At 48.1% G+C, this 142,720-nt stretch overlaps 4 protein-coding genes across 4 annotated transcripts; 1 reads left to right on the top strand and 3 right to left on the bottom strand.

The window, feature by feature from the left end:
• Window positions 1-47,983: 47,983 nt before the first annotated feature.
• On the bottom strand, window positions 47,984-49,641 carry LOC127188533 (protein FAM209-like). The gene is made up of 2 exons (XM_051144965.1): window positions 49,393-49,641; window positions 47,984-48,247 (listed from the first exon to the last, which is right to left on the bottom strand). Exons 1-2 carry the CDS (start codon window positions 49,639-49,641, stop codon window positions 47,984-47,986), a joined length of 513 nt encoding a protein of 170 aa, XP_051000922.1.
• Window positions 49,642-55,553: 5,912 nt separating this feature from the next.
• Rtf2 (replication termination factor 2) lies at window positions 55,554-84,368 on the bottom strand. The gene is made up of 9 exons (XM_051143887.1): window positions 84,262-84,368; window positions 79,825-79,919; window positions 79,134-79,227; window positions 78,121-78,260; window positions 77,567-77,645; window positions 62,335-62,448; window positions 58,418-58,472; window positions 58,231-58,326; window positions 55,554-56,100 (listed from the first exon to the last, which is right to left on the bottom strand). Exons 1-9 carry the CDS (start codon window positions 84,328-84,330, stop codon window positions 55,922-55,924), a joined length of 921 nt encoding a protein of 306 aa, XP_050999844.1. The 5' UTR covers window positions 84,331-84,368; the 3' UTR covers window positions 55,554-55,921.
• LOC127187757 (beta-1,3-galactosyl-O-glycosyl-glycoprotein beta-1,6-N-acetylglucosaminyltransferase 7-like) lies at window positions 70,152-73,558 on the top strand. Its single transcript, XM_051143886.1, has 3 exons — window positions 70,152-71,121; window positions 72,057-72,152; window positions 73,335-73,558. Exons 1-3 carry the CDS (start codon window positions 70,152-70,154, stop codon window positions 73,556-73,558), a joined length of 1,290 nt encoding a protein of 429 aa, XP_050999843.1.
• A 7,753-nt stretch (window positions 84,369-92,121) lies between the features above and the next one.
• Window positions 92,122-130,180, bottom strand: Cass4 (Cas scaffold protein family member 4). The gene is made up of 6 exons (XM_051143884.1): window positions 129,964-130,180; window positions 108,638-109,060; window positions 102,092-102,193; window positions 100,951-101,031; window positions 97,617-98,945; window positions 92,122-92,790 (listed from the first exon to the last, which is right to left on the bottom strand). The coding sequence occupies exons 1-6, from the start codon at window positions 129,997-129,999 to the stop codon at window positions 92,380-92,382; spliced, it is 2,382 nt and encodes a 793-aa protein (XP_050999841.1). The 5' UTR covers window positions 130,000-130,180; the 3' UTR covers window positions 92,122-92,379.
• Between the last annotated feature and the right edge of the window lie 12,540 nt (window positions 130,181-142,720).

Genomic DNA, 142,720 nt, shown 5'->3' with positions numbered 1-142,720 from the left:
TGGCTGAAAAGAATCCACCGTGCATTTTAGCCGGTGGCAAAAGAAAATTTACTGTGTACTTACGCTACTGGACAGCTGCTAGAGCCCAGTTTCCCTCCAGGAGCCACTGTTGATGCTGACTCTCTACTAGATAGGGCAGGGAGCCACATCAGGCCAGAAGAGCTGCCACCTGACTGAGCATCTGAGGAGGAGCCTTCTGGTCTCTAGTTTGGTGCGATCTTTTACCCCAATGACTGTTTCTAGGAGAACTCCTAAACAGGGCTCCCACCGTTAGCACCAGGCTCTCCTAGGATACCAGAAATTCTGGGGTTCACCCAAAACTCCTGAACCAGAACCTGGGAGGGGCCCCCACGATCTTCACTGAGATAGGGACAGCCTCGTGACCACTGCTCAGGCGCACCTGTCTCAGGAATCTAAGTTGCTGCAAGATTTTGCCTCCTGTAGCCCGGGGCCTGATATTTTATTAAGCTTGGTGCTGAGGTGAACCCACAGTGCGCAGCCAAATTTGCTTAATAACTGCTTCGGCAAATGCTTCCTCGAGGGTTACCTTGTATGGTAGGTTGGTTTGTTTAGGTCTTTTTTTCTGATGTGCAATTGTGTTGCTTAGGCTGGTCTGGAACTTTCTATATAGTCCATGACTTTGAATGTCTGATTTTTCTTGCTTCCATGTGCCGGGAGTACAGTGGGCACTAGCACACTAGCTTATGAAGTGCTGGCGTGGAACTTAGGGCCGTGTGTGTGTGTGTGTGTGTGTGTGTGTGTGTGTGTGTGTGTGTGTGTGTGTTGGACAAGCATTCTATCAACTGAGCTCTGTCCCGTGCTGGGAGTTTTGCTGGGATCCCTCTACTCCTGAGCCTCTTGGAGATAGAATCTGAGCTCTGCCCCATGCTGGGAGTTTTGCTGGGATCCCTCTACTCCTGAGCCTCTTGGAGATAGAATCTGGCAAGCGGTTGTAAGGAATACAGCAGGATCCCTTCCTGAATGTGAGGGAGATCTGCCTGGCTCCACCACACTCTGATATAAGCTGGCCCATTGTTAGCCTCCTAGGCAAGGGGAAACAGGGCACTTAGGAAGTGCCGAGGACGTGAAGAAGGGAGCTGGCTTTTCAGGGGCAAAGGCCACCTCTGCTCTATATCTCCAGCTTTGGACATGGTAGGCTCCTGATCTGAAAGTCACTCCTGTTGACTGAGCCCACGCTGACATCAGCCTGCTCAGATAACGTCATCAGGGACAGGAGACACAGAACACCTCATGAAGTCTGAAATTTCCAGAATAACACAAACCGTCTTCTCAAGGAGAGGGTGTTTGTATGTGGGCGGCCCCAGGCGCTGAAATCTGGGTAGGTGGGCTCAGGTAAGAACACGTTTCTGCAGCTCTTTCCAGACTATCAGCGGGGAGTGTTGGAGAAGGCAACGGGCTTGTGGACAAGTCGTGGAGGGCACAGTACAAATGTTAATGAAATATAAGTTGGTTTGCCAAGTCCTGTGAATGATTTTTCTACTTTCTTGTGTTTTCTTGTGTTTTATGTGGGCCACGGAGGTGTCTAAAGCCCAATTGTTTGCCTCTAATCCCAGCATGTAGGAGGAAAAGACAAGTGGATTCCCGTGAGTTTGAGGCCAGCCTGGTCTATATATTGAGTTTCTAGACATCCAGGGCTATATAATGAGACCCTGTCTCAAAAGATATATAAATAAATCCAATTATTAATTGTAATCCCAGTTCAAGGCCATCCTCAGCTACAGAGTTTGATGTCAGTTTAGGCCTCTTCAAATAAACACAGAAGAACAATTGTTAAAAAAAATAAGAGGCAGGGGGCCTGATGTGGTGGTGCACGCCTTTTATCCCAGTCCTCAGGGAGGCAGGGTCAGGCTGATAGCTGTGAGTTCGAGGCCAGACTGGTCTACAGAGGGAGTCTAGGACAGCTAAGGCTACCCAGAGAAACCCTGTCTCACAAAAACAAAACAAAAAACAAAACAAAACCAAAAGATGCAGTTGGGCTAAACATTCCTGGGCCTGGCATCCCAGCTACCCAGGGTCACAGGCTCAAAGCCTGTCTGGGCTGAAGAGGCAGTTCAAGGCCACCTGGGAAAGATAGTGAGACAACAGATGAGTGAAATATGCCTCCCCTCCTAGGTCATCATGTTGTCATGCCGAGGCATGAGGACTGCAAGTTCAAGGTCAGCTGGTATTGTGAGGTGTCCACCAGAGAAGACCACCTGGATGCAGGTTCAAGCCAAAGGAAAGTCTTTACTAGCTGGCCGGCAACTGTACTGGGTGTTCAGTCCTGAGCCTCTGGGGTGGGCTACTAAGCACAAAAAACACATCCTGGTTTGACACACCTCAGTTAACAAGAACTAGCCAGAAGTGGAACTATAGAAGCCAAAAAGCAAGGTTAGTGCAGTTAGGGACTTTACCAGAACTACAGACAGTGATGGACGAGGTCTTTGTTCCTGTTTTGGCGGGCATTGCTGCCTATGTGCTGGGTTCCGAGGCCTGAATGGTACTTCCACCACGGCATCAGCTGTGCCAAAGTCTGGAGGTCTGGTCACCTGGGCGACTTAGTGAGTCCCTGTCTCAAAACAGAAAGTAAATAGAGGATCAAGGATGTGTCCCTGTGATGAGAGCAACTACCTAGAATGTTCCCGAGCCCCGGAATAATATCAATCATAACTAAGATTTAACCCATTATCGAAGTCACAAAAGGCCAACCCTCAGTCCCCAAGGCTTCAGTCTGGACTCCACACTTCTGGGGGTGCAGGCTCCTCCTTCCCTGTGGACCCTTCCTCTTGAACCAGCTCTCCTTTCCCTACTATGAGCCAGGACTGAGGCCGGTGCCTCCACTGCACAGCTGTGCATGAGGAGGTCCCGGCCTGTGTGAGGAAGCTGAGTAGCAGCAGCATGGTGGACCACTCTACCTGGTCCTCCACACAGTGGCCCCTTAGGAAAGGGAGTGGGCCATGCTGAGGTTTGGCTTTCCCTGTATCCCAAAAAAAATATTTTGAAGGGAAAACATAAATAAAAATGAAGACCTGGTTTTTGTGTCAAGGTCTCATGGAACCCAGGCTTGCCTCAAACCCCCAGGGCACCTCCACTTCTTGACCCTCCAGCACTTGCCATCATGCCCCCGCGACTCCAGGCCTTTGCTGTATGCCTTTGTAAAGGAGAAAATGATAAGTATTAAAGGGATGGTGGAGGTTGTCTCTTAGTGTTTCATTTCCAGCATCTTACCCTGGCTTCAGCCCAGTGGGAACAGGGTGGCGCCCGGTGTCCTTGGATATGGGGACAGTGACGGGCAATCATTTCAGCTGAGAGGAGATAGTCATGAGCCTCAAAAGGCGAAGCACTGGCAGGAGTTTCAGGAAGATGCGCGGTCCATTCGGTAAGATGGCTAGGCCTTAAAAAGGCAAACGATCATGTGGAGGTCATGCAGCTTTGACATGTGACCTCCACCATGCAGCAGGGCAGCTTGTTCTTCGGAGAATGGAAAACATTATTTCTCTATTAAATGGGCTATGTTTCTGCTGCGGCATGTGTGTGGAGGGCTGCAGACAACTTGTGAGAGTCAGTTCTCTTCTTCCGTCATAGGGTCCTGGAGAGCAAATCCAAGTGGTCAGTTTCCGGAGACCTTCTCAGGTATGAAAGCAATACACAAACCCAGTGTGGCAGCAAAAGCTCTTAATCCAAGCACTTGGAAGGCTGAGGCAGGCAGATCTCTGTGAGTTTCAGGCCAGCCTGGTCTATGTATCCAGTTTCAAGGATGTTCCGTGAGACCCTGTCTCAAAACAAACAAGCAAGCAATATGCAGGGCAATCAATCTTGACATAGCTTTAAAAAATAAGGAGACATTGGGTCTGAAGATGTGGTCGAGGGCTTGCCTTGCAGGTATGAGACCCTGAATTCCCTCCTCAGCAACACATATGATCTCTCTGTCTCTGTCTGTCTTTTCTTTCCTTTCCTTCCTTCCTTCCTTCCTTTTTTTTTTTCCTCCCTTGTGAGACAGACTTTCTTTGTGTAGCCCTGGCTCTCCTAGAACTCACTCTATAGATCAGGGCTGGCTTGGAACTCATAGCAATCCGCCTGCCTCTGGCTTCCGAGTTCTGGGATTAAAGGCATGTGCTAACATGCCTGGTTTTCCTTTCTTTCTTTTTAAGATTTATTTATTTATGATGTACACAGTACTTTGTCTGCATGTACACCAGAAGAGGGCACCAGATCTCATTATAGATGGTTGTGAGCCACTATGTGGTTGCTGGGAATTGAACTCAGGACCTTTGGAAGAACAAGCTCTTAACCTCTGAGCCATCTCTCCAGCCTTTCCTTGTTTTTCTTAAGCCAGGACCTCACATAGCTCAGGCTGACTTAGAATTCCTGATAGTCCTATTTCGAAGTTCCATAATTACAGATGTGAGCCACTGTGCTTGACACTTACTTGTCTTCTATTACTTTTCTCTTATGTCTGACGCATTCATTGCTTGCCTGTATGTGCCCTGCTTGGGTGACCAAAGAACAAAGCATTAGTCTTGCTTTGCTTTCCTGAGACAGGGCTCAATAGCGCAAAGCTGGCCTTGGACATGCAGTCCTCCTGCCTTGGCCTCCCAAGGGCTGCTGTTACAGGTACGATCCACCATGCTCAACTAAGTTGCTACTTTTCTTACTGTCCAACTAGCACCATCACATTGCTTCCCTTCCCTTTCCTGTTCTTCTCCTACTCTTCCCTCTTCCTCTTCATGCTGCTGAAGGAATCTGAGACCCCGTGAACCCTTAGGCAAGTGCCCTACGTCACATCACATCCTCGGCTCCATATTGGTTTTTGAGTACTCAACCTCATTCCCACCAGCATGAAGGAACTGAACTGGTGCCCTTTGCCACAGGTAACTTCCCACTGAAATGCTGCCTTTTCTCTCACTAGTCCCATGTGGCCATGTTTGGAACAGCCATAATTATCACACAGAAGACTCATGTTTATGTTCAGATGGAGAAGACAACAGGCAACTCCTCCCCTCCCACACTTTACAGAAATGTTCAGAATTGGGGAGGCAGAGGGTATGGCTGGGGTGCTGATGTTTCAAAGGCAATCGCTGCCCGCCCCCCCCCCCCCCGTGCTCTGCCCCTCTCCCACCTGTGCCAGAAGTATCTGAGAGCTTCTAGGTGGGCACAGGAGCATGGGGCCTCCTTGGAGCAGCCTAGGTGAAAGGTCATCTCCTTCCTTCTCCTCTGTCCCCTCTGGGATCTACTGTCCCAGGCAGCTTGTTGGCTCAGCAGAGCCATACCTTTTCCTGTACCCCTCTGGTGTCACCTTCCCACTTCCAGGTGTGCCAGTTTCATCTCCAACCAGACATCCGCTGACCTCTTGGTGGCTCCAGGAAAAAGGTCCTTCCTCAAGCTTGGCCGGGTACCCTAAGGATCAGTTGTGAGGGCCACATGCTCACCTTCTCACATTGACCACCGAATGGTCAGAATCAGCCAGCTGTCTTCCCCAGTGTCTGTGCTCAAGTATCTGTCAAGCTGTGCAGCAGCTGCAGCTCGTTAGGACTAGGCATCCAGCAGTGAACAGCAGTGAACAAGACAGACTGACTGCCCAGTGAACAGACCTGACACATCAACCAGTGCGGATGGAGAGCTGGGAAGATGCTGAGCAAACAGGACTGTCATGGAGCAAAGTAGGGGGTGGGGGTGGGGCCTGTGGCAGCCTGAGCACAGACAGGTTAAAAGTCTTTCCTTGTTTCCTTAGCTACTGTCTATGGGTCACCCTTACTGCTCCCTGCCACAGCTGCCAGAGCATAGGGGCCTGGCCTGTGGGTTAATATACTGGCCCCTCCCCCTCCACAGTCTTTACATCTGTTCATAGAACTGCAGGGGAAGATTCACCTCTGGTTCTACTTAGATGTTGGGTGTGTTTGGTGGTGCAGGTGTTAAAGTAGAAACGTCTATAATTAGGTGAATGCCTTCCAGAATTTCATTAACATTGTCTTATCTCAAAATCTTTCCAATTTACTTTGGCCTGAAAGAGCAGCTGGGTACAAGGAGACCGCAGAAGCAGGGATGTTGGATGCCACATTTCAGATATGACTCGCCTCCAGCTGCTATCCCAGTGAATGTTTGTCACTACCAGGTTAGGATCTTATCACCCAGGGGACCTGGTGCCACACACAGGGATGGTGACACTATCAGCACAGATAGCTCCTCCAGGAAAAATTCAAGTGGGTATGGCAGGAAGCTGTGGGGCACAGTGGTCACTCCAGCAGGAAGGAGGTTGAGGCTGGAGGATCAGGAGTTCACATAATTCTCAGGTCTATAGAGTTGAGAACAGATGGGCTACAGAAGAGGAGGAGGGGAGGGGACAGGGAGAGGAAAAGGAAGAAAATTATAATGGCTATTTAAGCAGTACATGAAGAAAACACCTTCTGAAGGGACCCTAAGGAACCCCAGGTGCATATGGGCCACAACCATAACAAATTGCTATATACAGTGGTTCTCTTATTTATTTATTTATTTATTATATGTACAATGCTCTGCCTGCATGTACACCTGCACACCAGAAGAGGGCATCAGATCACATTCTAGATGGTTGTGAGCCACCATGTGGTTGCTGGGAATTGAACTCAGGACCTCTGGAAGCATAGTCAGTGCTCTTAACCTCTGAGCCATCTTTCCAGCTCTATACAGTGGTTCTCAATTGACGTGATTTGTCCTCTGGAAGACAAATACGTCTGGAGAGTTTGTGTTAGTTTTCTATTTTATTTTATTTTTGGCAAAGTCTATTTTTATTTTATTTTATTTTATTTTATTTTTGATCAAGTCTCGCTCTGTAGCCTTGATTGGGAGAGAACTGGTTATGTAGACCAGGCTGGCCTCAAGCTTAGAGTCAACGTATTCAGCCTCCCAAGAGCTGGGATTAGAGTGTGCCACTATGCCCAGTCTATAGGCACCCTCAACGCCTGCCTCAGAGTGTCCTGTAGCCCAGGCTGGTTTCAAACTCAAAAGGAGCCAAGGATGATGCCCTTAAACTCCTGATGCGCCTTCTTCTTCCTCCTGAGAGGTTTATATAGAGCTGGGCATTGAACCCAGGGTTTCTGAGAGGATAGGGAAGGACTTTATCAGTTGAGTATTGCACGTGTGTGTGTGTGTGTGTGTGTGTGTGTGTGTGTGTGTGTGTGTTACTATGGCTTTGCCACTGGGCTACACCTTTAGGCCTGGAGACATTTTTAATGGACACCTAGGAAAGGGTAGTGATAGGCTTTGTGACCAGGAAGGCTGTCACAGGACAGATCATCTTTAAAGTTAGCTGGGGCTACGCTGACTTTTAACTTGCTGAGATTTTGACTTACTGACCCTTTTAACCCTAATCAGAATTAAACTGGGGGTGAATTTTGAGGCTTTGGGGAGATGGATGTTAAGATGAACATTTTTCTTTCTTTCTTTCTTCTTCTTCTTCCTCCTCCTCGTCCTCCTTCTTCTTCTCCTTCTTTTGAGACAGGGTTTCTCTGTGTAGCCTGAACTTGGTTTGTAGACCAGGCTGGTCTCGAACTCACAAAAATCCACCTGCTTCTGCCTCCCGAGTGTTGGGATTAAAGGCATGTGTCACCACCACCACTACCACCTGGCTAGATGAACATTTTTTTAAATTATTATTTTATGTGTATGTGTGTTTTGCTTGCATGTGTATAAGTACATGCACTATGCGTGAACCTGGTGCTCTTGGAGGTGCCGTTATAAACCACCTCTGCTCTTAACCCTAGAGCCATCTCTCTACCCCTAAAGTGAAGCTCTCACCAGGCTTCCAGGTCACCCACGCTGACAGAGTTATCCAAGGACACACTGGAGCTGTGAACACTGGCATTTCCTTACAATGACAAGGGGCTCCGAACCCCCCTGCAGGATGCTCCTTTTTAGCTCCCCTTTTGTTTTTAAGATTTTATTTATTTATTATTGTGTATACAGTGCGCTGCCTGCACGTACACCTGCAGGCCAGGAGAAGGCATCAGATCACATTATAGATAGTTGTGAGCCACCATTTGGTTGCTAGGAATTGAACTCAGGACCTCAGGAAGAGCAGGCAGTGCTCCTAATCTCTGAGCCATCTCTCCAGCCCCTTTTTGCTTGTTTTAATGCGTCTGGTGTTTTCTAAAGTGACTCTAGCCACACGTAAATGTTGTTTTTTCTTTGACACCCAGCAGGGTAACAGACAGAAACATTTAGCATTTCAAGGGCCCAGGCTGTTATCCGAATCCCCTGCAGCTTTGTTTTCCGGCCTCTCCTCCTTGGCTCCCCTTCCAACCCTTTGTGACCTCTCCCTTTAATGCCCACCCCCCCAGCTGTTCCAGTTTTTCTGCTCTTAGGCTGGGAGATAAAAACTGTTCTCCTGCCATGTCCACACCTGTCCCAGCACACCTGCTTGGCCCAATACTGAAGATGAAGCTCCAGGGACCATAACTGCTGAGTCATCCAGGGAGGGGTCTGCAAAGTTTGCGCAACTTGTCAAAACACTCCTATATAATGCACCAGACCCCTATATTCAGCTCACCTAAATACATGTAAGTAGGAGGGATAATTTTCTGCTCCAAATGAGGCCCCTGAAGGAATGCCCAAGGCATCCTTAACATTATCTGCAAAGAAGAGGCAACATGACAGGCCATGTGGAATCGCAATACATTTGGGAGCACTGAGTATGGTGATTATGGCATGAGGGTCCAGGAAACCCCTCACAATTCAGTTTTCCAGAACTTTTGGTTCGGTCTCCAATCTGCATAAAGGACAGTGTTCCCACTTCCTGATGGTACCCAGCTAAGGAAGGAGAGAGGTTCTCTCATGCACGGAGACAGCAACGGAGCATTGCTTTCTTACAAAGTGAAGTGTTTATAGGGAACTGGAGTCCTTGCAAACAAGTGATGATGGCTGGTGGTAGTTATGACAGAGGTGATGGTGATGATGGCTATGGTTATGAGAGATAAGATGGTCATAGGGTTGGCTATGGCTATGAGAGGGATGGCTATGGTTATGAAAGTGATGGTCATGGCGATGGCTATGGCCATGAGAGTGATGGTGGTCGTGGTGTGATGGCTATGGTTATAAGAGAGAAGATGGTCATGGTGATGGCTATGGCCATGAGAGTGATGGTGGTCATGGTGATGGCTCTGTTTATGAGAGAGAAGATGGTCATGGTGATGGCTATGGCCATGAGGTGATGGTGGTCATGGTGATGGCTATGGTTATGAGAATGATGGTGGTCATGGTGATGGCTATGGTTATGAGAGATAAGATGGTCATAGGGATGGCTATGGCTATGAGAGTGATGGCTATGGTTATGAGAGTGATGGTGGTTTTGGTGATGGCTATGGTTATGAGAGTGATGGTGGTTTTGGTGATGGCTATGGTTATGAGAGTGATGGTGGTTTTGGTGATGGCTATGGTTATGAGAGTGATGGTGGTGACAATGATGATGACCAAGAAGACAGAGTGGGGCCGGATCTTCTGTTCCTGAGTGACTTGATTACTGGAGAGATCAGCTCCAGAAACATGTCCAAGGATGGCAGAAGCAGGTATGGATGCGAACATTATTTTCTGGAGCCCTCCCCAATATAAGCAAAGCCTTTTCAGGTTGGTCCTAAGCCAGAGCTAGGACATGCCACATGTCTTCACTGTCCCATGCACTGGGATCTAGACATAGACCAGGCCCACCAGATTTGGGCTGTTAACTTGAAAGTCATGCAAATACGTAACTATTTATAAAATCTGTCAAGTGCAAGAGTGGCACTTGGCTTGTCCTGCAGATGTTTTAAAAAAGATTTATTTATTTGTTTTCAATGTGTGTATGTATGTGAGTATATATACACATGTGTGAAGACCATGTGTGCAGAGTCCAGAAGAGGGCATCAAGTCCTCCTTTATCACTACTCGACCTATCCCTTTGAGGCAGGAGCGCTCTCTGAACCCTGAGCTCAAATTTCCTCAGCTAGGCTAAATGCCAAGAAATCCCAGAAATTTCCTGCCTCTGCCTCACTCAGAGTTGGGGTTGCAGGATGCAGGGACACCCACCTTGTGATATGAGTTTTGGGATCTGAACTCTAGGACTCATGGTAGCACAGCAAAAGCTAGGAATGGACAAGGCATCACTCCAACCCTGCCCTGCAGAATTAAAACAACAAAAACAAGAAACAACTGACACATGATAATTTTTCATATTTATTTTTATGGGGTATAGTGTAATTCTTCCTCCCTCAATCCCTGTCTCCCTCCCTCCCTGTCCACCTTCCTCCTTCCTGTCCTGGGCTGGGGATTGGAACAGGCCTTCAGGCATTATAGGCAAGCACTCTACCACTTAGCCACGCCCAACTCTGCAGTGCTGAGCTCTGATGCCTGTCTACACCGTGTCATGGCAGGGTCCTTAGTGTACCTAGCACCTCCAACATCCACCACTTCTTTGTTGGGAGCTTTCCAAATCTTCTCTCCTAGATTTTTTGAAATAGACAACTAATTGTCAGCCACATCATGCTACAGAATCCTAAGTTATTCCTCTTGCTTACCTAACCCTGAAACCAGCCACCTTCTCCTTTCACCCCCTCACTCCATGGCCCAGTCCCTGGAAACTTCTAGTCAACTCTATTTTTAAAAGCAATTTATTTATTTTTGTATTGATTAGTATCTTGCCTACACGTAGCCTGTGCACAATGTGCATATCTGCTGCCTAACAGAGACCAGATGAGAGCACCAGATCCCCTGGGACTGCCTCCCGAGTGCTGGGATTAAAGGTGTGTGCCACCATGCCCGGCTCAACTCTATTTTTTAAAGAGTTATTTATTATTATTATGATGATGATGATGATGATGATGATGTGTGTGTGTGGTGTGAGTTTATATGCACTGATGTGTGCTAGAGCTACCAGAGAGCAGAAGAGGGCATCTGATTGTCTGAAACTGGAGTTAGAGATGGTTTGTAAGCTGCCATGTAGGAGCTGGGAACTGAACCTGGGTCCTTTGCAAGAGCAGGGTGTGCTCTTAACAACTGAGTCATCAGGAGTTAGGATCTTCTTTGTTTGTTTGTTTGTTTGTGATGGAGTTTCTCTGTGTAGCCTTGGTGTCTTGGGCTTGATTTGTGAACCAGGCTGGCATTGAACTCACAGAGATCCACTTGCCTCTGCCTCCACAAGTGCTGGAATTACAGGTGTATTATAAGTGTATGCCACTACACCTAGCTAGGAGCTAGAATCTTTTATTTTTAATATTTATTTATTTATTACATATACAACAGTTATGAGGTACCATGTGGTTGCTAGGGATTGAACTCAGGACCATTGGAAGAACAGCCAGTGCTCTTATGCTGCTGAGCCATTTCTCCAGCCCAGGAGCTAGGATCTTTAATGCTGGGCTTTTGAATCTAAAATCTGAGAGAGAGAGAGAGAGAGAGAGAGAGAGAGAGAGAGAGAGAGAGAGAGAGAGAGAGAGAGAGAGAGAGACGATGTTGTCTGGAGATAAAGTTGAAACAGCTAGCCTTTGGTGTGGTTGTAATTGCCAAAAATATGTCCAGGTGGCCTGGCCTGTAGGAGAGAGCACAAAGTGTGAGACTTTTATAATATAGTACTTTAGCCAGACAAGGTACCTGAGGCAGGCTTGTATCCGAAGCACTTGAGAGGCTGGGGCAGGAGGATGATTGTGAGCTTGAGGTCAGCCTTGGCTACAGCATGAGTTCCAGGATAGAGTGGCACCCTGTCTTAAAATAAACCAAAGCACAGTAACCGTTACGTAACTATCGTGTCAAGCGAAATTTAGATCAGGTGGAAGTCCCCTGCCTGCTGGCTCTAACAAATACCATCCTTACAGGGGAAGATAATGAATTCTTGTCCTCAAAGCTCGCCTTTCCTCAGCTGACAGCTCAGACACTGCTCTGTCCCAACGAGGTTCCCATTGTAAGGAGCCGCTTTGACTAAACCCATTGAGCCAGTACCACGCCACTAGATGACAACCACCCCCTAATTTCTCCAGCAGGAACCTCCACCCACAAGGATCTGACCTGAACTAGGAGGGGTAATAAGCCCAGTTTTGCCCGATTAACAGGTTTTCCTGGTGGACTTAAGGCCCTTGAAAGTGTTCACAATGGTGTGTGTGTGTGTGTGTGTGTGTGTGTGTGTGTGTGTGTGTGTGTGTGTGTGTGCACGTGCGCGCGCTTATTCTACACAACAGAAAAAAGCCAAACTTTGCAGATGCAAAGTCACTCAAAACATGGAGGGCTGGGCATGGTGGCACACGCCTTTAATCCCAGAATCCCAGCACTTGGGAGGCGGAGGCAGACAGCTCGCTTTGAGTTCGAGGCCAGCCTGGTCTACAAAGCAAGTTCAGGGCAACCAAGGCTACATAGAGAAACTCTGTCTCGAAAAACAAAACAAAACAAAAGTCACCCAAAACGCTCACATCTGAACCTCTTGGCGTCTGTGAGCACCCTAAGAATACATGGTACACTCCAATGATGCGGCTGAGGAATGGAAGGTGGGATGCTGTACCCTGGGAGACTTTCCATATAGCCAGAGGCTCTCTGACACACAGGAGGCAGGGAACCCTGATTTGTTCTCTGTTGCGATGATAAAATATTCTTACCAAAAGCAGTTTGGGAAGAAAGGATTTATTTGGCATACACACCCATCAGGTCATGCTGGTCCATCACTGAGGGAAAGTCAGGGCAGTTGGAGGCAGGAGCTGATGCAGAGGCCATGGAGGAGTGCTGCTGATTGGCTTGCTCCCCTTGGCTTGCTCAGTTTGCTTGTTTGCTTTATTATAGAACCCAGGACCACAATGGGCTGGGCCCTCCTATATCTATTATCAATCAAATGCCCTACAGACACACCCACAGGCCAATCTGACTGAGGTAATTCCTTAGTTGAGGTTTCTTTTTCCCAGATAACTCTAGCTAGTGTCAAGTTGGCAAAAATAAATAAATACCAACACAGGGAGAGTGGAAGTCAGAGATAGGACAAGGAAGTAGATTGCTACTGGCTTCACACCATCGAAAAGCCACTGAGTGAAGAAACACACAGCTCTAGTCACTGGAAGTAAAGATAGCTATTGGGGTGACCAGGTAGTCTGTCATTGGGCGGCTAAGTCATCACATATCTTTTTGGGGATCAAACTCAAGGACTCCCACAACCACAAATTGCCAAGATTGCACTGTGTCTTCAAGTAGGGGACTAAGAGCATCCATATTTCATGGAAACGTGAAGCAGGCTAGGATAAGCTTGGGGGAGAGCATCTTCTTTCCATTCTCCTCCTCCTCGTCTCTTCTCCTTCCTGTCTCCCTGCTCTTCCCCTCTCAGCCTCCCCTCTCCTCTTCATTACTCTCTCCCTCGTGCCCACTTTCTTTCCCCTCCTCCCTTCTTGTGTCCATCTTCCTCCTCCTCTCCTCTCCCCATCTTCCTGTCTTCACCTCCTCACCCTTTCTCCCCTCTTCCTCCTCCCCTCTTCTTCCTCCTCCCCTCCTTCCCTACTCCTCTACGTCCCTCTCCCTCCTCTTCTTTGTTCCCTCCCTCCTATCCCTTCCTCTCTTCCCCAACCTCTCCTTCCTCCCTACCTCTCCTCCTTTTCCCTTCCCCCTTTTCCTTTTCTTCCTTCTTCCTCCTCCTCCCCCTCCTCCTCCTTTTTCCTCTTCCTCCCCCTCCTCCTCCCTCCCCATCTTTCCCTCCCTTCTCCCTTCCCGCCTCTTTTGCGTGGCTCTCTCTGCAGACAGCACAAAACATACCAGGGGCAGAGAACAGTAAGAATGGCACCGAGGATGGCAGTGCCAACCAAGAGAAATGTTTATGGCAAAGATTCACAGTTTCCTCCCAGAAGGGAGCCTCCATAGGACATGTCCGTGCTCTAGATGGAGGTCCTCACCCTCATGCCCTTGTCTGCAGGGAGCTTTGTGTTGTTTGTTTTGAGACAGAGTTTCACGAAGTTTACCTTCCTGCCTCTGCCTCTCTGGCAGGATTGTTCAAGTGTGACACTTTGTCCCTCAAGAATCTGGGAAATTACTCCTGTGCTGGCTGGAATGTCTCTGCCCTGGCAAAGTGGAACATTCTGGAAAGCCACTTTTCCCCATTCTTTGGCTTTGTACTGAAACAGTGGATCCCAAAGAAGAAAAAATTTCCCTGGATTCCATGCTGGGGAGGGGAAGGCTGAAACCTGGTGCAGCCGGACCAGGAGCTTGTCTTCCAGGAAGAGCGTGCACAGTCAACGATGGGTCAGTGACAGGCAGGACACTGCTTGACCAGACTGTTTAGCTGCCCATCTTTTGTCCAGTGTTTAAATCTAACCCCCCACCCCCACTGCCAGGGCCCTGAAGATGAACTTGGGGGTCACCAACCTCTTTGCTGGCTCTTCTCAGTGTGGCCACACTGAATAAATCTCCTTTCCCTGTGTTTCATTACGATTCTTCTCTCTGATCGTCCTGTTAAGGGCGGTTGGCTGAGCCTGGCTTGTTAGGACCACCAGGACCCACTCTCAAGACCTCTTGGGTGACAAAATCCTCACTCTCCAACCTGGGGCCTGAGAACCTGTGTGCTTGGGAGGCCTAGTGCCATTCTATTACTTTTCTCCAGGGCAAAGAGCCGTATTTCCTGTCATGTGGGACTTAAGAGAGAGACTAGAGCTCGAGGGCTCAGTTTTGATGCTTCTAGACATTTCCATGCAAGCCTTAGGCCCATGCACCCTCCAGCCCTGTTGGGCAAACCCTACCAGCCTACTGCACTGGAACTGCAGAATAGCACGCAACCTTTCTGTGGCTGGTTCCCAAGCCAGCCTGTTGCCTCAGAAACTACTGGAACATGGCTGGGCCCTCATTCTCTTACCGCTCCTTCAAAACTAAACCAGAGCTACAGTCCCCAGAGCCACAGCTGTGTAGGTAGAGAGTACCATTGTGCACTGTTTTCAGTGTTCAAAAGACAAAAAGCAAGCCCACCTTAAATATGCATTTAATTTATGCCACCTCGTTGGTTTTTTTTTTTAACAGGGTTCCATTATGTAGCCCTGGCTGGCCTTGAACTCACAAAGTGCCTCCCTGCCTCTACCTCCCAAGGACTGTGATTAAAGATCGGTACCACCACGCCGGGCTCCATGCACTAAGATTTTTCCCCCCATCTTTTTCTTCAGTGCAAATACCTCTTCTGGCTTTGTTCCTTTTTAGAGAGGGTCACCTTCACGTGGCAGGAGGTGCAGACACACATGGATTCCATTGGGTGCACTGGACATGCTTGATGGTCAGAGAATCTACATCCAAACTCAAAGCAATACTCTCTGGGTCACGGAGCCTATGTCCAGCGCTACCTCTAGGCTTGGGCATGCCTGCCGACTCCATCCCATCACCAGGATAGCAGACATTGCCTCTTTAAAGCGCTGTCTTTCAGATGTCTGGTGGCATTTCAGGTAAGTGCTCCCTCAAAGGCCTGGCCGTCACACTGAGGTTCTTAAAGTCAGCATGAAGATTTGAACCTCTTGCTTTGCATGCTTTGAAGGGCTTTTTGGGTCAAAAGATTAGCAAATCGTTTTCTCAGGTCACCTCAAAGAGAGCTCAGAGCCTTTTGTGTGGGGACCACACACTTCCGTGGTGATACCACCCTTTCCTTGTCTGGAGTCCAGTGGGACAGGTCAGCTCCCACCTCTTCCTAGCCTTACTGGGCTGGGCTGTCCATGGGTTGTGAGAACATACATACATTTATTTTACATGGCAATCTGATACTATGTTGTCATCTATAAAGTTCACACGTGAAAACTGGACAGAATTACAATATAATAAAATAAAATCTTACAATGTTCTCAGATTCTGTGTTGGACACCCCCTCTTGAATCAGGCTATTCTCCCCAGGCCGGTTTCCTATCTGTAGAGTGGCAATAGGGCTATTAGCAAGGCCTCTGGAAAGGTGAGATAGCAGAGCTATAAAGTACATATTTTCGAGGCTCCTGCCTGAAAACGAGCTGTTTGTCAGATGTGGATGAAGGGCTGTGACCTCAGACATACAGTTTGCAGCTGCTGCACGCAGCGCAGATAGTTGTGCAGTGTCCCGAGGCAAGGCCCTCTTCCCTCAGCCTTCCAGTTTCCTCTTCTGAAAACCCAGGGAGTGTTGGGCAAGCTCTCTGCCAGATGCCTTACATTCTGCACACCTGACACATGCCCGGGAGCGCAGGGACCACGCCATCAGCAGGAAGAAGCCTGGTGTGGGGGGAGGGATGACTTCTGGCCTCACTGGCTTCGTTCCTGAGGCCCACTCTGGAGTACCCTGAGGACTTGCTGCCTCTCCCGGTCAGTCCCCACCTGGAGCTTGGAGCCCTAGGCTCTGTGTTTCAAATCCAGACCCCAGAACTGTGCAAACATGTACTGACTGGAAACACACAGGATGGTTAGTATGGTCCCAAGCACAGATGACATGAAAATTCATGACATTGTCAGCATTTCTTTTTTGGTAAAGAAAACCATTATAATGTATGCTAACTAACTAACTCATTAAATTTTTTTAAGAAGTCAATTAAAAAATCTTGTCCGTTGCCTTCTTCTTGCTTCTTCTTCTTCTCTAAAGGAAGGCCAAGGCTGGGAGTGTGTGCATGAGGCCATAGGTGCTGTCTCAGCACCCCCGATCCCACCCAAAATCCCACTCCCTCCAAAAATATGCAAAGAAAACCCAGGGGTGGCAGCGTTCTTTAAACCCAGCACAGGAAGCAGAAGCAGGAGAATCGCTGCTTGTCTGAGACCAAAACCCCTTGGAGATTTGGTTTTCTTGGTTTGAGAGGAACATTGAAGAATTGTGTTCTCAGCTTTCCTCTAAAAATAATTTCCACAAACCACATACACATACACACAGAGACACGCACATACACACACACACCTACTTATACATAGACATACACATAGAGACACGCAACACCTATGCACAAAGACACATGTGTACATATATACATTATATATGCACAGATATATACATGTAGACACAGAGATAAAGATCTTTCTGTCACACACACACACACACACACACACACACACACACACACACATTTTTGAGACACAGTGCTAGTTCCCAATTCCATGGGTCTTTGCTCTGACAAACAATTCTTCAGTTGTATGGTTGGGAATTGTGGCCTGAGTTTAGGAGGACCAGGAATTGATTTCAGGGAGAAAGCCCTAAACCTACTTCCAAATCTTGCCTCCAAGCTCATGAGTCTGAAGGACGGGAAGAATGCAATACCAGACTTTAACCACAAGATGGCAAACTAATGCTAGGAGTTTGCTTGTAAGGCATTTTTTTTCCCCCTCTTAAAGGATGGATGTCACAAATGAGTGGTGACATCTTTCCTCCCTTCCTCTCCCTTCCCTCTCCTACCCTCTCTCCTCTTCCTTCCCTTCCCTTCCCCTCCCCCCTCCCCTCCCCCTCCCCCTCCCCTCCCCCTCCCCTCCTCTCCCCTTCCCTTCTCTTCTGTTTCTGTTTTTCTCTTTCTCTTTCTGACACAGGCTCTCATTACATAGAGAAGCTAGGGGTCTGCCTGCATCTGCCTCCCCAGTGTTAGTGCTAAAGGTATGTGCAGCTGTGCCTGGCTCTTTCTGTTTTACACAGAGATTTGTTACGTAGACCAGGCTGGTCTTGAGCGTGTAGTGATCCTCCTGTCTCTGTTATGAGTGTGAGATTACAGGCAGGCACCACTCGGCTGGGACCAAACCTTACTTTCTATCTCTAAGCCTGGATCTGGTTTTGCACTTGCTGTGATCTTAACACAATCAGACGAAAAGATGCAGGGTCAGGCAATTGATCCATCAAAGTATCTCAGGACTTGACTCTGTGGCTAGGAATTAGATGACTTCAGCTATGCCTGGGCACTGCTAACTCCTCCTCCAGCTCTTGGTTCATTCTGCAGGCAGCACCTGCCCTCCCCCCCATCCCCCCCCCTCACATCATGATGGTTGTGCCTGAGCCATGGCTGAACAGCCTCAGCTGATGAGGCAGGGTAGCCGTGGGCACTCCAAAGACCTGCTCTGTTCAGTTGTGGTTCTGTGATTCCACAAGTGGGAGATGTGTCTGGTCTTGTGCATAGGGGTGAAATGAAATGCTGGTGAAGCAGAGGGGTGGGGCTATAGCTCAGACTAGTGTTCAGGATGAGCAAGACCTTAGAAGTAAAGAGAAGAGGGAAGAGATGGGTGTGGGTGCAAGTATTGGAGGTCGACAGCACAACTCCTAGCAGTCTGGGTTGAGAGTGGTACCTCCTTCATCTGCCCAGAATTCCCATGCGTCCCCGCAGTGTCCGCTAAGCACTTGGAATACAGTTAACAGTGATGTAAAGTCAACCCAACAGAGGCTAGAGAGAGGGCTCAGCATGAGAATATTGGCTCTTCTTCTAGAGGACCTGAGTGGGTTCAATTCCCAGCACCCACACGGTGACTCACAACCATTTGCACCTCCAGTTCCAGATGGTCTGAGACCATTTTCTGGCCTCCTCTGGCACTGCTCCCACACAGTGCACAGATATATACATCCAGACAAAACAGTCATATACATATATAAGATAAAGAAATAAAAATTTGAAAATATATAAGGTCAACATTACCAGTATCCTCAAGCCATCTCAGATGCCAGAAATGATGACACAAACAAAACAGGACTAGGCCTGGATGGACTTCAGACCCCAGGAAATGGCAGGTAACTCCTTAATACATTAAAAAAAAAAAAAAAAAAAAAAGGCAGATCAGGATCCTGCAATCTGTCACTGGGAAAACTGATCATTCATTGAGGAGAAAGACAAACCGTGTCCATTAACTTCCATTTGAGATAGTTTTATGTGCGAACAAAGTATGCATTTGATTAATCTCTGATTCACACCACACATACACAAACACACACACACACACCACACACACCCAAACCACTTACACACACTCTCCTACACACCACATACTCACACACACTCACACACACCACACACCACACTCACACATGTACTCTTACACACACACCACACATAGACACCACATACTCACACGCACACACCACACTCACACACACACTCACACGTGCACTCTCACAGACACACCACACATAGATACCACATACTCACACACACACTCTCACACACACCACACACTCACACACACACTCGCACACACCATACTCACACACATCACACACTCACACACAGCACACACACCACATACTCATTCACACCACACACACACACACACCACACACATTTTCTGATCACAGCAGCAGGTAGCTTTATATTTGCATTTGTGAGTTCTTCCTGTTTCTCCTCATCAGAAACAAGGGCAGGGTATTGTTAGGCAATCCAGCTTTCCATGCCCTTCCCAGGGAAGAGAGGTGGATGACTCAGTGGTTCCCTCTGACTTGGTTTTGGTCTGAGAAGATGTGTCAGGGAAGTCTGGAGGAAGTGTCAAGCTGGGAACAGAAGAAGAGATGAGAATCAGCCAGGAGCAGAAGGCACATGAAGAAGGAGCCAGCACACTCTGGGCAGAGAGGGCCTGGGGGCCAGCGCTGGCCCGCTGTGCATCGTGGGCTGTGAGTGGGCCTTGGAGTCTAAAGAGGCCCTGAGGGCAGAACAGAGGTTTGTGAACCGAGCTAAGGAGGTAAGTCTTCCCCAGGAGCATGGAACGGGTTTGAACAAGAGACCCCCTGACCGTTCTAGCAAGGTTTCAGTGGCTCAGATTTGGTGGGGGTCTGGGAGATAAGCATGGGTGGTATGTGGGGTGAGGGGATGGCCCAGCGCCTCTGGTACAAAGTGATGTGAGGCCATCCCAGGCAGCCAGAACTGCCCCTGACACCTGGTGGGCTAGAGGTCTGGGGGAGGGGAGCAGGGAGGAGGCAGCTTGGGCATCTGAAGGTTGGGGGGCAACTGCCCTGAACATTGGGGGTCGGTGGAGGTGGGAAGTGACAGCGGATTTCTTTCTGGATGTGCTAAACGTGGACAGCCCAAGAGAGCAAGCACAGGAATGTCAGACAGGCCACAGGCTGCTGAGACGGGACAAGCTTGATGAACTGAGGTCAGTCCTTGAAATACACATAAAGGTGCCATGACAGGACACCACAAAACTATCCTTTGATTGCCACAGGTGTACACACACACACACACACACACACACATATACACACACACACAGACATGCACACACACAAGCACACATATGCACATACACACACACACACATACACACGGACACACTTTTTAAATTAAGGAAAATAAAAAAGAACTGTGAGGCACTTTGAGTCCAGGGCTGGAAAAGGCATTTTCTAGTTTCCTTCTGGTTTCTGAATGCTGTGACAGAAGCAAGAAGCACAGCAGGGCAGGGAGTGAGGGAGGGGGGAACAACAGGGCAGTGGGGACAGGGTGCTCCAAGTTCTGGCCCATCACAGCTGGCAGCCACAGGAAGCCGGGGCTTGAAGCACTGCTCAGGGCCACAGCTGAGAGCAGAGGATGTATGCACTCAGCTGCCACTCTCTCTTCTCTTACACAGTCCAGAACCCCATACCAGGGAATGGCAACCCACATGGGCTGGGCTTACCTACGTCACGTAAGGGCGTTAAGGCATGCTTCTGGAGCATGCTCAGAGGCTCACCTGCTCTAGACAACCCCTAGGTAAGACTCTTTCCCCAGGTGACTCTGTTATGATTAATAAAAAGAAAAGTAAGACGATAAGATGCCAGACAACAGATATTATATCATATAAGGTTTATTAAGTGAGCATGGGGGGAGAAAGGAAGGGGGGAGGGGTACCCCAGAGAGAGAGAAGAAAAAGAGGGAGAGAGAAAGTACAAGGGTAGAGCAGGTAGAGGGGGGAGAGAGGAAGAGAGGGTAGAGAGAGCCCATGTGGAGGGTCTGCCTTTTTATATGGGCCTGGGCAGGGTCACGCCCCTGTGGCAGATAAGCAATGACATCAAGGGTAGGCAGACTGAAGCAGAATCCTAACAGACTCTAGACTGTATTAAACTGACTTTTAAACCTATTCACAAGGGGATGGACAGATGCTAACTTGGAGAGAAAGAAATAAAGACGCCGGGTAAGGTAGCGCACGCCTTTAATCCCAGCACTCGGGAGGCAGAGGCAGCAGATCTTTGTGAGTTCGAGGCCAGCCTGGTCTATGAAAGGAGTCCAGGACAGCCAAGGCTACACAGAGAAACCCTGTCTCAAAAAACCAAAATAAATAAATAAATAAAAATAAAAATAAAATAAAATAATAAATAAAGATATAGGGGATATTAGAGGGGCTTGTGTCTAGACGGAAGCAAAGAAATGAGGTGCAGGATGGAGGAATGTATGAATGCTGGACAGATTTTTCTTTAGAACCAAGACGTGTCAAAGAGTCAGAGGAACAGACCAATCAGGAGAGGGAGAGAAAAGTAGAGACAAGGTCCTACCAAAAAGTGGGGGACCTGGATCCCAACACAGACCCAGCTGCTTAACACAGAGCACAGTGTGTGCTTCCTCATAAACAAGGACAAGAAGCTAAGGGCGGAAGGACCACACTGGAGTCGCAGGCTGGGGTGGTCACCTGACCTGACGACCTGGCTGAGGGTCAAAGCACCTTGGCATGGCATGGCTGGCTTCTGGATCTGCAGCACCTGGTTTGAGCGATGGGTTGCCTAGAGCCCCCACTCCCTGCCAAGGCCATGCCCACTGGCTCAAAGGTTGGCAGCCCTCGCCCACTTCCTCATGAAGGTGCCTGGTGGGAGCTTTGCCTGACAGAGGGAAGCTGAAGAGGGCCCCGAAACACTGTGGTTTCCAAGGAATTCTTTAGCAACCCTTTAAGTCTTGTTTCTGCAGAGAGAGGATGAGAAACAAACACAAGATGTAATTCTCTCTTAATCCTGAGCTCTACCACCTTTGGTTTGCTGTCTGTCTTGCTTACCTAACTACTGTAGTGCATGCCTGTAATCCTAGCACTTGGGAGGCAGAGGCAGGTGGATCGCTGTGAGTTTGAGGCCAGTCTGGTCTACAAAGTGAGTCTAGGAATAGTCAAGGCTTCACAGAGAAACCCTGTCTTGGAAAAAAAACAAAAGAAAAAGAGAAAGAAAATGCATCCACTCACGTAGGCATTTAAAGAAGGGAGGGAGGAAGAGGACCTCAAGAAGAATTCTCAATGTCAAGGTGTTTTTCCAGAGCAGCTTCCAGTGTGGTATGTTCATTCATCCACCTTTAGCCAAGTTCAGCTGAGCACCAGGCAGTGGCAGCTGTTCCCAGCGGTGAGGTCACAGCCTCTCCTCCATTTGGTTAGGAGAAGTTAACTACAGGGTTCCCGAGACACACTAACTACTCAAGCTATAAACCATAGAAGCAGTGAGAACTGACCTCGCATGCACGGAATACCTCCAATCAGGTGTGAGAAAGGCTCTCAGAAGGTGAGCACCCAAGCTTGTCCCTGCTCCTTCACCCTTTGTGTCTCTGAGAGTAAAAGGCTACAGAGGCCCTGGGACCAGTGTATGTCTCCGCAGCCTAGCTGCCAGTGTGAGAAGCCTGCCACTCGCCTGCTGTTGTGGCATCTCACAAGAGGTTCCCAAGCCCTGTACACCACCGTTTCCCCATCTGTGAAATGGGGCTATGAAAAGACTCAAGGTCTGCTGGGAATGTGACTACACTGGGAGAGTCCTTGCCAATCGTAAACAAATAAAGCATACACTGGGCGTGGTGGTGCATGCCTTTAATCCCAGCACTCGGGAGGCAGAGGCAGGAGGATTGCTGTGAGCTCAAGCCCAGCCTGGTCTACAAAGCGAGTCTAGGACAGCCAAGGTTACACAGAGAGACCCTGTCTCAAAACAAACAAACAAAAAACCAAACTGTATAAACCATATAAACATACAGAACACATGTCCCCAATCTCCACACCCTGTAGATGGAGGCAGAAGGATCAGACACCTAAGGTCCATCCTCTGCATTTGAGTTCTGCTCCCAAAAGAACAACAAAGCCATAAACAGAACCAGACACCCCCCCCCCCCGGGGTTGCAGCACTTGAGTTAGTCCGCAAGCCAAAAGTTGGTGGGCTTTATAGGCTGAAGAAAAGAGACCAGCACTGGTGTGGGCATTCTATCCCACCGTGGTGCCCTCCACCTCATCACAGCTTAGCAGGGAGACCATGGCCCTGCAGCAGCAGAGGTCAGCCTCTTGCTCAAATACACACCCCGGCTCTCAAAGGTAGAGCACATGCAAGGCCCAGGCCTTGGCGTACATTCCCAGCACTGCAGAACAAACAGAACACAAACCTAAAACGACAGTGTAGATGCTTTTCTAGTCTCTGTTAGTTACCTGGTCTTAGGTATTCTGTTTTAGCAGTGAGATTGGACTATGACAGAAGAAAAGCCAGATAAACACAGTGGGATTTGAGGTTTCAAGACTCCACATTGCTCAGCAGGTAGGAACACGGGCTGCTCCTCTGGGGGATTCCCAGCACCCGCGTGGCAGCTCACATCCACCTATAACTTCAGCTCTAAGGGATCCAGCACATCCCCTGACCTTTGTAGGTTCCTGCAGGCACACAGTGTGCTGCTCTGTGTCTGTCTCGCCACCTTGGCATAGCCAGGCTCCTTGTGCACCAAGCTGGACCTGAGGGAGGGTTGGCTGAGCCAGGGCCAGAGGGTGCAAGCAGGATCTGGGTCAGTGAGTGCACAGGCAAACAACACAGGCCCAGGAACAGCTCAGAGAGCTGGTTCAGATTATTGCAGAGGGGAGAAGGTCCGGGGAGGGGGTAGGGTCTCTGGGGCAAAGTTTGTGTAGCCAGAAAAGGGATGCAGGAAGATATTCATCTGCATACTCAGGCGCTAGGGAAACAAGGGGGGGGGGGGCGGACAAATCTTATGAGATCAAACAAGGAGTGAGGCCTGATGGCTGTCAGGGCAGCGAATATTTACCAAGGTTGACTGTGGGGCCTCACCTCGCTGGGGTCAACACCTACTGTCCTCGTGAGGTACCTGGGGCCACTATGGTCTCACAATAGTGCTCATACACACACTCAGTGCACATACACACACTCAGTGCACATACACACACTCAGTGTACTTATATATTCTCAGTGCTCACACACACACTTGGTACACCCACACACACTCAATGCACATACACACACTCAGTTCACCTACACACACTCAGTGCACATGTACATACTCAGTGCACCTACACACATTCAGCGCTCATACACACACTCAGTGCACCTCCACATGCTCACTGCCCATGCATACACTCACTGCACATGCACACACACTCAGTGCACATACATAAACTCAGTGCACATACACACATTCAGGCACACACACATACACATAGAGTTAAAAATAAAAGAAAGATCCATGCTCACGGTTTCTCATCTGTGGTTCAAGATGTGAGCCTCCAGCTTCCCGCCACCTGTTCAACTGCCTCCGCTCTGACATCTGAACTCTAACTCCCTAGGGCCTTCTATAAGTTTCCTTAGCTACAGTGTTTTATCTCTAACTGAAAAAGTAATGCAGCATACAAATTAAGATGGGTTCCTTTTGTTTTGCTTTGTTTTGGGGTTGGTTTGTTTTCTGGTTCAGGGACTCTCTATGTATCCCTGACTGTCCTAGAACTCACTATGTAGGCCAGGCTCATAGTGACCCACCAGCTTCTGCTTCCTGAGTTCTGGCATTAAACATACACACCAGCATGCCTGGCATGTGTTTTGGGTGTGTGTGTGTGTGTGTGTGTGTGTGTGTGTGTGTGTGTATGTGTGTGTCTGTCTGTCTATCTGTCTGTCTGTCTAGGTGTCTGTGTGTATGTATGTGTCTGTGTGTGTATGTGTCTGTTTGTGTGTATGTATGTGTCTTTGTGTGTGTATGTGTGTGTGTCTGTCTATGTGTCTGTTTGTGTGTGTGTACGTGTCTCTGTGTCTGTGTGTCTGTGTCTGTGCAGACACATGTATGTGGAAGTGAGAGGACAATTCTCAAGACTCAGTTTTCTCTTTTATTTTGTGGGATCCAGGGATGAAGCTCAGGCCACCAGGCCTACATGCGAGTGCCTCTGCCTGCTGAGTCATCTTGCGTGGCCCTCATTTTGCAGTTAGTTGAGGCAAAAGCTTATGTATTGCACTAATCACTTCTCAGTTGCTGTGGTAAAGCACAATGACCAAAAGCAACCTAGTGAAGAGTTCCTGTTGGCTCACAGTTCCAGGGGGTGAGAGTCCAGGTCGGCAGAGCACAGGCGGGACAACAAGCTGCTGGCTTCCTGGAAGGAACAGGAAGCTGAGAGCTCACATCTTGACCCCATGAGCACAAAGCGAGAGTCAACTGGAAATGTCACAAAGTCTTTAAACTCTCAAGTCCCCCTCCAGTGACATTCTTTCTCCAAGGCTGTACCTCCTTAACATCCAATAGTGCCACCTACAGGAGACCAAATATTCAAGTCTATGAGCCTGTGGGGAACATTCCCATTCAAACTACCACATTCCACTTCCTGGCCTGCAAAGGTTCATGGTCATAACATAATGCAAAATGCATTAGTCCAACTTCAAAAGAACCCTAGCCTTCTACAGTCCCAGCACTGTTGAAGAGTTAAAAGTCCCTTCTGAGACTAAAGACAATCTCTTCACAGTAATCCTCTGTAAAATCAAAAAGCAAATTACATTTTTTTCAACATATTATGGCATAGAATATACATTACCATTCAAAAGGGAGGAATGGGGGCGCATAGTGAGGAAGCACTGGACCAAGCAGAACAAATTCCAAAGTCCTGTAGCTCCACGTCTAACAACGCCCAGCTTAGATGGCTCCACCCTTCTGGCATTGCTGCTGGCAGCAAAGCTCTCTTTTTAAAGTTGTTTTGACTTCCATCTGCAGCTCTTCTTTGCAGCTATACCGTAGTCTGGGCATTGCCAACATCTTAAGGTCTTCAATGTAAGCCAGGCTTTCACTACATCACAAAATGGCTTTCTACTTTCTTGGGGCATTCATGCAGGGACTCCCTGGCCCATGCTACCTTGCGTCAATGGCTCTCTAAAGCCACAGAAGGAAAATCTATGACCCCTTTACTCTTACATCCTTTTTGTCTCTAAAGTCAACACCAAGTGGATGACACGGCCAATTTGAGTTGGACCCTCTCCCCATAAAACCATATCGGCAGCAAATGTTTGCACTTTATTTCTAGGAACAGAAAATATGCCTTGGCCTTCCTTTTCACAGGTTGGAAACTTAGCTGCCTGGCACACTTAGCAATTATAGCCTCTTTTCTGCCTCAACAGAAACATTAAGCCTTTTCTTGCTACTTTTGTCTCCAAACCTTACACTTTGTCCTTCTTTCTACCCCAGTTGCACCTTTTCACTGAGACCCAAATAAGGCTTGTTAGTAATAACCAAGCCACAGAGTCAATGTCAGGTTTTGAAATTTCTTCCGCCAGTGAAGTTGGTTGATTAGCAACAGCTCCCCCGCCCCCCACTACCCCCTCCCTCCAGTTTCTTTCTAGAAACAGAACATGTCTTAGGCCTTTGCTTTCACAAATTGGAAGTGCTGTGTGGGGTCTTAGCCTGAGAGAATGCTTCCATTTGATCCAAATCAGACCACTAAAGTCTCTAGTCTCCTTAGCAATTACAGCCTCTGTTCCAGCACATTCCTGGGATGCAACATTAAGTTTCTAACATTTGTTAACTCAGCTACAAGCAGGTTCTCAGTTCAAAGGCAGAAGGCAGCCAGACTCTTTGCCAAAGTGTCTTGTGGTGGATGGCCTCTGGCCCCTCTGGTAACACTGTTCCACTCTGAGGCCTTCTGAGCTGAGTCCACATGGCTCTCAGCACTGCTGTCTTTCAGGATCCATCCTACCAGAATGACCCTTTAATCTCTACTTGCATTGTCCAACTACTTTTCACTTTTCTAGCCCAAAGTTTCAAAATCTCTCTGTCTCTGTCTATCTCTGTCTGTCTGTCTCTCTCTTTCTCTCTGTCTCTCTGTCTTTCTCTCTCTAAGACAGGGTTTCTCTTTATCTGGTTCTCCTAAAACTCAGAGTTCTGCCTGCCTCTGACTCCTGAGTGCAAGGACTGAAGGTAAGTGCTACCACGATCCGGGTTTTTTCTAAAAAAAATCTCAACTACTTTTCCCAAAACTAACATAGTTAGTTGCTTCCCAGAGACACCCCACTCCTGGTACCAATGTTCCCTGCTAGATATTTTTCTGTTGCTTTGGTAAAATGCCATGAGCAAAGGCAGCTCAAAAAGAAGGGAGTTTATTTTGGCTTACAGTTCCAGATGGATGAGTCCATGACAAAAGAGCAGAGCCATGACAAGCCCCAGGCAAGACAAATGAAGCTGAGAGCTTACTTCTTGGATGGCAAGCCCAAACCAGAGAGAAGGAACTGGAAGTCCCATAGTCTTTAGACTCTGAAAGCCCACCTCCACTGACTGACCTCCTCCAACAAGGCTGCACCTCTACAACCTTCCCAAACAGCGCCACCAACTGAAGACCAAGTGCCATGGGCTCTGTCTTGTTCTTAGAACCCAGGGTATGTGGTGAGGGAGTCAGATGGTCTGTGCAGAGGCAATTGCTCTTCTTGTTTTAATTCAGGGAAGGTGGCAAGGCCCCTGTTCTGTCTTATAGGCATACAAGCTTTCGTGGCATTTACATTCTTTAAACAGAGTGCCCAGGGCAGCTAGGAGGCTGGCTCAGTGTCCCTGGCATAACTCCCTAAGTCTGAGCTGGTCTGATATGTTGCTCGGCCCCCCTGTGCCTTCCTGTGATCACTGGAACATCATCAGTCACCATGTTCTCACATGCCTGTGAGTTAGTCTCCTGTGGAGCTCTGAGGATGTTCTGGGTTTAGTCACGCTTGTCTGAATTCACGTACAGAGCCATTTCCATGTTTCTGTGCTGTAGGTCACTCCAGCATGTGGGACAGAAATCAAAGAACCACAGAGTTCGCCATAGTTTCCCCCTGCCTCCTGCTCCTCCTGCCTCAGAAGCTGTGGTGGTGACCTCATTTTTTGAGTATACTGGCTGTTGGAAACAGTTTTGCCTTTTCCAGAACATACTTCTCAGTGCCAGGGACACATCTGGATGTTACACTGGGGGTAGGGGAGGATGTCATCAGGCAATCCTCTAGGTAAACTTTGCTCTTAAAACACAGATGCTAAGGGCTGGAAAGATGGCTCATCAGTTAAGAGCATTGACTGCCCTTCCAGAGGACCCAGGTTTGAGTCCCAGCCCCCATGTGGCCACCAGGGGAATCTGACACTCTTTTCTGGCCTCCTTGTGTACTGTAGGCATATGGTGCACAGTTGTATATGCAGGCAAAACATGGACGATGACCCGCTCAACAAGGTTATCAGTGAGCTGAATGGAAAAAACATTGAGGATGTCATTGCTCAGGGTGTTGGTAAGCTCGCCAGTGTGCCTGCTGGTGGGGATGTAGCTGTTTCTGCTGCCCCTGGCTCAGCAGCTCCTGCTGCTGGTTCTGCCCCTGCTGCAGCAGAGGAGAAGAAAGATGAGAAGAAGGAGTCCAAAGAGTCAGATGATGACATGGGATTTGGCTTGTTTGATTAAATTCTTGCTCCCTTGCAAATAAAACCTTTCTATGTATTATGAAAAAAAACATGCACATAAAATAAAAATAAAATGTAGATGTCAAATCAAATATGGTGGCACATACCTATGATTCCAGGACACAGGAGGTGGAGGCAGGAAAAGCAGAAGTTGAAGGCCATCGTCATCCAAATATCGAGTTTGAGGCCAGTCTGGGCTACATGCGACCACATCTCTACGATACAATAGAATAACATAGAACACAATTAAAGCAAATACAGATCTTTAAAAAATTTCTCTGTTGACTCTGTCCTGGAGGCCTACTACCCGGTGTCACAAGAAGGGAGAGTCACGGAAGTTTAGATTTTCATTTCTAGATGGCCCTGTGAGCCAAGGGCCACATGACCTAACTAACCTGACTAAGTAAAGTGAAGGTGTGGTCACAGGGAAGGATATGGGGTAGACACTCCCCTTGCCCCGCTCCCAGGGTCCACTGTTCCATTAGGCCTTCACACCTCTCACGCGGAATGGCAGCCCACCACACCATCCCTCCCCTGAGCTGAGCTTCCTGCCACTAAACACAGGTGTTCTCTGACTTCAGGCCGCGTGGCTTGCTGACATTTTCCACTCTATAACAGTGTAAGTGTCCACACAATCTTCCAGTGAATTCAATAAGTGACAGGAGTGTCAACCACTTTACTTTGGAACAACTGCAGTAGATGGCCTGGCCCAGCTGCGGCCTCCTAAGCTGCAATGCTCCCTGCTCTCCATGTGTTATGGGCGGGTGCTTCTAGAAGGCTCCCTCTGACACAGAGGAATCCCAGGTAGGAGTTGGCTAGAAGTCCCATTTACCAGAAAACTGTGTGCATCACGAGAAGTGAAGCAGACAGAGCTGGGGCAAGAGTCACAAGCTCAGGGAAGCCTGAGGGGAGGTGACAGGGACCAGACACCAGGCCCGGCTCTGGGGGATAAGGGGAAGTATGGGGGGAGGGGAGTGGGAGGAGCAAGTGGAAGAACCATTGGGTCCATGCTGTGAAGGAGACTCTGCCCTGGCTTGTTGTACAGAGTTAGGGACCGGGAGCACCAGTGAGAGCTTCTCAGCTGAACTTACACACCTGTCCAAATTCTAATTAGAAGAGTAAGCTGCCAGCACTCAGGAGGCAGAGGCAGATCTCTGTGAGTTGGAGGTCAGCCTGGTCTCCATAGTGAGCTTCAGGCCAACCAGAACTGCATAATAAGACCCTGACTCAAAAACATAAAGAGCATTTGTCCTGACTCTCCCTCCACTGAGGAGGCGAGACAATGTTTTGATTGCTTTTTAATTACCTTCTGGTGAGGATGCTTTGCTGTCCTTATTGCTCGCAGAACAGATGGATTGAACCTCATTTGTTTGTTTATCGAGATAGGATCTCAGGTAGTGCAGGCTGGCCTCAAGCAGGCCTTGAACTCCTGATCCTTTGGCCTCTACTTCCGCAGGCATCACAAGCGTGTAGCACCCCACCTGGTTTATGCAGTGGTGGAAACCAAACCCAGGGTCTTCTGCATGCTAGGCAGGCATTCTACCAACAGAGCTACACCCCAGCTCGGGCCACTGTTACGATCTGGGTATCATGTGTGTAGTGACTGTGAAAACCGACCTTGCTCACAGTCAGGAGAGGTGCGTTTCATTGACTACTCCATCCGATGGCATTTCTAGCAGACCACTATGCTCTGAGAAGTTCACAGGTGCCCATAAGTGTGGCCAAGCACCCCTGCCTGAACTACACTCATCCCCGCGCCCCCACCCCCCCCCCCCCGGCCTGTTTTTGTTTTTAGACAGGATCACACTAGACAGCCCAGGCTGTCCTGGACTTTGCACCACCCCTCCTGTCTCAGCCTCTCAAGTACCTGGATTAGAGGCATGCTTGGCTGAGGGCAGGGCTGGCTCTTGCCTAGGTGCCCTGGGGAGTGGGGACTACAGGCTCTGTTGTGGCCCCACACCTGGTTTATCCAGCTTCTCTCTGATGTCACTACTGGTTCCTGCGTCCCTCTCCCTGACATATGAACTCCATTACCTCTTATCCCAGCTAAGCGGCTCTCTGGGGCTTCTGTCTGGGGGCATCTGTAGTACCCCAAAAACCCTGCCTATACCCCACAGCAGGTGCTCCCCCAGCAAGCTTGGTTGTGGGCGCCAATTATATCACATGCTGGTACCCTCTCAAATTTGGAAAGCGTCCACCAGTGCATCTGAAAGCACGTGGGGACATGATGTTTGCATTAAGGCGTCTCATGAAAAATAAAGCCTAGAGCTATGCTCAGAAGCCCCGTTATTGCTATGAGAGACCCTTCTGGGTCAGAAGACACTGGTGACAGTGGCATTAAGACAACTGGGCACAAGTCTTCTACTTCCTCTTCGAAAGAAAGAAAGAAAGAAAGAAAGAAAGAAAGAAAGAAAGAAAGAAAGAAAGGAAGAAGGAAAGAAAAAGAAAGAAAGGCCCTAAGAGAGACTTCTCTCACACTAATTAATCCCCATAGGGATTCTAGCTAAGAAAGGTAAACTGGGGAAACCTCTGAGAGCTGGGAACCAGAAAAACTAGTCTTGCCTCTGGGCTGGAGCTGCTTCCTGGATCTTGCCACCTGCCCCCCCACCCCCCTCCATCACCTCCTCCAGCCCAGCTGGATCTATAATGGCCTCAGGCAAGACAGAAATTCTTTACCCCCAGTACGCTACTGTAAACTATAATTAAGGGGAGAGATGACTTCATGGAGTTTCTTAGAGCACAGCTGCTTAAGGGCTGCAGCCTTATAAGCTGGGACCCAGTCACAAGGGAACTGGAGACCACGCTGCAGGCCAGCATGGGGCCTGGTGGGGGCGGGGTGTGCCCATCCAAGGCCTGATTTGTAGCCTGCAAGGCTCAGAGAAAAGATTTAGATGTTTCCTTGCCTGTCAAAGCATAGCCATCAAGGACTGGGCTGGGTGGCCGGTCACACAGGGCTTGGAGATACTGGGGGAAGGTGCTGTGGAAGGAAAGCAAAATGCAGCTCCTAAAAGTGTGTGTGTGGTGGGGGGGTGGGGGGGAGGGGGAGGGGTGGTGGTGCAGGGGCAGGTTGCGGGGGGGGGGGGGGGGCGCGCTGTGTGCTATTCACAGATTTGAAAGATGCTCTTCCGCCTGAGCCTGAGGCTTGGTGGCAGGGAGCTGGCCTGGTGTGCTCAGGGCCGGCCCTGGGTTTGCTCCTCAGTCCCAGAGAGAACAAATGTGCTCAGTGGATGCTAGCATTGGCACGCTGCCTCTGTGAAAAGCCAGACAGCAAACTCAGGCTTTGCAGCCCAGATGGCCTCAAGAGCAGTGACAAACAACATGTAAACGAAGGGCTGCTGTCACCGACACAGCAGAGTGACGGTGACAGAAACAGATGGCCGACACAGCCTAAAATATTTACTATTTCTGGCAGAGTAGAGACCTAGTGTGGAGCGCTCTACAGTCCTGGGTGAGTATCAAGCCACAGGAGGAGCCAGGTAGGCTCTGTCGGTGTCACCAAGATGAAAGGATTGACTGTCCCTGAAGATGGACCACAGGGATGAGCCACTCATGTTCCCCTATGAAATCGGTCCTGCACCAGGGAGTTCTGGCAAGGTCCTGAGATGAGGGTGAAGGGGTGGGGCGGGGGTGCAGGCCTAGATTTGGGACCATGAGACCTTGGATCTTGTTCTGGGGCTTAGGCCAAGTATGTAGAGAGCATCAGTTTGTGGTCCCCACCTGCATTCATCCCTAAGTGTGTGTCCCTGAGGGCTGAGGGAAGTTGGCCTAGCTGTGCTGGACTCTCAGACTGGACTGCTTCCCTCTTAGGCTTTGGCTTTCTGTTCCTTTAAGACAGGGTTTGGGATTAGCCCCTCTCCACATCAGTCTCCTGAAGGCAGAACACATATCTTCCCAGCCAGTCACTCTGACCTGGGGCTACAGATCCCTGTGAGTCCCCATATAGGTGCTGGGAATTGATCCCAGGTCCTCTACAAGATCAGACAGTGCTCTTAACTGTCGAGCCTTCTCTCCTGCCCCTTTGTGTCCTCCTCCCCCAATATTAACTTCCCATGTCACTGTGTAAAACTGTATGACAGAAACAACTTAGGGGAAAGAGGTGCATTTTAGCTCCTGGTTTCAAAGAGGTAGAGGGAGTGGAGAGGGCTCCTCATGTCTCCATGAGCCAGGAAGCAGAGAAACCAGAATGGGCATAAGCTTTGAAGGTTTGCCCCTCCAACGGACTTCCGCCAGTCAGGCCTCACCTTCTAAATGCTCCACCTCCATCAAAACATCGGGAGCGGGGGCATTCAGAACTCAAAACCCATGAGCCTATGAGGGTCATTCTAGGTTCAAACCATAGGCTGGGGCTGTTGGTCAGGGGTTCCTGGTGTGCCCAGGACTCTGAGTTCAAGTCCTCTGTGTCACCCTGACGGAGCGCACACTCACAATTCAACATGTCTGACATTCTTACAAGAGACAGAGGCAGGTGAACCCCAGGGGGACAGTGCTTGTGGAGGAGGACCTCATGTGGCCACCAAAGCAGACACATTTGGAGGCTATCTTCCAGAGGACACCAAGGACTGCCAGACCCTAAGAGAAAGGCAGAGAACATCCTAGAACCTTCGGAGGCTGAGGACGCGGCTCAGTTGATAGAGTGCTTGTCCAACATGGTGTTGAGCTCCACCTCAGCACCACATACACCAGGTGTGGTGGCACAACCCTGTAACCCCAGCACTCGGGAGGTGGAGGCAGGGGGAGCAGGAGTTCAAGATCATCCTCAGCTACATAGTGAGTGAGTTCAAGGAGAGCCTGGGCTATACGACACCCTGTTGCAGTGTATGGATACTGTATGTGGATTCTGTGTAAAACACTAAACAACTTTATATGAGATTTGAGCATCTGAAGAAATGTTAGCACCCTGGGGTAGAGATGTGTGTTTATGGGAAGCGTTCTGATAATGGGCATGACTCTATATAAAATCAAAGCTTTTTTTTTTTTTTTTTTTTTTTTTTTTTTTTAATGCTAGCTCTAACTTCCAAATAATGACACAGAAACCTATAGCATTTATTAATAAGCTTCAAGCACTACAAGCTGGGCAGACACTCATCTATTCCAACCCAGCTATGCTGGCCTGGCTACTTCCCAGCCACATGCTCCGTCATCTGCTGACTAGTTTCACCTTGGCTGCTACAGCTCCATCGGGGGGTCCTCATGGCAACTCCCCCATGGTGGCCCAGTAATGGTGTGCTTCTCACCCACCTGGGACCCCTCCTCCTGGGATTGTAAAGTCCCACCTTAACTCTCCTCCCAGTTTTAAGCTGATCAGTTCTTTATTAACCAATCAGAGGTGATGGAAAATAATTTCTACACAACGTCAAGACGGGAGATGGTTCATTGAAATGGCAGCGCCACCAGATCTCTGGGTAGAGAAATCGGCATTTGAATACACAATGCACAAAACCATCCCCTAACACTCTACTTGGCAAATGCTTTCCAAAATGTAAATATAAAGTAAAATGAAAGGCCAGGCATGGTGGCCCACACCTGTAATCCCAGCACTCGGGAGGCAGAGGCAGAGGCAGGTGGATGACTGTGACTTCGAGGCCGGCCTGGTCTATAAAGCGTGTCCAGGAGCGCTAAGGCTACACAGAGAAAGCCTGTCTTGAAGAACTTAAAATAAATAAATAATAAATAAAATAAAATGAAGGTAAAGCAATTGAGCATTGGGGTTCAACTGAAGCTTTGCACTGCTGTACACTGGGGCTCAGTGGAATGATCAGGGCTCCTGAACTCCTCACCCTGGACTGACTCACCTTGCTTCTTCCACAGTGGTCATACGATGAGACATGGTGGCAGACACCTTTAATCTCAGCACTGGGAGGTAAAGGCAGGTGGACCAAAGCAAAACAACAACAACAACAACAACAACAGCAAAACAATATGGTCTTTTTTTTTAAAAATATTTTTTCAAGATTTATTTACTTATTATGCATTTATTTATTTATTATGTATACAGTGCTTGCCTGCATGACAGAAAATGGCATTAGATCACATTATAGATGGTTGTGAGCCACCGTATGGTTGCTGGGAATTGAACGCAGGACCTCTGGAGGAGCAGTCAGTGCTCTTAACCTCTGAGCTATCTCTCCAGCCCCCCCCCCTCTTTTTTTTAAAAGACAAAGCTTCTCTGTGTAGCCTTGGCTGTACTGGAACTCTCTTTGTAGACCAGGCTGGCCTCGAACTCACAGAGATCCTCCTGCTTCTGCCTCCCGAGTGCTGGGATAAAAGGCCCAGCTCAAAAAATGTTTTTTCAAGATACGTTTTTTTCTATGTATCCCTGGATGGCCTGAAACTCGATCTGTAGGCCAGGCTAGCCTCAAACTCAGAGGTCTACCTGCCTCTGCTTTTCAAGTACCACTGTCACCCAGTGCAGCAGTTGCCAGCCCTGGTCCAGTTCCTTTACTCCTCCTGGCAGACACAGAGGAAGACTGAGCTGTGGGTCTGCTTTTCTTGAGTGGAGGGGCCTGGGTCTCGCAGAGGCCTGAGTTAGCAAAGCGGGGGCTCCAGCAGTCTACACTGGAGGATAGCCAGGAGAACCAGGGAGGGCTTGCTGCACGGAGCCTACTGCACAGTGAGGAGGGGCGTGAGGCTCAGTGTCATCATATGACCACTGTGGAGGAAGCAGGATGAGTCAGTCAGAGTGAGCTCAATGGCTGAACAAGAAACAGATGCTTGTCATTCTGGAGTTCAGAAGGCTTGGTTTACATGGCCATGATTTTGAGGCTAGCCTGGGCTACATCAGGTGCTTGCCAAAAGACCCAAATGACCATCAATGGACACATGGATAACTAAATGTAATTTATCCACACAGTAGAATAGTATCCATCCCTGAAAAGAATGAGATCCTTCCTTCACACTAACATGCTTATAGACGTAAAGGGCCATCTGTGTACTGTGAGAGTCCATGTGTGTGAAATGTCAGGAGGACGGTCCCACAGACAGGAAGTAGCCATGGCTGGGAGGGAGGGGGAGGGGCTTCTCTTCTTCCTAAGAATCCACACAAGGTCTTTTTTCAGGCAGATGCTATCTCACATAACACACACCCTCCACAGATCAGAAAGGGGAGTCAAGCAAACAAAGACAAGCTAAGGGGCAGCGGCGGGGAGGGGAGGGGGCGTGGGGAAGTGGGGAAAGAGGGGAATGGGGGTGCGGTGGGAGGCTGGAGGGTGTAAACATAAAGATTCAGGGTCTTCCGGGGCAAGACACACAGCCGCCAAGGAAAGGCCGGGGTACCCTTCTAGGGGAGAGGGTCCACCGTCAGGTTTGTCTGCTTTAGAAAATAAAACAGACCTAGTCTACAAAGCAAGTCTAGGACAGAGAAACCCTGTCACAAATAAAACATAAACAAACAAACAAACAAACCAGGACTGGAAGTTGTGTTCCCACACTAAGTAGCTCAAAACCAAACACATATAGATCTAGGTCCAAGGGCTCCAAGCACCTCTTCTGGCCTCTTCAGGAGTGTAGGCACCCATATACAGACACAGAGACAGATAGGAAGATAGGAAAGACAGACAGACACCCCACCCACACAAATAATAAAAACAGTCCAGGCATGGCAGTGTAGGCCCTTGGGAGGCAGAAGCCGGACAATGTCTATATGTCTGTGAGTTTGTTTGTTTTTTTTTTCTCTCTCTCTTCTTGTTTTGGTTTCTTTTTCAAAACAGGGTTCCTCCGTGTGGACCTGGCTGGCCTGGAACTCACTCTGTAGACTAGGCTGTCCTCAAATTCAGAGATCTGCCTATCTAAGCCTCCTAAATGCTGGGATTAAAGGCATGCACCACCACTGCCTGGCAATCTCTGTTTGAGGCCAACCTGGTCTATATATTGAGTTCCAGGCCAGTCAGGGCTACGTAGAAAGACTGCTTCAAAAGTAATAAAATAATAATAATTAATAATAAACTTGACATTTATTAATTATTAAAAGATATAAGCCTGATGTGTTGTTGCATGCCTTTAATCTCAGCACTCGGAGGCAGAGGCAGGGAGATCTCTGAGTTTGAGGCTAGTCTGGCCTACAGAGCGAGGGCTACACAGAGGAACCCTGTCTCAAAAATCCATTTTTGTTTTTTGTTTTAGTCCACCTGCTCTTACCTCCCAGTGCTGGATTAAAGGTGTCCGTCACCATACCTCCTCCACTTTTATATCCGTCTCCCCTCCTTACGCTCCCTTTGCGCCTCTCTAATGGTCCCTTTTATCTTCCTGGCCTCCCAGGGTTCAAGGGCCCTCAAAGATAAGCATGAGAGATCGTGTGTGAAACTTCCTGATCAGCCCTCTATTTTTAATTTGTTGCAGACTCTCCATGCTGCCTTCCGAGGTGGCTCAGGTTGTTTTCTGGTCCCAGGGTTTCTTGCTTCTAACACTGTGGTTGTACTCTTCACAGCAGATTTGGCCCTCCATGCCTGTCAGCCCTGTTTGCAGCAGGCAGCATGCACCCCACACCCTGCTTTTGTCCTCCTCAGTTCAGTCCTCAGCTTACACATTGGGGTGCTCACTGAATCTTGTCGCACTTTGTAGCTCAGGCTGGCCTCGAACTTCTGCCTCAGACTCCCTGGGGTTAACCTTCCAGGCAGGTTTCACCAAACTGACTTGAATGCTTTTTGAACAGCAACCAGGTGAAGGACTGTCTGATTGGGGAATGAGAGAGTCCATGAAAGGGTGACTCTGCGGTGACAAGATCACCTAAGGTGGCTAGGGGTGCTGCGCAGGTCCAAGCTAGAGCCGCCATTCCCAGAATGGCTGTGTGTGGGTGCTTCAGTCAATCTGCCTGGCCTCCGGGGTTCAAAGGCTTCTGCAGACCCAATGCCTTTCTGCCTTGATTTGCAAGCCCAGTTCTGGTGTGCTCCACCCAGGCTCCTACACTGTGTATAGACTTGTGGGGGAGCCCCTCCCAAGAACTCTGAGCCCCAGAGATTGAGGAGGAGTGTCAAGAAGCTTTGGTGGCCATGTAGGAAGAAATGGGACTTTAGGACACTTCAAGGCAACCAGCTCTGAGACCCACTGCCATATAAGGCCCTGCGATGTGTCCTCACCCCAGGAGCCAGGTCAGTTGTGCCCCCCTGACCCCCTGACCCCCTTCCCCGTTTACACCAGAGGTCTCATCCCCAAACTTTGTCCAACTCCTTCACACTCCCTGCCACTCTCCTAGGCAAGTGTCCCCAAGTTTTACTTTGTGACACCCCAGGAAATGAAAGCCCCCAGGGCCTGGCCCAGATCCAACCACCATTCCTTTCTTGCTCAGGTTTCCTGGGTGGGGTTTGGGATGGAAGTGAATGAGTCACTTGGAATATGACACTTGTGTCTGTGTTTCCATACTGTCAACCATTCCAGAAAAACTGAAGCATTTTTTAAGGCAGATAGAATCACCTTTCCTGCACGCAGATAAGGGGCCTAGCCTCCGCACTCACCTAACTCCCTGTTGTGGGGGTGGGGAGAAAGGCACTTATCCATTGCAATTGGGGCAAAGGAGACCAACGAGCAAATTTGAGCCAGGTGGGGCTGTGTGGCAGGTGCAAACATGCAGAGCACACTTCAGCTTTTTTTTTTTAAAGCTATTTGTTATTGTTGTTGTTGGTGGTGATTTTGGTGGATATGGAACCCAGGACCTCAAGCATGTTAGGCAAACACACACACACACACACACACACACACACACACACACACACACACACACACACCCCAAAAAACAAACAAACAAAAAACCCTGAATTCTCAGCTGACAGTTTAGCTCAATGGTAGAGTGTTTGCCTAACAAGTCTGAGGACTGCCAGGTAAGTTCTATACACTGCTCTTTAAGATGTTTTCTTTTTTACCCCAGGCAGTGGCACCCAGGACCCCCTTGCTATTAAGCTGGCTTCACCGCAGAGCCACACTGTAGCCCTTACATATTTGCTGATAGCCTCCCCACCAGTGGAATGCAGATTTTCTGTAGGTAGGTGTAGGTGTTTTGTCTCCTCTTTTGTCTCACTCACAGTATCTATAACACATAGATATTTGTTGGAGTGGATGAGCAAATGATGACTATGGGTTGTTAATTAAAATATCAAATCCTGGCCGGTGGTGTGCCTGTTGCTCCAGCACTTGGTAGGTGGAGGCAGGAGGGCCAAGAGTTCAAGGTCATCCTCAGCTACCCAGCCAGTTAGTTTGAGACCCTCCACCTCCACCAAATGTGGAAGCCAGGTGGAGTGACCCACACCTATATTCCTACCATTCAAGAGGCTGAGGCAGGAGGATCACAGGTCCAGGGGCAATCTTGTCTCAAAATAAAGTCAAGACTTCTACACACGTTAAATGCTGGTTTCTAAGTTAACTGACGGTAAACTTCACACACCACGTGATTGTAATTGAAAGGCCCTCAATGTCCCAGCACAAGCTTTGGAAACTGCTCACTGTTTCAATGGACTTTGACTGCCACCTAGTGGCTATACAAGCAACTGTAAGCCACAGGCACTGGCTCTAAAATAATGGGACTTTTTGCTGTGTCAAACACATGTTTTCGGACACCCCCCCCCCCCATGCTTGAGCAGATGTTCCTGGTAAAAATGCAAAGGGGCACACCCACTCTAGAGATAATGTGGAAATGTCTTTCAGAGCTCCCCTCTCCTCTGCAATGCAAGAGGCTGCCTGGCGTTTCACTCTCAACTGTTAGTGATTACAAATGATTGGAAACTCCCTGAGATTCTCCATAGATGGGTGTGGTGGGATATTCAGAGGTGCCTGCACTCTCGTGGGCAGTCCTGAAGCTGGAGGGGAAAACCAGAAGTGTTCTTAGGAAAGCTGTGAAGGGGAAGAAACTGGTATCCCACCGGTATGCAGCCACACTTGCCTTCGCATAAGAAGGGGGAGGCATGGGAAAGACACAGATCAGAGCAAAAGACAGGATGAAAAATGCAACACAAACTGCCTGGGAAGCTGTGGGGGTGGTGGGAGGAAGGGGGAGGGAGGGAGGGAGAGAGAAATGGGATCAGAGGAAGAAAGAGGTGCTTCCTTGGGGCTACTTTCTCCAAATCTTTGACTCTTAGAGCCTTGAGAACAGCTCTCAGGACCCACAGACTTTATACACATAGTCAGGAGAGCCAGGCAGACATGAGGATCCAAAATGGAATGGAATTCTGACCGAGGGAGGCCACTGCACAAGTAAACACACCTGAGGGATTTATGGCAGCTTCTCTCTAGAATTGCATCATCCACCTCCCAAAACTCAGTGCCCCTATCCCCTCACTGGAAGGCAGGGGAAGGGAGGGGTGGAGTTCTACACTCTGTGCTCAGCTCTCCTGGTGGCCAGCCATCCCAGTGTACCCACAGATGATGCCTGGTCCCTTTGGGTTTCTGGAGCTGGGGACTAAGGGGGAAGTTTGAGGACCTGAGAAATAATTCCTGTTCTGAGTCACAGCATTTCCACATTTGCCTATAGAAGGAATAGGCAAACAAGAGGAGGTCTAATGAAATGCCTGGTTTTGCACAGGGGGAGAGATATGAGTAGGGCACAGTGCGAGCCAGTGCTGTGAGAGGCAGAGCGGCTCCTCTTGTTACTCCTGAGAGGCCTCACTGGGGCTGGCAACTGAGCAGAGACCAGAATGGCAGCCAGGGCTATTGGTGTCATCTGGAGAGAAGCCAGGGTTGCAGGGTGGGGGGAGGGGCAGTTCAAAGGACCTAAGGCAGAGATGGGCTTGGCCAGCATAGTCAGGAGACTGGTCTCAGGCAGGAGACTAGAGCCCCTCTAGTCAGGAGCCAAGGGCCTTCAGGCAGGGATATGGGTTATGGAAGTTTTGGTTTATGGTATGTAAACATGTTTTTGTTTTAATCCCAGGTGTGGGATATGGGGGCTGCTCCAGTTTGCTCACAGCTGATAACTGCCTCATGAGAGGGCACATGATCTCTGTCAGCTGGGAACTGCCTTGTGCAGAGAGAGACTGGAGGCTCTAAGAAAGAAGGCTGCTGGTGTTCCGTCCTGCTGCTCTGAGTTGCTATTGCTGCAGTTTGATGAGAAGATGATGAAGATAATCTGACCCAAGGATTGGACTTGCCCTAAGGGACCCGATGACCCTAAACAGCAGGAAAACTATGCCGTCCTCCCCACTAACCTTTCTCTCCTACCTGGTGTTGGGGTGTTGGCAGGGATTGGGGTGGAGAAGGAAAAATATGTAGAGAAATCAAAATCAAAATAGATCATAAAGCCAGACATGGTGGCCCACGCCTGTAATCCCAGCACTCGGGAGGCAGAGGCAGGCGGATCGCTGTGAGTTCGAGGCCAGCCTGGTCTACAAAGTGACTCCAGGACAGCCAAGGCTATACAGAGAGACCTTGTCTTGAAAAACCAAAAAAATAAAAATAAACTATTCCTACAAGTGGTGCCCAGATGTAGGGATTGGAATAATGGAAGATCTGGGTTCTCATGAGGTAGAGGAGACGGCATGATACAAAGCAATGAATGTACTGGTTTCAGGATAGAAGCGAAAGGGTTATTGCGGCTGCTACCGCTGGGCTCTCTCTCACTTTACCCCCAGAGGGGAGTCTCTGGTTTTGCTTTGTTGTCTTTCTGCATTCTGTTTTTTATTCCTAATAATTCAGAATTGACTTTGTTATTTATGCCATTGCAACAGGCCATCAGAAGTAGAAAGTATCCGTCATATATCACTCATACTCGGTCTCATACAGGTTTGCCTGGTCCATTGGCACAAGGAAATGAGGAAGTTGGCCAATTGCTAATAGGAAATGTGTTAGAAGCCTCAAATTTTCATGAAAAACACAATGTTAACAGTAAAGGTTTAAAATTTCTATCACTTGGCAACAAGCCAAAGAAATACTATGCGTTCTCTGTATAACCAAACTCCATTACCTGCCGGGGGTAACCTTAAGAGTACCAAAAGAAACAAAATCTGGCAGATGGATGTGTTTCATTTTGCAGAATTTGGAAAACAAGGGAACGTACACCATACCATTGATACACACTCAGGGTTTCAATGGGCAGCTGCTTTAAGTTCTGAAAAGGCTGATTGTGTAATTACACATTTGTTGGAAATAATGGCAATTATGGGTGTACCTGCAAAAATTAAGACTGATAAAGCACCCATATGTGTATCCGGTAATATGAAGCAATTCTTTGCATATTATAATTTTATTTTATTTTATTATTATTTTTTTTTTTTTTTGGTTTTTCGAGACAGGGTTTCTCTGTGTAGCCTTGGCCATCCTGGACTCACTTTGTAGACCAGGCTGGCCTCAAACTCACAGCGATCCGCCTGCCTCTGCCTCCCGAGTGCTGGGATTAAAGGCGTGCGCCACCACGCCCGGCTCGCATATTATAATTTTAAACACATTTCTGGTATATCACACAATCTTACAGGACAAGCAGTTGTAGAAAGAGCTAATCATACTTTTAAAGAGATGCTTATTAAACAAAAAGGGAGGGTAGAGATCCCCAGGGACAGACTAAATAATGCTTTGTCAATTCTAAACTTTCTTAATGTTGGTGAAAAAGGAACAACAGCAGCTGAGAGACACGGGGCTATTAAAAAAAAAAACAAAACTGAGGAACCAAGCCAACCAATATATTATAAGGATCTCTTGACAGTAGAATGGAAACCTGCAATAGTTTTGAGATGGGGGATGTTGTTATGTTTATGTATCTATAGGGAATGAAAAACATATAGATACCAACAACACTTATAAAGATCAGGGAAGACTGCTGAAACATGAATGCTTCACATAGCAAGTGAATCTTATTGGCTACTTGGTCCTCATGACATTCCATTCTTTCATCTGGTATGGATAGAAATTTATATTGGACTTGTGGAATTGATAGATGTCTTTCACCTGCTCAAACAGAGCAGAAATTTATCTTTATTTGATTTGTGTGCACATTGCCAATTATATATATGTATATATATATATATATTAATGAAAAAATGTACCTATAGTATCTTTAAAACCTTGTTTATTTTCAGAGCAGAAGACCAGATAACAACGAAGACAAAGCAAGTAGCACAGTGGTTCAGCCTCATAGACTGCCTCAGTTTATGTTTCCTCAAAAATCTGTTACCAGGTCAATTTCAAAGGGGTTAGCTCAAATGATCTATCCCACAAAGACTGGACAAAAAGAACAGAGACTAGACAGATAACACAGAGACTGAAACAACAACAACAACAACAACAACAGAGACTGGACAGAAAACAGAGACCGAACAGAAAAAAATACAGCTAGCTTTTTCAGCACTTGGCCAATATCCTAATTTTATAAGGATACCCAAAAGATGTTTTTACTCCCCAGACAGCAAGAAATAATTTTAAGAACACAACAGCCCCATTCCCAAGGGGTGGGGTGGGTGTTTCAGTCATCCAGTGGGTTATGGATTGGTCATGGTCAGAAAGGAAATAAATAAAGGGTAAAACCAGGCTTCTCTTTCATTCTCCCCCTCTATCTCTTTTTCACTTATCTTTCTTTCCTATCTGGTGTTAGGAAAATGGAAGTGATAAAATAAATAGGGGGAATATAGGGTTGTAGGATAAAAGGTAGCTTATTTATTGAATCTACTAGTCTCAAATATTTTACATTGGTATAGATTATTATATATTGATAGAAATTTGGGGCTGGAGAGATGGCTCAGCAGTTAAGGGCACTGACTGCTCTTCCAGAGGTCCTGAGTTCAATTCCCAGCAACCACATGGTGGCTCACAACCGTCTATAACGTGATCTGATGCCCTCCTCTGGCCTGCAGGTGTGTATGCAGGCAGAGCACTGTGTATATAATAATAAATAACTTAAAAAAAATCTAAGATTGTTTTGTTCAACTCTTGCTAATGTACATATGCAACTCACTTGTTGTATATTGATAGTAATTTAAGATTTTTCAACGTTTGCTTAATGTATTGTACATATGCAACTTATTTGAAAGTGTGATGTAAAGTTCTAGTCTTATGAAAGGTAAGGTAATTATTGCAAACTTTCCAAGATAGTTAGAGATGCAAGTTAGTAGTCACCTATAAATAACCTTACTTATGGTCTTGTTAGATACTAGTTTAGTTAATTACAGAAGTAAACTTTATTTAGTCTCTTGTATATGTTTTCAAGTTTAAGCAGGTAGTGCATAGCTCGAAGGAAGCACTGTTGCTCTATAGGTAGATATGACTATACACTATATAATCGTAGGTAAACAGGTGATCTTCAAATACTGCAGAGATTTACAGAACATGGCATTTAAAAGAGATTTTAATAATAAAAGGCATTTTTGACAGAGAGACACATCTGCTCCTGGCAGCACCTCTAATCTACTTCAAAGAAGATGATGGGCATCAAAGAAACAAAGGTGGCAAAATAGCCACTGGAGAAAAAGCTGTTTTTCAACAGTTTATAGCAGGCTATTTGTCTGAACTGTGAACAAGCTGGACACTGGGAAACTGTCCAACTTTTCAGAGACTAGATAGGCCAGTCCTTCAACATTCCTGCTTCACAGAAAAATCTATCAGATATTCTGGGCCAGTAGGCTGAAGATTGGATGCCCCAACGACACAGAGAAACCTCTGGTGACTGTCCAGGCAGTCAGCTGTCTCTGTCATTTTTATAATTCTGGAAGCTGCTTGCTCTACACTTCCTACATACTTAGGTAAATTTCCTTCTGAAGTCTCTGATGGGGTTGAAGACTAGATAGTCATAGTTTTACTACAATTAGGTTTAGTTGCTCAGGAGTTAAGTCAATGTTTTAGGCCTAAGAAGATGTTTTAAGCTCTAGATAAATGTTTTTAGGTTGATAGATACAAGATGTGATAAGAAAGTGATTTAGGTACAGAGCTTAGGACTCTCCAGGATAGGGTGGATAGTGGAGTGCTGTTTTCAAGGTTGCCAAATCCAAATGGACTGGGCAATATAAATGTAGTCCTTACCTGATAACTCTCATAATTATACTGATTGCATATAGTTCATCAGTGTTAGAGAAAAGGCAATTTTTTTTTAAACAAAAGGGGGATATGTAATGGAAGTTTTGGTTTCTTTGTAAACTCAGTTATGTACATAATGTTTTTGTTTTAATCCCAAGTGTGGGGTTTTAGTTTGGGCTTTAGTTTGTCCACAGCTGATAACTGTCTTGTGTAGGGTGTGGTCTTAGCCAGCTGGAGTTAGTTGAATTCTGAGGACTCTGAGGGGTATACAAAAAAAAAAAAAAATCATAAAGGAAGAAGGCAGGGGTTTGGAGGAGACTGGCGGAGGGCTGCCTGCTTTGTTTGCTGTTCACAGCTGAAATTTGCATTGCCCCCCGAAAGAACCTGATGATGCTACCCAGCTGGAAGAAGTGAAGAGGTCTACGTCCCCTGTTTTCCTCCTCCTAACCTTCTGTCTCTCTTACCAAGGATTGGGGGGAAGTTGCACACACACACCCCTGTGTGCAGCCCACACCTCAGTAACCTTAGACCCCTTAGCCATGGCCTTGGCACCTTGTCGGGTCTGCCTCTTCACATGGTGGCAACAGCCATTAACTTGCATCCCAGGCATTAAAGGACACTGTCCAACACAGCAGGTCCTAAGAACATCAACCCTGGGCAAAGGAGGCCAGCTTTAAAGATTCCATGTCATATGATTCCAGTGGGTAGGCTCCTGACAAGAGCCTGGAGACCACAGGTGGTGGCTAACACCAGGGACGAGGTGTCTCGGTGTGCATAGTGAGCTGGGAGGCCACACCTGGTGCCAGTGCTGTCAGATCTTCATCCTGGTTGTGGAGGTGGCTGTGGAGATGGCACCACCGACACCGGTACAAAAGAGCACAGGGCTCTCCTGACATTAGATTAATGTCTATTTTCTGGCTTGGTGCTATGCTTTAGTTACAGCTGTGTCACCCAAGGGAGAAATGAAGGGCACAGATGGCCTTGGTAAATTTCTATTATTCTAAGTTTTCGTTTTCTTTTAGACAGGGACTCATAATATCCTAGGCTCATAATGGTCTTGACATTATTATACAGGCATGCACCACCACACCCCATTTATGCAGCACTGGGAAGCAACCCCAACATTCACACACACACAAGGCAAAACACTCAAGCTGTACCCTGACTCCAGGATCTGGAATTTTTCGAAATAACAAGCAACCTGGTGTAGGTCAAAGACTTGAGTGGGGTTTGTGGTCTTGACTTCAAGGAACAGTTTCTCATACTTGATCCTCAGCTGTGTTTCTTTGGTCCCATTTCTGTGGCTCAGAGACAGGTCAGGGTATGAGAAGCAGCATGTGGAACGACTGACTTGTTGTATGCACCCACACATTGCACTGTTTTCTATTGCTATGTAAGAAAACTACCAGAAACCTCACGGCAGGATGTTTATCCACCTAGAAGTCGAACCACTTCGTGGGGGAGCTTGGTTGTTACCAGCTGAAAAACATCCTTGAACGGACTCTGGGAGTATAGACATGCCCCCCAAACGGGATGCTGGGCTTTTTTGGGACTTGGTATTGTTTAGCTGTTCATCCCTGCACTCCTAGAGAGAACCGCTCCAGGGACAGCGTCAAGGCTTTGGGCTCCGGCTGAGGCTCCGGGTTCAGGTTGCTCCAGGTTCCAGCAGCAACTTTGGTGGAATTGTTGGTCTCCTGAAATCCTGCATCAGGAGAATCGTTCCCAGGAACTGACACCCAGGTTTCATTCTTGTTTTCTTTAATCTCCTTTTCCTCTTGTTTAGGCTAGTCGCATTATAAAGGAGGTATGCTTGTCTAACAAGTTCATAATAAAGTATAATTGTTAAGGAAATTGAGCCTACAACACAGTCCTCTGAGGGCAGTGGCTTCCCACAGGCCAGAGGTACCCTATTAAGGGTCTCCCAGGCTGCAGCAGGGACTACCAGCATTGCCACTCATGGCTCTATTCTGTCTTCCAGGCCCTGGTTGTGGTGGATCCATCTCCTCTGCTGAGTGGTGGGAGCTCCATTTTCTTTCTGTTATTTGGGGACACCCTCTTGGGTCCCAGAGGCTGTCCCCAGCCTGCCACCTGACACGTCTCCCACCATTTCAATTTTCTTTCCAAGGGCCACCAGGGTATCTTTGGTAAAACATGGGAAAGGCTACTGAGGGGGCGTGATGCCATCTTCATTGGAGCACAGACTAGAGGGTTAGCAAGTTTCTCCTGTGTTGAACCAGTCAGCTCTGCCTAGTGCCGTGCTCTGTTGCCGTCATTCTGACTGCCCTGGTGGCACCAAAGCAGCCACCAATGGCATTTAAGTTAACCAGTGTGGCTGGGCTCTGGAAAGGTTTAGACACTGGCATGTGATTTTCATGTCACAAGGGATTATTTGCTTTGCTTTTTTTTTTTTTTTTTAACCACTTAAAAATACAAAAACAATTAATAGATTGCAAAGCTACACAAGCCCAGCCAGTGGCCAGGTTTGGCCAATGAGCTGTATACTTTGGCAGCTATAGGTGTGGTGACTGGATGGATGGAGACAACCTAAAATCTACCCATACAGAAACATTGAAATGACCATTAGTCCTTTCAACATTATCATCACTACTTTGCCTATCTGGATTTTTCAGTGTGTGCTGTGGAAATAACAGGCCATCAGCTCCCTGTCCCTCTCATCCCCCCACGCCCGCTTTTCCCATCCTGAAGACTAAAGCAAGCCAAATATGGCTCGGTTGTTAAGAGCATTCACAAGGGGGGCTCACAAACACCTCTAAGTCCAGTTCCCAGGGATCTGGTACCCTCTTCTGCCTCTGAGGGCACCTGCATGCCTATAGTGCACAGACAGACTTCAGGCATGTACACGTAAAAAAATTATTTTTTTTAAAGACTAATTTCAGAGGCCTTGTTTAGTTTATCTGTATCGTTAACCCAGATCCACAGAAGATAATCTCCTCCCCTGCCTACTCCATGCAGCTGACTTTGAACTTGCAACCCCGAGCATCAGCCTTTGCCAGCGCTGGCACTGCAGGCATGCTCTTAAAACCAGCTGTTTCTCTACCCTACAAATCCACGTGTAATAGCTGGTTTGGTAGGGAAAAGAAGCTTACAACATCTAAGGTCTGTGGAATGGAAGGGCTAGAAAAATTTTCCTGGCTGAGAGAAGCAGATGGTCCCAGAACTCTCTCTCCTGGCCAGAATCACTGTCGTTTTAAACCTATCTTTAAAGTTACAGGTTGTGATGGAGTTAATCATTCTGAATTGGATATCTGCACATAGTATGTACAAATCAAGTGTGTCCTGGACAATGACACCAGCACCAGCCTCCACACCCCGGAGCCTGGCAGACCCCCGGGACCAGTGTTCGGCGCTTGGGAATGTCCCTGTTCAGTCCTGTGGAGGATTCAGGAAAGGGAAAAAGAGTTGTGGCTTCCAAGGCTACAGGGACTCATTTTAAACTCATTTTTAAAAAAGGGGGTGTGGGGTGGGGAGAAAGATCTCACATGGGGGACCCCTTCTTCAGAATAGTCTTTATTAGTTTGGATACTGTCTGTCAACACTTGACTTATTGTCTTTCATATTTGCTATAAGGCCATTTACTCAGATTCCTCCTCTCCCCATATCTCATAGATTGTGACATTATTGTGCGGGTCCATAGGTATCTCTGGGACGTGCAGCCTGGGGTTACTGCTAGTTGCCATGGAGACTTTAAGATTCCGCACCTTGGACACAAATTTCACCAGTTCCATCTCGAGCTGGGTTAAAGTATTAAAAGTGAAGTCTTTGCTGGGGGAAACATTCTGATTTTTCTTTGGTGAAGAGCGAAATTGACAGCCTCGAAGACTAGTAGGATTCTGCTCCTGTCAAAAAAGATATTCAAGGTGAGTGAGTCCTGTGGCCTCACTGGTTCAGACACAGTTCCAAAAGTTAAGCTCATCTGAGGGAACCACAATGTAAACTTAGTCTGGATGTAACTGTGACCAAAGTGGCCTGCCACTTTGTTTTTTGTAAATAAAGTTTTATTGGCACATAGCCAAACTCAGGTTTTTTGTTTTGTTTTGTTTTGTTTGTTTGTTTTTGCCTTTTAGCTGTGGTTGTTCTCAGGCTCAAATGGCAGAAATGAAGTAGCTGCCACTGAGACTCTCTGGCCTGTGGAGCTGAAAATGATTTCCACCTGGCTCCTTACAGGCAGCTTGCCAGCCTCTGCTTGAGCTAGAATGTCTTGTCTTGTGTAAACACCCGTGTGTGGAGGTTGACAGACACTGGGTGCCTTCCTCCATCACTTCACCTTATTTTCTGAGACAAAGTCTCTCAACCAAATCTGGAACTCCAGACTTCTGCTAGACTGGCTGGCTAACAGAGTCCTCCTGTCCCTACCTCCCCAGCTCTTGGGTTACAGGTGTATGCCACCAAGGCTGGATTTTATGTGGCTTCTGTGGTTTGAAATCAGGCTCTCAAGGTTACACAGCAAGCACTTTTCAGATGGAGACATCTCCCAGCCCCTGGCCACTGTGTCTAAGATGGCACCTCTGCCCCTCTGATCCCTGAAGAGCTACCGAGTCACTGTGGGGAACATTGGTCACTGTTCTTTATCCTGGTATAGGTCTCAAACTTCCTCTACTTGAGAAAATATTTCCTTTGGTTCAGAAATTTGTCATCAGTCAAAAGTAATGAACATAAAACTTGCCTGGGTGTGTGTGTGTGAGCCTGGCTCTATGAGATGTTCTGACACACACCACAAGATCTTGAATCTACTCTCAATTTGGAAAAACAAAGCTTACTTCGCAGAAACATTGTGAGCAGCGTAGCAGCCCGTCTCAAACTGTCCCACTGTCTGTGGGTGTGGTGACTGCTGTCATCGCCGAGGAAGAAATTTGCCTAGCTTTTGCCAGGACCCTCTAGGGTTTTCTGGCCACAAGTTTGAGACACTGGTAGTCCTGGCTCTAGGAACTGAAACCTGGGTTTCTGAGACCGAATGGTTGTGGTGTCACCAGGGTCCCCTTACCTTATTCTTCTCACTGTCTCCTCGAAACTTCAACATTACATATATCATAACGACGAAAAAAAGCCAGAGCCATTTGCTCCCAAGCCAGCTTTGGGCATGATCTGGAACATTCTGTCTAGTGCGGAAATGCCCTCCGCACGGCACCTTTCCTGGGCTTTCTTTGGTTTTCTCCCTCAGCGAGGGAAACAAGAATGCCCAGGCACAGGAGACGCACAGAGGCAGGAACAAGAACCATCTCAGCGTCCGCATGGTGGCCACAGGTGGGGCCGGAAGCTGCTCATGGTGGGTCTGTCTGCTGTGGCGCCGGAACACTGGGGAACTAGTGCTGGGCCCTGATGATGTCACAGAGGGCCCTGAGCTGGCAGTTCCAACCATTGTGATGCCTCGTGATTAAGAAGACTGCAAGTTGAGGATGTGCGATCACGCTGCGAACCCTGAGATTGTGTTATTTACTGGGAAAAAAAAAAAGCTGTTTCTAGTTGTGGTGTGTCCCAGCCTTAGCACACACCTTTAATGCAGGAGCTTTCAGCTTAAATATTGTGAACAGGGTTAAATAAAGTCAACTATAGGTTGAAAACAAGCAACCAGTTGACAGGAAATGAACATAGGATTATTAAGGAAAAAAAAAAAAACCAGAATAAGAGGAAGTCAGGAGGATGGATAGATACACAGGAAGTAGAAGGGAGGGAGATTCAGTTTGAAGGAGGTTGGTTGAGATGGCATGGGAGAGGGGGCATTTCTTCTGCTATGTCAGCTGTGGAGGAAGATCAGCTAGCTGGGTGTTTTCTCTGTGTCTCTGAGCTAGCAGGCTTTCACCCTAGCATCTGGTTTCTGAGTCTTTGTTGGTAAAATTGAATGATTTTTGTTGTTGTTGTTAAAAACATTTGGTGCTCCAATGCATGGTACAGCCATAGAGACAGAGAAATCCACACCAGATGCGTAAAAACTGAGAAGCCAACAGATTTGGCAAGATACCTAGGAAGTCCTCAGAGAGCTAAGTAATATTAAAAGTAAAAAATCTTTCCCACTTTAAGGATGAGAAATATAATACAACGGTATTAGAACCCTATAGAGTGTTTTTAGATGGCTTGAAAATAGAAGCAAAAAATTAAAGGATAAATGACTTAACTAAGATTGACATAAAGTGATAATAATTACCACCAGCCTGGTAATTCTTATTTTACCCTTAATAGCTGTAGTGGGTTTTTTTTGCCATATATGAAAAGTGGTTTGATAGTTACACCCTATGTGAAAAATGGATTGATAAGATACAAGCCTTAGAAAGACATAAATTAATACACAAAAACTACCAGCAGACTTTAGGCACCCTCAAGGTTATAAAAAAAAGTTAAATGGAATCCTATAGAAATATGAGATTTGAGGAGATTTAGGAAGCAATTGCTTCATATGGTATGCATTCAACCTATATGGAGCAGATTAAATTCACGGACAACTCAGAACAGAATTATCCCCTAAGACTGGAAAGATTTGGCAACAAAGAAATTGGAAGCTGGTCCTCAGTTACAATGGCTAACAAGGTGGAAAGAGAAAGCTAGGGCCATAGAACGATGAAATAGGGCTCGGGATAGAGGTGTTAATATTATTTTTCAAGATCAGTTGCTAGGTGAAGGTCGATATGCTGAATTACAAAAGTAGCTTGAATTTGATGATCAAACCTTGGCACTATGTTGTTTAGCGACTTCAAATGCTTGGGACAAGGTTGAAGAATCAGGAAAGAGGTCTGAGTCAGTTACTAACGTTATACAAGGCCCCAAAAGGCCTTTATTGATTTTTTTTGTATGTGTGTGCAAAGATTGACTTCAGCTGTAAATAGAATAGTATCAGATTCAGAAGTCAAATACTAATCAAATCTTTGGCTTTTGAAAGTGCTAATTAATGCAAAAGTGTAATTAGACCTTTAAAGGAAAGATCAGCACCAATAGATGAATGAATTAGAGATATTGGGTGTCATGCTTATAATGCTACTCTGCTGGGGAAGTACTTTCTAAAAATTTTAAGAAAAATCAAAATAGCAGATGTTTTAATTGTGGTAAGCAATATCACTTGAAAAGGGATTGTAGGCAAGGCACCCCCAGAGCAATTTTTTTTCTAGAGATAATGCAAAAAGAAGGCCCTAGCCTTCTGGTGTATGCAGGTGTGGCAAAGGCCAGTATTGGGCTCATGGATGCAAATCAAAAAGGGACAGGCAAGGTAGCTCTTGGCCATTGGGAAATGCCTAAGGGTGACTCCTGAAGGCCCCAAAATAAAAATTTAATCATTCCCAGTCAGCATCAGAGACTCATCCACAGAGCAATTAAAAGATTTAATGCCTGCTGTTAAAAACAGTATTGCTCTGGATGTTATCAAGGACAGAATAGCTTTAGTAGTTAAAACAAAAAATTCAGGAGAGATCAGAAAACCAAGAACTTTGGCTAAAAATAAAAATAAATAGCATTGAAATCAAAGGTTTGATAGACATAAGAGCAGATGTAACAATAATTTCACCAGAATCTTGACATCCAGATTGGCCTTTTAAGCAGGTAAATATTCAGCTTCCAGGGATTGGAACTTTATCTCAGGCAAAACAAAATACAAAATGGGTCAAGTGTATACAACTAGGACAAATAGGAAAATTAAAGTCATATGTGACTCCTGTAGCCTTGAATTTATGGGGTGTGATTTGTTGCAGCAATGGAAAACACAGACTAACATTCCTCCAATCTCAGAAACAAACCATAAAATAAAGAATGCTTCTGAGAAAAATATTAAAAAGTACTATCAGATTGTACATATCCAGGTTGTACATAAGCAGGACACAACAGCTGTTAGTCTTCTAAAGGCACCAACTGTCCTACCTTTATTTATTTTTAAAGATTTATTTATTATGTATACAGCGTTCTGCCTGTGGGCCAGAAGGGGGCACCAGATATCTCATTATAGATGGTGGACAGCTACCATGTGGTTGCTGGGAATTGAACTCAGGACCTTTGGAAAAGCAGCCTGTGCTCTTAACCTCTGAGCCATCTCTCCAGCCCTGTGCCCTACCTTTAAATGGCTAACTGGCAAGCCTATGTAGGTGGAACAATGGTCTATGACTAAATAAATAAATAAATAAATAAAAATAAAATAAAATTACAGGCACTAGGAGAGTTGGTACAGGAGTACCTAAATGCTCAATGCACTGAAGAATCTACCAGCCCATGGAATTCCCCTATGTTTGTTATAAATCAGGAATTTAAGGGCCATAAATAAGATGATTTAGCCCCTTGGCTCTTTATAGCCTAGAATCCCATTGCCTTCATTATTACCTAAGTCATGGCCTATGATAGAAATTGATTTAAAAGATTGCTTTTTTCACAATCCCTTTGCATGAGCACGATAGGGAAAAGTTTGTCTTCTTAGTACCTACTTATAATAACTGTCCAATAAAAAGATCATTTGGAAAGTCTCACCGCAAGGAATGTTACACAGTCTTACCTTGTGTCAATTTTTTTGTTTTGTTTTGTTGTCTTCGAGACAGGGTTTCTCTGTGTAGCCTTGGCTGTTCTGGACTCACTTTGTAGACCAGGTCGGCCTTGAGTACATAGTTTTCAGCCTGCCTCTGCCTCCTGAGTGCTGGGATTAAAGGTGTGCGCCACCACTGCCTAGCTCCTTGTGTTAATATTTTGTACAACAGACATTAAAAATAATTCATAAGTTTCCATAATGCAAAATTTATCATTATATGGATGATATCTTATTTGCTGATTCCGATGCAGATACCTTTAAAAAATGATTGATGAAGTAAAGAGAATTTTTGCCTTGCTGGGGATTACAAATTGCTCCTGAAAAAATACAAAGAGAATTCTATCAATGATCTAGGATATAAGACAGGTTTACAGAAAATTCGACCACAGAAAGTACAAATCAGTAGAGATAATTACAAACTCTTCATGATTTTCAAATATTGCTAGGAAATATTAACTGGCTATGGCCAGTTAATTGTATTAACTACTCAAGAGCTATTGCCACTGATCTCATAATCTCTTGGTTTTCATTTGACTCTTTAAAACTTTTCTTAAGACATAAATATCTCACAATCTGTAAGATTATTATATATAGGCTTTCTGTCCTGATACTAGCAGTCATGCATACAGAGTACTAAGTAATTCTAGAAATAAGCTTCATCTTGTTTGCTGTACGTGTTTTCAGGTTTGGGTCTGAAGCAGGTAACTATGAACAAAGTTGATGCACCTCGGATGTACTAATAGATTGTGGTCCTCAGACCTTCCAGAGATCTGTTGAGTATGGCATTTAAAATACTTATGTTTCCTACAATAAACTGTGACCATTCCTAACAGCAACCTGCGAGGTCGCCAAGAAAATGATAGTGCCCTGGAAGGATGAATCCACCTTGATGTGGTGACGCCAACCACGGGAAAAACTGCCCTATGCTTCTTCTGCTATCGGGTTCTGCCCAAACAGTGGACACTTTGGGGTTGACTGCTGTGTTCTACCTAGCCAGCACTGCCACTAAGCTGACAACCACCACCCAGAGAGCAGCTCCAGACTACAGGACATTCAAATTGCTGAGTTCATGTGAGACTGACACAAACATTTTACAGAACTTCAAATTCAAAAATACTTTATCAGCTTTACTGTGTTACAGAGCTAACTATCTTTCCTTTTTACTTAAAAAGAGGATGGTGTAAAGAAGTAGAATAGCTAATTCAGCTTTATTTTGGAAATGCACACAATGAAAACTCATTACTCACACTTTTAGACAGGGTCTCTTGTATCCATCCCAAGCTTGCCTAAAACTTGCTATGTGGCCAAGAATGGCCTTGAAGTTCTGATGCATCTCCCAACTGTTGGGGTGACAGATGCCTGTCGTATCTAGATCATGTAATGCTGGGGACAGAACCCAGGGCTTTGTACATGCCAGACAGACTACTAACCCAGGACCCACATCCTTGGCCATGGTTAATTCTTACTGGAAAACTCACTATGTATGCTGTAATTCTACCAATTGGGAGGTTGAGACAAGATTTTTTGAGTTTGAGGCCAGATATGCCTACAGTGAGGCCTTGTCCCAACAACAAAAACAACAAAATCCCAAATATTTCTACAATCTTTTATTCCGATTTTATAAGTACAAAGGTCATACATCCCAGGTTCTCTTGGACAATGCTCATTTGGCATCTTATGCTGTTTGCGTATGTCTATACTCAGCCTAACACTGTCCCAGAACAAACTTGAAGTGTGTTTGGGGCCAAGCCTCATCACTTGCAAGCAGAAAACCAGAGTGCAGTGGGTGCAGGGGCTTTTCTTTGGGTTGTTTTCTGAGGCAAGGTGCTGCTATGTAACTTTGGCCAGCTTTGTCATCTCGGTTACCTTCTGACCTCAGCCTTCGGAGGGCTTGGACTACAGACGTGCCATGTTTGGTTTGGGAGCAGGATTTTAGTGTGTTGGTTTGTACCATCCTGGGCATGTGTGGAGCCAGAGGCTGACCCTAGGTGCACTCACTCTAGCTTCTGAGGCAGGTTCTCCCCGAAACCCTGAGCTCATCACCAAGCCTGGGATCCCACCTCTGCCTTACAGGGCTGGCTACTGTGCTCACCTGCCTTTTGTAAATGCTGGTCCACGAGTGCACGTGGAGAGTGTGTTATCCACTGAGCAAGCCATCTACCCAGCCCAGAAGCAGGGTTTTAGAACTGGCCCATAGAGGCAGTCCTACCCTATGTCCATGAACAGGCTCATAGAGGTTCCAATTTTAACTGTGGGGATGGAAAAGGTGTCATTCCTGTCCTGCCACTGCCCCCCTTGATAGGTGCAATTTTCTTGCAAAGATATTAGAGGTGGGGGCTTTATTTTGTACATGGCACTAAGGTGTCCTTTTCCCCTCTGCCGTCCTTATGTCAGGCAAGAAAAACCTCATGAGGAGCAAGGTCTGAGACTGTTAGAAGTCTGTCCCTGAGCTCAGGGTCCTGCTGAAAGTCTGTCCCTGAGCTTGGGGTCCCGCTGGAAGTCTGTCCCTGAGCTCGGGGTCCCGTTGGAAGTCTGTCCCTGAGCTCGGGGTCCTGCTGGAAGTCTGTCCCTGAGCTCAGGGTCCCGTTGGAAGTCTGTCCCTGAGCTTGGGGTCCTGCTGGAAGTCTGTCCCTGAGCTCGGGGTTCCACTGGAAGTCTGTCCCTGAGCCCGGGGTCCTGCTGGAAGTCTGACCCTGAGCTCAGGGTCCTGCTGGAAGTCTGTCCCTGAGCTCAGTGTCACTGCAGTTTTAGAAAATGAGCTGACTGTGAGAAACCTGGAGTCTTTTTTATTCCCTAATGAAAGCAGCAGAGTCACTGGCCTAAGCAAGAGGTACACCCTGTAGAGAGGTTGCTAGGTATGCTGCAAGCCACCTTACCCTCCCTAGCACCCACACACTTCACGGCAAGTGACAACGCAGGTCAAAGTTGCAGAGGACAACTTTATAGCATGGAGCCACACCAGGTGAGTGTGGCACAGAAGGCCACAGGGGAGAAGCCCTTGGGGAGGGGCCGCAGCCCTGCTTTAGAAGCAGTAGGACGTGTGGGTGACCCAGTGGGCAGACTCCTCCTTGGAGCGCTTGGCAGAGCTGTGGCTTGTGAAGATGGACTTGTAGGTTTCAGATTCTTCACTGTCCGCGATGGACCTCTTCAGGGCTCCACAGGGAGGCTTGCCAGCTTTCCCAGAAGTGCTCCCAGTAGCTGCTAGGGAAAAAAAAAAGCCAAACCGTGTAAGGCTGGGACTGAAGACTGCTCCTTTTATTTGTTTGGTTTGGTTTTTTGTTTTTTGAGAAAGGGTTTCTCTGTTGTACTAGCCCTGGCTGTCCTAGACTCCCTTTGTAGACCAGGCTATAGAGAGGCCTCTGCCTCCTGAGTACTGGGATTAAAGGTGTGCGCCACTACACACAGCTCATATGACTCATTTTTAAAGGGACCAGGTCATGCATGCCATTTCCCCAAGCTCCCAGCATCTTGCTGTTATTTGGAGAGAAAGCTGAAGCACAGGGGCAGGTCTCACGCAGCCTGAGCCATCCTTGAACTCAGCCAATACGGGCTGTGATTTCTGATCCTTTGGCCTCCACCTCCTGAGTGCTGTCACACCATTTCACACAGCACTGGGGACAGAAGCTGGGGCTCTGTGCATACCATACAAGAGCTCTACCCACTGAGCTACACTCCTGCCCACAATATATCAACTAAGTTAGTTATTTAGATCCAGGGGCTCACTGTGTAGCACTGGCTGGCCCAGAACTAACTATAGACACCAGTCTGGCCTTACACTTGGGTGATTCTCCTGACTTGGCCTCCCAAGCAGGTGCATGCTGCTATGCCTGGCTTGAAGCAGACTTTCAATAGTGTCAGAGCCCCAACCACTTAGGCCTTGCTGATGAACATTGTGTGCTGGCACCAGACCGTCCCCAGCTTCTTGGCACTTAGGTTGAGGGCCTGGTCCTTTCAGGTCGGTACTATACAAGGACAAAGAAAGCCAGCAGTCCCAGCAGCCTGCCCTGGCCAGCCCACTATCCTGAGTGAAGCCAGGACGGGAGCTGCGGGCTGCAGCTTGTGGGGACATACCACGAGCTCACTTTCTCTTACCTGGGTTTCTCTTCTTGTAAAGTAACTGTGACCTAATTTTCTTTTTGCAGTGTTGGGCACTGAACCCAGGACCTCATACACATGTTAAACAAGTTCTCTACCACTGAGCCACAGCTCCTTCTGTTTTATTTTTATATAGGATTTTAATAAGTTGCTCAGGCTGGGTCTACAAAGCAAGTCCAGGACAGCCAAGGCTAACACAGAGAGACCCTGTCTCGAGGAAAAAAAAAAAAAAAAAAGTTGCTCAGGCTGGCCTCTAACATTTGATCCTTCTGCCTCAGCTCCTGAGGAGTGGAGATGACAGGTTTGTGCCACCAGGCACGGCGTAAGTATTTATTTTCCATTTTTTGGTTTTCTTTTTTCTCTCTGTTTATGTATGCGTAAGTGTGTATTTGGGTGGATGTATACCATGCATGTATGTGTGCCTGTGGAGGCCAGAGGAGGGTGTCAGATCTCCTGGAGATGGAGTTACAAGTGGTTGTCAGCTGCCAGATCCGAGTGCTAGAACAGAACTCGGGTCCTCAGCAAGAGCAGAAAATGGCTCTTACCTACCAAGCTAGCTCTCCTTCCCCTGTTCTTTTCTTTTTGAGACAGGGCCTCAGTACACAGCCCTGGCTGGCTTGGAACAACTCACCATGTGACCCAGGCTGGCCTGGAATTCACGGTCGACTCTGTCTCTGTCACTGGGCTGGTGTAAATGCTGTTTCTTTGAGGTAAAGACATTGAGGTTTTGTTTTGTTTTTCGAGATAGGGTTTCTCTGTGTAGCCTTGGCGGCTGTCCTGGACTTGCTTTGTAGACCAGGTTGGTCTTGAACTCACAGCGATCCCCCTGTCTCTGCTTCCCTAGTGCTGGGATTAAAGACATGCGCCACAACACCCAGCTTAAAGACATTGAGTTTTAAGAGCAGTTTTGCCACTTGGCCAAGAGACAGGAAGAGAGGAAGGACCCTGATGGGAGCATAGGATGGCTCTGAGGCGCCCAAGCCCTCACACCATGTGGCTGAGGAGTGGATGGCTGTGTTCTGCTGGGCTGGGCACCATAGCTTGCTCAGCAGTAACAAGGGAGCTTTGTGTGCAGAACCTTTTGGGCCAACAGGGCTCCAGGAAGGAATGGGAGGCTACTTTTTAATTCAGAGGACACAGAGCGAGCTATGAATGACTAGGAAAGCCTACGTTTTCTCATCCCTTTGCCCTGACTTTCCAGCTTTCTCACTTCTCTGATGGCTCTGGAAGGCCTACCTGTGCCCCTGGGAACCAAGGCGCTTTTCTTCTCTCTAGGATCAGGGTCCGCCTCCTCAGGCTTGCTGGCCTTCACTTTTGATGGCCCTGCGGAGTCTGTAGAAGACACTGAGTTAGGAAAACAAACCATGAGCAAGACCTTGGTGCACATAGGACAGACCTGTCTCCTAGGTTCTCAGGGTCTTACCGTCTGTGATACCAGGCTTTGAAACACACTCAGCTGTCTTGGGCTTCTTTGTTTTCTGAAAGAAGACAGAGCTGTTAGAGGATGTGGTGGCTTGAGTGAGATTGTCTCCCAGAGCTTGGGTACAAGAACACTTGGTCCCTAATTGGTGGAGCTGTTTGGGAGTTCATGGAACCTTAAGTAAGTGGAGGTGTGTCACTGGGGTGGGTTTTGAGGGTGATGGCCTCACTGCACTTGGAGTTAACTCTGCTTTCTGAGTGTGGATACAGGTGTTATTCCTCAGCCTCTCGCTCTTGCTGCCGTGCCTCCCTGCCATGATGGACTCTCAGCCCTCTGGAATTGTGAGCCAAAGTAACCTCCTGCATCTGTAGGCGGCTGCCTCTGGTCACAGTGTTTTTGCACAGTGACAGAAAAGTAACTGATACAGAGGGTACACTCAGGTTAAGTGGAGCACAGTGGCAGTGGGCCTGCCTTGGGCCCAGGGCTCCTCTGATGGCCTGGCACCTCTCTCTGAGGATGACCTATCTGCAGGTATGCCTCCACAAAAGTCTGGGTCCACACAGACCCAATGGTCGGTGCTGGTTTCACAGTCTCCAACCTTAAATAAAGACTGTATTTCAATGACGAGCCAGTGTTAGAGGCTGGGAATGCTGCTCAGTGACAGGGTACCCATCTAGTGTACAGGAAGCCCTAAGTTTGATCCCCAGCATCCCAGCACAAACACGAAAAGTCCACATTTCCAGGGACTGCTGTACACAAAAGAGCAGCAGAATATCAACACAAGCTCTGCCTGCACGAGCACAGATGGTGTCTCACTCACGCCGGGCCCTCGGCTCCAAAGCTATCACACTTGGATGTATGGCTTGGAGGCTTTTACTGAAGGCTGCCAGCTGAGTTGAACGCGGTTATTCTAGTTAGATTTTCAGATGCTGGATTGGTAAGGCAGCCCCGAAAGGTTGACCATTCTGAACTATGTGTGACATACACACAAGGAGAGCAGCAGCCGGCCCTGTCTGCCCCATGGCTGTGGGCCTCAGCAGGGCCACAAGATGAAGAACATCAACAAGCCGAGCCACAGCTGATGCCGCGGGCTCCTCACCAGGCACACCAAGTTCGCGCGGGACCTGATCAGGGAGCTGTGTGGCTTCGCTCCTCATGAGCAGCGCGCCAGGGAGCTGCTCCAGGTGTCCAAGGACAAGCGCACGCTCGCTCAAGTTCATCAGGAAGAGGGTGGGCACGCACACCAGGCCAAGAGGAAGCGAGAGGAGCTTAGGAATGTGCTGGCAGCCATGAGGAAGGGAGCGGCCAAGAAGGACAGATGTCCCTCCCCCAATAAATGTTTGTGCCACATCAAAAAACAGTGTTTGAAAAAAGAAACTGTTTCATACATGAAATGCACATATGCACATCTGTGATGGCTGTTACTAAAACACAACAACAAACTACAGACTAAGAACTAAGGAGGTGTCTCAGAGCACAAGCATCTGCTGCGCAGGGTAAGACTGCTTATCTGTAACCCAGTACTGGTGGGTAAGAGACCATGACCCTGAGAATTCGCTGGTCACCCAGGCATGCTGAAACACTGGTCTTGAGGTTTAGTGAGAGAGCCTGTCTCGAGGTAACAGGGCAGAGAGTGACTGAGGACACCTGACATCTTGTTCTGACTTCCAAGTGTGTACATGTACTAAGTGTCCACCCCCCCTCCCCCCCCCGCCCCCCGACCACAGGAAACAATGCTCAGCTCTCGGCCCTGCATTTAAGGCAGAGAGCTGTTTCAAAGCTGGAGGCATACTTGGAGAGACACTAAGGCTGCCTGCAAGTGAGGATATTTGGGAAATATTTTGTATCTTGGTAGCAGTATCCAAGCGTGTTCACAGAGGCTCTGCTGAGGAGGGTGCAGAGGGGACCTAATCCCACTGGGCTCTGCAGGACTTGGCAGGAAGGCTGAGATGGGACAGTCACTCAGGGAGACACCCAGGGCCCCTGCCACTCTCCAGCTGCTGCTTTTAGCACACAATGTCCCTTCTTGTGTTTTCAAAAAACTAAGGACAGCAAGCAGATCTCTTTGGCTGCTGTCTCTTGTCAAAGACACTCAGGCTTTTCTAGGCTTTAAGATGCTTAGTGAAGCATAACTTAGAAAACACACAGATACACACACACAGAGACACACATACAGCGACACACACAGACACAGACACAGACACACACACATACACACGGACATACACACACAGAGACATACACACAGACACACACACATAGACACACACACTTGATTTTTTTTAAATCTCCATATACAGTTTAAATGACCCAGTGGCCTTCAGTTATTTCTCATGAATGCTGTGTTATCATCTTGTAAACAGTTTCATAGAACGTTTCCATGGCATCTAATTTCAGAGTTTCCCACAATTCCTAGTGCTATGGAAAATCTGCATGTGAAACATACACTATTCTTTTTTTCCCCTTTACTTTCCTTTTTAAATATTTATTTATTGTAATTAGTGCACTATTCACTGTATGTCTTCATGACATAAGTGGGCATCAGACAGAAGTGGTATCAGATCCTATTACAGATGGCTCTGAGCTACCAGGTGGTTGCTGGGAATTTAACTCAGGACCTTTGGAAGAGCAACCCCTGAGCCATTGCTCCAATCCCACCTTTCCCCCTTTTCTTAAATATTTATTTATTAGGTATATAGTGTTCTGTCTGCATGTGTGCCTGCAGGCCAGAAGAGGACACTAGATCTCATTATAGATGGTTGTAAGTCACCATGTGGTTGCTGGGAGTTGAACTCAGGACCTCTGGAAGAGCAACCAGTGCCCTTAACCTCTGAGCCATCTCTCCAGCCCCCATGCACTATTTTCTAAGACGGTAAGGGAGGAAATGAGAATAGACTTGGCTTCTCCTGAGAGATGGGTGCCACATGTGACTATCAGCTTTTCCAGTCTCACAACCATGAACCACTATCACTCATGGGTGATACAATTCTGTTCTTTATTCTATGACTAAAGCACATAGCGAAGCTCTGAAGCCCCTCCCACCACTACAGCCCTATCCTCTCAGAGGACACAGGCAGGTGTGGGCCACTGCAATGGAAGCTGTTTCCCCGCCAGAGTGTCCTCACCCTAGCTACTGTTAGCCCTAACACGTCCAGCATTGCCCTGTGGTTTTCTTCGTTTCAGTGCTGGGATCAAGCCATGACTTTGTGCATGAGAGGCGGCTGCTCTCCCACTGAGCCACACTTGGCCCTTGGGTCGCCAAACTGGCCTCTACCTCTCCTGACACTACCTTAGAGGAGGACAGGGTTACAAATGTGCTGCATCTGGATTTCTCTCTTAGTAAAGACAAAGGTCAGGCCGAGGTTTACCTATAGCCTAACCTCGTTATAAAACAACAACAAAACAATTAGAGCCACAGTGAAGTCCAGTGCTTTGTATGTGAACTTCCCCCCAGGCCTACTGGACCACACTTCTGGTGGCTGAGGATGTGGGGCCTTCACATTTGCTGGGATGGTGGTGACTTCTGCTCTCATCTTCCCTAGTTAGGAAACAGGAGTATAAGTCATCCTATTTTTCTGTATTAGGGATGAAACCTAGGGTCTTACACTCTACTACTGAACCACAGCCCCACTCCGTGTGCTCTTTTAAAAGCAATGACTGCCTTTTCCTGAGAGTTTGCTAATGCCATGCTGTGTGCCCATGCTTGGTGTGTCGCTTTAAAATCTTCCCTACACCACCATGCCCTAAGCAGCCAACCACCCACTGGTGACGAAGCCCATTGCAGCCAAGTCCTGAATCTGTTTCTAGAAGCCAGGCCTCCTGGGGTGACCAAGCTCAGCCGTGCACCCCTCGGCAGCATCTGCTAAGGTGACAGAATAGCTTGCAATGGGCTCTGGGGCAGAACTGAAGCCCCTCATCACCTTCTCCTGTTTGGCCCGCAGCCGTCTCTCCTCCATCCTCCTCTTCAGAAGTTCCACATCCTCCTTGGTGCCATTGAGCACGATGATGTCATCCTCCTGGAAGGCAGCCCCACACTGAAGAGCAAAAGAGAGCAGAGTCAGTCACCACGGGAGGAACGGCATCTACAGCCCTGCTCTTCACTCAGCACTGGCCTCCAACCTTGGCTAGGCACCTGTTGCAGCTTTGCCTGCACTCAGATCAGCTGCTCTCAGGCCCAGTCTGAGAAGTCCATGTGCTCAGAGCAACACAGCCTGGCAGCCCCACTCTGGAGGGTTCCATCAGAGATAACTGACAGGATGGCTGCCGGTACCAGAGTCTGTACACACTGTTCCATGCTGGATGTCTGCTTCTCTCCTGACTAGCGAGCCCAGACCCTGAGCAGTGGGACCACCCAAGGCTGTTGTATTGTGTTGCTGGGGGTGTGGCTACTCTGTGTAAGCCCACTTATCTTCCCCACACCACACTGCTGTGTACCAACAGCACACTGTGGCAACAGGCCCGAGCTGAGAGTACAAGTATCTAGCTTCTGATAGTCTCTCCAGAAAATTTTAAGTATAAGGGTGACCCTAGACACATCTTGGCAGAGCAAGAGTGAGTCATGTCCAACGAATCCCAGTGGTGTCCTAGAGGCAGGAACAGACACTTGTTAGCACCATGCTCAACTCTGCAAGTTGCACACATGCCCATGTTGACAGAATTGTAAGCAAACAAGCCGCCACCTCAGAGAGGCTACCTGCCACTACTAATCCCTCCCCCGTGAGAGAGGTCCTGGGCACTGAGTAGACTGGGATCTGCCTTCATGTTATCTATGTTGTCCTTGCTGCTATGGCCTGGGCACTGAGCACAGTGCCTAGCACGTGGCAGGAAGAGAGGCAGTGACAGAAAGCAAGACTCTCCTACGTGGAGGGCAGCCTCCTCAGCCGTAAGGGAGGGTTAACTCCAGTGCAGAGCCCCTCAAAGGTGGCTGCTCTGTTTCCCAGGGACACTGCACAGGCAGATTCTGGCCTTTTCATCTGGGAAGAGGTGTCACTGTCATCTTCACTGTAAGAAAGCTGATAAACAGGGTCCTCTCCTAACACTGCCAAGGTTTCTGGTACCTCCTGGCACATAGGACAGAAGTGAGGGTGTCAGCTTCAGTCTCCTGCACCCCACCAGGGATGACAAGTGTTGTACTTCAAAGCCACCGTCAAGTGGCTCTGTTCACAGGGCTGCCCCAGGAGTATTATTGACTAAAGCCACTTGCTTTGAATCTCAGAGCCTGGAGCTTGGCAGCCTCCAGAAAAGACACATGAATGAAGTGCTCACTGAGGCAGAGGGCTGTCTCAGTCACCACTGAAAGGCAGGGGGTTGGGAGGAACAGCCCAAGGGCAGGCGGTCCCCAGGGAACTCCTGGGCCAGGGGACACTTGGGTAGAGAATCTCTCCATGGGAGGTGGGTCTTCTCCTTGGAGATGAGTGAAAAGTGACTTTTTTTTGGAACTGAATGAGGTGGGAAGGCCGGCCCAAGGGGCATGGAGGCTCACTCTGGCGTAAATAACCCTCCTGAGGGTGGTGCAGAGTGCAGGAGGTGGGACCCTTAGTGCAGAACATTCCTCCCTTCTGGGATCTCAGTGTCCTTTCTTCCCAGGGGCCCTGGACATCCCTGCTTCCTGTTTTGAACACCAGGAGGGGCCACCAATGTACATTACAATCGAAAAGCTTGACACAAAAACACCCAGCAAAGAAAGGCTCTGAACTAGAATTTTGTGAGGATGGAATTCCTGGTCAAGGAATACAACAATTGTATTCCTTAGGGTTTCTATTGCTGTGATAAGCAACATGTCCAAAAGCAATTTGTGAGCACTTAGGTCACACTCTACTACTGAAGGAAGTCAGGGCAGGAACCTGGAGGCTGGAACTGAAACAGAGGCCATGGAGGACACTGCTTACTGCTTGTTCAGCATGTTTTCTTTTTCTTTTAAAAAAAGATTCATTTATTTATTATGTATATAGTGTTTTGCCTGCATGTACACTTCCACACCAGAAAAGGGCACCAGATCTCCTTATACATGGTTGTGAGTCACCATGTGGTTGCTGGGAATTGAACTCAGGACCTTTGGAAGAGCAGCAGGTACTCTTAACCTCTGAGCAATCTCTCCAGCCGCTCAGCATGCTTTCTTGAACCACCCAGAACCACCTGTCCAGGTGTGCACACCGGCTAGTCAAGAAAATGCCTCACAGGCTTGCCTACAGCCAGTCTCACTGAGGCATCTCTGCTCAGGCACCCTCCTCTCAGGTGAGTCTAGGTTTGTGTCAAGGTAACAAAACCCAGTCAGCCCAGCAAAGGCAGGCTTAGTACTCCTGAGCAGCAGTCTTCAGAGTCCACCAGGGGTGACGTCACCACCAGGGTCAGGACTCTGCTCTCCCGACTCCAAGCAGTCAGGGTGGGTGGAGAGAAAAAGAGCCCAGAACCAGAAAGAAGCCTAACCTTAAAACCTGCTTAGTGTTTCTCTCTTGAAGCAGGGTCTCACCAAGCAGCTCTGGCTGGCCTTGAACTCCTCAAGTTTGGCCTCAAACTTGTGGCTTTCCTCCTGGGAAATCAGGGTGATCTTCCTTGCCCAGCCCTGTGCACCTGCTGGCAACTTTCTTTGGAAACAGCATGGCTGTGGCCTGACTTTGCGCACGCGCGCGCGCGCACACACACACACACACACACACCACTGATATATTTTGATAGCTAAGTAAGTCACCGACCATTAGGAACGTGGGGCTGGGGAGATGGCTCAGTGGTTACTGCTCTTGCTAAAAACCCAGATTCAGGCCCATTAACACTCAATGACATTGGTTGCTTGGACCTAAACTAAGTAGGATTGTCCCTTGGGACAGTCTCCTCCAGGCCACATGTCACATGTTATAGCCATGATGGATGCACCCTAAGGGGCAAGTAAGATGAAGGAAGCAGCCAACCAGCTCTTCTCCACATATGGAGACCTTGGGCCACCTCTGGTGGGAAGGAAGGGCAGGGCTGAAGCACGGCCAGAGACAACTTATGGAGACATTTTGTTCTTAACACGTTTTCTCCTTTTATTTTGAAACAGGTTCTTACTCTAGCCCAGGTTAGCTGAGAAGTACTTAATTTAAGTTGGCCTGGAACTCATGGCAATTCTCCTACCTCAGTCCTCCAAGTACTAGAGCAAGAACCACCATGCTCAGACCTTATATCTTGAGTCAAGGCCTCACTTATAGCCCAGGCTAGCCTTTACTGATTAACTTGTGTGCACCACGCCTGGCTGCTTTTCTAAAATTCCTGCAGATAGAAACAGAGCCTGGACAGATGGAGTCTGACACCACACAGGCACAAGCTGTTACTTGCTCTCCCTGTACAGGATTCAATGAGGGTCAGGCCTGAAGATCAGAGAGACCCTGGCAGCTACACACTCATGCCTAAGGGCTGCTGCACCAGCAAGTGAAGACACCACCCACCCACCATGCCATCTAGCTTAGGAAGCAAAACACAGGAGCAGACAAATCTTGAGTGTTACACTTCTCCCTTCCGTGTTCTCTTCTGCAAACAGTGGAACCAGGGCTTGATGCATGCCAGATGAGCGCTCTGCCACCAAGCCACATCGCAGGCACCCATGGGCGATGACTGACCCCCTTCACTTCTCCACTGAAAACACCCATGTGGTGGAAGGAGAGCTGACCTCTGCAAGTAGTCCTGACCTACACACACACACACACACACACACACACACACACACACACACACACAGAGTAATGACCAAACAAAGGAATGAATGTGAAAAAGAATCTATCCAGAGTGAACATAAAGACATAAAAATGGCTGAAAAATCGGCTTCCTGTTTTAAAGAGAATATTTGGTTGCTTTTGAGATAGGGTCTCACTGTGTAGCCTTGGCTGGCCTGGAGTTCACTGTGTAGACCAGGCTAATTGGGAACTCAGAGATTCGCTTACCTCAGTCTCCCAAGCACAGAATGGTGGGATTAAAGGTGTGTGCTACCACACCTGGCTTTGAAGAGCACATAAGGAATGTGACCACGATCTCAGAAACCATCAGCTCAACCAGCGGGCTCTGAGTCTGAGGGCTGAGCCCTCACCTTGCCCCACATGGTATGTGATGCTCAGAGTGCGAAGGCTGCATCCTCCTCCCTCATCCGGCTGTTGCCAGCACCTGTTATTGCTTTGTTTTACGTGCTACCTCCCACTTCTTTCCTGGTAGGTGTACAATCCTGAAGAATTCTCAGGGACCAAATACAACAGCTGTCTTTTCCACCAATGTGTTAGGATCAACAAGACTACAAGTCCCCAGGGATGCAAAGGCAACACAGCCTGCCAGGCGACTCTGAGAAGCAGGAGCTGCAAGGGACGCACCGGAGCGGTGAGAGGAGAGGTGGCTGGGCCAGTACCTGCCCAGGCTCCCACCAGGAACAGGAACTGCACTGGTGAGTGTGCCGCTAACAGGGTGGGGAGGGATGGTGGACAGCAGGGCAGCTGGCGTGAGTTCTGAAGGAGACGGGCTTTCTCAGCTGCCTGTGACTGTAAACACAGCATCAGTGATGTATGGCAGGTGGGCATCAGTTTCCCCTCAAAAACAGTCCAAAGAAAACCATTTCCACAGCGTGCAACAGATGACACTTTACAGGAGTTTAAAAAGCCACCATGTCTTAACCCTTAGTTAAGTCAGCCTGGAGGCCACAGCCAAAGTCTGTTTCTTTGGTGGCAGCTGTGTGTGCTTTGAGTGGACACCCCAACAGAGACGCATACCTCTGTAAGTCAGCCCACTAACATGATGTGTCTAGTTTATAAGCACCGACTTCAGAGTGCTGTGGACACTGCCCTGAGTCCAGGGACAACAAAGATGACAGAAGAGAACCTGCCCTGCTGTGGCTACAGTGGCTGGTGTCACCGTGCTCAGGAAGTAGCTCTAAAGGAACTCTGACACACAGGGTCTGGGACCAACCAAGTCCCAGGCTGGTGACCACGCCAGTTAGAGGGCAAAGAGAAGGACACTCTGGAGGTGGCACTCAGCTGGCCTGGCTCCCCGGTTCGTCCTCAGCCTTCAGGGCTGCAGGCTCAGTGTGAGAAATGAAGCAACAAGCTGGGCTTTGGAAGCAAAGCTCAGGGAAAGCTCTGCCTACTGCTGATCAAATGACAGAACCTGTGATAGAACACTACATAGAAACAATTGATGGGTTTGTGCTCAAGTAGCGGCTGGCTGGGCATGGAGTCTGAGTGAATGAAGCAGGCAGACCCCAGTGTCAGCTGCGCGTGGACCAAGGGAAGGTGCTGAGAAAGACTTAGCTTGCTCTCATCTACCTACAAAAGGCAGAAAGCCATTAGGCCAGGGAGTGCCCTGAAGGACACTGGGCTACTCCTGGGACTGTCTTCATTTAATTATATAAATGTCTGAAACAGCAGTCCCTGGGGCGTGGCTACAGCATGAGGCTTATGGGGGCACATCTGCTAGTGTGAGAACTGAGAAGCCACCGAACCTTCTTCCTGGCAGAAGCTACAACACCAGGACAGGTGCACCAAGCCCTAGGGTACCATGTACCTTGCTCAGAATTCATAAGCTTTAGCGGGGCATGGTGGCACATGCTCTTAATCCCACCAATGATCTCTGAGTTCCAGGTCAGCCTGGCCTAGGCAGCAAGTTCCAGGCCAGTCAGGACAACACGGTGAGACTATGCCTCAAAAAACCAAACCAAGCTGAAAATAAGTAAAGCCTAAAATAAAAACAACAAAGAATCCTAAGTGTTTACTTCAACAAGGACCCTCCTTCCTGGGGGATTTCTACAGTGGGGTGGGAGGGGGGAGGCCATTTATTCTGGCGACCAGACATGAAACAATGAGCCATCAGAATGCTCATGAAGGTAGGCCTTGCGAGCTGTATAAACACTTGAGAACAGGAGCCCCTAAGGCTCAATACTCTCGGCAATTGACAGCTGCTGACTGAATCTGTGACCAGCGGCTGCTTTCGATTTCAAAGCATGTTAGGTGGTAAGAAACTACAATGAAAACCAATGTGGTATTTGAAACATCCAGGACAGACAGAGCCATCAAGGCTGCGAAACCTGAGAGAACCTGAGAGCTCTGCCTGCCCCCAAGTCACAGACCTAAGGCAAAGAGCTCCTGCGAGTCCATTCGCCACCACAATATGACTTTTATGGCATCAAAGAACCAGGATTTACAAACACCAAGACCTCCTGACATCTCACCTGGACAGCCTTCCTCCCTTGATGCAAAAGGCCAATCATGGTATGCAGCAGTCATCTCATTAATGCGCTCTCCGCACTGTCTGCTGCAGCTGCGCCTGCTCATGTTCCTACTGCAGTTCTAGACAGGTCACCATTTTGGCATCAAGAGACATCGTTACACACCCCGATTTTAATGCCTAAAACCAATTAATCAGCTCACTTGAACAGGTTTAACTTTGTAACCACAAGATTGCTCACAGTTTGTTGTTCAAATCCTTTATGGAAAGAATCAGACTCAATTTAACAGGGAAAGACATAGATTACAAGGAATAACTAACTTCACGGGCGGGCACTCAGCAGTGATAGTCATCAGGGACAATCAGTGACACCACAGGGAATCACCACTTGTAAGCCAATTAGGGTGGTTACCATGGAAACGGGAGTGCTGACAACACACACAGTGTATAGGGAACTCTCCTGCCTGCTGCTGTACTGACCCGCAAAAGCGCAGAGTGAAGCTATACACCCAACATGGGAGACAGCCATTTCACTATGCCATATCCACATGAGATTAAAAAAAAAAAAATCTGTTTACACAAAGGTTTGTGCATGGTGCTTACAGCATCTTTGTAGTAATAAAGAGTTAAACATGGCTCAAGTGTTCATGTGGGACCATGAGATGTAGTATCGCTCAGGAATGAAAAAAACTAAAACTACCAAGATCAGGCTGACTCTCAGAATCATTACCACCACCAGGAAAAGCCATGCCCCACCAAGAATCCACCGCAGGATTCCACTTACACCACACTGCAGATATGCAAATTAGTTCAGGGACACAGTACTTAAATGGCTGTCGCAAGATGGGGTAGAAAGACAGATGGGCTCCCAGGGCTGTGAGGAAACTTAGGGGAAAGCTGCCCTGACGTGGTGATAATTTCAGAGTGTACACATATTTAAAAAACGGACAAATTACACCCAGGTGTGCCATGTGCACCTGCAATCCAGCGACTTGGGAACCTGAGACAGGAGAACTGCATAAATCTGTAAGTTCAAGATCAGCTTGGGCAACATAACAGGGCCTTCTAAAGAAGACAGAAAGAAAGAGGCCAACAAAATAAGTTCTGTTCAAATGGTATTTTCCCATCTGTCCATCTACCTATCCATCCATCCACTGATCACTGGAACTTTCTGTGCAGCCAACGATGACTTTGAACTTCTGTTCTTCTTGTCTTCACCGCCCCCCCCCCCCCCCGCCCCGTGTGGCGTTAACAGACACACAACACCATCCTTGGCTCACAGGAATGCGGGACTTCGCGCATGCCAGGGAGGTATTCCACTAACTGAGCTACACCGCTGGCCCAAGTGATACATATAAGAACATACAGTTAATGTGTGTTCAGAGTCTCACCGGTGGTGCGCTCTCTCTCTCTCTCTCTCTCTCTGTGTGTGTGTGTGTGCGTGTGTGTGTGTGTGTGTGTGTGTGTGTGTGTGTGTACTCTAAATGTTCTCTGTTGTTCTTTTAGGAAACTGAAAGAGAAAACTTTCAAACTGTGGTGACAAGAATGCACTGAGAGCTCAAACATGAGCCAGCTCCGGACCACAAAGGCTGGACTTGTGGTGTGTGGCATGATCTGCGCCTTCTTTTTTCTTTACTTACGAAACCCAAGTCCTGAGGAGGCTGAGGAGGAGCCCCCCACCCCAGATGTGGTGGAATGTGGATTCTATCCAGATGAACTGTGCTCAGCTTTATTTGAGGGGAAGAAGGCAGCCCCCCAAATTGCACAATTCTGCAAACCTTCTCCCAAATCTGAAATGCTTGCTCATTTGCGTACACCCGGAAACTGTTCCAGGATGTCACGGGGTCTGCATTTCATAGGCAGGCCCCTGTCTGCAGAAGAGGGGAACTTCTCTTTGGCGTATATTATACATGTTCAAAAGGAGTTGGCCATGTTTGTGCGGCTTCTCAGAGCGATTTATGCACCTCAGAACGTCTACTGTGTCCACATTGATGTGAAGGCCCCAAAGAAGCTTAAGAGTGCCATGCAAACCTTTGTGGACTGTTTTGAAAATGTCTTTATTTCATCACAGACACAGAAGGTGGCTCATGGCGGCCTCAGGAGGCTGCAAGCAGAGCTTGGCTGCATGAGGGACCTCACCCACTCCATGTTTCATTGGCACTACGTCATGAATCTCTGTGGACAGGAATTCCCAATCAAAACCAACAAAGAAATCATCCGCTACATCAGAACCAAGTGGAAGGGGAAAAATATCACTCCTGGGGTGATCCCACCCCTGAACACCAAACCCAAGACAGGCCAAAGCTCCTCGAAGCTCAGCCTTGACGAAAATACGTACACATCTCCAAACACACGGTTCAAACAAAAACCACCCCATAACCTCACAGTTTACTCCGGAAGTCCTTACTACGCACTTACCAGGAAGTTTGTAGGGTTTGTCCTGACTGATCCCCGTGCAAAAGACATGCTGCAGTGGTCTAAATACATCCACAGCCCAGAGCAGCACTACTGGGTGACCCTGAACCAACTGAAAGGTAGGACAACTGCAGTGTGGGTGACTCTCAGAAGGAAGCTGGGCTTACTCCACTGTCTTGCTGTGGCTTTGTACAGGGCCTGCCTCTCACAAGGCCTTCCACTCAGAAAACATGGGGTGGCCGCTGGTTCGAGGGCTGTGGAGTTAGGGAGACAGTCTTGTCATGTTCCTGTCGAGCATGGATATTTTAGGTTCATTCTGTGTCTCCTCCTACAGGGCCTTTTGCAAATCCTGGACATAAATGTTTGGGAAAGTCTACATTTTTCACTCACTCAGTAATAATCTCAGACAGTCACTGCAGCCTAGGACTGTGCTAAGGGCTCACACCTGCAAATCACAGTTCTTTGGGAAGCTGAGGCAGGGGGGCAGCTACAGAGTGAGTTCCTAAATAGAAATAGAAAAACAAAACCCCAAATACAGAAACTACCATTGTCTGTGACAATGCTGCTCCCCTCTCCCCATTTCTGAGAGAACTTTACTGCCACTCTTTAAGTGGGTTGATACAGCCATCTTTGAGAAAGACTGACTGGTTCCCTCAGAGAATGTTGCTTCAAGCATGGCCACCTACTGCCATTGATAAATAGCACTCCTGCAAACAGGGAAATGGTTTGACCATTCTATGATCTCTCATACCCCACTACAAGCCCTGTTCCCAGACCACCTACTAGGGCCCTCAGACGGAAATACAGCCCAGAGCCCCAGCCAGCATGGTCCTGAGGACACGACACACACATCCAGTGAGTTCAGAGAGATAGGAAAAGGGTGAAAAGTGCATGCAGGGTGGACACTGGCCTTGGTCAGTCCAATACATTGATATGCTCTGATAGACCTGTCTCACAGTGACATCGTCACAGGAAGGGGAATGGCAGCACAGAGCTTGCACTATAACAGCCAGAGCTGCACTCTGCAGTGTGCCTTGGTTTTGTCTCCTGGCAGATGCTCCAGGTGCCACACCAGATGCTGGCTGGGAAGGAAACATTCACGCCACGAAGTGGAGAACAGAAGACGGAGATGGTCACAAGGGGTGCACAGGTAAAGCCCCAGACAGCAGCCTTCTGTCGCCTGTAGAGTGCTAGGGATAAAAGTTTGCAGCACCATGACCTGCTCATGAAAGGCACAGGGCACCCAAGCAGATGCAGGAGAGTCTTTCTGTTCTGCTCTGGTGGATTCACCCACAGAAACCATCAATTCTCCCTCTCTCTGCTGTCCCAAAAGGAAAGGAGAGATCATGGGCCCAGTTATAAAAAGTCTCGAGGGGTTTGGCTGATGGCCAAGCAGTCTGGGGCAAACACGTAGGGCACAGGAAGCTATGAGCTCTTTGGAGGGTAAAGCCCAGTCAGTCCTCTATCACCTGAGCTCACTCTGCAGATGGCTGCTTAGGGAGTGCAGACAGCTTTGGGGGACCAATTACTTTGCTGCACAATGCGGAGGAGTGAGCAGATGTTTCATGCTCTGCAGAGTCCACAGAAGCGGGGGGCGGGGTGCACAGGCCACACAGGCTGACGATAGAGGGGGCTGTAGCAGGACAGCCAGGACTATAAGAGAAACTCTGTCTCAAAAAACCAAACAAAACCAAAAAACATAAAACAAAACCAAAACCAAACCCCAAAACAAACCAACCCCTCCCACCTACTGAGCTGCACCACCAGCCCTTGTTCACCGTTTTCTTTTGAGACCAGGTCTTGCTACATAACTAGGCTGGCCTTGAACTCATAATCCTCCTGCCTCAGCTGCCCAACGGCTGTGATAAGAGGTGTGAGTGGCCACATGTGGCACAGCTGCCAGACTCTGACTCCATGGCCTTTCAGGCTTTTCCTTGCCTGCGGATAGTTTGTCAGAACAGCCTGGTGGGAGTCACCAGCTCATTACTGGTTTTTCTTTGTAAAGCTTGGTGTGAGCATAGGTTAATTAAGATAGGAATTAGAACCCCGGGCTCTTTAGGCCCAGACTGTCTGGTTCTAATTCTGCCCTCATGCCTGGTGCAGCAGCACTATTTAGTGGCTCATGCTGTTTAGAATGTTTCCCCCAAATACTAGCCCAAAGGTGAAATTCCCTTCATTATAAATTCAAAACTCAACTTCAGAGACAACAACACAGTTAAGGACGATACTTAATTTGAACTCTTGTGCACAGTGAGCAATCCCAGCTGAAGAAGTGTGTACCACTTACTTGTACTGGGATTGAACAAAGTTAAATGTCTGTGTCTTTCTGCAGGCCACGATGCCCAAGACACCTGTGTGTATGGCCTGGGAGACCTGCCTTGGCTCATCCAATCACCTGCTTTGTTTGCTAGGTTTGCGCCCCCCACAGACCCACTGGTGGTGGTATGCCTAGAGAGGTGGCACAGACTTAAAGCCCTACAGCAGGCTGAGGTCCTCGCAGAGCCACACTGGCCATTTCCCCAGGAAAGCCATTTCAACAGCCAACCCCACCATTAAGGGCACTTCTCGTCAGCATCACTCTTTCAATTCCTGGATATGAATTAATTAAAAAAATGAATGTAGAAACATGCTCCTGGCCAGACCTCACCCTAACCATAGACAAGGAGAGATCAATGAAGGAAGTAACTGGGCTAGGGCTAAGGAGTGCAAGCCAACAGCTGGAGGCTGAGTTCTCCATCAGCTGCTGAACCCAGCTCACAGTCATGTTCTGAGGGCCTGGAGATCCTGGTAAGAGGCACTGATTGATGCACACAACGCCCCGCCAAGAAGGAAGCCATGCTTCTCTAGCGCTGACTCTGGCCTAACAGCAGAAAGCCATGCGGGGCCTCCTCCTCTGGGTGAACGAGTTATCCCAGAGAGGGAAACAACTTCTGGGAAACAATGCTGCCTGAAGTTTGTGTGGCTGTGGTCTGTCATCTACTGTTCTTCCTGCTATGTTGGATGACCCAGAAGCGTACTGGTCCGTGCCACCACCACAGGGGTTTCTGCACACGAGAATGTGGAGAGAGATGGAGGAGGGCACTCTTGACTTTTACTGAGTTTTTTCAGGTTAGGTAATTCATGTGGCAAATGGCCAACACCCTGGGCATACAGGATGAAGGCATGAAAGGCTTTGGCCATCCTGAGCCACTGGTCCAGGTCCTTCCCTCCTAAGTTGCTGCTAACAATGTCCTCGGGGACAGAAAGACTGATACCTTCAATTATTTTGTGTGCACGAGTGTTTTGCCTGCATATATGTGCCCTGTGCCCATGGAAGTCAGAAAGTATTGGGTCCCTTGAAACTGGAGTTACAAATGGTTGCCAGACACCATGTGGTGCAGGAGATTGAATTCATGCCCTCTGCAAGAACAACCAGTGCTCTTAAGCACTGAGTCAGCTCCTCTAGCCCTGCATTGTTTGTTTGTTTGTTTGTTTTAAAAGTAGGAGCCTCAGAAAGGAAACCTTTGTAAAGACTAAATATTGGCACCTAGTCAACTGTGGCTTCCCACATGCAGAGCTGAGATCACATCCAGGGAGGTACTGACATGGCCTGGAGAAGCTGAACAGAGTGGAGATGCTAAAGGCAGTACCATAAATCAACTTTAAGCAAAGCATATGAGATTAAAGTAGTCTTTGTTTAGGCAAACATTTTTCCTTCCTATACACTGAAAATGTTAAGCTGTCCCCTGACCTCTTGCATGGCAATGTGTTTCTTATTACAAGACACGAAGCACACAGGACTGTGGCTCGTTTTCTGGCTGGTGGCTGATCTGTTTGCTGTACAAGCCGCAGCACAGCACCACACTGCCCAGTGTGAGCAGAGCCACCTGGATCCTCCGGGAGTCTGAATGGTTTTATTATTACCTGTGTAGGCTGTGTGTGAGTTGTGTCACAGCCACTTGTGGAGACAAAAGGACAGAGCTCACTGCCACCCAGGCTGACAAGCAGAGACCAAGCTGCCCTCCTTCAAAGAACACCAGGCTGGCCTTGACCTCAGAGATCCACCTGCCTCTGCCTCCTGTCTGTTAGTGATTTAGAAAGTTCAGACAGTGCCTAAAACCTGACAATCCTTTGGTCTCGCCCCTGTGGCTTCCTCTCCCATTACTCATCATGACACATGTCACTGAAGAGGCTGTGTCACCTCATCATGACACAAGTCACTGAAGAGGCTGTGCCATCTCTTCACTGCACAGATTTCTGCAGAAAGTGCCAGCCCCTGCCATGTCATCCTACACACACAGCCAGACTCCTTTCGCCGGCTCCCTGGAATGAGGTGTTGTCATGTGAACGGGCTCTGACCAACGGAATATGTGATGCCCCAGGAACAATTTGTAGGTCTGACCCATAAAAATTTCCCAAGGAAGTTTTCTCTGCTACCCATCAGGCCAAGGAAAGGCGGGAGGGAAGAAACTGTCTGGCTATACTTCTCTGCTGTCACCCGGTACCTTAGGGTGTTTCCAGAACTAGCCAACCCTCTATCAATGTACTTACTAACAAACTCCAGAAACTTCACACTTCAAGTCGGAGTTGGACTCCTGATAACTACATCCTTACTTATAAATGTTCTTGTTTAGAGTTTGTGGATCTAAAAGGAAGGGCTCTGAAGAATCACTATAATCCCTTCCCTTTACACACTCTGGGTTCTAGAGAAATGCTACTTTCCTAGGCCAAACTGATAAATGCCAGGCTCTCAAAACGGGCACAGGGATGTGTTCCTCAAAGTTCCTGGGTTGGAAAACCAGTGCCCAGTGTGGAAGGTCTGGGAGCAGGGTCTGATGGCAGGCATCTGGGTCACACAGCCTCAGTAAGTAATTCCTATTAAAGTGACAGTATGGGGTTCTGATCATGATCCAGACAAGATCTGGCAGCGTGTCAGCAGGGGAGGGGTCCTGCCTGAGAAGCACTGAGGGGGAGGGGCGCTCGCCAGACAGAGGACTCCTGTCATCAGGAAGGGTGCTTTGCTGAAACCCTATGCTCAAGAACATATGAACCCTTGCCGTGAGGCTCCACTCCCTGGCCCTCCATATTACGACATGGAACAATGTGCCTTTGTGGGACACTGTCTCCTTGCTTGGACTTCCCAGCCTTGAGGGCTGTGAAATGAATTTCTATTCTTTATAAACTGTCCTAGTAGTCGTTTTCTAAGGGCATGAGGCAGACTAGAATGGGAGGGAATAAATGATTGACGGACTCCCACCTCGAGTGCCATGGCCTGTCCTGTGTTCTGTGAGTCTTGCCGCCCCAGGGTTGAAGTCTAAGCCGGAAGCACCTGTCGCAGGATGGGGGCCTTCTGAAGACATTGTCACCCAGCTCCTTCTCCCCTTGTAGCACGTGTGGCACCACCTTCAACAGGAGGCTCATACATGCCACCAGCCCCATCAAGCACTTAACTCCCAAGGGCATCCCTTTTAAAAAGAAAAGCCTGACACGATGTCACAGTGTGACACAGAACATGCTAAGAAGGCCAGTCAGCCGCTCTTGGTTCTCTGAAGAACATCAGGACCCACTTCAAGCTGGCTTCTTATCACCTTAGACTAAGACCCATGACCACCAAGGTGGCTACCCCAGCCCTGTGTGTGTGTGAAGGGACTCACTGCATCTGTGCCTGTCCTTATCCTGGCCACACTCACTTCTGCTGCTCCACCCTGTCCTAGCCCAATCTCTGCTAGCACCTTTGTACCATTAGCTCTGAATTCAAAGCTTCAAGATGCCTTCGCTGCCCATTGCTAAGGTCAACGCTCTCCCTTGGCTACGTAGCTGTGTGATCTCCCTTCACAGTGATATGCTCACTTGTGTGAGGGTCTCCTCAGCAGGAGCGGAATGCACGAGAGCAGAACTTTGGTGGATCTTTTCCTTCAGAACATCCCACCAGTAAAGGGCCAGGACAGGATTTGCCATGATAACTGCTCTCTAGAAGCCACCAGCAGAGGGCACATCCATGACAGCCTAAGCACACCCACACTGTGAACACAGTCAGGCATGGCTTCTGGCTAAACACTACACTGGAGGCCACACCTCTAAGCACAGAGGACCTCAAGCCAAGGCTTGGGGCAGCAGTGCCTGCAGTGCCAAGTCATCACCCTTCCTTTGGATGAGCTAGGACAGTCTCAAGGAGCACTCCTCATGTGACCACTGACAGAGGGCATGGCCTAGAGATAAGAGATGACACACCTGTCCCCTGCCCTCAAAAGCTCATGTCCAGTGAGAGACTGACACATACCCACAAGTCTGTGACGGTGAGATTAGAGGGTACCAAGGTACTCGTAATAAGGAAGGACCAGCAATTGGGATCTGCAGAGTAAGTGAGGCTGAGAGAGGTCAGGCCCTCCAGGCTGGCAGTTTCAAGAAGAAAAAATTTGGCCCTGAAGAGAGTAGCCAAGGACAGCCTGTATTTGAGTCACTGGTGAAGAGCTGACTTATTAAATGCTCTCAGAAAGAATTTAGGATTTAAACGATAGAGGGAAAGATGTGACAGTGACTCCCTCAGCTGCCAAGAAAAACAAATGGAGTGTGGCAGAGACTCACCGTGTGGCATACTTCGGCTTTTATCTCTTTCAAGGCGCGTTCAGAAAACACACAACCGCAGCATCGAAGGAAGCAGAACCTGGAGGGACAAAGGGACAGCAGCTTGAGCTGGCACTAAGAGCAGTTTGCATGCAGCACACATCCAGAGTGCAGAGCAGGGCCACAGGGCAGAGCAGGGCCACGGGGCAAAGCGGGGCCACGGGTGGGGGGGGCCCACAGGGCAGAGTGGGGGCCACGAGGCAGAGCGGGGCCACGGGCAAGGGGGGCCCACAGGGCAGAGTGGGGGCCACGGGGCAGAGCAGGGCCATGGGGCAAAGCGGGGCGGGGGGCCACAGGGCAGATCGGGGCCACAGGGCAGAGTGGGGGCCATGGGGCAGAGCAGGGCCATGGGCAGAGCAGGGGCCACTGTTGTGAGTGAGCTGAGCTGGGTGGGCAGGGAATGCCCATACCATGACTGGGCACTACTTTTCACAAGGCCCTGCTTACAGCTCTAAGACAACACAGAGACATTCCAATGAGACCAGGAGCACTTCACTTGTTCTGTCACCACTCACCTGTGCCGGCCGTTCATCTCCAAGCCCACCACAGGGCAGATGAACCTTGCTCGCTGGAGGTCATCATGCTTGTCGCCCTTGGTGTTTCCTTTATCTCCTTCCCAGGCGGGGTTGTCAGAAAGCCTTAGCTCTGTAACATTCTGTGGAGAACCGTTAATAGCGCTGGTGTGAAATGAACTCACTGTAGCCGACTGACACAACTCTGTAGGTCAGGGGCACGGCCACTCTGGCCTGGGAAAAGGGGTCACTCCTACGGAATCCCCACCATTTTGACAGCACCAGAAAGAAAAGAATTGTAAGCTGAACCAATCTAAGACAGAGACTATTTCAACATTCAGTATATGATCTTATCCCATTACTTGTGAGTGTGTGCATGTGCATGTGTGTGTGCATGTGCGTGTGTGCATGTGCGCACGCGCATGCGCTCATGTGTATAAGGCCTGGTCCATGTCAGATGTCTTCCTCATGACCCTGCCCTTTTCCACACGTGCTACTGGCACGAGCCACTGCAGTCACTCAGGTGTCTCCTCTACTCCCTACAACTTATTAGACAGTCTAAGTGAACCCGGAACCCAATAACTCAGCAAGCCTGGCTGGCCAGGAGCCCGAGAGACCCCCTTTGTCTCCCCCTCCCAGGCCTGAGCTTACAGGCACACGACACCACACCTAGCTCTTACCGGGGTGCTGGGATCCGAACTCAGGTCTTCATGCTTGCCAGGCCAGCGGTTTACCCAATAATCGATCCCCCAGCCCCCGAATTTATTTTACACGCTTGCTTATTTACTTTAGAGAGCACAGCACAGCACAGCCCTGGAGAGTTGTTTGTCTCCTTCCACCCACATGGGTCCCAGGGAAGGAACTCAGGTTACAGGTTTGCTCCACCAGGCAGCCGACAGGTGCTTTCACACACTGAGCCATCTTGCCGGAGAGGAAGTCAGTCTCCAATGTGCACATAGTCTATTAAAGTAACCTCACTCAGGGGCCCTGGAGCTCACCCACATCCTTCGACCTACCTTGATGCTTCTAATGTGTGATGCTGCCTTCCCTAGAGCCTTTTCAGCAGATTTGTCCAACAGAAACTCGATGACGGCGTCTTTGTTATACAGTCTGCAAGAGTAAGGGTGAGTTTATACAGCAGCGATGAGCTCAGAGAACCAACCAGGTTCAGAAAGAACTCAACAGGACCCAACAGTCCTACTGCTAACATCCTGTGCTGCGTCCACTGCTACCAGAACACTAAAGCAGCAACTTGGTCAAGGTGCAGACTGCAACCTCAACCAAACCTGACCTGGAAGACTTGGAAAGATCAATGTGAAAGAAGTTATTTCCCCCATCCTTTAAAATAAAGACCAGGCGACTCAGAACCACCAGGCCCACATGCTTCAGCCGCAAGAACTGGCTAGAACTGAGCAGCAGCCCCACCCCACCCCCCTTTGGGCAGCTTCTGCCTTCCCCACTTCCCTGACTCCCTGATGCTCTCTACAGTATGCACGGCTGCTTCATGCTTTGGGTTTATAACTCAGCAGTTACTCTTGGCTCTTGAGTTTAAACCAAACTAAGAAAGGTGCAGAGCTATGTCCAGACACAGGGGCATCTTCCCACTAATCTGCCAGGAGAGCGCCTCTGTGATCAAGCAGCCCTTCGATGATATCCCCTTCAAAATCAACAGAACAAATGCATCTCGATCAAGTATCGGACCCACACCTGCCAAGTTCACAGGCAACTATCGGGCGCCTCAGGATCTCCTGACTTAAGGTGCAGTAGTTCCACTGGGCCACTAGCTCAGCATCTTTGTCAACCTAAGAAAGAAAACACACACAGTTGTAAAAATATCTTTTATTTGCCTGTTTCAATTGTTGTTTCAGAGGCATATTGCTCCCTCTATCTTAAGCTTAGTAATGGAAGCTTTGAGCCTCCATACACTCTAACCCAGGCCTAGAATGCTTTCAGCCTCTGAGACTTACTGCTTAATGAGCTCATCCTTACTTGTTCTTTCTGAGCTCTGGGCTGCCTGGTTTAACTCAGCTGTTCTGGCTCAAACTCTTCTCCTAGCTGACTTATTTAATCTGGCTTCTCTCTCTGCCTGGAATTGCTCTGCTTGGCCTCAAACTAACTCAGCAATCTGCTCTAATCTTCTGGCTTTTCTGACAGCAACAGAAAGGCACTGAATACACACACTGTGGTGTTTTTAATTTCTAAATCAAACATAACGACACACACCCAGGAGCAGTAGTGACTGTCATCCCAGTACTACAGAGTCTGAGGCAGGAGGATAAAGTTGGAGGCCAGCCTGGGTAGCCCGACAAGATGCTTTGCTTCTAAAAGAAAACAACGGTGAGAATGGGACAGCTCAGGGGTCCTGGCACACGCCTCCGTGTCTGATGACCAGAGCTTGTCCTTAGCACCCATACGGTGAAGGAGATAACCAACTCCTACAAACTGTCCTCTGACCTCCACATGTGTCCATTCATGTGCCACACCCACCTAAATAAATACACCTATTTTGCCAGGCGTGGTGGTGCACGCCTTTAATCCCAGCACTTGAGAGGCAGAGGCAGGTGGATCACTGTAAGTTTGAGGCCAGCCTGGTTTACAAAGTGAGTTCAGGACAGCCATGGCTACACAGAGAAGCTCTGTCTCAAAAAAAAAAAAAAAAAGACCCCCCCCAAAAAACCACCTATTTTAAAAGTCATAAAAGGCCACGTGTGAGTGGCTGCGGTGTGGAGAATGTGGCTCATGTGAGTGGCTGCAGTGTGGAGAATATGGCTCCGTGGCAAGACATCTGTCCATCGTACCCGAAGCTCAATCTCCAGTATAATAAGCTGATAATAAATAAATAAAATAGTGACGTATCAAGTTGGGACTCTAAAAAGGTTTTAAAAATTAGGGCAGGTGAGATGGCTCAGAGGTTGAGAAAAACAAAACAAAACCCCCAAAACCCAAACAAACCCAAGTTTAATCTGATCTCTGGAACCCACGGTGGAGTGAGAAATAGCTTCGAAAAGTCATTTTCTGATCCCCACACATGTAGCACAAAATACAAATTTTAAGGTTTTAAATTAACATTATGTTAAATAAAGAGCCACCAACAAGCCAGGCGTGGTGGCACATGCTTTTAATCCCAGCAGAGGCAGGTGGATCTCTGTGAGTTTGAGGCTAGCCTGGTCTACAAAGCTACACAGAGAAACCCTGTCCAAAACAACAACAACAACAACCAAACCAACAAAAAGCCCAAAAAACAACAAAGCCCAGCAATTGGGGGAGTGAACCACTTTGCACACACTTCTACCTGATCTATCCCCAGCCCAACATTGATGCCTATATTTTTACAGCAAGTTAACATCTTATGGAACATAACTTCTTCCTGGAACATGGAGGGGATAAAAGTACCAAGTTTCAGCTGGGTGTGGGGGTGCACACCTTTAATCCCAGCACTTGGGAGGCAGAAGCTGGTGGATCGTTTTGAGTTCAAGGCCAGCCTGGTCTACAAGTAAGTTCAGGACAGCCAAGGATACACAGAGAAACCCTGTCTCAAAAAACAAAACAAAACAAAAAAGTACCAAGTTCCAGGGCTGGCAAGATGGTGCAGTGCTTGAGAGCCCTTACTGCTCTAGCAGAGAAGCCAGGTTTGATTACCAATAACCATGTTAGCTAGCTCTCAATCCCAGGTTCAGGGGACTCTTTTCTGCCCTTTTCTGGCTGTCTTGTGTTCCTGCACACACACAGTGCACATAAACTGATACACATAAACATAAAAATAAGTCAATAAATATTAAAAAGGAAAACAAGTGTCAAGCTTCTAATCATGATATTGACTTTCTGGTGACTAGTCTCCAACCAGGAGTTCATCTAGTCACCATGAGCTGAGTGTGGTGGTGCACACCTTTAATTCTGGCATTTAAGGCAGAGGCAGGTACATCTCTATTAGTTTGAGGGCAGCCTGGTCTCCATAGAGAGTTTCAGGCCAGCCAAGACTATATAAGGAGACCTTATTTAAAAAAAAGAAGAAGAAGAAGAAGCCACCACACATCTTATTTAGAACAAGTGACATTTCCAAGGGACTTAGGAGCTGTGAGCCAAGGCAGGGGCAGACACCCCCTGCCCCACCCCCATATCTATTTATCACTTCACAATAGGCATTTCAAAGGGAAGCAATAGCGGGGATGGGTCATCCTACTCTTCTGACTTGCCACTGGGGCCCAGAACAGGACACACGACAAACATTTACTAAGTCCTGTGTAAACAGGGATAATAAAAACCACCCTTCCTGATCATTCTTTTCTTTACCCTTCTAAGATCAGGGGGTTTTGTTTGTTTGTTTCTTGTTAACTCTTTCATTATGCTACTTCTTGTCAGCTCCGGACACAAGACATTCAAAGTAAGATAACTATTTTTATGCACAATTGAGTGTGACATATTGGCTGAGGGCATTCTATCCTCACTTGCAGCACATGCTCAGTGGATGTCCGTTATGCGCAGAAACATCACAGAGGCTAGAGAGCTAAGACATGCAAGAACCCCGGGCCACAGGGGAGGGAGGGAGGAAGGGAGGGAGGGAGGGAGGGGGAGAGAGGCGGGGGGGGGGGGGGGGGAGAGATTGATTGTCAATAACCACAGTGACCGGCATCATAAAGAAAAAAAAAAAAGGTAAAGCAGCATAGGGGGACAAAGCTAGAGAGTGACTGCAAGGGAAGAGCCGCAGCGGCAGCCAACTGTGATAAAGGCTGAGTGAAGAAACGACGAGGAAGAGCCCGGCATCGCACACAGTAATCCCAGCACTCAGGTGGCTGGGGCAGGAGAATCACAAGTCTGGGACCAGGCAGGGCTACCTAACAGCAAAACCTTGCCTCAAGTAGTTCCCTCTTCCTAAATAAGGACTGAACGGAAAAAGCAATGATGTCACTATGTGGGAGGAATGCTTAGGATGACGGGGCAACGCCTACATTATCTAGAGCAAATAAAAGAGCTAAAGCGAGACAGAAGATGAGGGCGGAGAGACAAGCAGGAGTCTGTCCACACAGGACCCAGTGGAGTTCATTAGGAATGCAACTGGAAGCTACTGCAGTGTCTTAAGCACAATACTGGACAGGATTCACCTCCTACCCCAACGTTCTCTGAATGCTGGATCGGAAAATATGGTCCTCTCCATGCCTTAAATTATTATACAGTCATCACCAGGATTAGCTTTGAAATGCACATAAGCGGACGGGAATAGTCCACAATTCCAGGCCATATGACTTTAGTCGTGTTAACTAACTTTCCAGTCTTCAATCTCCCTACCACTGGTGTGGAACTATACAATTGGCTCAATGTCTTGTAATCTTTGGAGATTGTTCATTCACTCATTTATTTAAACATATTCATTGGGTCAGAAACTGTGATGGTTCTGGAAGAAAAAAATGGTGCACAGTTTCCACAATTAGGGGCTCAAAGTCAGGTGGGGATCAACTGTGATCAAACACCAATTCGATGTGCTCGGTGCTGAACAGTTTAATAAGGGTCTGACTTCACCCGATAAGGAAGCAGTTTGGGAAGACTTCTGTAATACACAAAGTTCAGGATGAATAGCAGGCTCAGTGGTTAAGCCGTTGTCCTGCTCTTCCAAAGGACCTGAGTTTGGTTCCTAACAGCCAAGTCCGTTACACACACACACACACACACACACACACTGTTAACTCTAGTTCCAGAGGATCCAATGACTTCTTCTGGTCTCCTTGGGTACCTCCCCCTCCCCACATACAACATAATAAAAAATAAATAAAAGTATTTTTAAGTATACAAAAATGCCAGGCATTGTGGCCGACACCTTTAATCTCAGCACTGGCAGAGGCAGTTCCAACCAGCCAGGGCCTCATAGTGAGTGTCGATCTAAAAACCAAAACCAAAACAAAACCACACAGTTCATAATCAGCATTAGTGTGATCGTCGCTAACTGAAGATACGGTTTCAGTCCTGGCTAGGCCACTAGTTCTCTAGTCTCTGTCTTTTTTGGGCGTTAATGTTTACGTATCAACACTGCGTCTGTTGGGAGGATACCCCAGCCTAATCCTACTGTGTCCAGTGACTGCAAACAGTAAACCTTCCATAAGCGCCAGCGGACACTGTTCGTCCCAAGCTCTGCCGCCCGCGGTCCCCACTTACCTTCTCGACCTTCTTCGGCCCCTTCACCAGCTCATGCCTTTTGGGGATTGTTCCTCCGTCGCAACCCATCCCAAGGCCGAAGTCAAAAGCTGCAGCAAAAAACCAGAAGCCGTGGCTTCCGGGCTCTCTGGCGAAACACTATCCACTTCCGGCGCTCCTTGATGATGCACAAAAACGGTCGCGACGCAAACGGGGCGGTGTCTCTGCGCGTGCGTGGTGGGGGCGAGCCCTGGCTCAGCACTAGTAGCCTTGAAAACGGTGCCCAAGGTTGGGCGTGTCTTCAGGGAGCGGTGCTGGAGCATCCTTGCCGTGGGCGGTCCTTTCTCTTTCCCAGTAGGTCTGAGGCTTAACGCTGCCTCCGGGAAGCTGGGTCTTGTGGGATGAGTAGGGAACACGTGTAGTGGTGTCCCGGGGTAAAATCTGAGTCCCTGGACCCTGAGCATTTTGCAGACCAGGGCGAGTTTTGCTATAAATATAGGGGAGAGATCGATGCTTTCGGTTTCTGGCAAATAAACTTATGACCACTGAAAGGACAGCAAGCACGCTTAGCCACTGAACTATCTCTCTACCCGGTATCCAGAGTTTTTAGGGCAAAAGCTGGGGTTCCAGTGTCTCCCAACAAGCTAAGCTTAGTCACTCATTCCATTGTGCCTGTTAAAAGGGTTAGTGATGGTGAAGGCAGAAAAAGGCGACTATATTGGGAAGAGGGCATAGAAAGGGTTCAGAGACTTCCTAGTCTGTCTTTGGGTACTGACAGGAGCTGTAGGTCTAGAGGAAAAACAGGGGTAAAACATACGCATAAGTAAGCAGTCCTGTCGGTGTGGTGTCAGCTCCAGTCTTGCAAGGTGGCCAGTATGAAGTCTCCACTGCTTGAGGTGACCAGGTTGTTACAGAATATTTGATCCCATTGTGATCCCTGAGATTGTGAACTGTAAAAAACTCTTTTTTTGTTTGGTGTGGTTGAGCCCTAACACACTTAATCCAAGAACTTTCTGTACATAGGATTAAAGTTAACCCTAGCTTAAGAGGCAGAGCAAGAAACTAGCTGACAGGAATTAAAGAGTAGGAGAGACTTTGAGTTGGCGGGTGATTAAGACAGCATGTAGAAGTAGAAAGTGCTTTTTGGCTTTTAGTTCTTGAGCTCCCCAGCTAGACCTTTGACTTTTTTGCACTTTGAGCTAGCATGCCTTTGGCCTTGGGTTTTTTTGGCTTTTTCCTCCTGGGCTGTTAGCTGAGCTAGTAAGCCTTTTAGGGCTTTTCCATCAGGATGTGAGCTGAGTAGGCAGGTCAGCCGGGGGCTTTCTCTGCCTCTCTGAGCTAGCAGGTTTTTATCCCAGCATCTGGCTCCTGAGTCTCTTTTGGTTGGGATTTCTATATAAGGCAACACCAGGTATTCTCAGAAGACCGTCTCGTCTGTCTTTTCTTTCTTTCTTTCTTTCTTTCTTTCTTTCTTTCTTTCTTTCTTTCTTTCTTTCTTCTTCTTCTTCTTCTTCTTCTTCTTCTTCTTCTTCTTCTTCTTCTTCTTCTTCTTCTTCTTCTTTTAGATTGATTTATTTATCATGTACACAGTGTTCTGCCTGCATGTACACATGCTTGCCAGGAGAGGGCACCAGAGCTCATTATAGATGGTTGTGAGCCACCCTGTGAGTGCTGGGAATTGAACTCAGGACCTTTGGAAGAGCAGCCAGTGCACCTAACCTCTGAGATATCTCTCCGGCCCCGCTTCTGTCTTTTCACCCTCGCTTAGGGTGCTCTGTCTTCTGGGGCTCTGCTGTACCTGGGACCCTAGGTGGTTGCAGGCCCAGAAAAATAACTTTTATCTGTGCTTTCAGCTCTGTGAATTAAGTTGAGCTCAAGGCCAGCCTGGGCCTAGGTGGCATATACTAAGTCAGCCTAGGCTACAGAGTGAGAATTTGTTTCAAAGAAAATATTAAGGGCTGTGGATTCATTTCAGTGGTAGATCATGTTTTTCTAGTGTGCCATAAATGCATATGTAGATATGTGTACACATACACCAAATAGAAGGCAATACTAAGCACCCTGGACTTGGGTATGACCTTTTCAAGAGGAAGAGACACGCTTAGGTGTCTTAACAGTAGTGATTCATCTGATTTTGTGGCTTCTGTAGTTACATAGCTTGAAGGATGCAGCTTGCAACATAGTGCAGACATCAAGCAAAATCTAAAGACTAAATACAAAATTATGAGCTTGCTTGCTTAGTTTCCTGTCCCAGGTGTCCCAGGAATGTGCTGATACGGAGAAGCCCAAAGACTCAGCATTCTGTCCTTAAGGAAGTATGGTCTGGTGGTGGAAAGGTGAGATTCCCTATGTAGCCAAGGGTGACCTTAAACCTCTGATCCTCTTGCATCCAACCCTTGAGTGCTGGGATTACAGGTGTGCACCACCACACCCAGTTATACAGTGCTGGGGTAGCACCCAAGGCTTTGAGCATGACAGGCAGGCACTGTACTAAATTAGGCAGATCCTCAGTATCATTTTTAACAACTGTTTTTGTTTGTTTTGTTTGAGACAAGATCTTGCTATGTAGCCTTGGCTGGCATGGAGCTCACTGTGTAGACCAGGCTGACCCTGGAGTTCGTGGAGATATGCCTGCCTTTACCTCCTGAGTCCTGGGATTTAAGGCATGTACACCATGCCTGGCTTAGTGTACTTATTTAAGGCATCTCTTTAAAAGGGGATATATAGTCTCTGTAGTCTCATCACCATGATCTTATTCTTCCTCTTCCTCCTCCTCTTCTTGAAATAAGGGCAGGGGGGCAGGGGACTTGATGTGTAGCCTTAGCTGGCTTTGAACTCACAGAGGTCCATTTGCAAACAATCATCATTTAGTCAGTTGTGTTGTGTTTCTTTCAGTCTGGAAAACGCAAACTACCCTACGTGAGAGTTTTCACTGATTCCTATGTCCCTTTAAATTTTCCTTTCCATCCTGCCTCAAAAACTATACATTAGAATTTCAAAAGAAATTTTTTGTGGGGGCTGGGTTTCAAGACAGGGTTTCTCTGTGTAGCCTTGATTGTCCTGGACTCACTTTGTATGCCAGGCTGGCCTCGAACTCACATTGACCCTCCACCTCTGCCTCCCAAGTGCTGGGATTGAAGGCGTCCGAAAGTTTTTAAAATTTATTTTTATTTTACATGTATGAATGTTTTGCCAGACTGTATGTGCATGGACTACAGCATGTGTGGAGGTCATAGAACAGGTTACAGGAGATGGTTCTATTCTATCCACTGTGCCATCTCACGCACTGGCCCTAGAAGGTGTTTTATAAATATTGTTTGTATGGGGAGTGGTATGTCCCTGCAGTCCTAGCACATGGGAAGACGGTGGTTTTGAAGCTAGCCTGGGATACACAGCAAGACCCTCTCTAAAAAAAATATATTTGCCCCAAAACGGATACACAACACCCCAGTGCTTGTCAGACTGGAAGATCTCTCAGGTGGGTCCTCACCACTTCCATCCTCTCGGTGAATTGAACTTAATTGAGGCCAAGTTGCTATCACTACCACCCACCATTTCCTTTTTCTTTTTGTGGAGGAAATGGTACAAAATGTTGGATATCAGAGAGAGAGAGAGAGAGAGAGAGAGAGAGAGAGAGAGAGAGAGAGAGAGAGAGAGAGAGAAAGAAAGAAAGAAAGAACTTATATAGCAGGAAGTTGCCAAAAGCTGACAAAGTGCATTTGATTCTAAAGCTGTGGGGCAGTCCTCTGAAATCAGTCAGGGAGGCCCAGCCATCACAGCCCTTATCTTTGCAAAAGTGGAAGGAAACATTTGCAGCCAAGAGCAGTATTTTTCATGATTTTGTACACAATGGGTTTGCTCTTTGTTGACAGGATCTTCTTTGTTTGGTTGCTTTGTAGGGTCTCATGTAGTGCAGGCCAGCCTCAAACTCTATATGTAGTTGAAAATGACCTTCAGACCCTGATCCTCCTCCTCCCCGTCTCAGGTGCTGGGGGATGGAACACGGGGCTTCCTCCAGGCTAAGCACACAATCTACCAACTTACCACATCTCTTGGCAACAGTTGTTGGTCTAAACACACTAAAAAATTAAAATATATGAAAAGTAGCACCAGGTTACAAACTACTAGGCTGCCTGTCATTGAGGAGGGGCTGGATTCACACTCCGGAGGCGTTAGGACAGTGCTGAGCCAAGGAACCAGTGCAAATCAATGCTGTATAGATGCTGTCATATCATTGAGTAAACAAACCAGTATTTCTGCGGCAAGTTTTTACCCTTTGATTCCCTGTAGCATTGTTTGCTTCCAGCTGCATCCATTCCTGCATCCATCCCTGCTTCCAGTGCATCCATCCCTGCTTCTAGTGCATCCATCCCTGCCTCCAGTGCATCCATCCCTGCTTCCAGCTGCATCCATCCCTGCTTCCAGCTGCATCCATCCCTGCTTCCAGTGCATCCATCCCTGCTTCCAGTGCATCCATCCCTGCTTCCAGCTGCATCCATCCCTGCTTCCAGTGCATCCATCCCTGCTTCCAGTGCATCCATCCCTGCTTCCAGTGCATCCATCCCTGCTTCCAGTGCATCCATCCCTGCTTCCAGCTGCATCCATCCCTGCTTCCAGCTGCATCCATCCCTGCTTCCAGTGCATCCATCCCTGCTTCCAGTGCATCCATCTCTGCTACTAGCTACCTCCCCAACCTTGCAAAAGGTGTCTTCTATTTCTGTATATCTGAGTAGACCACAAGTCATTTTGTTCTGAATTATACTCTCAAAGATGCTGCAGCCGAGAACTTTGGAAAGTAAAGATAGTTTTTCCAGAGTGAAGGACAGGTTTTTGGCTAGTAGTATGTCTGTCTGTCCCTATATCTCTATAGATATCTATCAATAGATAGACGCCTATTATTATTTTTGATATGAGATCACTGCGTAGCCCTGGCTGGCTTGTAACTTGCTATATTCATGCTTGCTATGCATACCAGGTTGATCTCAAATTCACAGGAATATGTCACAGATATATCTATAGATCTGTATAGATGCCATATGGATATAGGTATAATCTTTTCTTTTTTCTTTTCTTTTCTTTTCTTTTCTTTTTTTTTTTTTTTTTTTTTTTTTTTTTGAGACAGGGTTTCTCTGTGTAGCCCTGGCTTTCCTGGACTCACTTTGTAGACCAGGCTGGCCTTGAACTCACAGAGATCCGCCTGCCTCTACGTCCTGAATGCTGGAATTAAAGGCTTGCACCACCACGCCTGGCAGGTATAATCTTTTTTAATTGACACAGAATCTAACTACGTAGCCCTAGCTGGCCTTAACTTGCAGCAATCCTCTTGCCTCTGCCTCCCAAATGCCAGCTGCTGAAAATCAGATAAATATGGTGTCTTAGTCAGAGACACAGCTCCACTAGCTCCACTAAGGGTCTATTGTAAAGTGGAGGCATTCCTAAGCTCCCTGGCTCTGATACAAACCTGTTGTGTCCACCCCTCTCCTGAGCCCACCCCCTCATTCTCCCCTTGAGGCTGAAGGGACTTGGGTCAATCAATGATGTGAAAGTGAGTGCCAGCTGCTTTTGATGCTTCGAATCCTCGAATCCTCGAATCCTCGTCTGTGCAGATGTAGATCTGCACAACATGCTGGGTGCCGTGCTCGGGAGAGTCAGCTTGAAGGGTGGCCCTTAATCAGCATATAGGAACTTGGAATTTGGAAGGCTTTTCACATGGCTGAGTGTGACTTCCTGTACCTAAACTATGCATACAGCGCAATCCAAGGTAACCATCTGCTTTCCCCTGGAAGCCTGGATATATGGGATGTGGGAGGCAAAGGACACTGTCATCAGCCACCAATCCCTCTGGTGCCCTCTGGTGGCAGCACTTCATATGTGCAGCTGCAGTCTGTGGTTGAAGAACGAGCCATGGTCTTGGCTCTTGACATCCTATTCCTGGTTCCACAGTAATCAGCCCCTGGAATCTTCCCTTTCACAGAAATGAATCATAGTGCTGGACATGGTGGTGCACACCTGTAATCCCAGCACTCAGGAGGCAGAGGCAGGAGGATATCTGAGTTCAAGGCCACCCTGGACTACAGAATGAGTTCCAGGACAGCCAGGGCTACACAGACAAACTCTGTCTCAAAAAACAAAATGAACAAAAAAAAAATGAAGCATATAGTTCTGAGTATGGCTGTCCTGGGTCCTGCAAGTCTCTCCAGTCCCTGCAGTCAGTACTTTAAAAAGTGCCCGCCCCTTGCAGGTAAGACAGAAGTTGGAGCCCTGGGGAACTGGCTCAGAGGTTAAGATAGAAACTGCACTCGGCACCTCTGCAGGAGACATAACCTAGGGATGCTCTGTTACTCTGTGATAGTATCAAGGGAGACAGGGACCCTAGCACAGCATGAGTGATAACCATAGTGGCATGAATTGAAAGGCTGAGCTGCAAGCAGAGAAAAAGGAAGTGGTTTGCATGAGAGGAGCTTGGCAACACTTCCATAGCTGTGACAGTTGTGGGTGTCGTCTGCATACCACATCTTCCTGCCCCACGCCGGGAACACAAAAGAGTTTTGCTTTCTAGTCCAGACTGACACATACAAACCTTCACACATCCCTGCAGATGTACTCAAAGCGGAGACGTTTCAAGCAAATGCTTCACTCTGGTACCAGCACTCAGGCCATGCGGCTTGGAGACTGGTCCAAAGAAAGGATTGCTGCCGGTGTGCACACGTTTTAACTTTTTAATTTCAGTTTAGGGTTTGTGTGTGTGTGTGTGTGTGTGTGTGTGTGTGTGTGTGTGTGTGTGTGTGTGTGTCCAAAGGCAGTTATCATGTTAGTTCTTTCCTTCCACCACGTGGGTCCCTAGGATAATCGAGATTGTCAGTAGGTGCCTTTACCCCCCGAGCCATCTCTTGGGGCCTTGCAAAAGTGATTAAACCCATGGTGATAGATAAACACTAAAGCAGGTCTGAGAGCAGTGAAGTGCAAACCTGCTCTAACTGAGCAGTGGTACTCATCGATGCAAGCTTTGTAACGTACAAAATAAGTTAGTAGGGGACCCAACAGAACACGTAACAATCACCTTTGGGGTGAGGTAGCAGAGCCAAAGTACATTTGGTGGGGGAGACTAGGGGCCAATCTTAGTAGCAGGGTACATGCTTCACATTAGGGAAACCCTGGATTCAGTCAGTTTCTAGCAACACACACACAAATGCACACACACACACACGCATGTGCATATACCATATGTATACATCTCACAATTTTAATCCAAACCTACTGACAAAAAAAAAAAAAAAAAAAACCAAACATGCTCTCAGCCAGGCAGTGGTCTAGCATGCCTTTAATGCCAGCACTCGGAAGGCAGAGGCAGTCAGACCTCTGTGAGTTTGAGGCCAGCTTGGTCTACAGAGAGTGAGTTCCAGGACAGCCAAGGCTACACAGAGAAACCCTTTCTCTGTGTGAAAACAAAACCAAAAACAAGCAAACAAACCATGTTCTCACTATATATCCTTTTTTGGCTTGGGACTCACTGTGGACCAATCTGGCCCCCACTGAGGCGTGCCTGTTTCTGCCTCCGAGTGCTGAGCTTGAAGGTGTGCAACACCAACCCCTGCAGTTTTCTAATGAATGCAACAGAAATTAATCCTTTGAAAATAAGTTCACTTCTCCATTCTCCTTTCCCCCCAACTTTCTTTTCTCAGTAGCAGCCAATACACTGGAGACATTTCTTTATCCCTTCACCTGTTTGCCCATTATGTGAGGGCAGAGCCTCTGATACACAGATACCACTTCAGCCCCTTTAACTTGTCTGTATGTGCTGCCTAATAAGTGTATAATGGCTGTAGACACCTCTCTACACACACACACACACACACACACACACACACACACACAGCTGACACGAAACATGGCTTCTACAATGCGTCTTCCACTTTGATGCTGTACACCTGGCACAGTGAGTGAGTTCAACATCTCAAGGTCCTGACTTGTCACCTGCCTCTCTTGACCTCCTTGTGGTCAGCCAGTGTCCTTTCGAGGCTTAGCCACTTACTAATACCAGCTGTGAGACCTGTGGCTTTTCCACAGGACAGAGTGGCACCAGGTGTGGGTGTGAAGCTAGTCAGGAGTTGACCTCTGTAGGAGACGATAGGAAGGCTTTCAGCCCAGTGTGTCTCTGAATTTCTGAGACTGGTGCTTTAGTTTCTCCACCTCTGCCTGGAGGTGGCCCAGGGCAGTGGGGCTAGGGTACTTGATGACTGCGTTCTTGGTGGCCAGCGCCAGGTCCTTGAGCAGTTCGCACAGGTGACTGCTGCCACGCAGGATCTCGTTGCGGTCATCTTTCTCCTGGGTCTCATTGCACAGCGTGTCCACCAGCTTCTGCCCGACTGTGATGACCAGCTTGCTCTGAGTGATGAAGACCTCAGGGGGCTGGCTGTTGCTGAGGCTGCTGGCAAAGACACCGATGGCTTTGAAGAGTGCTCCGAAATAGAGCCTGCAGTGCTCCGACAGATGGACCTTCCGCTCTGTGCTCTGCCGCCTGGGAGGTGGAGAGGTAAGAGAAACAGAACCCTAGAAAAGAGGAAGGAGAAAACACATAAGGGCCCAAACCACCAGCAGGATATGGTTGTCTTTCCACTCCTGTTTTAGCTCAATTTGTAAGAACTCTTATAAGAAAAAGCAGATTTGTTAAGGAAATGGAGAGCTGGCTGTGACGTTTTCTAACAAATGAATATCAATCTTCCTTCCTTCCTTTTCTTCTTTCTTATTTTCAAGACAGGGTTTTTCTGTGTAGTCCTGGCTGGCTAGAACTCACTCTGTAGACCAGGCTGTCCTGGAACTCACAGAGATTCTCCTGCCTCTGCCTCCCCAGTGCTGGGATTAAAAGTGTGCAGCCAGCAGCACCCGTGGACAACTGTGTGTGTGTGTGTGTGTGTGTATATATAGTAACACATGTGTTCATATAATTTTAGTCAACCGTCTCTATAAACCATAAGAAACGTGTTCTAAGGAACACATCGCTAATGATACACTTGCAACTTTCAAACATTTAAGTGGGCAAAGAGCTAGGTGTTATTCCCACTCTCTGGAGTGCCAGGTCAAGGTTGGCCTGACCTTTGTGTGAGCCCCGTTTTCCAGGCAGAGGGTAGAACCAGTGGGACAGACCACAAGACATTGCATCGTGAGCGTCTTGGCTTGAAATTGAAAACTGTACCTAGGCCAGGGACCGGGGGAGGGAGCTGCTGCTGTCCCCTAATGAAGGACTGATGTGGGCTGTGGACGGTTAGCGGACAGGGGTCCTGGGAAGCCGAATGCTGCATCCCACACATGGAGCCAATGAGGAAAGCCTGTTAGTGTGAAGCAGCGCTGGGCAGAGGTGGGCCCTGGACCAGCCCCTCAGTGTCACCTGGGGGCTGCCTGGGGCTGCAGATTGTTGGCCTCTGTCGAGACCCCATAGATCAGAAACTGAGAGTGCTAGGAAGTCAAGACAGTGAGACAAAACAGTGTGGCTTCAGCTGGATAGAGCTGAAGCTGAGTGCTAAGGGCTGAGGGAGCTGAGCTAAGAGACTTGGACTCCTGCCCTGTCTGTCTCTGAGAAGGCAGATAGCTTTGTCCAAGGCAAAGGACAGCTGTGTATTCCCTTAGTCTCTCCAGTGCCCCCGTTGTTGATGTGGCTCACTAGAACGCGACAGTTTCTGTGACCTCCATTTCCCTTGCCTCTCTCAATGTCGTCTGGGTTCTTACTTGGATTTTAAATAGACTCACTCTGTGTGTGTGTGTGTGTGTGTGTGTGTGTGTGTGTGTGTGTGTGTTATGACGCATGTATGTAGGTGTACATATATTGCTTGTGCACATCCGTTCAGAGGCTAAAAGGTGGTGTCAGATTTCTTCCCCAATCTGTCCTCGTCTTATCGCCTTGAGATAAGGTCTCTGACAGAACTGAAGGTTCCCATTTTGGCTAGGCTGACTGGCCAGTGAGCTCCCAGAATCTGCCTCTGTCTACCCACCCTCTAGTGCTGGGGTTGTAGGCTCGTGGTAGCCCGCCATGCCTAGCTTTTTCACATGGGTGCTTGGGATTCGAACTCAGATCTGCTTGCTCTCACAGCAAGCACTCTTACCCACTGAGCCATCTCCCTAGCCCTGGACTGAGTGTTCTTTATTTAATTTAGAGGAAACATTTAAAGTTAGTAAAAGGACAATTCTCTTCTGCCATACATAGAAGATAGCTGATAAAAACAAACCATGAGAACATCCTTGGTTTAAAAAACATTGATGAACTGTCAAAGATACCATGAAGATACTAAACCAAAATGCTTCATAGCACTCATCATCAGAAACATGAGAGGGTTGCCAGGCTGGGCTGTTGCCCAATGCTAGTCTCTGCCTGCTTTACACAGAACCTTAGATTCCATTCCAAATACAAAGAAAGAGGAGAGGGAGAGAGAAAATTACCATGATAGCCCTGAAGAGCACCTGAAAATTTCCCCTGACACTTAGGGCTCCTGCTTGACCCCAGGTGTCCAGGGCTCCTTCCACTACTAAAGAAAGCAAAAGATAGGGCTGGAGAGATGGCTCAGAGGTTAAGAGCACTGGCTGCTCTTCCAAAGGTCCTGAGTTCAATTCCCAGCAACCACATGGTGGCTCACAACCATCTGTGATGACATATAGTGCCCTCTTCTGGTGTGCAGGTGTAATGTAGGCAGAGCACTGTATACATATAATAAATAAATCTTAAAAAAAAAAAAAAAAGAAAGCAAAAGGCAGGTGGATGTTGCGAACATGGACTAGGCTGTAACGCTGAATTTTCACAGCCAAGGAGAGCTCTCCAGGGCAAGATCACACCCATTAGAGCACCAGGGGAGCACGAGGGCTTACCGTGCTGGCAAAAGCTTGGTTTTCATTTGACCTTCCTTCCAAGATGGGCCTTCCTTTCTCTTGTAAGTTAGGTGACTTCAAATTACTACGACTGTTTAAGTTCACGTTTTTTGTTTCTCTTTTATGGTTGGTGGGTTTTGTGCCCCACCACCATTAGCACCACATCCTCAAGATCTTGCTGTGTCACCTAGACTGGCCTGGACCTTGCCATCCCCTTCTTTCTTCCTGAGTGCTGGCATTAAAGGCATGTGCTACTATGTCCAGCTTAATTTTACTTTTTTGTTTTGTTTCGTTTTGAGAGAGGCTTTCTTTATGTAATACTTCTGGCTGTTGTGGAACTCGCTCTGTAGACCAGGCTGGCCTCCCCTGCCTCTGCCTCCCAAGTGCTAAGATTAAAGGAGTGCACCACCACTGCCTGGCTTTAAGTTTATACCGGACAGCGGTGGTGCATGCCTGTAATCCCAGCACTTGGGAGGCAGAGGCAGGTGGCTTGCTGTGAGTTCTAGGCCAGCCTGGTCTACAAAGCAAGTCCAGGACAGCCAAGGATACACAGAGAAACCCTGTCTTGGAAAAAAAAAAAAAGGTTACTTTTAAATGTGAAATTTTGCTCATGATCCTGCCTACTGATGCATCCATTGGCTCTGGCAATGTAGCCTGATCAAATGGAAATGAAAACCAGTCAGCTTTCTAGAATGTGTCATGGCTTGTCTATCAGCAGGCACTTTGGAAGAACCTGAAAGTGCCACCTCTCTGCTTGTCACAGTCACTTGCTGGCCTGCTGCAGTCTGGGAATCCTGAACTCAAATGTCTCCTTGTGGGGTCCAAAGGGAGCCAGCCAGAGAGGTGCTTCTTGGAGTTGCTGGGGCTGCTGACTGGTCAGTCTAGCACTGAGAATACATGCTGTTCCCCTCTGACTCTGAGAAATACGTCTACAGTGACTCAACCTAGAAATGTGGAGGTCTGGCTGTTAGCAGCACAGGCCTGTGATTCCAGCGTCTTGGGGGATGCACTGGCTTGTTTTATGTCAACTTGACACAAGCTAGAGTCATTGGAGAGGAGGGAGCCTCAACTGAGAAAATGCCCCCATAAGATTGGACTGTAGGCAAGCCTGTATAGTAAGTATTTTCTTAATTAGTGATTGATGTGGGAGGGCCCAGCCCATTGTGGGTGGGTGCCCTCTCCCCTATGGTACTGAGTTCTGTAAGAAAGCTGTCTAAACAAGCCATGTGAAACAGGCCAGTAGGCAGCACCCCTCCATGGCCTCTGCATCAGTTCCTGCCTCCAGGCTTCTGCCCTGCTTGACTTCCTGTCATGTCTGCCTTCAGGGTTAGACTATGATGTGGAAGTGTAAGCCAAATAGACCCTTTCCTCTGCACCTTGATTTTGGTTGTGATGTTTTATCACAGTGACAGTCACCCTAAGTAGGACAGGAGGTTAAGGAGGGAAGGACCCAAGTTCGAAGCCCACCTGGACAACTTAGGGAGATACTGTCTCAACAATAAGTAGTAAAAAGAGACTGGTGCCAGTTATGGTGATACATGCCTTTAAACACAGCCTTCAGGAGGCAGAGGCAGAGGTCAGGAGGCAAAGGTCAGGAGGCAGAGGCAGGAGGCAGGAGGCAGAGGCAGGAGGCAGGAGGCAGAGGCAAGAGGCAGGAGGCAAAGGTCAGGAGGCAGAGGCAGGAGGCAGAGGCAGGAGGGAGAGGCAGGAGGCAGGAGGCAGAGGCAGGAGGCAGGAGGCAGGAAGCAGAGGCAGGAGGCAGAGGCAGGAGGCAGGAGGCAGAGGTAGAGGCAGAGGCAGGAGGCAGAGGCAGGAGGCAGAGGCAGGAGGGAGAGGCAGGGGCAGGAGGCAGGAGGCAGAGGCAGGAGGCAGGAGGCAAAGGTCAGGAGGCAAAGGTCAGGAGGCAGAGGCAGGAGGCAGGAGGCAGAGGCAGGAGGCAGGAGGCAGAGGCAGAGGCAGGAGGGAGAGGCAGAGGCAGAGGCAGGAGGGAGAGGCAGAGGCAGAGGTAGATCTCTGTGATTCCAGACAGCCTGGTCTACATAGTGGGTTCCAGGCCAGGGCTACATAGTGAGATCCTGTCTGAAAAAACAAAACAACAATAAAACAGTAAGATGGAAATGACAGAGGCAGACACCACAGCCCAGCACAGCACCTGCAGACACACTCAAAGAGGGCCAGGGAGATCTTCCAATCAGTGAAGTGCTTTGCAAGTACGAAGACCTGGGCTCAGCCCCTGGAGCTCATGGGAAAAGGTAGGCTGTGGGAGCACAAACTTGTCATTCCAGTGCTGAGAGGCAGAGAAAGGCAGGTCCCTAGGCCCTGCCGTCCAGCCAGCCCAGCCTACGTGGCCATGTCCTGGCCAGAGAGGGACACTGAGGAATAACGCAGGGTTGTCTCTGGCTTCCATACATGCGGGCAGGAGGGCACTCCTACATGACGATGTTGCCAGCACCCCCTCAGTGACGCCCATCTTGGGTAACAAATGAAGCCCCCGGGTATACTGTTTATCACCCTGAACTCACCTGTCCGCAGACATTCACTCCAGTTTTCTTTGCTAGTTCAAGGGAGTGTTCGGTTGCCACTTGTTGGTTGAACGGACTGCTCTTTTGGCAGGACTCAGTTTCTCTTTGGGGAGGCTGGATGCATTTTTCACACTTGGACTCCACCTCTCCTCTCTCACAGTTCTGTTTAAAAAGGAGCCTCCCGTTGGCAATGACAATGGAGGTGAATCTCTTGACGTCTTCTGGAACAATCCGTGCCACCATGACAAACCTCTCCAGGTCATCCAAGCTGTTTTGGGCTTTGTCCGACACAAGAACGTCGAGGGACCAGTTGCAGCAGTCCAGGCTTCCCTTGGCATCTAGCAGAGCCTGGTAGGAGCTGGAGATAGTCTGGAGCTGGTCTCTAATCCTGGCCTGCAGGTGGCTGTCCGTGATATTGCAGGCCATCCCACCAATCCCTTGGGCAAAATCCAGAAACTCTCTTAAGGATTCTTCGACGTGGTCAGCGGCCCTTCGGATTGTCTCGATGTTGGCCTCTAGGGAGTCTCTGAACCTCCAAGTCCTGCTAACGAAGAGCAGCAGGCCAGCCGCTGAGCTAGCCACTTTGTGCTGCAGGGCCATTGCTGTGTCTCTGGCAAAGTCTATGTCCATCCATAGCTCCTTGGCTGAGTCCTCTGAGGAGGAGCCCAAGGAGGAGTCCGTGGATATGGAGGAGCATGAAGACACCACACTCGCTCTGCTGTCTGAGCTGGCAACAGATAGTCGGTCTGGATCAGGAGACGGGGAATTGGTCTGCCTGGACATCCAGGGGACATTCTCTGGAGCCTCTCTGCCTCTCTCCAGCTCCTTTCCAGCCCGAGACACACCCTGCATGGCTTTAGGGGTGTTGTGAGACACACCCTGCATGGTTTTAGGAATGTCGTGAGACACGCCCTGCATGGCTTTAGGGGTGTCGTAAATGTTAGGCTTCGTGTTCTGTTGCTCCACTCTGGGAATGAGAAAGCTGGAAGGGACCTGGTAGCTGCTGCCTTCGTCAGAAGGAAATGGGCCCCTGGGTCTCGGGAAGGCATAGGAAGGCTCCTCTGGAAGGCTGCCTTTCTTCTGCACAGTGTCCCCTAGCTGTCGGGGGAGGGTCACAGCTCCAGTGTGGCTGACAATGGCGGAGGAGCCTGGAATGGTGCTGGACTCCAATTCTTTGGTGACACTAGTTAGAGACACATTTCTGACGTCGGCCGTTCCCAGCACCATTGGAGTGTCATGGATCCATTCTGATCTCTGAGGGCTGGGTAAGGGGTTGTAGCTGCTGCCTTGTCTGAAGGCGATTGTTGGTGCCAGCATAGTTCTCTGTCCCTGGGGAAGAACCACATAAAATTGTGCCTGTTAGTAGCAATCCAGGGAGAGCCAAACAGGCTCCTCACATCTGAGTGCCACTTGCTCAGGTTCCCTCAGTGGCTCCCCACTGCTCTTGTCACAGTCTGGCTTCACCTCCTTCCTCTGCCCTTCCACGACAACCCATCTTTGTCTGTATGTCCATGGTGGTTTGAACAAGAGCAGCCCCCATGGGCTTATACGTTTGAATATTGGTTCTCAGTTGACCAAACTATCTGGGAGGATTAGATGTGGCATTATAGGAGGAGATGGGTCACATGGGAAAGCTTTCTGTCACCATGCCCTGTGTTCTCTCTGCCCTCTGTTTATGGTTCAAGATGTAAGCTTCCAGCTGTTCTTACTACTGCGCCTTCCTAATGCTATTATGGGCTCTGGAAGCATAACCGCCATTAAGTGCTTTATTTTATAAGTTACCTCAGTCACGGTGCTTTGTCATAGCAAAAGGAACTCACAAAGCATCCACCTTCCTGAGATGCTTTTCTTCCCCTGGGTTTAGAAAACCCACTCATACCCCTTGTAGCCCCATTTGTCCCTAGGCCTCTAATGGGCATTTAGCTTTCCTTCCACATCTAAGAAACTTCCACACATCACTCATAGTATTGCTGAAATGCATCAGTATAGGGTAATCCTCTAATCCCGACCTTGGACAGGAGCATGCCTGTGGGACGCATGTGGTAGAAGGCAATGACAAATGCTCATGAGGACCCTCAAACGATGTCCCTCCAAGTAGAGGTAAGAGCATGATCTAATACATGTCTATGTGCTCTCTACAGCACCTACTGAGCTTTTTCTCTGTGTGCTATACAAATGATCTCACAGAATATTCCAGAACACCTGTAGTAAGAATGGAGGCATGAGGAAGTTAAACGACTTATCCAAACCAACACTTAGCTTATCCTGCTCTCTCTCCCTCTCTCCTTCTCTTTCTGTCTGTCTGTGTGTACATGTGTGCACATGCATGTATTTGAGCATGTGTATGTAGAGGCCAGAGATGTACATTGGCATCCATTTCCTCTATCACTCTTCACCATGTTTTTTGAGACAGGGTCTTTCACTGAACCTAAAACTTTCTAGACTCTCTGGTCCACCAGCTCTAGCAATTGGCCCCCTCGCCCCATCTCTACCCCAACTGCTCTGGGACTGCTGGCTTGTGCCGAGCATTTTAAAATAAATATTATTTTTATGTATATGGGTCTTTGCCTGCGTGTGTGCGTACCATATGCACACCTGCTACACACAGGGGCTAAAAAAAGCATCAGACCCCTTGGGACTGGAATTACAGATGGCCCTGAGCAGTCGTGTGGATGCTGGCAACTTGGGACCTCAGGAAGAATAGTGATGCTCTTAGCCAATGCTCCAGCTCCACATTTAAACAAAAGATGTGAGCACAGGGGATTTAAACTCATGTCTTCATGCTTGCAAGACAAACACTTACCAACAGAGCCACCCCTAGCCCGCTGCCCTAGTCTAGAACACCAGGGCAAGGAGGGATTTCGTCCCCAGTGCAGCAGAGCCAGCTATGAGGACCTGGCACCTGACTTCTGGTATGTCGGAATGTCAGAATGTTCCCCAATGTTGAGGGCTTGGTCCTCAGCCTGTGCAGCTGTTGGAAGGTAATGAAGCCTTTGGAAAGTGAGGCCTCGCAGATGGAAGTTGAGCCATCAAGGCCCTCATCTTGAAGGGGATGCTGGGACTCCAACCCTCTCTGCTCCTTTCTCTTTGCTCCCTAGCCTCCATAGAGCAAGCATCTTCTTCTACCACATGCTCTCACTGAGATGAACTGCGCCACACCACAGTTTCCAAAGCAACCAGCCCACTCTGAAACAGTGAGATGAAGTAAGCCTTCCCTCTCCATAAGCTGCTGGCCTCAGGTATTGCATCACAGCAGCAGAAAGATCATAGCTAATAAAGTTCCCAGAGGATGCTCAGCCACCTCGTTCCCTATCCCCACTCTGTTGATACTCACATTCGCCTGGTTGGAAGAGGGGTGGAGCGCTGCCTTCTGGGAGCTGGTGGGTATGTCATAGAACTGCTGTTTTTCTGGCTTCTAGGGAAAGGCCACAAAGAAGGGCAAGTTTGATTTCTCTTTTCGAAAGGTTTCCCATACAAATCCATAAGTTCAGTGTTTTCTCTAATGAAAGACACGAATCCCTGGACACTTTGAGGCTTGTGGTCAAGTTCTTTGAGAGGGGCAAGTGTGTGTGTCATGCTATGATAGGCATGTTCAACCACCAACTTTAACTACTCTTTTTAAACTAAAATTAACTCTGTATCTTTTTCTCTGTGTCTATGTCTATCTCCCTGTCTCTCTGTCCCTCTCTCTGTCCCCGCCCCCGTGTGTGTGTGTGTGTGTGTGTGTGTGTGTGTGTGTGTGTCTAAGCATGGACATATATGTACCATGACCCACGTGTGGAGCTGGGACCACACCTTCTGCCTTGACTGGCAGGGTTTCTTTTTCAATACTGTGTTGGCCTGGCTACGTGGCCTAACTGGGGATTTTCCTGTCTCCACTTCCCATTTCACCATAAAAACACTGGGCTGAGAGCCTCAGTACCGTGCCTGGCTTTGTGTGGGTTCTGGGGATCTGAGTTCAGGTCTTCATACACTTGCTTTTGTTGTTGTTGTTTCATTGGTTGGTTTTTGTTTTGTTTTGTCTGAGACAGGGATTTTCTGTGTAGCCTTGGCTGTCCTGGACTCACTTTGTAGACCAGGCTGGCCTCGAACTCACAGCAATCCATCTACCTCAGCCTCCTGAGTGCTGGGATTAAAGGCGTGGGCACACACCTGGCAGTTTTCATATACTTGTAACACAAACAGTTTATCTATAGTGCCACTTCCCCAACCCTAAGGCCTTTAATTACCATATAGTAAGCGTACATAATAATGAATTCCATTATGGTGATGGACTTGACACTTTAAAAAGCACCTTCATAGCTGAAGGTATGGGGGTGGGGTGCAGGGGTACAGGCTCACACACATCCCAGCAGTCACCCAAGTAAATGCTGGCAGCCTTCAGAATGAAGGAAGCTGAAATTGCAAACGACATGGGGAACTCAGAGACTGGGCACCAAGGCTCAGGTGGGGAAGGGTTGCAGAGTGAGGCTCACCTTAAGGGTGGAGGAGACGAGCCTCTGGACGGGCACATCATATACCTGGGAAGGGAGAGTTGGCAACAAGGCCCTTGCAGGTCTGGGAAGCTCAAAGAGGGTCTAGGAAAGAAGAAGAACGGAGTCAAGAGGGCCAAGATCAAAGTCACCTTCTGGACTACAACGACAGCATTGAGTGTTTGTCACTAGCAGGTGGGGCCATCCTGAGGCCATTACAGGCTGAAGATAGCTGTGACTGCAGCCCAACACATAACCCTACAGTTATGTAAAACATTGTAAGGGTTTCTGCAAGCTTTAAAAACTTGATTATACAGTTCTCAAGCATAAATGTTGTAAGTGATAAGGTCAAAGGTTGGAAGTACCTGTTGGAGTCTAGGAAGCATGGGATGCTGGCAGGTGGGGCCCATGGTGATGGGCATGTCTTCCTTACAAGGAGGACCACAGTGCCTGCATCAGATCCACATGGGTTAGAATATAGATTCTTGGTGTGCATGCCTGGTGAACTGAGTGCAGAGGGGGCCCTGGGAGCCTGCAGGAGACAAGCGTGTCTCATGATTGGAGGCCAGCCTCAAACACTCTATGAAGCCAAGGATGACTTTAAAGCCCTATTTTTTTTTTTTAAATTTTAAATTTTTTATTTTTGGTCTCCATCCCAAGAGCTAGGATTACAGTCATGTACCAACTTTGCCTGGTTTTATGTGATATTCAGGCTCAAACCCAGGGTTTACCCAGGGCTTCATGTATGTTAGGCAGGCACTCTACCAACTGAGCTGCACTTCCTGCCCTGTTTTGTTTTGGTTTAATAGGCTAAATGTTACAGGTGCCAGGACTTACAGTACAAAGGAAAATGTACAATACAGTACAATATTGTCATGGGACAACACAGTACACAATAGGACATGTCATACCAAAGCTACAGGCTGAGGAGTAAGGTAAGAGAGGGGAAAAAAAATTAAAGTTACTGAGATCCCAGAGGAAGATGGAGCACCTAGCTAGGTCCCACAGAACCAGGCGTTGTGTCGGGTCAGGGGCCAGGATTTTAATATGGAGATGGGATGGGAGGTACAATCCAGGCTGAGGAGCAGCTTCTGAGGACACCAGGCCAGGGTCCCTTTCTTTATCACTACCCCTAGGACCCAAGTTTGGGATGACTTGGCGAATAAAGGCACACAGCCCAGGGCAGCATCCCATGGAAACAGTTTCTGGCTGTCCCTCAGCTGCTGGATAAAGCTGCCACAAAGCCATATGACACGACTCTCTCCAAGTACATACTTGAACCATCCAGGGCCAAAAAACACACTTTCTCTATACGACAACCACTTTCTTATTTACAAGAGACCTGGTTCCCAGGAGCAGGACTTATCTTAAGTCTGTCCTAAAAAGGAAACAGCCACTCTTGCCTGGACACCTGTGTCACCTACATGGGGGAGCAGACTTCTCTTCACAAGCTTGGAAAGAGGGTCCAGCCTCCCATCCCACCTGTCTCTGCCTTCTTGTCTCCAGGGACAGACCTTGCAGCCCAAGCTTGTGCTGCAAGCTGTCCAACACCTTGTCTGTCGTGTTTCACCTAAACCCACCTTTCCCTCACATTATAAGTCTGTAGCTGCTTGTGAGATGCCTCCAGCTCCCTGGGTTCAGCAATCTTCTGAACTCTGGCTTCAAAGATGGCTCAGTCAGTAAAGTACTTTGCCTTGTAAACATCAATACTTAAGTTCAATCCCCAGAACCTTTGTAAAAATAGCCGGGCAGGCTGGGTGGTGGTGGTGGCGGTGGCGGCAGTGGTAGCAGCGCACACCTTTAATCCCAGCACTTGGGAGGAAGAGTCAGGTGGATCTTTGTGAGTTCGAGGCCAGCCTGGTCTACAGAGTGAGCTCACGAATGGCCAGGGCTACACAGAGAAACCCTGTCTTAAACAAACAAAAATAGCTGGGCATGGCTGTATCCACTTGTAACCCTAGCACTAAGGAGGCGGGGGGTGGGGGTGGGGACCCTGACCATCAAGCTTAGCAGAATGGGCAAGTTCCAAGCAAGTGAGAGACCTTGTCCCAAAAAACAAGATACAGCTGGTGAGAGGGCTCTCTCATTGGGTAAAGGCGCTCACCACCAAGCCAGGACAAATAGTGGAAGGAGAGAACCGACTCTAGTAAACTGAACTCTGACTTTCCCATATGTAGCAAGCATGTGCCTCAAATAAATGCAGGGGAGAGTTTTTGCTTGTTTGTTTTTGAGACAGGATTTCACTCTTTAGTCCCAGCTGGCCTGGAACTTGCTATGTAGACCAGGCTGAACAGCCTCAAGCCCACAGAGATTCACCTGCAGCTGCATCCTCTGGGCTTGGATTAACGATGTGTTCCATCATGCTCTGCTTAAATGTTGCCTTAAAATAACAAAACAAAGCAAGGTGGACAACTTGAGGCTGACCTCTGACCTCTCCATGTATATGCCCACATTCTCATCTATACATGGAAATGAGTGTACACCCCCATAAACACACTCTCACACAAACACACATGTATATATATACCTATCAGAAAAATCAAAGCCTGGTTCTGTCCCCGATGGTCCTAGGCTGACTGGCCCAGGATCAAACTCATCAATCCTTTGATTGCATTTTTAATTAAATCCACATCCAGGTTTCCCCTGCCCCTCCCTCTTAGACCTTTTCCAAGTCCTTCCTTGCCAAGTCCCTCAGGACTTCAGGCCTATTTTATGCAAATGTATCATTTGTGGGTTACGTGTGATCGTGGGAGCACCTACAGTTCACCCAGGGACTTTCCTGTGTGTGCCACTTCAAAAATGTCCCTTTTGGCGGGCGGGAGTGGTGGTGTTACATTTCAGACAGGGACAGTCCTGAGAGCTGTGGTTTCCAAAGCTTACAGAGGCAGAAGGACACAATTCCAAGTGAGGATCGGCAGGAAATCCGTCCCTTTACACTTGAAATACCAAAGTGTCCCTTCTCAGAATGGAAATGTGTTCTCTGTGTGGTTTTGTGTGTGTTCTAAGTCACACACAAAAGGAAGTCGGGATGAAAGTAAAACAAAAACTCCGAAGAGCGGTTTTCCTGGGGAAAGAGGCTGGTGGGGGGAGGGTGGGGGGAGTAGGCAGGGGGGGGGCGGGGCATGGGCTCCTGGGAGATGCTTTTGTTCTGGTGCGTGCGGATGCTAGTAGCTGAGCTGTGCTTCTGGGGTCTGTAGGTAACAAACTGACAGAAGCTCCTCGGAAAGGTTAGCACCAGGGCCAGTGAGGTGGCTCCGTGGGTAGAGGTGCTTGCTGCTAAGTTTGATGACCTGAGCTCAATTCCTAGGGCTCACTAGGTGAAAAACGAGTAGCTTCAGCCATGATCACTTAAAAAAAAAAAAAAAAAAAAAAAAAAAAAAAAAAAAAGCCACCCAGAGAGCAGAGACGCTGAAGATAAAGATCTGGCTTTACCGTAAGGGAGACAGGCAGACACAGACTGACTTGAAAGCTTTAGTTCTCTCCCTGGGTTCACACCGGGCTCGCCAGGATGGGCAGTTTCACCTCCCAGGAATCCACAGCCTCTTGTGTAGCACACACAGAGTGTGCTATTTTAATCCAAAGGCACTCACAGGCCTCACCCGGATGGACACACCTACATGTATTTCTGACACATACACGAAACTCTCATGACAAATATGTTCCAGCCACCTTGGTTTTTAACGTGGGGCCACTCTGAATCTTGGGAGACTGGCTCTGGGATAGAGCTGGAGAGATGGCTCAAAGGTTAAGAGCACCGGCTGCTCTTCCAGAGGTCCTGAGTCGAGTTCCCAGCAACCACATGGTGGCTCACAACCATCTATGATGAGATCTGGTGCCCTCTTCCGGCCCGCAGGTGGTACATACAAGTGGAACATTGTATACATAATAAATAAATAAATAAATAAATGGAACTGGTGAAATGACTTGTTCCTTCAATGTCATCAGTCGAGTGCTCTCCCAATATGAGAAGAAAGAGACACAGGGTTCTGGAGAGTTCCTAGTGCTCATAGTTACTAATGCTAGCACCTACATCTGAAGTCGAGGAAGGCAGGACACCAGCCCTTTAAAATGAAAGAAGGAGGGAAAGGAGGAGAGGAGGAAGGAGGAGGAGAAGAAAGAAAGGTGAAGGAGGAAGAGCAGGAGGGAGAGGAGGGAGAGAGGAAGAGAAGAAAAAAGGGGAATGAGGAGAAGCGGGGTGGGGGGGGAGGAAAAGGGAGAGGAGGAGGAGGATGCCCACCCGAATGCAGTTAGGAGAAAAGGCAGGGACATTCCCCAGGTGCTTTCTGTGGTCCTGGAGAGCCTGCACAGGGTCAGTTCCCCTTCAGTGGCTGCAGCCTGTTCACCACAGGGGCGCCCTGGAAGGATGCATTCTCTGACTGGCTTCAGCAAGGCAGGCCTCGCTGCTCACACTGCACCCGTCCACCCGAGTTAAGCTTCGATAGTGAGATAATAGTGACTTAGTTTCCCCCTCACGTCGTGTCAGTCTGCATGCAGATGGAGAGCAGAGCCTGCACGTGCCATCTCGAGGCCACGCTTGGGTGGACTCCCTCTGTCACTCAGCAGTGGATCCTGGCCCTGTGCTGGGCACTGGGGAGGCTTAGGATCAGTGGGTGAGCATCACATCTGCTTTCCTTGGAGACTGAGACAGAGCTTTATCACCCCGACCCCTGCCACCCCCCTTGTACTGGTTTTGGAAGGAAATTCAAATGAAAACGGGCTGGCATGACTTTCCCCCAGGACAGTGTGTGGAGCTTGTCTGTTCATGATGTGGGTTATGGGCATCAAACTCAGGTTATCAGGCTTCTTAGTGGGAGGGTCCTTTACCTGATATGCCATGGCATTGCCCCCCCTCCCAGTGACCTAATCTTAAAGAAATACCACTGAAGCAACCCCCCAGCCCTGTCTCCCCCACACGAGTCAGCCACTAAGGCCTCTGTTGGCTACATGGCCAGGGGTCATGCGTCATTTTAGTAGCATGCCAAGCGTCAGATGGTAGAAGATGCCTATGGTCATTGAGCACTAAGGCCGGGGGGGGGGGGGGCTTGTTTTTGTTTGTTTGTTTGTTTGTTTGGGAGACAGGACTTCATGTAGCAAAAGCTGGCCTTGTTTGTTTGTTTGTTTGTTTGGGAGACAGGACTTCATGTAGCAAAAGCTGGCCTTCAGCTCCCTATGTAACTAAGGCTGGCCCTTAACTCCTCCCCTCCTGCCTCCATCTGCTGCCTGCTGGGACTGCGAGTGTGCTTGCCCAGGTCTGGTTTACATGATGGTTAGCATGGGCCCCAGCACTGAGCTTCAGCTCCCAGCTGTGTGGACTGTCTTTTTTCTTTTCTTTTTTTTTTTTTTTCCTTCTTCTTTTTTTTTTTTTTTTGTTTTTCAAGACAGGGTTTCTCTGTGTAGCCTTGCCTGTCCTGAACTTGCTTTGTAGACCAGACTGGCTTCAAACTCACAGCGGTCCACCTGCCTGTTCTTGAACTATTTATTGAGGACCCGGCTCATGCAAGGTTCTGGGGACATAGGGCAGAATACAATAAAAGCCCCTGCTCATTGTCTTGTTTAATTTTCTCCTTACTCAACCCTTCTTCCTGAGGAGAACCATCTGTGTGGGTTCCAGTCTTTCCAGCCCACACATTCACCTGCATACAAGCGCGCGCGCGCGCGCACACACACACACACACACACACACACACACACACACACACACACACACGGGGGGGGGGGGAGGGAGAGGGAGAGGGGAGGAGAGAGAGGGAGAGAGAGAGAGAGCTGTTTTGGCTTCTCCCCCTAGTCTTTTGTTAAAGGATTCAACCACATAGAAACACTCCATTCTTATCTCTGTGTTGTGGTTTGCCATGAGATGACAGAAACAAAAGATGATATTCTGGGGCAGGTTTTGGAGGTGGGGTGGGAATGGATCAGCAGACAAATGCATTTGCCACCAAGCCTGTCCCTGGGACCTGCACATGGAAGGAAGGAGAAAACCAACTCTTGAAAGCATCCTCTAATTTCCAAGCATGTACAGTGGCCCAGGCATGCTCTGGTCCCAAATAAATAAGTAAATGTGTGAAAAAAAAACTTGCAAAATATCTATAACCAACACTCTCCCACACACACATACTTGGGGACTTTTGGGGTTGCGCTAGCTCCTTTGTGGCCACCCATCACCTCCTCATCTCTGTCTGTCCTCTTGTATGCTTCTGCCACAGTTGTAGGAGTGAATGGTCTGGGTGAAGGCTGATGGGTGTCTTGAATGTGATGAGCAGAGCCTGGCCTTTGACATGAATTGACCCATCACGGGTCCCTCTTGTCTCTAGTGATGTCTGTGATGTGGGCTCCTGCACACGCCTCCATGGGCCTTCAACTGACATCACACATTGGTCAGTCTTGGTGAGGTGGGCAGTCACAGGGATGCTAAGAGGGTGGTTGGTAGGGCTCTGAGGTCCTGCTTCCCACATTTGATCTGATGAACAGCAATGGCCAGGGTGTGTCGAAAGCCCTGGCTGTTCCCTTCCCATACACTTTACCTGTGCTTTCAGTTGGAGACACACTCACCTGTTTGGGGAGGCTCAGAGTCTTTTCACAGATGATCCTGGCACTGGAAGATGAGTCAGGCAATTCATAGACTTGGGCAGCAGCTGGCAGGGGCCCCTCTACCCAGCTCTTCATTGGCTCATACACAGGCCCCGGGGGTGGTGGGCGGAACAAATTGGGCACCTGGTAAGGCGCCTCTGAGCTGGTGAGATCTGTGTCCAGGTCTCTCAGGAACGGGTGACAGGGTCTGTCTGCAGGGGTCTCTTGGAGGATTTGGAGACGGTTGGCAGGAGCCAGGCCTTGCCTCCCGTGAAGCACACATTTCCACCAGCCCTCGCTTTCTGGCACATTTTGTTCCACTATGGTTAGGATGTCCCCTTTGGAGAAAGCCAGCTCATCGGAACAATCAGGATGGTTGTCATAAAGTGCCTTGGCCAACAGGATCTGGAGGAAAGAATGTCCCAGTTACAGTCATTGCCAGTGGCTACACCAGGCCACCAAGAAACCACAGCACATGCCTCCAGGCCACTTTCACGGCCCTGCCTTGGAGGCTCTGGCTCTGCTTGCTCTTCCCAACCTTAGGGTTTCTGGAGATGCCACATCCTCTGGGGTACTTTGCCCGCACCCCAAGTGCAAGAGGAGTAGCCCTAGTAAGCCCTTTTATAACTGTGTGGAGGCTATGACTCCTGTAGTTATATGCTTGCCTGCTGCGTGCTGACACGCAGCTGTGTCAAAGTCCCATGTATACCACCTTTGTCTTGAAATTCTTAACTACTCTGAGCCTTGGTTTTTTTATGGGTAAAGTGAGAATAACACTGATTTCTGTGTGTGAGTTTATTACTAGAATTATATGTGTCTTCGCATACATATGTATATTTAATTTTTGTTTACTTATTACTCTATCGGCATCGTCAGGCTCAGGCCCAGGGATAAGGGAGAAGCTTGAGGGATGTTTGCTAGCTGGTGGCTCACACCTGCAGTTCTAGCACTTGGGGAGCAGAGGCAGAAGGATTGAGAGTTCAAGATCTGCCTGGATAACTTAGTGAGACCTGCTTCAAAAAAGCAAGAAAGAGCTAGTGGTGTAGCTCAGTGGTAGAGTGCTTGCCTCACCAGCACTAGGCACATAGTAAGTACTTGGGGGTAGGGGACAAGATGGCAAGGTTGTGACCAATCTCCACTGTCCCTGCCTGGAAGAGCTCCAATTCTTCATATGTCAGCGGCACACTAATTTAACACTTTTTGCCAAGAACACTTAAAACGCTTTACAAAAATATCTTCCACTGTGTGTGTGTGTGTGTGTGTCTGTCTGTCTGTCTCTCTCTCTCTCTCTCTCTCTCTCTCTCTCTCTCTCTCTCTCTCTCTGTGTGTGTGTGTGTGTGTGTGTGTGTGTGTGTGTGTGTGTGTGTGTGTGCAGTGCCCAAGAATGATCAAAGAGGCAATGGAGAGGTGTACGTTATTCAACATGAATGCCAGGAACCAAACTCAGGTCCTCTGGAAGAGCAGCCAGCTCTCTTAATTTCTGAGCCATCTCTGCAGCCCCCCTTCAGGGGCCTTCTTAACCTATCCTTGGAAATACTCAGACTCTCCAAACTGGCCTGTGAGGGGCTTCTACACACCTAGGAGAGTGGATCACCTCCCTGGTCAACCTACCTGTTCTCCCAGACAGGTAGTGAGTGATGGAGTCATAGCATGCCAACAGAGATTTCCCCTGGCCCCCATGGTGAGCCACAACCACAGGGACTTTCCAATATGAAGTTGAAAAGGAGAGGACTGGCTTGTTACCCCTAGGCTCTGCCTGTTTCGCATGTTAACACACTTTTCTTTAGAACTTCAGCAAACATTTAAGGAATGCAGTTGCTGTATGGTACCGGCCCCATGCTTGAGTTTTTAGAAACCCCAGTTTCCATCCTGTTGCTCCCTTCTAACCATCCTTCAGTGCCTAGGTATCTTCAAGGTCCAGAACCTTCCAAACCCTTTGTGATTTTCTATGTCCCATGCTTCCTCACCAGGATCGAAGTCTTGTCCATGGGCTTTCCTGCTACCCCCAAACATTCAATCAGCATTTTACCCTTGGGATACCACGCATCCTTCTAGACTCTTCTCGAATGCCACTTCCTGAAAAAGGAATCTCTGATGCCATTCTGAAAAGCAGACTGGTTCTTCCAGCCTGATTAGGATCTTCCCGTGTCCATAGTCATATCTAAGTCACAGAGGACAACAACCCTTCTCCCTCTCAGCTGTGTCCCCAGGGTCCTCATTAGCCATTTGTTGGTCTCATGATGGATGGGGCGGGAGCCACGTGCTGTAGGGACCGTTGAGTCTTTAGGAGGTAAAAAGCCAGAGCATGGAACCTAGTTCTGTCTAAAGTGGGAGACCAGGGGCTTTCTGTGAGTCTGTGCTGACCCTTTAAGCAATAGTTAGAAAGAATGCTCACAGAAGGGGACCAGAAGATCCTGGTATACCACCCCCCCCCGGAGTGTTTCCTGTGGGGGCTTGCAGAAACCAGCTTAAAGGGTGGGGTTGTAGGTTCTCGTGGCGTGTTGACCACAGGCTCAGACTTAGTGAAGCGACAGGATACTTTTCTAGAGTTTTTGTTTGGTTTTGTTGTTGTTATTGTTTTATTTCTGTTTGTTTGTTTGTTTGTTGAAACAGGGTTTCTCTGTGTACCCTTGGCTGTCCTAGACTCACTTTGTAGATCAGGCTGGCCTCGAACTCACAGTGATCTGCCTACCTCGGCCTCCGAGAGCTGGGATTAAAGGCATACGCCACCACGCCCGGCTTCTGTTTGTTAAATATTGCTTCTCTGTAGTCCAGGCTGACCTTAAACTTCTGATCCTCCTGTCTCCACCTCCCGAATACAGGGATAGTGTGTGTGAGCCACTGTGCCTAGCCAATTACTTTATATTTGCTGGAGATTCACAATTTCACCTCTTTGAAAGCTAGTTATTAGTAATTCTATGACTCAGGGGGCTGGAGCAGAAGGTTTACTGTTAGTGTGGAGCCATCTTAGGCTATAGTGTAAGTTTCAGACGTGGACTATGAAGTGAGAGCCTGTCTCAGTGAGGGGTGGGGGTGGGAGGTAGGTGGGAGGCAGAGAGACAGAGAGAGAGAGAGAGAGGAGATAGAAAATTATAACTTATCTATTTTGGGGAAATGAAAAGCCAAAGTCCGCCTTCACCCTTCTTTATGTTCTTGTGAAATCCACCCAATGCGCTTTTGAACGGAGGCCTATCACCACAGTGTGCAGCATCTGCCTGGTTCACTGTGGGTGTCAGAGAGCAATTGTTGAAGGCAGCTGAGCCACACTGTCCAGACAGCAGTGGCTTCTTCTGGGTCTGGACACTCAGGGAGGCAGGGGTGTTTCCAGAAAACAATGGGTCTTTAGGATCATCCAAGCCAGGAAGCAGCTGCCCTATGGGGCACCCACAGCTGGGCTGGATCACTAGCAGCTGCCTCAACCCTGAGCTATGGTTTCCTCCAGCTGACTGCCTGCTGCCTTGACACATCTTCAAGTGCAAAGTAACCTAAATATGTCACAGCGCAAGTCCCTTTTGTAAGGTAGGTCTTTATAAATGGCACAGAGTAGCTATGGATGCTTACAGCAATCAATTGAATTGCGGTGCTGGAGATGGAGCCTGGGGCCAAGAGATGTTACCAAGCATCCTAGGTAAACAACAACAAAATCTCCTGTCCTGGGTCACCAAATTTTAATAACAGTGATAATTAAAGTTTGTTAGACAGGAAAAATAAGACAAGATGGGCAAGGTGCCCCAAGCTTGTAACAGACTCCAGCGTTGGGAGGGGATGCCCGTGAGTTAGGAGATCAAGATCATCCTGGTCTATAGAAAACCTGGTCTCAGCCGGGCATGGTGGCACATGCCTTCAATCCCAGCACTAGGGGGACAGAGGCAGGTGTATCACTGTGAGTTTGAGGCCAGCCTGGTCTACACTGAGAGTCCAGGGCGGCCAAGGCTACCCAGAGAAACCCTGTCTCAAAAAACAAAACAAAACAAAACAGTCCCCCCCACCCCCCCCCCAAAAAAAAGAAAAGAAAAAGAAAACCTGGTCTCAAAATGTCAAAACAAAACAAAACACCAGCAATGACAGCACCAGAAGAGGAGGGAAACACACGTGGGAAATCTTGGAACAGGGTGAATTATGTGGAATGAGACACTATTTTAATTGAGTGCTCAATAATTTTATATCACAAACTCCCAGAGGCCTCAGGTGTGGGCTGTCTTGTCTCCATTTTACAGGTAAGGAAACAGAGGGGCAGAGAGATCTAATCCTCTGTCCTAAGTCCCTTGGACTCTATGGGTCTCTTCCCATCTATTTTTGTTTGTTTGGGATTTTTTTTTGAGGGGGTTGGTTGGTTGGTTTTGTTTTTTCAAGGCATGGTTTCTCTGTGTAGCCTTGGCTGTTCTGGATTCACTTTGTAGACCAGGCTGGCCTCAAACTCACAGTGATCCACCTGCCTCTGCCTCCTGAGTGCTGGGATTGCAGGTGTGTGTCACCCCTCCTGGCTTCTTCTCATCTGTTTTGACCCACTCCTTGAAAATCTCTCCTTAGTCTCCAGGGAGAATAACATTTTACACACACACACACACACACACACACACACACACACACACACACACACACACACACACCCCTACCTGAGCCTGTTTAAAACCTGGAATTGCTCACAACTTCATTTAGGATACCATCTAAGCTCCTAGGGTGGCTCTAAGGCCATGACCAGCCCTCAGATAGGCCACTCCTGTCCTCATTGACGGTCTTCCAACCATATTCTTCTTGGGTTTTCCATAATGCTGTCAGCTTCGAACCCTTCCCTTGCCATTCCGTATGCCCAGAACACCCTTTTTACCAGACCTTTGCATGACTGGTTTCCAGATCAAGGGGCACCTCTGCAAAGACTGCCTCCCTTGGCTCAGAGTTGGTCCCACATGAAGGCCCTATGGAAGAGCCCAATGGGACAAGTCATGGCCAGTTGTCATGTAGGGAGAGGAGATACCACAGCAGCCCCATGGTGTGACAGCAGCAGTAAGTCATCACTGTGCACCCAGGCTCCTGGCATCACCATGCGTAGTGTTTTTGAAAATAACATATGGAAGCAGTTGACAGCCACAGTGACGGAACCTGACAGTGGTCCAGCAGTCTCTGAGGGTGGCTCACAAGCTATTCTTTAATAGGGTGTTAATTTAGAAACATTGGCAGGGATATTTAAGTGACAACGACAACGCAGGACACATGTCTATCTCTGCTTTTTATAGGCACATGGGCAGATAGATTTCATGCACAAAAGGGAGGTGTTCTTATTTTAAAATGTAGAAACAAGCAAGGCCCAGTGGCACGTGACTGTAATCCCAGCACTCAGGGAGGCAGAGGCAGGTGGATCTCTGTGAGCTCGAGGCTAGCCTGGTCTACAATGTGAGTCCAGGACAGCCAAGGCTACACAGAGAAACTCTGTCTCAAACCCCAAACCCAACCAAACTAACAAGAAAAACAAAAACAAAAAACCCACATAGAAATATTTTATTTTGGGCTGGAAAGATGGCTCAGAGGTTAGGAGTACTGATTGCTCTTCCAAAGGTCCTGAGTTCAATTCCCAGCGACCACATGGTGGTTCACAACCATCTATAATGAGATCTGGTGCCCTTTCTGGTGTGTAGGTGTACATGCAGGTAGAGCATTGTATAAATAATAAATAAATGAATTTTAAAAAATAAATATTTTGTGTGCATGAGTGTGTGTGTGTGTGTGTGTGTGTGTGTGTGTGTTGCACATGTACCACAGCACACATGCGGAGATCAGAGGACAATTTGCTAGAGTCAGCTTTTCCTACAATATGGTCTCCAGATAGAACTCAGGTCAACAGGATGGTAGCAGGTCCCCTCACCACCCTTTCCCCACTGAGTCCCACCGACCCCAGGACATTCTTCATTCTTGCTTTTATGAAAAAGTCTTTTAAAACAACTGTTGTATCTGTTCCTTCCTGGCTAGGGTGAGTTTTATGGATTTTTTTTGTTTTGTTTTTATTGCTTGTTTTAAGTAATCCTTAGTTTATTCTTCAGTCATTTTTATTTTATTTCATGTATATCTGTGTACCATGTGCATGCCCGGGACCTGAGGAAGCCAGAAGAGGACATCATATCTTCCTGGAACTGGAGTTTACAGACATCTACGAGCCACCATGTGGGTGCTAGGAATTAAACTCTGGTCCTCTGGGAGAGCAGCCAGTGCTCTTACAATCCCCCTTTTTTGTTTTTTTGAGACAGAGTTTCTCTGTGTAGCCTTAGCTGCCCTGGACTCCCTTTGTAGACCAGGCTGACCTCGAACTCACAACGATTCACCTGCCTTCCAGAGTGCTGGGATTACAGGTGTGCACCACATGCCCAGCTGCAACCAGTGCTCTTCATCCTAATCATCTCTATAGGTTTCTATAGTTTTGAGACAGGATCTCATATAGGCCATACTGGTCTATATTCCCTAAATAGCTGAACTTCTGATCCTCCTGTCTCTACCTCCTAAATTCTGGGGCTACAGATGTGTGTCACTACACCTAGTGTGGGAGAAGCATATGGCCATCCAGACACTGATCACTTTCAGTTCCTCTAACTCCCATGTTCACACATCCTCAAGCCCTCCCCTGGAACCTCACATTTCTCTCCCTCTGCCAGCAGGCAGCCTCCCCACCCTTCATCCGACCAAACCCTCACCCTCAGGTAGAAGTGCCCATGGCCACTCTTGCACACACTCATCTCCATAAACAGTCAGGAAAAGGAAAAAGAAAGGAACAGGCACTTGGAAAGCAGAATCAGGAGGACCTTAGGGCAGAAGACAACGAATAGCGGTGACCTCACTGCAGGGGGACATTGTGCACCCACAAGAATCAGTGTGCAACCTCTATTCAACTGGAGGAAGAGGCTGATCTGTACTACAGTTGGAGACATCTAGAAGGTCATCCATCCACCCACTCATCACCTATACATCCACACATCCATCCACCCACCTATCCATCCATCCATCCATCACCCATCCACCCATCCATCCACCCACCCACCCAGCCAGCCATCACCCATCCACCCATCCATGCATCACCTACCCATCCACCCACCCATCCACCTGCCCACTCATCCATCCACCCACCCATCCATCCACCCATCCATCCATCACCCACCCATCCACCCACCCACCTATCCATCCATCCACCCACCCATCCATCCACTCACTTACCATATACAAATATGAATGTACCCCTGCCAGGAGCCCTCTGAAAACACCACAGTAAGCAAGACAGTTTCTGATCTATGTAATGCATCTTCTGATGGGTAAAACTTGTCTCTATTCAAACTCCACAGAACTAAACATCCAATATCCACAGAAGTAGACAAGAGGCTTCATGAGTGTGACAGAAAAGAAAATATGGGAAAATTAAAGAATCCTTGCCCGTTGTGGGGGAAGTTGTGGTAGGAGAGGAAAATCTTCCTAGGACAGTTGCTATCTGGGAAGTGTTGACTTAGTCAGATGGGGGTGTTGAGAAGGCCTGTCAGCAGAGAAAGAGAAATGGGGGAAGCCCCAGGTGAGGGTGTGAGGGTGGGTGAGTGGAGGAGTTAGAGGAGCTGGAAAGCAAGCAGCTGGATGGCTGTACACAATCCTGGGACTTCGATTTCTGCTATGGCTACTATTATACTCTGTGGTGACATGGGAAGTGTATGGAGTTCGAGGCAAATAGGCTAATGATGCCAAAAAATGGGTGGAGTCTGCTTTCCCTTGGCTGCTGGGAAAGGCTAGGGCAGTGCTGGATCCACTGGGAAAGGGCCTTGTGGAAGGCAGGAAACCCTCATGGCGCAAGGGTTGATGGGTCCTCATGATCCCACCGTCACCAGAAGCCAGAGGAAATAGAGTAGTGTCCTGTCCTGTCTCTAAGTAGGACCAGCTGCAGCCTAGCTCCGTCCTCACCTTCGTTTTCTCCACGCCTAACCCTGACTCTCCTCTGCAGGCTGGGGGAGGGGGCACAGTCCCTGCCTGTCCCTCAGCTGTGCCTTTGATTTTTCATTTTTCCAGTTTATTGAAGGGACCAAAATGTAGAAAGTCATGTGTCATATCAGGAGAATGGGTCTGGATGGTTCTCCTCATTATGAGGCACTTAAGACCAGGGAGCTTAGAGGGCTTCTATGCCCATGGTCATCCAGCAGAGACAGCACATCGGGCTCAGGTCACCCTGAAGGCTGTCACTGTCGCATCTCCATAGTCTTCTACCTCAGCTTTATGTCTAACTTGCTAACTGAGTTCAAATCCAGAATAAGCTGGTTTAAGAATGGCCATAGGCCGAGGGCACGCCTCTCTGGTAGGAGTTGCCTGGCACCTGGGAGGCCCTGGGCTGCACCCCAGCACCGAAGCAACAGTGAAACACAGAGATGGCAGATAAGGTCTGGGCAGGAATTAGTTCTGGTAGAGCAGCCTCTATGAGACGCACGGGTGAGGTGGGAGCTGTGGTGTGCACAGGCCAACTTTAAAGAGTCACTTTGCTTCTCAAAGGACCAAGCCAGAGAAAAGAAAAGTGAAGTAGCAGACTGGGGAGATGGCTTTGCCGAGCAAGCCTGGTGACCTGAGGTTGATCCCCAGTGTGCATATAAACGTGGAAGAAGAGAACTGACTTCATAGAATTCCTCGGACCTTCACACACACACACACACACACACACACACACACACACACACACACACTATACACATCACACACACATACACACAGTAATAATAATTAATAACAACAACAACAACAACAACAATAATTAGTAAGAAAGCCATCACTAAGGGGGTCAAGGGAGCAGTGTGCTGCACACACCCCTAAGCTGGCTTTAAAAGGCCTGCCTTGCTTCTCTTGGAAGATGAAGGTCAACGCCACTGAGTGTGAGCTCCTGTGCCCAAGGCAGGATTCCCCAGAGTCCCTGAGTGTCCTGCTATTTTGGACTCTTCTCTTCTTCCTTCCTTCCCTCTTTCCAAATTGGGGGTCAGGAAGCATGATGGTGTCCAGGCCTGCTTCCTGCTTGTTTTATCTTTCACAAACTTCCCCGTCTCCAGACTCCTCTGCTTCTAAAATAAACAAGGTTGCAGCGGCTTCCACTGAAGCCAGGGACACTGGAAGGTCTAACACGTAGTGAGACCATAGCAAGAGACAGCAGAGGAGAGAGTGCCCCCGGCAACGGCAGCCCGTGCTGTGTGGAAGGGCCGGGGCAGCAGGCTGAGCAAGGGCCTCTTTTGAACTACAGTTTTGACACAGAGCCACGTTGAACACTTCGGCCTTCTGTCTCACGGGTTCCATGGCTTATTTTCAAGAATTCTGAATTTTTAGAGAAGGTAAAGGACTCACACTTCCCTTTTGAGATCCACAAAAGAATGGTGATGTAGAAACTACACTTTAAAAAAAAAAAAAAAATACACTACCGGGCTGGAGAGATAGCTCAGCAGTTAAGAGTGATTGCTGCTCTTCCCGAGGACCCAGGCTCAATCCCCAGTACCCATATGGTGGCTCACAAACATTTGTGATTCCAGTTCCAGGAGATCTAATGCCCTACTTTGACCTCCATGGGCACCAGGCACAAATGTGGTGCATATACATATATACACAGGATATATATATATATGCATACACTGGCCAGTGAGATGGCTCCTTGAGTGAAGGTATTTTCCGTGCAAGTCTGACAATGTTAGTTTGAGCCCTGAACCTGACATAAAGGAAAGAACCTGCTCTACAAAGTTGTCATTTGCTCACCCAAACCACGGTACAGATGAGCCCCCAACATCAGACACAAATCCTAGCACTATATAAAATGTGAACAACACATATGCTGTCCATGTGGGAAGCCATCTGCTGCTGTGTGGGAAGTGGGAGGTCCCCATGGGTGAGGACTCCAACAAAGGTCACTATATATCTTTATGGGGAGGCTAAGCTTGGGGACAGTTTGTATGTAGGGATGCAAAGCTCAGCAAGAAATGACCATAGTAGACCAAATGGTCTTCTTATCCATTGGACTCACAGAATGCCTTATTTTCCATCATAAAACAAACAAACAAACCCACATTATGTTTAGAAAAAAAAGAGAAAGAAAAGTTTCCAAGAGCACAGTAGAAAACCCCCTCCCTCACCACCTCCTAGCTTTCTACCCACATTCTCTGAAAAGGGAAGGAGGGAGGTCCTTGAGGAAGAAGCAGAGTGCCTGACTGGCACTTCCCTGGGGTGTGACTTCTGACATGAGATAACATCTAGAAGCCAGGAGGATCAGATGCTCTGAGGAGCTGGAGCACAGAGACAATGTGAGACTCACTCAATCCCACATCCTTTCTACGATCCCTGTGTGTCATCAAACATCCCTTGCCTGTAATTCACCAAAAAAGGAAGAGAAAATCCTCACATGTAGGTGATGGGCAGAGATCCCCCTCCTGTCTCCGAAAGCACTCCATCTGATGTTTTGAGACAGGGTCCCTCTTGGAATCTGGAGCTCAGTTGTTCAGCTTAGCCTGGCCAGCCAGCTAGCTCTAGGGGTCTTCCAGACTCTGCCCCAACCCACATCTTCCCCCAGTGCTGGGGGCTGGAGACACGGGATGGCTTTTTAGTGGATCTGGGAATCTGAACTTGGGTTCTCCCGCTTGCCCGGAGAGCTCATTTCCACTGAGCTGCTGCCTCAAATCCTAGAACCACTGGATTTTGAAAATCCAGGCCCATAGCGAAGGCACAGAGCAGACAAGACGGGGACCACGACCTGTCAAAGTTAAGGAAATATGCTTGCACAAGTATCAAGTCCTTATGTTGGACGAGACTCCCAGCTCAGGCTAGTCGGGGAGGAAGAGATGAGTCTCTAGGCAGTCAAGGGGGGCTGTCTGCTCCACCCCACCCCCACCCCCATGCAGCCAGCTCTGGGTCCTGTGCACAAAGATCCAGCAGGACAGGTGGCTCAGCTGGCACCAGGGCCTGCCACCATGGGACATATTAGCCATAGTGGTAGTAAGACACAGTGGCATTCAGGACACTAGTGAAAGGAGCTATGTGCCCACTTTCCTCCACCCTGGTACTATCCTGTGAACACCAGACCAGCAGTTCCCCTTCTTCTCCCTCTCTCTCTCCAGCACCTGCCATCCACGGTCCTTTGTGACTCTGTCTTCCCGTTGTTGTCTCTCTTTCCTACGTCATCACAACCCTCTGGCATAAGAAGGAAGCGTGCTCCTCCCTCCCTCCCCAGCCCTTCTCCCTCCCTCTTTCTGTCTTCGGGTTTTTCCTCCCCATACTGAGGTTCTAACCCTGGGACCTGGAGCAGCCAGGCTCCTACATATCTTTTCTAAGTTTTTATTTTGAGACAATCTCGTTTAGTTGCTCAGGCCAGCCTTGAACTTGTGATACTTCTGTCTCCACCACCCAAGAACTGGGTTAACAAGCCTATGCTACCAGGCCTAGCATAAAGCTGCTTCTTTGTTTGTGTTTTTTGTTTGTTTTTGTTTTTGCTTTTTGCTTTTTGTTTCTTGAGAGAGTGTTTTTCTGTGTAACCTTGGCCGTCTTGGACTCCCTTTGTAGACCAGGCTGGCCTCAAATTCACAGTGATCCACCTGCCTCTGCCTCCCTGACTGCTGGGATTAAAGGTGTTTGCCAACACTCCTGGCCTCCTTGCTGTTTTTTGTTTTTTCCAGATAGTGTGTCTCTGTGTAGCCCTGACTGTCCTAGAACCAGCTCTGTAGATCAGGCTGGCCTTGAACTCATGCAAATCTACCTGCCTCTGCCTCCTGGGAATGCTGGGATTAAAGACATGTGCCACCACAGCTCGACATGAAGCTGCTTCTTCTTTTTTTCCCTGCCATTTTTTGAGACAGGGTTTCTCTCTGTTAACCTTGGCTGTCCTGGACTTGCTTTGTAGACCAGGTTGGCCTCGAACTCACATCTATCTACCTGCCTCTGCCTGAAGCTGCTTCTTCTTCTTCTTCTTCTTCTTCTTCTTCTTCTTCTTCTTCTTCTTCTTCTTCTTCTTCTTCTTTTTCGGTTTTTGGAGACAGGTCTCTCTGTGTAGCCTTGGTTATCCTGGATTTACTTTGTAGACCAGGCTGGCCTTGAACTCACAGTGATCGCCTGCCTCTGCCTCCCGAGTGCTGGGATTAAAGGTGTGCGCTACCAAGCCTGGCCCTTAAGCTGCTTCTTAACTGTTACTTTGAGAAAATTTCCACAGCTGTATGTACACTAAAACAAAATTCCATGAGTTATAGGGAACCGAGAAAGTCACCTAAAATAGAAGCCAAAAAAAAAAAAGAAAAGAAAGAAAAAAGGCCCAGAACTTGCCCTCAGAATCCTACTATATAGCCAGTTGTTTCCCGTGCTGACGCTGCCCCTCCCTCCTCCCAGCCAGCTTTGCTGCATCAGCAAGGGGACTTGGGACATTTAAATGAGGTAACAACCAAGTGGTTATTTTGAAGCATCCTAGGTGTAGGCACTGGAAGGGGTGGCTGGCCCTGGAGTGCTTTGTGGAAACACTGAGAAATAGCTGGAGGCTGAAGGGGAACAGCTGTCTGGACTGAGCTGAAAATTCCCAACTGTCTCTAGAATGTGTGGAAAGTGACCTGGTGACATTCCTCTGAAAGGACGTTACTAGGACATCCGCCCCCCCTTGGTTACTTTTTATGCAATGTGATATTTAAGTTTTGTTTTGTTTTGTTTTTTTCCTTTTAAACTGGGCAATATGCCACCTTTGCCCCAGGCTCTTGTTAGGTACTGTGTAGCCCAGGCTAGCCTCAAGCTTGTAGCAAGCCTCCCTTTTCAGCCTGAGAGCTCATATATTTACACACTTCCCCAGATACACAGAAAGTAACAAAAGTCTACTTTTGTTTCCAAATCTCCTTCCTGAGATACCAATCTTTTAAAAACTATGATTGCCTACTTCCTGGAGGCTCAGGAAACTGACTGAAATAACCCCAGAGACCTCTGCACAGGCCCCTGGCAATCCACAGTGCAGGGAAGGGCGTCAGACGGGAGAGAGGCAGTCAAACTCACCTTCATCTCCGTCCTTTATGGACACAAAGGTGGTCCCTCCACAGCCTCCTCAGGAGGCAGCCACAGTGGAGAGATCCCTGCTCACAGCCCCCCACTCTCTGCAGTGTTCCTGCAGTCATGCTAGGACACGTGCCTGACAGGGTGCTCCAGCACCTGCTCAGGCAGGTCTCTCTGAATAGAAAGCAGCAGCCACCGTGGGGGGCAGGCACACGGATTCCCGCAGCCCTTCCGCTGGGTTTCCTGCCATCTATCTGGATGCCGACAGCCATGGTGGCTGCCTTGGCCAGAGGCACCAGGGACAAAGAAGGGACTAAAACTTGATGAACATGGCTATGAGGCAGCATAGATGAGAAAAGGGAAAGCCGCAGAAGGGATGATTCCTTATTTTCCTGGCTCCCCTAGAACACCCCTAGCTGAAGGCATAAGCCCAGACTGACATCTGCCTGCTGGGAGTGAGCGTTGACCCACCCAGCAGTCATTTCTTCCTGGTGGCTCAAATAAGAAAGCCACACACTTACAGTGACTTGTGCAAGTGTACAAGGCAATGCCTTCTTTGAGGAACAGGCTATGGCCAAAGAAAAATTCCAAAGCCTCCATCAGAAATTGCACTTTTTCTTCCCCAAAGCCCGACCAGTGGGTTCCCAGCAGGCTTGGGTCGTGCTCACTCACTTGAACACACTTCTATTTATTTGTTCTGTGTGTACCAGGGCTCTTGGTCCAAGCTCAGGATCTTATTGTTGTTTTAGGCAAGGTCTTAACTGTGTGGCCCTGACTGGCCTGGTACTGAAACACAGCCCAACCTTGTGCTAGTCCTGATGGCAATCCCTCTGCCTCAGCCTCACACGTGTTGGATGACAGTCGTAAGCCACCATGCCCACCAAGCCTTCCATTCAGAACTGAAATTAGACAGCAGTGAAGGCCTCCCAGGCCATGGAGTGATTCGCTCTCTGTGGTGTGATACAGGCAGCTTGGCTGACGGTGACATGTATGCAAACAGCCAACGCTACTTCTGGGCCAGTGAGATAGCTCTGTGGGTAAAGGCACTTGTCATCAAACCTGATGACCTGAGTTCAGTCCTCAGGACCCACGTGGTCAAAGGAGAGAACCGATTCCTGAAAGTTGTCCTCTGAACTCCACATGTGTGGGCTGCAGCATACACGTGCACACACTCTTCCTCGCCAAAAAAAAAAAAAAAAAAAAAAAAAAAAAGAAAGAAAAGAAAATTGTAACAAAACTAGAGAGGATAGTGGTTGACATGTGTACCACCTGTCAGGCCATAGAGAAATGCTCCCTGAGTGCCAAGGGCAGCTTCGGGGCTCGCTCTGCTCCTATGGAAGGCCTGCTCTCATAGCTCCCCGCTTGGAGTCCAGGCTGCGGTCCGAGCTAAGCTTCGACTGACCACTCCGCTTCTCCGGGCTGAGTAAACGTTTCATGAACGACACACATTTGGAAATGGTTCCTAAAAAATACAGTTCCCCTTTTTTTTGCAACTCGCATTGGAGAGCTGTCTCCTCCTCCTCCGAGGCAGCTTTCTTAGCAGCCTCCACCTTCCTCCTTTTCAGAATGATTTCCCCTGTAGGCCTCTGTCATTTCCTCCCTGAGTCATGGCAGCTCAAAATGACTGCAGTGCATTTCCACAGCCGCTTCCCTATTTCAGTCTATTCCTTTGTCCTGTGGTCACTTTCCTTTGAACTTTCCGATGCTGGCCTGTGTTTCAAGCCCTGCAATAGTGGTGATGTTTTTGTTTTTTGTTTTCTTCTTTTTAAATAAAATGTCTTTTTATAGGAAATAAAATGTCCAGAGGATAAAGGTTATGCATTAAACAAGAAAATAGACAGGGAAAGTGTGCAGTAGATTTTATAGATGAATGGTGCTAACTAGCTATGAAATAATGAGAAAGAGCTGGTTTAGTGGCACACACCCTTCAATCCCAGCACTCACGAGGCCAATGCTGGCAGATCTCTTAGTTCACTCCTAGCTTGGTCTACATAGTGAGTTCCAGGTCAGCCAGGGCTACTTAGTGAGACCTGTCCCTGAATAAATAAAAATATATAGCCAGGCTGGGCGGTGGTGGCACACGCCTTTAATCCCAGCACACAGGAGGCAGAGGCAGGCGGATCGCTGTGAGTTTGAGGCCAGCCTGGTCTACAAAGCGAGTCCAGACAGCCAAGGCTAAACAGAGAAACCCTGTCTCGAAAAACTGAAATAAAATAAATAAATAAATAAATAAATAAATAAATAAATAAATAAAAATATACATAGTGAGAAAGAGTACTAGCTCCTCCGTGGCATTTAAAATCTTGTCTGCCATACAATAGGCACTCAGTATGTATAAAATGAATGGAAAGCCACACTTGGTATGTATGGAACGAACGAAGGATCACTTGTCTTCTGCTCATGCTCACAACAGTCCCCCGGTCCCCAAGGTTCAGAGAAAATGAATTCCTCTCACAGGAAGGTTCTATCCTGAATGGAAGTGAAACCCCTGGTTCATGTCTAGGCTTCTGCCCTCTCTCGCTCAGTTTTTGTTGCCTAGCAACCCCAAGTGATGTGTCCAAACATCAGTCAGAGGGTGTCATCCGGCCATAAGTAGGTGAATAGTTTCCTTTGCAACTGTGAAGTCCTGACACAGCAGAGTAGGCTCTGTCACTCCACTGACCCCATCCCTCACCTCTTCTTTTGGGACAATCCTTCATTGGTTTACTCTCCTCTCAGCACCTGGCCTCTCATGGGACTCATTCCCCACACAGGGCCTTTGCACATGCTCTTTCCTTTGCCTGGAATGTTCTTTCTGTCACTGCATCACCACAGTGGCTCTTTGTGTCCCTCATACCTGTCAGGTCACCTCAGTCCACCTGAAGCAGTTGTATTCATTTTATTCTGTCTGTTGTTCTGACCGAACGGCGATACCAGCTCAGCCTTCTTGCCCTAGGACTCCTACAGCCCAAAGCCTCCTCGTTGGATGAAAGGTTACACAATGTGAGATTTGCTTGTGTTTTCTCGCTGGGTCATGAGATGATGAAGGGACCCTGTGGGTAACCTCAGAGGGATGATCCTTGTGACCTTGATCTCACCCCTAACGACTTGGCTCTGAATGGTCACTTCACAAGAATCCAGGTCAGGTGGAGGTGAAGCTGGGACCAGGAAGGGCTAGAGAGCTGGGAGCTTAGCATGACCTCTGTTCCCAGATACCTGCCAACTAGGAACTAGGAAGTGCTGCTCCTGTCTTTGCGGTGGGGTTGTGTTGCAAGCGCTGTGTCTGCTTCCCTGTAACTGCCTGTTCACACATGACCAGGGGGGTATTTACTGAGTACCTACTGCATGCACACACTGCTGGAGGGACCCTTACCACTGTAAGCAAGTCAAGTGTCTGTGTGTGGCATGTCCTTGTCCCTCCATCCCCACCGGAGCTGAGTGCCTTTCCATAGAGAAACACACCAACCAAGCAGGGCCAGGCAATGCCCAGTCTCGATGTGTGAAGACAATCTCGGAGAGAGAATGACGTGGGTGTGTGGGGTCATGGTGGGGACGGAGCGGGGTTGGGGTGAGTTTTAGATAGAGATCCAAAGAGGCATCTAGGTTGTATGTGGGGTCTGATGGGAGGACCCATGTGACAGGTTACAGGGAGAGAAAGCAGGGTAAGAGAAGGGAAAAGAGAAAGAACTGAGGCCAGAGAGTTGGTGGGGTGCACTGGGCTGGGCCTGTGGCTCTTGCAGCTGCAGGAACATGAATCTACTCGCTCCCTTGGACATTGAATGTGGAATACCCTGCTTACAGTCTCAAGGAAGACACACTGAGCCTGAACTTGCTCCCCATGGACAAAGGCTGGGAAAGCATCTTATCCCAGCCAACAGCCAGCGTCAATGCTGTCCGTCATGCCGTGTCACCACTAAACCAGCCTGCTGGGTGTTGAAGACTTTGTTTTCACTCTATGTCTTTACCCAGGCCTTCTTGAGGGTGATGAGGGAAAAGGACGGCTGCCTCTGAGATGGATTCCAACATACAGAAGTTAGGTGTCCCCCCGAGGTGAATATAGGAGCCATCACTTTTAGTAACATGACAAAGATGTGTTGAGAACCGCCCCCTGAGACCAATGAGCGCACGTCTGTCTTTGGGAATAGGGGAGACATGTAGCCCACACTGACTTTGAACTCCTGAATCTATTGTCTTCTTCTCCCTAGTTCTGAGGTCACAGTCTGTGCCATATGCTACCCAGACAATAAGGCAGCTTAAAAAACATCAAGAAGAGCCGGGCATGGTGGCACACACCTTTAATCCCAGCACTCGGGAGGCAGAGGCAGGCGGATTGCTGTGAGTTTGAGGCCAGCCTGATCTACAAAGTGAGTCTAGGACGGCCAAGGCTACACAGAGAAACCTTGTCTTGAAAAACCAGAAAAACAAAATCAAGAAGCCAAAATAAAAGCTCATATCCAATAAGTCACTTATTTACCTCTTCTTCCCACTTTGAAACAGGCTTTTCTCTATAGCAGGTGCTGGTTTCAAACACAAGGTTCTTCTGCCTCTGCCTCCCACATGCACAGCATGCACAGCGGCAGCTCCTTCTGCCCTTTAGAAAATGTTCCTAGCACTTCTTTAAACAACTGATCATCCATCTGTCTATCTATGCACTTATTGCGTGTGCTCTTGAGTGCATGCATGCAAGGGCGAGCTTGCGCCACAGCTCACACGAGGAAGACAGAGGAGAGTGCACAGGAATCAGTTCTCCCCTTTTATCTTGAGTTCTGGGGATCCAACTTAGGGCACAGACTTCGTGGCAAGCACCTTCTACCTGCTGAGCTTGAGTGGAGATGGAGGCCGGCCAGCCAATGAAGGAGTCGGCCGACTCATCTCAGGCGGGAGCACACGGGCTTCTCTCTGCTGCGTCTGCGCATGCTGAGGTCACCGGGGGTTTCCTAGTGCCAACATCACACCTAATTTTAAGTGTTTACCTTAAAGTGTTATAGAACAAAGAAGCAGCCACAGCAGTAACAAACAGCTCATTTGATTACAGCAGACAAATGTGAACTTGGGGTCTGAGTGGATAGGTGGCCTTGAGCGATAGTGAGGGGCTCTGAAGTCAAACTTGTGGAAGAAGAGGACTACTTGCTTGTATATCCCTCGCCAGCACCACGCTCCTGTTTGGAAACTGACGGCTTGTGAGATGGCTCAGTGGTTAAAGGCTTCTGCTACCAAGCCTTATGACCCGAGTTCAATCCCTGGGACCCACATGGTGGAAGGCGAGAGCTGATTATTGCAAATTGTCCTTTGATTCCCCATGTGCCATGACATTCACCCCCACCCTCCAGACAAGCACACACAAACAAAATAAATAAAATGTATTTTAAAAATGAAGCAACTAGACAGCAGTTAATGAGGCCAAGCCAACTGTCAGATGAATTGTACGAATGTGATCTGGTCTCTAATGCATTGTGTTGACTATATTATACTATATGCTGAATATATTTTATGCTATTATATTAAGTGTTGATTTATATTATAAACAGTAACAAGTTCTGAAATGAACTCACTGCTCACTGAGTGTGGCAGAGCACGCCTTTAATTCCACCACAGATAGATCCAGAGACAGATAGATCTCTAAGGGTTTGAGGCCAGCTAGGGCTAACTAGTGAGATCCTGGACACACACACACACACACACACACACACACACACACACACACACGCGCGCGCAGAGGGAGGGAGAGAAGGGGGAGAGAGAGGGAGAGAGGAGAAAAGCGATACCTGTGCTCACGTGCACTTACACAGATGCTCAAGAAAGGAAGGAAAGAGTTAGCTGGAGGCTCCTCTGGCCCGAAGGCTGGGCCTCCACTCAGGCAGCACCTTCCTGTAAAGGGTTGTCTCACGTGAGCTGAGATTATAGCGCCAAACCTGCTTGACCTGTCTATGAGTTAAGAATGAATACATGTTTTCAAAGAGTTGCAAAAATAGGAGACATATAACAAACACCACATGGGACCTGCAAAGTAAGAAACAACATCTGGGTTTTTGTTTGTTTCTTGAGGCAGGGTCTGTGTGGCTCAGGCTGACTTTGAAATTGCAGCTCCCCACCCCAACCCCCCACTTCAGCCTCCCTGAAGCTGAGACTGCAGGCCTCACCCCTCTTCTGGTTGTTTATAGTGTCCTGGCCCCTTGGGAGCCAGCTGGCTGAGAGCTGGGATTCTGGGTTTCATGCCTGGTTTTATCAATGCCTTGGACTGTACACTGACATGTAAAAGGTACCGGATGAGTGGTGCATAAGCAAAATGAAAATTTCAGGCCTTAAAAACATCTCAACAGTTCAGAAAACAAAACAAAACAGAACCAAAAAAGTTATGAAAGAAAAATAGGAAGTGGATTATTCTAGATTAACAATAAGACCTGGAAAAGAGTACGATGTGTGACCTTGGAACAAAGTCTGGATTGGACAAACAAACCCATGAATCACAGCCAAAAAGGTGCCAAAGGGTGTTTTTGGAGACCGTGACTATGGTCTGAAGTTCACATGGGCTTGTAAAATTCAGTGTGAAGGTAGGGGCACAGGTTCAAGCGCACAGGAGTGACACATTTCCTGTTGTCTTGAGTCAGGGTCTCGTGAGTGGACTGTCCACAGCCGAGGATGACCTTGAATTCCCCATCTTCTTCCCTTCAAGTGATGGGATTACAGGTTTGTGCTTCTGGTGCAAGGGACCAAACTGGAAGCACCCTAGGGACCAGACTGAATCCTCAGTCCTGGAGAGAGCAGCGCAGGGTTCGCTATTTACTTTTAAACAACTGAACCACAGTAGTGACCAGAGCCCTCTCTGCATCTATTTACCTGCAAACAGAAGCTGTAAGTGGGAGACACTGATCGGAACTGCCGCCTTTGGGTGAAAGACTAGCTGGGCCTCGATAAACCACTCATTTCCCGCCGCTTTGAAAAATGTCAGAGTAAAGCCGGGTGTGGTGGCACACGCCTTTAATCCCAACACTCGGGAGGCAGAGGCAGGCGGATCGCTGTGAGTTCGAGGCCAGCCTGGTCTACAAAGTGAGTCCAGGATGGCCAAGGCTACACAGAGAAACCCTGTCTCGAAAAAACCAAAAAAAAAAAAAAAAAAAAAAAAAAAAAAAAAAAAAAAAAAAAAAAAAAAAAAAAAAAAAAAAAAAAAAAAAAAAAAAAAAGCCAGAGTAAACAGTAGGGCGAAGTTCTCAGCTCAAATAGTTACAAGTCATCTAAACAAGGAGTCATCAGGAACCCGGCCCAGGAGCCCACGACTGACACTTGTTACTATCACAATGACAAGTGAAATTAACTGTAGCAAGCAGTCGTCTCCCCACTTAGCGATAGTTTCAGCTCTCTTTCATCTTTATCTTCTATGACTTTTTTTTCTTTTTTTTGAAAGGATAGGACAGAATAGAAAAGCCTCAATCCCCAACGTGAGCTTCACTTTCCTTGTGGTCTCACCACCCTCCCCACTGTGTGCGTGCGTGCGTGTGTGTGTGTGTGTGTGTGTGTGTGTGTGTGTGTGTGTGTGTACAGCCAGAGGTAGATGTCTCCACATCCTTTATCACTCACTCACTTTATTTCTTTGTGTCTGAAGCTCCAGTCACCTGTCTCAACGAGACTGGCCAGAGAGCCCCAGGGACCCTCCCATCACCTCCTACCATCTGGGGTTACAGGTGCTTGTCTTCATGCCTGGCTTTTTATATGGGTGCCGAGTACTGAATTCAGGTCCCCATGTACTTTACCCACTGAACCATGCCTTCAGTCTCAGTACCCTTCTTGGGGTGGCAGTGTGCCATACTAACATAGGAATGTTTCTTGGCTCATAGCTCAGACTTGCAGTTTGTACCAGAGTTCCAACTCCAAGTAAGTAGCAAAGGGAACATGGAGGCCACCTATGGGCACCCTTACTGGACTTAGCAAGAACAGAGCCAAAGTCTAGCTTCTTTCCGTTCAAGAGAAGTGACTCCCCCAAGGCAATCAGAACACTCGGGCCACAGTGAGCACCTCCGGGATGCAGAGAGAGAGAGAGAGAGAGAGAGAGAGAGAGAGAGAGAGAGAGAGAGAGAGGAGATGAGGTGGATAGAGGCAGAGTTCTATGTCTTGCATAAAAAGTTAGCTGAGTGGTGAGCAGACACACAGTGGGGGCTTGAGCCTCCAGCTGATTTCTCCCCATCATCTTCCTTCATCCCGAAGCCAACAAGTGGCAAAGAGAGAAACTTTGTCCCTCCTGCCTGCTACTAATACTCATCCTTTGTGTTCATTAGAGACCCAAAGATAAAAATCATCTCAGTCGACCATTGCCTCGCATGCACGCAGACCCATCAGTCACTCACCTTGGCTGCTCCCTCTCTGACGCCGGTGCCTCTCATGCTGTCGATGTGAGCAGGCTCCTCTGAGTTCTGCAGCTGATATGTCTGGCTCCAGGGCCCAATGATGCAATGTCACTGCATGCTGCTGACTGGCTTCCAGAAGCCGGAGTCTATGCAACTGTTTGCCAACACATGGACACAGTCGAGAAGATTCCTTCAAGTAATAAGAGGGATGAAGGAGGCGGGGCCAGAACTACAGGCCACACTCACGCCTCCATGTCTGACGTCTCACTTCATCTGTAAGTGGAGGCTAACACTCATTTGCTGTGTGAAACCACAAAAGAAGAAGAAAGGGGGGGGGGGCAGGAAACCACCCTTCTGCTTTACAAGGTGAAGTTCCTACTTTGAGCAGCCTAATGTAGGATCACATTGCGGTCTCGTCCCTTGAGGAGTGTGGAAAAATTCTCAACCCAGCAGGCCAAGGGCATTTCCATGGTGAGGCAAAGTGGCTGGGTCTCCTCTGGTGGTCACATCTTCCTTCCTGCCCCACCCCCTACTTTGTGACAGCTGGGATAACAGTAGTAATTGGCGTGCCATAGAAGGCAGAGTGTTTGCTCCAGTGTGCCTCTAAGGACAGGGTCCTTGCCCTGAAGCCCAGACTTGCCCACATCGTTTCTCTAATCTTTGGTGGTTATTTTACCTTGGGCATTGCAAAGAGCAGTGGGCCCAGCCCCACACTCGGTTGTCTTTACCATCTTGCACCCACACAGTGGAGTCCTCATGGCTTTACAAGTTTAAAACTTTCTCGCAATGCAGACCTGATATCTAGAGAGAAGTCACTCTGTGACAGAGGGCAAAAATGAGCGTGGGCTTTCATTTCATCTCGGCACAAGGGTCCCATCTTCTAAGCAGCTCCTCCCAGCTGGTGTGGGACTTGCTCTGTAAGCCTTGAACTTACAAAGACCAGCCTATTTTTTTTTTTTTTTTGCCTCCCAGTTTGTGGGACAAAAATGGGTGCCATACCTGGGTTGTGGTAGCACATATCTTTGATTCCAGCACTCTGGAGGCAGAAACAGGGGGATTTCTGTGAGCTTGAGGCCAGCCTGGTCCACAGAGTGAGTTCTAGGACAGCTAAGGTTTCACAGAGAAGCCCATTTTGAAAAAGAAAGAAAGAAAGAAACAAACAAACAAAAAACCCCATCGGCAACACCACTACCACCACCACCAACAAAAACAAACAAACAAATGTGCCACCATGGCCAGCCTTCCATTACAAACTCTTACTTTCTTTTTTGGGCACCCTACATACCCCAGTCACTATATCCGAGTGCCAGGCATATTTGTCAATTGAAATAACTGCTAGTTTCTAGACAAGGCTCTACATATTTTTAAATGTTATCTTTAAAACACCAGCAGCTAAAAAGCCACGTGTGTGGCATACATTTGTAATCCCAGCACTCGGGAGGCAGAGGCAGGATGATCTCTGTGAGTTTGAGGCCAGCCTGGTTTCCCAAGCAAATTCCAGGCCAGCCAGGGCTACATACATAATGAGATCCTGCCTCAAAAAAAGAAGAAAAAAAAAAGTAATTAAAAAAAATTAAATAGGTGAGATGGTTCAATGGGTAGAGCTATTTGCTGTCAAGCTGAAAACTTGAGTTGGAGTCCCCGGAACCATATGGTGGGAAGAGAGAACTGACACCTGCAAGTTGTCTTCTCATCATTGTGCCTGTGCACCCCTCCACAGATAAGTAAATAAATGCAGGAAAAACAAGTAAACTAACAACATGTTATTCTTGTTTGAACTTGTTTTCAATGAACCAGCAGTCAGCACGTTGCTGATGATGGCAGGTGACAGCAAAGGGATGATGACTAGACAGAACAAACAGGGTCATTCATAAACAGACTTAGAGCTGGGCACGCTGCAATCCCTGCATCTACAGTGCTGAGATTGAGAACTCTGTCATTTGAAGGCTAGCCTGGGCTACCAAGAAGTTCTAGGCCAGTCTAGACTACAGTGTGAGTCTCTGACTTAACAATTGGAGGTAGCTGACAGGCACACGAACGTGTCAGCCTCCACAGGGAAGGAAGAGTCATGTCCAGAAGGCTTCACAGGGAAGACCAGTTCTGCAAAGGGAAGGACTGCAGTGGAAGGAGGATGTGTATGCTCCATTTAAATAAGAAACCCCGCAGATGCAGAGGGGAATCGCGAGTCGCAAGGGCCAGGGCTCCGGTGACAGCCTTAGCCCACCGCTCTGCACACAGTGACCAGTCAGAAGGCATTACTGTCATTCCCAGGGCTGGAGATCCCTGATAGCACATGACTCTCATGTCACTTATTTCATTTTTTTCCAAATGTGCATGGTGTTTCGCCCAGAGTTATGTGAACGCACCATACGCAGGCAGTGTCCACAGATGTCTGAAAAGGGCGTCAGGTTCTCTAACTGCGATTACAGATGGTGTTGAGCCTCTCAACTGCTGAGGCATCTTTTCAGCCTTGATTATCACTGATTTTATGCCCAAGTGTTTATGAAGTGAGCCTCTCCACACGCCTCTTTACTCCTCCCTCCCTCCCTCCTTTCTTCCCTCCCTCCCTTCCTTCCTTCCTTGTTGCAGGATATTTGATCTTTGTACATAGAAAACCCAATTGCTAGCAAAATATCAAAGGCTAAATAGACATGTTTGTCAGATGCAGTTAGGTGTGTCCTGAAGAGATGCAGCTTGGGTGTGCCTCTGAAAGCCTCCATAGACAAGGATGGCAAAGAACGGAAATTCCTGCCTATTTTAAATCAAGTGGCTTGGGAGAGGTCTCATGGTCTGTGCCCTGTGACCCAAGGCAAAGTCAAAAATCAGCTGGGTTGACTGTCCGGGTAGCTGAGTGGCCTCGATCTGCTCCACCTATATGATAGTGACATGGCTGAGCCTGCCAAGGGTGTAGGGGAGGAGCTAGAGACTTCTTTTTTTAAGCAGTTGGACCTTGGATAGAGCCCTCTTTAGCTCTTTTTTGCCTTGAAGGAGCCTTTCTGGAGGAGATCCAGGTAAGAGATGGAGAGCATCTCTTTTGGGTTTGCAGGAACAACAGAGAGGCAGCTGTCAGGACACAGGTAAAGAGAAGTCTCGGAAAGAGAGCCAGGGAGCCCTCATGGGATTGTAGAGGCTCAAGAGAAAGGTAGACTAGCTAGATAGAATGACACACACAGAGAGAGAGAGAGAGAGAGAGAGAGAGAGAGAGAGAGAGAGAGAGAGAGAGAGAGAGAGAGAGATTTCTAAAGAGCTAGCAATTCAGTTGTAGAATCAGGCTTGTAAACAGATACATTGTATATAGTTCAGAAAATAAAGTTACCTGGCTGAGCTAGCAGGTTTTTACCTCAGTTTAAGCCTCCCATGTCTTTATTGACGTAAATGTTACCTAGTTTAAACAGTTACATTTCCTTCCATTGTTTTATTTTATTTTTTTTAAGGATTTGTTTATTTATTATGTATGCAGTGCTCTGACTGCATGTGTGCCTGCACTCCAGTAGAGGGCGTTGGATCACATTATACATGGTTGTGAATCACCATGTGGTTGCTAGGAGTTAAACTCAGGAGCTCTGGAAGAGCAGCCAGTCCTCTTAACCTCTGAGCCGCCTCTCTGCGCCCCCCCCCCCTCTTTTTTGAGACAGGATTTCTCTGTGTAGCAGCCCTGGCTATCCTGGAACAAACTTTGTAGGCAAGGCTGGCCTTAAACTTAGAGATCTGCCCACCTCTGCCTCCAGAGTTCTTGGATCAAAGGTGTGCACCATCACTCCTGGCCATTGCTTTATTTTGAAATAAGGTCTCATATAGCCCAGGCTGGCCTCACATTTTTTTTTTTTTTATATATATAGCTAAGGATGACCTTGAACTTCTGACTCTCCTGTCTTCACCTTCCAAGTGTTGAGATTACAGGCATGGACCACCCAGTGTAAGAGATGCTGGGGATCCAACCCAGGGCCCTGAGCATGCTAAGCAAGCACTCCATCAGCTGACACAGCCCAAGCCCCTATATGGATATTTTAAATAGGGAAGAGCTCAACTAAAAGGCACCTGTCACTTATACTAATTTCTAAAGTAAGAGTCAATATCCCTAAAATGCAAGGGTCTGAGAAAAATCCCGAGAGTGGGTAACATCGCTAGAAAGCACAGATCTTCAAAAAATCAAACCCACGCCCAAATCCTGTCGCTTACTAGGGAAACAGGAGGAAGTGTAATGAAAGGGAGAGTGACCAGGGCGTGTGCTTTCTCTCTCTCTCTCTCTCTCTCTCTCTCTCTCTCTCTTTCTCTCTCTCTCTCTCTGTCTCTGTCTCTTTCCCTCTCGCTCTCTCTCTGTCTCACCTTCTGAAACTGCTTTATAAAGCCGTCTGCATGGGAAGCTTTCCAAACAGACTGAGCCTGGAAGAAAATGGAGGCGTTCCCAGCACTCAGGATAGTACCAAGCACACAATGCTCTAAAATCATTAAATAAAATAAATAAATAAATAAATGAAAAAAGAAAATAGAAAAAGAAAAGAAAAAGATTTTCTGTGTGTGTGTGAGCATAGTCAAAATAGCGCAGTCAAACTACATTATATAAATATGCACGGAACTGTCAAAGAATAAGACTTACTCCTCAAAGTCGGTGCTTGAGCTCTGTGGAACAAGAGCGGTGCTCGCTAGCTCTAGAACACTTGGCTTTGCTCCTTCGGCCTCCCACCACCCCCCTTCTCTTTCTTGTGGCGGAGTTCTTTTTAACATCTGGAGAAGCTGTGAAACCAGAATGCAGAGGGGCGTACAGGGCAGCCTGTGAACCCGAACTCCAGGTTCCAGTGTGGGTTTGCACGTGGTGAAGCCAGTCCTCCCTGCCAGGGTCACCTGTCTCAGAGATCCCGAGAAGAGGGCTCTCTCCTGCTTTCCTGCCATGCTCAGGAAGGGAAGGATAACCCTGACAGGCTGGGTCCTGTCTGTGGACTCTTCGGTGCCACGTGACCACCACGCACTGACAGGTTGAGCAGAGAGGAGCCTGAGGCTCCTGAGCTCTACGGTTTGGCTAGGCCCCCACAGGGCCATCTCTAAGCTTACCAGTCACCTGGGGCTGGGGTCCAAGATCCAGGCTTCGTGTGCCATGTGGCAGCTCTTCCCTCACACATGTACGTCAGTCTCAGGAAGTAGCTGGGCTGTGCTAAGTACTGTGCTTTCAAGGAACTGGGTAGCAGGTGGTACTGAAATCACCCGGTCAAATAGCTGTCATGACTAAGGAGTCACGTGGAGCTGCTATTAGAACACACATGTACGGAAGTACAAACACCGTGATGGCCGTGCTAATAATGTGACATTACATTTTCAGGTGTAGTGATGCTGACTGTGCTTTTGAGAGACCCTGTCTTTCTGATATATATTAATATAAAAATGTATTAATATTTATATGTGAATGCATCTGAGATCTTGCTTCAGCCCTTCAGGAATGCATTGGTCATGACTGGACTGGAGATGTGCCTCATGAGAAGCATGTGTGCCCAGTTTGTGTAAGACCCTGGGTTTGATCCCTCGGTCCATAGAAAAGATCACACGAATCTGCAGGGGAGATACGCTGGGCTTTGTAGCCCAGTAGGCATAAATTTACTTACTGTGTGTGTTGTGTATGACACAGTCTTATGTCGACTTGATACACAAACTGGAGTTATCTGAACGGAGGGCACCTTAACTGAGAAAGATTTGGCTGTAGGGTATTTTCTTAATTAGTGACTGATGAGGGAGGGCCATCATTGTGGGTGGCTCCATCCCTGAGCTGGTGGTGGTCCTAGTTTCTGTAAGAAAGCAGGCTGAGCAAGCCATGAGGAGCAAGCCAGTAAGCAGCACTCCTCCATGGCCTCTGCCTCAGCTCCTGCCTCCAGGATCCTGCCCTGGTTGAGTTCCTGTCCTGACTTCCTTCAGTGATGAACAGTGAGGTGGAAGTGCAAGCCAAATAAACCCTTTCCTCCTTGTTGGGATTCAGACCCAGGACAAGCAGTTGAGGTGCCTGCTTAACATATCAGAGTGTGCCTGGCCTCCAGGTTCTCCCAGCATCCCTCAGTCGCTGCCTGTGACAGGGGGTGGCTGGCATACCCTGCCCTCTACCCTGAACTGTCCAGCCCAGGGGCAGGGCTTCCTCTTCCCTAGAGGCTCTTCACTATATAACCCAGAGACCCCCTCCCACTTTCCTCCCTTCCTCCCTCTGTGTGCTCAACTCTTTTTTAAAAAATATTTTTATTTAATTTTTAAATTTATATGCATTGGTGTGAGGGTGTCAGATCTTGGAGTTACAGACAGTTGTGAGCTGCCATGTGGGTGCTGGGAATTGAACCCGGGACCTTTGGAAGAACAGACCTTTGGAAGAGCAGAGGGTGCTGTTAAGAGCAGACAGTGCTCTTAACCACTGAGCCAACTCTCCATCCCCCTGTGTGCTCACTCTTTCTTTCTTCCTCCCAGCCTTCTCTGTCTCCCTGGCCCTAGTAAGCCCATCTGAGAGCTGACTCCATAAACCTTTCTTTACACTTTTTTTGATTTGTTTTGTTTTGTTTTGTTTTTCAAGACAGGGTTTCTCTGCCTAGCCTTGGCTGTGCTGGACTCACTTTAGGGGCCAGACTGGTCTTGAACTCACATTGATCTGCCTGCCTCTGCCTCCCAAGTGCTGGAATTAAAGGCATGCACTATCGTGCCTGGCCTTACACTTTAAAAAAAAAAAGATTTTATTAATTATGTATATGTGTTCTGCCTGCATGTACACCTGTACACCAGAAGAGAGCACCAGATCTTATTATAGATGGTTGTGAGCCACCATGTTGTTGCTGAGAACTGAACTCAGGACCTCTGGAAGAGCAGCCAGTGCTCTTAACCTCTGAGCCATCTCTCCAGCCCTGCCTTTATACTTTAATTTGGCTTGAACTGGCTTGTTTCATTGGTGGAAGAATACCTATCAGTCCCCACTTGCTTTTGGGTCTTGGTGTTTTGTTGCAGCAACAGAAACCCTAAGACCGTGGTGTGAGCTGAATACCCAGCCTGGCCACTGAGGGCCACGTGGGGATGGCTTCCCTCCCACCTCCCTCTCCGACTGAGGCAACTTTGCACTTGTTAAATTACCCTGTACCCCAGCTGCTGCCACAGGGCCTTAATGTGCACGTGAAGGTCAGAGGACATCTTGTAGGAGTTGGTTCTCTCAGGTCCTCAGGCTTGGTGGCAGGAGCCTCCACCCACTGAGCCATCTCAGTGGCCCCGTGGACTTTAAAAAAATTCATATTATTTAAAGTTTCACATGTGTAAATGCTTTCTCTTCATGCATGTATGCGTATGTGTGAGCCTCATGACTGTGGCGGTCAGAAGAGGGTGCCAGACCCCCTGGGACTTGAGTTTCTGCTAGGTATGAGCCATCTTGTGGGTTCTGAGGGACCAAACGTGGGACCTCTGAAAGAACACTAAGCGCTCATAACTGCTGAGCTATCTCTCTAGGCCTAGACCTTTAAAAAAAATTTTTTTTTTTTGAAGAATAAAAAAAACCCAAGTCAGATATGGTGGTTCACAGCTGTAAGGCAAAGACTCAGGAGGCTAAAGCAGAGCTGCCATGGTCTGAGGTCAGCTTGGAAAACAGAGTGAATTCAGGCCAGTCTGGGCTACAGAGTGAAACCCTGTCTCAAACCAACTGACCACCCACCACTCCACCTGCTCACCTTTCTCTCTCTATTTAGATATAATTTGGGTAATATAAATTTTACCTTTAAGATTTTCATTTTTTGCCAGGCACAGTGGTGTATACCTGTAATCCCAGCACTGGGGAGGGAGAGGCAGACAGATGTGTAGCCCTGGCTGCCCTGGACTCAGTAGACCAGGCTGGCCTTGAACTCACAAAGAGCTGCCTTTGCCTCTCAAGTGCTGGGATTAAAGGCATGCACCACATGCCGAGCTCCAAATTCAGTTTTTTAGGGTGCAAAAACCAGATTTTTAAAGCATATTTAGAGATGTAATAGAACCATCCTTAACTTAAACTAACTTCATCTCCCTGAAGAGAAACCCCATCTCCAATATCTGTCTTTCCTCATGCTCCTCTCCCAGACCGGTGACCACAGCTTTACCGTACTGTTGACTTCAGCATACACCTGAGATTTCTTGAATAAAATCCAGGAGGGGGCTGGGCAGCGTGGCATCTATCTATAAACCCAGTGCTTGAGAGGAACCAAACCACCCAAGTCAACGAACTGGACAAACTGTTCTCTTTCTTTCTCTCTTTTCTTTCTTTCTTTTTCTCTTTTTCTTTCTTCCTCTTCTTAAAAAAAAAAAAAAGATTTATTTATTTATTTTATGTATAAGAGTACACTGTCTTCATACACACCAGAAGAGGGCATCAGATTCTATGTGAGCCACCATGTGGTTGCTGGGAATTGAACTCAAGACCTCTGGAAGAGCAGCCAGTGCTCTTAACCACTGAGCCATCTCTCTAGCCCCCTTATTTATTTATTTATTTATTTATTTATTTATTTATTTATTTTAAGAACATACCACTCTTATTGACTCTCTGGGGATTTCCCATGATACACCCAGATCACACTCACTTCCCAGTCCTTCTGTGTCTGCCCCTTTACCCTTGTGACACCCTGCACCAAAGTTAAAAAAAAAAAAATAGAAAAATAAAGACAGCACAATGGCCCACACCTGTAATCCTAACACTCAAGGAAGCAGAGGCAGGTGGGTTTTTATAAATTTGAGGCCAGCCTGCTCTACAAAGTGAGTCCAGAACAGCCAAGGCTATACAGAGAAAGCCTGTCTCAAAAAACCTAAATAGATACATATAACATGGTCAAACTCCCAGTGGCCTGCCCCATAAAGAAACTGAGTCTTTCCCCACCCACTCCCCTGCAGAAGCTGTCAGTTGTAGAGAGCTGTACCTCACAGTTTTTTTTTTTTCTCTCTTTGGTTTTTTTGAGACAGGGTTTCTCTGTGCAGCCTTAGCTGACCTGGACTCACTTTGTAGACCAGGCTAGCCTTGAACTCACAGAGATCTGCCTGCCTCTGCCTCCTCAGCTCCTCAGTGCTGCGATTAAAGGTGTGTGCCACCACACCTGGCTCCTTATCAGTTTTAAGAGTTCTCTTTGATGGAACCCTGGACAGACAGTTCTTAAAGGATGAAACACAAATGGCCAATAAACATGAAGAAACGTTCAATTCCACCAGCCAGCCATCAGAGAAAGGTGAATCAAAAGTACACCAAGATTCAATCTCACCCCAGTCAAGATGGCAGTCATCAAAACAAATGAGAGCACCTGCTAATGGGAGATGTGGTCAAAGGGAACACTTATGTACTACTGAGAGAACACAAGCTGGTCCAGCCACTGCGAAGTTAGTATGGATGCTTCTCACATAACTAAAAATGGGCCTTCCATGTGATCCAGCTATGGCACTCCTGAGTATCTACCCAAGGTTTCTCCAAGCCAACATGTCAGAGGTGCTTGCGTGCCACTGTTTATTGCAGCCCTGTCCATGATAATGTCACAGAGCCTACCTCCTCACCCAGTAGACAAGAGGAGTAAGAAATGGAGTGTGTGCCCAGTGGGAGGAGTTTTTCTCCAGTCATCACAAGGAAGGAAGTTATGTTATTGGCAGGAAAATGGATTCTATAGATAATCGCATTGCGAATGAAGACAGCCTCAGAAAGAGGAATGTTTTTTTCTCATTTGTGGCTCCTAGGTTTTATATAGGTATATAAAATCTTTTATACACACACACACAGTGGAAGAAGTAAAACTGTCTAAATGGACAGAGGGGAGGAAAGGAAGGAAGGGGAGGAAAGGAAGGGTTGCGAGGTAAGTAAAGGGGGGAATATGGTCCATGTCTAATACATACTTGGGTAATAACTTAGCCACAAGCTGGGCGGTGGTGGCGCACGCCTTTAATACCAGCATTCGGGAGGCAGAGGCAGGCAGATTGCTGTAAACTCAAGGCCAGCCTGGTCTACAAAGTTAGTCCAGGACAGCCAAGGCTACACAGAGAAACCTTGTCTCAAAAAACCAAAAACCAAACCAAAACAAAACAAAAAAACCAAAACCAAAACCAAAAAAACCTAACCAACCAAAAAAAAAAAAAAAAAAAAAAAAAAAAAAGGCAAACAAACCAAAACAAAACAAAAAAACCAAACCAGGCACAGTATTAAAAGACTGTCCCCAAAACCAAAACCAAGAGGACAAACTTGAGGTCATGGTGAAATAATTATGAGAGGATTTGAAGTTGAGGAAGAAGTCACAATAACTCAAGTTGACAGTTGGTTCCTATCGCCTTAGCAAGCTCCTGGCAAAGGTCCTACCCCACACTGAAGGGCATCTCAAGTTTGTGGGACAATTATGAGGCTGTGATTGATGCCATATGTTCTGGAGAACTCAGCCTAGAAAAGAAACAAAGCTCATCTAGATACTCAACAAATGGCATCTGGCTGTCTCCTACTAGGCTGAGTCGGCAATCTGTAAACACATTTGACTTCACAGTCCAAGGTTTGATCCTGACGTTATGAGTGGAGAATACCTGCCCCTGAATGTGAACTGAAGGTCTTAGCCACTCTGTCACAATCTGACTGCATCTTAAGGCAAGCTCGTTGGAAGCCTAAGTATTGCAACAGCAGGGCTAGTCTGAGAACTGGGTGCTTTCAAAATACCTGACGGTCTGAAGCTGACACACTGAGCTATGGAGAACCAGACGGAGGAGACCTTGGGTTTTTTTTTTTTTTAATTTATTTTTATTTTATTTTTATTTTTTAGATAAGGTCTCATATAGGCCAGGCTGACCTTGAACTTGCTATATATTAGAGGATGCCCTTCCTCGTGATCCTCTTGTCTGTACTTTCCAAGTGCTGGGATTACAGGTCCACTGCCACATCTATCTTGTAGCGAAGTTCTTAATGCTCTTGACGTGCCAAGAACAGTTCTTCAGCCTCCTGAGTGCTGTGATTATAGGCACATGCCATGAGAGAGCATTGCTTTAGACTCAGTTTTCTTCTCTGGGGTTAGTGGATTTGCTCACTTCATTTTTATAGCATCTTTTACATGGCTGAGGTGGCCAGCTGCCTTTATGTTCACTGATTGTGTCAACAGTTACTGCACCAACTCTCAGCTGTGAAGCTTGTGGAGTTTGGTAGGATTCCAACACTGGGCACTCAGTACCATGACCATGAAGACAGCTGAACGCAGAAGGCTAAGACCTTGAGGTTTTCGGACTGTACTGCTTCAATTGTCTGAGATTGGGAGGGGAAATGGCCTGGCAGGGAAGGTCATTTGTGGCACAAGCCTGATGGCCTGAATTTTATCTCTCAACCCATGGTGGAAGGAGAACATCAAATAGGCACACACATCTCAAAAAACAAAAACAAAAAAGGGCACAAACACACACACGTGTGCGCACACACATGGGGGTGGGGGGAGAGAGATATGGAACCCATAGTGGAAAAACATACACCAACAAAAACTAAAACCAAAAAAAAAAAAAAAAAAAAAAAGGAGGGGTGTGGAGAGATGTCTCAGTTGTCAAGAGTATTGATGCTCAGTTTGGCTCCCAGTGCCAATGTCCAGTGGCTCACAAATGCCCATAAATTCCCATTCTAGGAAAAGCAATGCCTTCTGGTCTCTGTAAGTACATGTGTACATACACAGCTACTAAGTGCAGGAGATAGGAATTGGGTAGTGAGGGGAGCTGCAGGAAAAGGCTGCTTGTTGACAGAACAAGAACCAGAGCACAAAGTGTCACAGGCAGGTAACTATCACGTGGAAGGGATATCACCTGGCTGAGATGCCTGGGAAAGTGGCCTCAGGTACGTGAAAAATTATGCACCTAGGGAGTAAGGGGAGAAAAACCCAGAGCCAAAACATGAAGTGAGGAAGCTGCAATGTTCAATTTCCTGTTGTTGAGTCTTGATAGCCGGCCCGGACTGCTGGGAACTCACTGTGGAACCCAGGCTGGCCCTGAATTCACAGCAATCTCCCTGCCTCAGCTGTCAGGCTGCTGGAATTACATGAGTGTAACCAGTACACTGGCCTCAGTTTACTTTTTGAGAAAGTCTGACCTCCAACTTCTTATGTAATAGCTGAGGGTAATCTTGAACTTCTGATCTTGTATCCACTTTAGGAGTGCTAGCTAGTACTGCAGGCATGTGCCACTATGCCTGGTTTGCCTGAGGTTGGGCATGAGCCCCAGGTTAGGAACTCTGAATGGATGAGCTACACACACTTTATCCTGGCTCTTGAGACACTATGTAAGCCTATGTTGTGTGTGGATAAATTCTAGCTCTGCAGGTCTGTTTGTTTTCCCTGCTCGGCATCATGGTGGCTTGTGTTCTCACGTATCCAGTGAGCTCAGGCTCCTGTTAGCTGGGAGAACTGAGAACTGGCTTCTCAAGGTACTTGGCTGCTTGCCCACTGGAGATGGCTTTCACTTTCCCCCTTGGTTTTCTCCCAGTGGCTTAGGTGGTGGTAACAGTTCCAGGACTGTTTGAGGTACAGCTTGTTACACAGGCTAGCTCAGAGCCCTTCCTCCCTGTGCCATCCTGCTCTTCCTGTAAACCTCCACTTTAGCGCAGAACATGGAGGTTTTTGTACAGGTCATCTTTTTATGGAGAGTGAGAGCGGGCATCTTGAAGCTCAGTCTGACTTTCTGGGACTTAAGAACAAAAAATAAAACTTAATCTTATTCTTGATTTTGTCTTTTGGGTCTTTTTTTTTTTTTAAATTTTTTTATTAATTTATTCTTGTTACATCTCAATGTTTATCCCATGTCTTCTGGG

Source organism: Acomys russatus, chromosome 4, assembly GCF_903995435.1.
Source record: "Acomys russatus chromosome 4, mAcoRus1.1, whole genome shotgun sequence".
Classification (NCBI taxonomy): Eukaryota; Metazoa; Chordata; class Mammalia; order Rodentia; family Muridae; genus Acomys; species Acomys russatus.
The sequence above is the reverse complement of the archived record's forward strand: the minus strand, read 5'-3'. Positions and strand labels throughout refer to the sequence as shown.

Coding starts and splice junctions, on each gene's coding strand:
- LOC127188533 (XM_051144965.1), bottom strand. CDS start 49,641: ATGCGGACGCTGAGATGGTTCTTGTTCCTGCCTCTGTGCGTCTCCTGT. Junction 48,248..49,392: donor GAGACAGTGAGAAGAATAAG/GTAAGGGGACCC, acceptor CTTTTTTGACAG/GAGCAGAATCCTACTAGTCT.
- LOC127187757 (XM_051143886.1), top strand. CDS start 70,152: ATGAGCCAGCTCCGGACCACAAAGGCTGGACTTGTGGTGTGTGGCATG. Junction 71,122..72,056: donor GACCCTGAACCAACTGAAAG/GTAGGACAACTG, acceptor GTCTCCTGGCAG/ATGCTCCAGGTGCCACACCA. Junction 72,153..73,334: donor TGGTCACAAGGGGTGCACAG/GTAAAGCCCCAG, acceptor GTCTTTCTGCAG/GCCACGATGCCCAAGACACC.
- Rtf2 (XM_051143887.1), bottom strand. CDS start 84,330: ATGGGTTGCGACGGAGGAACAATCCCCAAAAGGCATGAGCTGGTGAAG. Junction 77,646..78,120: donor GAGATGAACGGCCGGCACAG/GTGAGTGGTGAC, acceptor TTGTCCCTCCAG/GTTCTGCTTCCTTCGATGCT. Junction 58,327..58,417: donor AAAGCCTGGTATCACAGACG/GTAAGACCCTGA, acceptor TGTCTTCTACAG/ACTCCGCAGGGCCATCAAAA.
- Cass4 (XM_051143884.1), bottom strand. CDS start 129,999: ATGAGAGGCACCGGCGTCAGAGAGGGAGCAGCCAAG. Junction 109,061..129,963: donor TCAGAGAGGGAGCAGCCAAG/GTGAGTGACTGA, acceptor TCTTTCCTCCAG/ATCCTGTTGGCCAAGGCACT. Junction 102,194..108,637: donor CTCTGAGCCTCCCCAAACAG/GTGAGTGTGTCT, acceptor CTTCTTTCCTAG/ACCCTCTTTGAGCTTCCCAG.